We start from the raw sequence: 118,737 nt of genomic DNA, 5'->3' as shown, positions 1-118,737 counted from the left end.
TAAAATAAAATCATAAATGAAACCTCTATTGTGCAGACAAGAAATTGTGGACGGACGACGGACGAAGGGCGATCACAAAAGCTCACCCTGTCACTATGTGACAGGACTGGTGAGCTAAAAACAGACACAAACATTGACCTCTGTGACCTTCACCAGGACTTGTTGACCTTGGTCCTGTGTTCTGCATGTCATCTTTAAGTGGTAAACAATTGATGCTAGTTTTCTGGAAGTTCAGCATTATTTAGTGGACAAAGACCTTGTACCGGATGACCTTGGTTGTGTGGAAGAAGATACGGAGATGACATGAATTATGTTGGATTTAGGTTTAATGCTGCACAAACACAATTATAGGTCATATGGCAACATTCAAGCTTTGATGATGGAAGAAAATCCCAGCTACCACTGCATACATTATTTCATCATAAGCAGTCACCTAGGTATACCCACCAACATTCCGAAAGCCAACTCGGTGGCTCTACCCAGGTGACCGCATTTGACGAAACAATGGACAGACTGACGAACATGGACATGTCTCCAACAGAGTCCCCATATACTTTGTACCTGTGGGTATTATAGACAAGAAAGAAAAACAAGAGCTGTCAGTGGACAGCGCGCTCGACTATTCTCAGTGCTTGATAGTATAATATAAGCAATGAGTAAAACTTTAACATTACAATAAGCATATTCTAAGTCGAAAAGGGGCCATAATTCAGTCAAAATGCTTGATAGAGTTGCCTCCTCCTTTTTACAGACTGGGGTCATGATGGTAAACAAGTATGCAAAATATGAAAGCAATATCTCAATGGACTTTGAAAATATTTGGGGTGGTACGCAAACTTTAACATTTGTGTGACGCTCACACTCACGCCGACGCCGGGGCGAGTAGGATAGCTCCCCTATTCTTCGAATAATCGAGCTAAAAAAGCACATATCTTATGATGACAAAGCATTTAAAAGGCATTTACATAATTTATTATCACCTGTATTTCAGTAAATAGAAGAATCATGTTAGATATTTACAATCATACCGGAATGGGACAATATATATTATATATGTATAATAGTTGCTGTACATTTGTATCATGTCCAGAAGATGGTTTTCTAATATTTCAGAAAATGTCTCTTTATATAAGTAAGGCTCACTAAAACAAGTCATTATTTCATTATAATAACACATGATACATTTTTCTTTTATTAAATCTCTGTTCACACTTAAAGAGCCCCCTTTGAGACATCTCCTATGCAAATTACATGGTCTTACAGAAGTTGTGGAAAAACTTGCAGAAATAACTCCAAACCTTGTTACTCCTGCAGTTATGAGAATTATGCTGAAAATGCGTGTTGAATCATGTGTCTATAAAGTGCTATTAATCATTGATCATCTATGCATCAAGTGCAAAATTATTTCAAATATTCCATATCCAATACCAGTCTCACGTCTTATCTTTCACACACAAACTCTACCTCTGTCATAATGGACCATGTAGAGAAGCCAATATATCATTTATGTCAGATAGTTGTCCAATCCCATGAAAATAGTGTCATACACTTAGCCTGCCTAATCATTACCCAGCATATCATAGAACTTTTGGGCTAATAAATGTGCTATTTCTTGCTGGTTTATAGATTTTTGCAGGTGTAATCAGTCTTTGCACTGTTTGTAATTTTCATGTTAAATCTCGAGCAAAATATTGCGATAATACGTCCATACTCTGAAAATAGAGTAAAAGATATAATGCATTTTACAGAATTATTTCTTTTATTTTATACTTCACAATAAGAAACAACAAGCAAATTCGATGAATTAATCCAGCAAAAAGTTAAGAATGTTACAAAGAAGCAAATAATTTCATTAGTCAAAATCAAATTAACAGAAAATGAAAGGTTTTTTTGGGGAATGGGGGGGGGAGTGGGGGGGTGAGGGTACAAAAGTTTACATGGTGATTATTAATATTGATGGAAAATTAAAAATGAAAAAAAAAAACAAAAAAAAAAAACAAATTGACCAAAGCAAGGTGGCGACCAGGTGTGGGTACACAACTTCACATGTTTATAATAAATGTTCATGAATGAAAGAAGTTTAATGAAATTCTTCCAATTGGTTGGTTTGTTATGTGCAAATCTGTGTTTTTATAAACAATTAAAGGGCAAAAACTGTATGGAATATTGACCAATAAAAAAAGAAAATGACAGGCATCATCAAAGTATGTTGGTTCATATTTATTTCAAGTTTGATGAAATTCTACCTGCTAGTAACTGAGAAATGGCCGCGGACTGACATTTTTGTGCATTTTCCATTAAATCAAGGGCAATAACTCTAAGGGAAATTGACCAATTGAAAAAAAAACTTGAAGGGCATCATCGCAGTATCTTGGTTCATGTCTATTTCAAGTTTGATGAAATTCTACCTGCTAGTTACTGAGAAATGGCTGCGGACGGACATTTTTCATTAAATCAAGGGCAGTAACTCTAAGGGAAATTGACTAATCAAAAAAAAACTTGACGGGCATCATCGCAGTATGTTGGTCCATGTTTATTTCAAGTTTCATGAAATTCTACCAGGTAGTTACTGAGAAATGGCTGCGGACGGACGGACTGACAACGCCATTTCAATACCCCACTCCCGATTTTATCGGCGGGGGATAAAAATGCCCTGGAAAGCAGTCAATACAGCCACTGTTGACAGACTGGCAATCCATAGCTGTGTCTCAAGCTCATTATTCATAATGACCCTGGGTAACTTGAAAGTTCCCTCACTCATACATCAATGTCGAAACATTTCTAAATTTGTTGCCAGATTGGGTAGCATTATTAATAATAGTGGAGCTAAAAAAGGTGCAATTCTAAGTAAAAAGGGTACCTAATTCATGAAATATTTGTGCCACATTTATGGACCTTGTAGAAACACTATTTTAAGTCTGAATCAAATTCATTAAGTATTAACAAAGGAATAGTGAAAGTACACAAAATTTAACCTGAAATTCTAAGTAAAAAGGAGGCAAAATTTATGAAATATTGGTACAAGAGTTATGGCCCTTGTTTTAATGATGTGGGTGATGATGAGTTACAACTATTTTAAGTCTGAATCAACTTTGTTTGGTAATAACAGAGATAGGGTGAAAGTGCATCAAAATTAATCTAAAACTAGAGCTGCTTTTGAGGAAAGTGCATGTTTCCCACAACTGCCTAATCATCTGAATAGAAGTATATGAGTCAACCATGCACTAAGACCTCAACTGCCTAATCTTCCGACATGATGAAAACTTCGGGTATAAATGATCCCTATACTACTATTCACATTAGCAGTATATCGCGGGCTTAGCGCAAAACGGTTGTAACTCCTTCTTTATTTCATATAAGTTACAACCGTTTTGCGCTAAGCCCGCGATATGTGTCCTTTATGTCCCCAAGACCTAAGAGATTTTCAGTAATTCAAATTGTGAAGTGCCTGGGCCAATTTGGCTAGTTATTGAACTTGGTCGAGACCTTACTGGCAAACACATTTTGTTCAAGTTTGGTGAAGATCGAATGAGTAATGTTCGACTAAGAAAGCGGGACAAGATTTGTGACAGACAGATGGACACACAGACAGACAGACAGACAGGAGTAAATCAATATGTCTCCACACCACTGTGGTGTGGGAGACATAACTAGAAGGTGTTTTTGTCACAAAAACATATGTCTCCCCCCTATGTATACCTTTAGCCCTGGCAGCCATTTTGTGCAGCAAAGCGGAACTTGTCGGCGGTATGCACAACTAGGCTTGGTACTGATTACTCCTGTGATGCTTCGTCGAAATCTGTCCAGCAGTTTGACCTGTGAAAGCTGGACAAGATTTTTCTATTTTTAGCTCTAGTGGCCATTTTGTGCAGCAGAGCGGAATGTGCCGGCGATATGCACAACTAGGCTTGGTACTGATCACTCCTATTAAGTTTCACTGAAATCCAGCCAGCAGTTTGACCTGTGAAAGCCGGACAAGATTTTTCTATTTTTTAGCTCTGGCAGCCATTTTGTGAAGTGAAGCGGAACGTGCCGGCGATATGCACAACTAAGCTTGGTACTGATCACTCCTGTGAAGTTTCGTCGAAATCTGGCCAGCAGTTTAAACTGAGAAAGCCGGACAAGCTTAATACAGACGGACAGATGGCAAAGGAAAAAACAAGAGGGCCATGATGGCCCTATATCGCTCACCTGTTATCATTACACTTGAGGACAAGAAGGTCCGCAGAAAAAATATCTAAGTCCAAAGGACAGGAACAACAAAGGAAAGAAATTTAACCAAAAAGAAAAAAAAAACTTCTTACAAGGTACAGATATGTCAAAATACACCTTAAAACTGGAGGTACCATCCATGTTGTACCACAGAAAAGTGGTCTCGGTTTTTCCCTACGGCCAATAATAAAAAAGTTACTAAAAATAAGCTATTTATATTAACGTAAAAGGAAAGTAATTAAAAAGAAAATTATTGTAAGTGAACAAAAGAAGGATCTGCCAAATGAATCTGTTGACATAAATGAAATTTCAGATCAGTATCTTCATTAGTTACGGAGATATACCCATTTTAATTTGAAATAAAGGGAGGTAATTTGAAATAAAATCAGTACATAGTTATCTACCCTGATTGTCTCAGTCCAACTAATGACAATAATGAAATTTCAAATAAGTCCTATAAGTACTTACTGATATAAATCCATTTTGACTACAATCTGGGGAGGTAATCAGATATAAAACTAGAGCTATCACTTAAGGTGATGAATGTACCACCAGCATGCACTGACACAGTACACTGCAATTTGACGCACACAAGATTGCATAATTATGTGGACTGTATGTATATAGACTGTATGTATACAGTATAGTAACAAAAAACAAAGTCCCATAACTATGCAGAATATTTATCTAAAAGAATGTAACATGCACCATGCACAACTAGGGTTGGTACTGATCACTTGTGTGAAGTTTCATTAAATTGTGTGTAAGGGTTTGGTAGATTAGGCATGCACAAGATTGCATATGCAGACTGTATGTACATAGTATGTTAACAAGAAACAAAGTCCCATAACTCTGCAATTTTTGTCGCTGAAAGAACCTAACATGCCCCATGCACAACTACTGTTGTTACTGATCACTTGTCAGTTGTGTGAAGTTTCATTAAATTGTGTCAAGGGGATGAGGAGAGATGGTGCGCACAAGATTGTGTCTATGTATATAGTAGAGTAACAAAAAAAATAAAGTCCCATAACTCTGCAAATTTTTTTTCTGAAAGAACCTAACATGCCCCATGCACAACTACTGTTGTTACTGATCACTTGTGTGAAGTTTCATTAAATTGTGTCAAGGGGATGAGGAGAGATGGTGCGCACAAGATTGTGTCTATGTATATAGTATAGTAACAAAAAAACAAAGTCCCATAACTCTGCAAATTTTTTTCTAAAAGAACCTAACATGCCCCATGCACAACTACTGTTGGTACTGATCACTTGTGTGAAGTTTCATTAAATTCTGTCAAGGGGATAAGGAGAGATGGTGCGCACAAGATTGCGTCTACGGCCAGACGGACAGACAGACAACCTGAAACCAGTATACCCTCCCCCCCTTACAACTTTGTTGTTGTCGGGGGGTACAATAACTCTGGAATCTACTGATTTGTCATGGAATCCAAGATTTATTGTTGTTGAAGATATTTTGAAAGTTTGTATCAAATAAAACCATAAATGAAGTCTCTATATGGCTGCAAAAGCCGAAATAGCCAATTTTGGACCTTTAAGGGGCCATAACTCTGGAACGCATGATGGAATCTGGCCAGTTCAAGAAAGGAATCAAGATCTTGTGGTGATACAAGTTGTATGCCAGTTTGGTTAAAATCAAATCATAAATGAAGTTGCTATTGTGCAGACAAGGTCAAAATAGCTAATTTTGGCCCTTTCAGGGGCCATAACTCTGGAACCCATTAAGGGATCTGGCCGGTTCAACAAAGGAACTGAGATCTTATGGCAATAAAAGTTTTGTGCAAGTTTGATTAAATTCAAATCATAAATGAAGCAGCTATTGTGCAGACAAGGTCAAAATAGATAATTCTGTCCCTTTCAGGGGCCATAACTCTGGAACCCATAATGGAATCTAGCCAGTTCAAGAAAGGAACCAAGATCTTATGGTGATACAAGTTGTGTGCCAGTTTGGTTAAAATCAAATCATAAATAAAGCTGCTATTGTGCAGACAAGGTCAAAATAGCTAATTCTGGCCCTTTCAGGGGCCATAACTCTGGAACCCATAATGGGATCTGGCCAGTTCAAGAAAGGAACCAAGATCTTATGGTGATACAAGTTGTGCGCCAGTTTGGTAAAAATCAAATCATAAATAAAGCTGCTATTGTGCAGACAAGGTCAAAATAGCTAATTTTGGCCCTTTCAGGGGCCATAACTCTGGAACCCATAATGGGATCTGGCCAGTTCAAGAAAGGAACTGATCTTATGGTGATACAAGTTGTGTGCAAGTTTGGTTAAAATAAAATCATAAATGAAACCACTATCGTGCAGACACGAAATTGTTGACGCATGCACGCACGGACGGACGGACGACGGACAAAGGGTGATCACAAAAGCTCACCTTTTCACTATGTGACAGGTGAGCTAAAAATATGTATCCCCCAGGTATGGGGGAGAGAGGGAGACATAATTCTAAGTAAAAAGTGGGCATAATTCATAAAAATTGGTACCAGAGTTACGAACCTTGTGTCCTATGATGTGTGTGATGATATGGAACAACTATTTAAAGTTTGAATCAATTCAATTCAGTAATAACTGAGATACACTGAAAGTGCACCAAAACATGAAATTCTATGTAAAAAGGTGGGACAGTTCATGAAATATTGGTGCGAGAGTTATGCCACTTTTGCCATATGATATGGTTGATGATGGGGAATAACTATTTTAACAGAGATAAAGAGAAAGTGCATCAAAACTCTAAACAAGGTGTAGATGCGGTAAGACGTTGATGCCAGGTCGAGTAGGATAGCTCTCCATAAAATTAAAGAATGGGAAGTACCTCTTGGAAATAATAATTTACAATTATAGCCAATAGGCACACCCTGGTCGTATATTAACATCTTTATATAACTTCAAAGTAATTCCAATGAAAACTAGAGCTATCACTGAAGGTGATGAATGTACCGCCCCCCCACCCCCACCCCCCGCAAGCACTGACACTGTACATTGCAATTTGACACACACAAGATTGCGTAATTATGTGGACTGTATGTATATTATAGACTCTATGTATATACCTGTAGGATGATTTTGGGCTCTGTATTAAAGACTAGGTCCTTTTTAAGCCCCCTCTTCTTGCAGACTTAATTTATGACCGTATTACTGCAAGTTCTCAAAACAAATTTGGTAGCTGTTGGTAACAGATAAAAGAGTACTTAATTACAAACAGTCGTCCTATGACAACATCTACACTGGGCCACATTTAAAAGTCTTTGTTTGCTGTCGAAGTTGGGTAGGTAGGTAGGCAATTTTTTTTTTTTATTCCAGTGCTACTTATAACTAATAATTTTATATTTCTCATGAAGATAAATGAATAAAATATGAAAAGATATCTTATGTCATTTTATATCTGATTTGCTGATACTTTTGCGAATATTTAAAAAAAATCTAAATTTTAAAATGTATGGGGAAAGAGAGTGATATATGTATCTAATGAGGCTACAGATCCATGGTAATGTAGTTTAAAAGGATTAACTAAAAAAAGTCACACTCCTAATCTCCATACGTCAATCTAAAAATTTCCTTCTGTAAATACTGTGTGTAACGACAATGTACATTTCTGAAACTTTACTGTAAGTAATTTACATAAGCCTCTAAATGTTGAAATCTATTTGCATATGTTATGAGGAAAATATGCACATATTTAATTAACAGAAAACTTACGACATGAAACACACGTGTATTGTTTTCCCGCCAAAATATAATACAGAGTGCTTCAGCAATAAATCCCTTTTAATGCTCTGAGTTCAGGACTTTTGTTTATCGTCTGTATTTCAAATCGTGAAACATGAGATTCTGAGCTATTTTCATATTAACATTCGATAAATTGATTGTGCGGCGACATCTAATAACAAGAGCTGTCGGAGGACAGCAACGCTCGACTATTTAACAGCCTTGTCGCTTGAATGAATAAGAAAGTCGAAAAAGGGGCATAATTTAGTAAACCAGAAATGTGTCCATGGGACACAGATGCCCCCACTACATGACATTAGTCAGGGGCCAGAACTCCTACAATACTGAATGAATCCGGATGCGAAACCCCAGGTGCACAACTACACATGCTGACCAACATTCCTGTAAACTTTGGTGATTCTAGGTCAAATACTTTTGGGGCTATGCACAACACAACATTAAAATGACCAATTTTTTATGAAGTCAGGGGCTATAACTCCTACATGACTGGATGAATCCGGACGCAAAACCCCAGGTGCACAACTACACATGCTGACCAACATGCCTGTAAAGTTTTGTGACTCTAGGTCATATACTTTTGGAGCTAGGCACGACACAACATTAAAATGACCAATTTTTACAAAGTCAGGGGCCATAACTTCTACATGACTGAATGAATCCGGACGCGAAACCCCAGGTGCACAACTACACATGCTGACCAACATTCCTGTAAACTTTGGTGATTCTAGGTCAAATACTTTTGGAGCTATGCGTGACACAACATTAAAATGACCAATTTTTTACTAAGTCAGGGGCCATAACTCCTATATGTCTGGATGAATCCAGACGCGAAACCCCAGGTGCACAACTGCACATGCTGACCAACATGCCTGTAAAGTTTTGTGACTCTAGGTCATATACTTTTGGAGCTAGGCACGACACAACATTAAAATGACCAATTTTTACAAAGTCAGGGGCCATAACTTCTACATGACTGAATGGATCCGGACGCGAAACCCCAGGTGCACAACTACACATGTTGACCAACATTCTTGTAAAGTTTTGTGACTCTACGTCAAATACTTTCTGAGCTACGCGCGACACAACATTTTCGGAAGGACGGACGGACGGACGGACAGACGGACGGAAGGACGGAAGGACAAGAGCAAATCTATATGCCCCCCCCCCCCAAAGTGGGGGCATAAAAAGTAAAATAGGGTTATGGAACCTGCATAGTGCTTATCAGCTCATGACAGTGGACAAGTGTGTGAAGTTTCAATCCATTCCCATTAGTGGGTACTGAGATACCAGCTTACATATAAGAATTTAACCCAAAACTCCTAAGTTTAAAAAGGGGCATACTTTTGTAAATTGCAAAGATGAGTTATTGACCCTTTGCACTGCATGTCAATAATGACAGTGAACAAGTGTGTGAAGTTTCAATCCTTTCCCGTTAGTGGATACTGAGATACCAGCTTACATACAAAACCTTAACCAAAAAATTCTAAGTCGAAAAAGGGGCATAATTTTGTAAAAAAGCAAAATAGAGTTATGGAACCTGCTTTGTGTATGTCAGATCATGACAGTGAACAAGTGTGTGAAGGTTCAATCTATTCCAATTAGTGAGTACTGAGATACCAGCTTACATACAAAACCTTAACCAAAAAATTCTAAGTCGAAAAAGGGGCATAATTTTGTAAAAAAGCAAAATAGAGTTATGGAACCTGTGGAATGTAAGACAGTTTATCACAGTGAATAAGTGTGTGAAGTTTCAATCCATTCCCACAAGTGGTTACTGAGATACCAGCTTACATACAAAACCTTAACCAAAAATTTCTAAGTCAAAAAAGGGGCATAATTTTGTAAAAAAGCAAAATAGAGTTATGGAACCTGTGCAATGTAAGTCAGTTTATCACAGTGAATAAGTGTGTGAAGTTTCAATCCATTCCCACAAGTGGTTGCTGAGATACCAGCTTACATACAAAAACTTAACCAAATCGGGACGCAGACGCCGACGCATGGGCGAGTCCAATAGCTCTACTATTCTATGAATAGTCGAGCTAAAATTGGCAGCATCCATAACGTTTTCGGTGGCAGCACCTACGAGTTTAACCGGGAGAGGTGTATTGAATGAGTAAGACAGGTAACCCTTCTCAGAACCAAAAATGCACAGGAAATAATTGTTCCCGCTGTAAATACTCTTTTGATTCATATTAACCTGAAAAAGAGACTGGAGTAACCCTTCCGCAAACACAATATCAGTCATGAAATGCACGTGCTTCTTTCCCGCCAAAATTATAATTACGTACCCAAAACATAATTATTTTCTCAAGCGTGCACAATCGATCTATTTCAAATTTACCAAAAGTATTCTGAGATGTTGAACAAGAGGTCCTTACAACAACAACAACAATTACTTTTATTTGCAATCCGGTTACATACTAGTAACAACATGATTAAATAAATTCGTCAGACTGTGGGGGGGGGGGGGGGGCATATTAAAAAGGGGGGATAATTCATGAAATATCTGTGCAAGAGTTATGACACTTGTGTCATATGATGTGAGTGATGACGTGGAATATTTATTTTAAGTTTGAATCAAATCCTTTCTGTAATAACAGAGATATAGTGAAAATGCATTAAAACTAGAGCTGCTTTTGAGAAAAGCGCTTGTCTCCCACAACTGCCTAATCATCTGAATAGTAAGTCTGTCTTTATATACTGTTTACTCACAGAAAATATACCTTTGATAATTTTGGAGTAAGCGGCCTATCGGTAATTCAAGGGCCATAATTCCAAAGTGCCTGGGCCAATCTGGCTAGTTATCAAACTTGGCCGAGGACTTATTGGCAAACACATTTTGTTCAAGTTTGGTGAAGATAGGATGAGAAATGTTCGACTTAGAGTGCGGACAAAATTTGTGACAAGACAGATGGACACACAGACAGACAGGAGTAAATCAATATGTCTCCCACCACACAGTGGTGTGGTAGACATAATTAACCTTAAACTAGAGATGCTTTTGACCCTAAAGTCAATAGGGGTCGTGTACTCAATAAGTACTATTAGCATGTGAAGTTCTCATCACAGGGGCCAATGTTAAAAAAGTTAACGTTGTGACGAACAAACAAACTAACAAACGCATGTCTCCCACAACTGCCTAATTATCTAAATAGTAAGTCAGTCTTTATATACTGCTTACTTAATCCACATGTGCATGCGCTTTCCTGACACCAAAGGGACGCCTATACTACTAGTAGGCGCCGATTTAGGGGTAAAACTGCGCAAGAAATCGGAGTGTTTTTGGTAAATCAAGGGCCATAATTCTGAAGTGCCTAGGCCGATTTGGCTAGTTATCGAACTTGGCCGAGCACTTATTGGCAGACACATTTTGTTGAAGTTTGGTGAAGATTGGATGATAAATGTTCGACTTAGAGTGCAGACAAGCTTCGTGACAGACACACACACACAGACTGGAGTAAATCAATATGTCTCCCACACCACTGTGTGGTGGGAGACATAATTCTAAGTAAAAGGGGGGGATAATTCATGAACAAGGCAGTCTGAAAGACAGCTAAATCCTCCGCCACTGTTATGGATAGTGAACCTTTGACCTTGAGCTGTGACCTTGGCCTTGAACTGACTCACGAATTCTGCACATCATCTTGATGAGGTGATCATTTGACCAAAGTTTCATGAAAATCCTTCAAGGGGTTTAGGAGTTACAGAGTTCAAACCTTTGACCTTGAGTTGTGACCTTGACTTTGAGTTGACATAGCTGAATCATGAGTTTTTGATGAGATCATCATTTGACCCAAGTTTAATGAAAATCCTTCAAGCGGTTTAGGAGATACAGAGTGGACACAAAATGGAAGCGTCAAACCTGTGACCTTGACCTTGAGCCAGCATCGCTGACTCACAAGTTCTGCACATTGTCTTGATGAGGTGATCATTTGACCCAGGTTTCATATGAATCCTTCAAGGGGATTAGGAGATACATAGCAGACACAAAATGAAAGGCTCAAACCTTTGACCCTGAGTTGTGACCTTGACCTTGAGCCAACATGACTGACTGAGTTCTGCACACCGTCTTGATGAGGTGATCATTTGACCCAAATTTCATGAAAATCCTTCAAGGGGTTTAGGAGATACAGAGCGGACACAAAATGGAAGGCTCAAACCTTTGACCCTGAGTTGTGACCTTGACCTTGAGCCAACATGACTGACTGAGTTCTGCACATCGTCTTGATGAGGTGATCATTTGACCCAAGTTTTATAAAATTCCTTCAAAGGGTTTAGGAGATACAGAGCGGACACGAAATGGAAGGCTAAAACCTTTGACCTTGAGTTGTGACCTTGACCTTTAGCTGACATGGCTGACTCATGAGTTTTGCACATCGTCTTGATGCAGTGATCATTTGACCCAAGTTTCATAAAAATCCTTCAAGGGGTTTAGGAAATATGGAGCGGACATTCGTGGTGGGGGATTAACAAGAGCTGTCGGATGACAGCGCACTCGACTATTCGAAGAATTGACTGAAGAATGGAGTAAAAATATTTCTACAGATATTCAGACAAAAGAAAACAAGAGCTGCCACTAATTATGACAAATGCCCCCGCAGCACCTTGACCTTTGACCTGGTAACCTTGACCTTTGACAAGGTGACCCCAAAGTCAGTAGGGATGGTGTACTCAGTAAGTACTATCAGCACATGAAGTTTGAGGTCCTGGGTGCAGTGGTTCGTGAGTAAAGTGCCTTCATGCAAAAAGTTAACGTTGGCCCCTGTGACCTTGACCTTTGACCTGGTGACCCCAAAGTCTGTATGGGTGGTGTACTCAATAAGTACTATCAGCATGTGAAGTTTGAAGGTCCTGGGTGCAGTGGTTCGCGAGTAAAGTGCCTTCATGCAAAAAGTTAACGTTGGCCCCTGTGACCTTGACCTTTGACCTGGTGACCCCAAAGTCAGTAGGGTTGGTGTACTCATTAAGTACTATCAGCATGTGAAGTTTGAAGGTCCTGGGGGCCCGGGTTTGCGAGTAAAGTGCCTTCATGCAAAAAGTTACTAATGAACAAACAAACGAACGAACGGACGGACAGTTGAAAACTAATATGCCTCCCTTCAGGGGCATAAAAATACATTAGACAAACAATGTTCCTGGTTTTGTGGATTTTGGTAAGTCTTGCACTAAATGGCAATGTGTGAACCAATTAAGTCCAAAAAGGGCCATTATTCAGCCAAAATAGTTGTCAGAGTTATGTACACTTGCCTACAGATGGAAATCATGATGATAAACAAGTGTTCAAAGTTTAAAAGCCATATGTCAAATACTTTTGACAAAACGTGGACTTGTATGAAATCAGAACCAATTTCCAAGTCCAAAGAGGGCAATAATTCAGCCAAAATAGTCGACAAAGTTATGTACTCTTTCCTACAGATAGAGACTATTATACTGAACAAGTGATAAAAGTTTCAAAGCCATATGTCAAACGCTTTACACAAAATATGAACTGGTACGAAAAACCTAACCATTTTTCTAAGTCAAAAGGGGCCATAATTCAGCCAAAATCCTTGATGAAGTTATGTACTCTTGCCTATAACTGGACATGGTGATGGTAAACAAGTGTTGAAAGTTTCAAAGCTTTATCTTCAAAGACTTTGTCAAAATATGAACTGGTACGAAAAACTTAACCCAGATTTCTAAGTCAAAAAGGGCCATAATTCAGCCAAATTCCTTGGTGGAGTTATGTGCTCTTGCCTATAACTGGACATGGTGATGGTAAACAAGTGTTGAAAGTTTCAAAGCTTTATCTCAAGAGACTTTGTCAAAATATGAACTGGTACGAAAAATTTAACCAAGATATCCAAGTCGAAAGGGGCCATAATTCAGCCAAAATCCTTGACGGAGTTATGTACTCTTGCCTATAACTGGACATGGTGATGGTAAACAATTGCTGAAAGTTTCAAAGCTTTATCTCAAAAGACTTTGTCAAAATATGAACTGGTACAAAAAACTTAACCATGATTTCTAAGTCAAAAGGGGCCATAATTCAGCCAAAATCCCTGATGGAGTTATGTGCTCTTGCCTAAAACTGGCCATGGTGATGGTAAACAAGTGTTGAAAGTTTCAAAGCTTTATCTCAAAAGACTTTGTCAAAATATGGACTGATACGAAAAACTTAACCAAGGTGTGACGCCGATGCTGACGCCGTGGTGAGTAGGATAGCTCTACTTATTCTTCGAATAGTGGAGCTAAAAATAGCTGCTAGTTATGAGCCTTGCATGATATGATGTGGGTGATGATGTGGAACAACTATTCGAAGTTTGAATCAAATCCATTTAGTAACAAGGCACTCTGAAGACAGCTAAATCCGCCGCCACTGCTATGGATAGTGAAAGGGTAAACCTTTGATTTTAGCTGTGACCTTGACCTTGAACTGACATGGCTGACTCATGAATTCTGCACAACGTCTTGATGAGGTGATCATTTGACCCAAGTTTCATAAAAATCCTTCAAGGGGTTTAGGAGATACAGAGCTGAAACCTTTGACCTTCAGTTGTGACCTTGACCTTGAGTTGACATGGCTGACTCATGAGTTCTTGATGAGGTGATCAGTTGACCCAAGTTTGATGAACATCCTTCAAGGGGTTTAGGAGATCTACAGAGTGGACACCAAATGGAAGGCTCAAACCTTCGACCCTTAGTTGTGACCTTGGCCTTGAGCTGGCATGGTTGACTCATAATTTCTGCACATCGTTCTGATGAGGTAATCATTTGACCCAAGTTTTATAAAATTCCTTCAAGAGGTTTAGCAGACATAGAGCGGACACGAAATGGAAGGCTCAAACCTTTGACCTTCAGTTGTGACCTTGACCTTGAGCCGACATGGCTGACTCATAAGTTCTGCACATCGCCTTGATGAGGTGATCGTTTGACCCAAGTTTGATGAAAATCCTTGAAGGGGTTTAGGAGATATAGAGCGGACACAAAATGGAAGGCTCAAACCTTTGACCCTAAGTTGTGACCTTGACCTTGAGCCAGCATGACTGACTCATGTGTTCTGCACATCGTCTTGATGAGGTGATCATTTGACCCAAGTTTTATAAAATTCCTTCAAGGGGTTTAAGAGATATAGAGCGGACACAAAATGGAAGGCTCAAACCTTTGACCCTGAGTTGTGACCTTGACCTTGAGCCGGCATGGCTGACTCATGGGTTCTGCACATCATCTTGATGAGGTGATCATTTGACCCAAGTTTCATGAAAATCCTTCAAGGGGTTTAGGAGATATGGACCGGACACGACTTTGTTACGGACGGCAGGACGGACGGACGCAGACCATTCCTATAATCCCTCCGCCACGGCAGGGGATTAATAACTCAGATAGAGTGAAAGTGCATCAAAACTTTAACCTGAAATTCTAAATAAAGGGGGGATAATTCATGAAATATTGGTACAAGAGTTATGACCCTTGTGTCATATGATGTGGGTGATGAAGTTGAACAACTATTTCAAGTTTGAATCAAATCCATCTAGCAATAACTCAAGAGTGAAAGTGCATCAAAACTTTAACCTGAAATTCTAAGTAAAAGGGGGGATAATTCATGAAATATTGGTACGAGAGCTATGGCCCTTAGGCCATATGATGTGGGCGATGATGAGGAACAACTATTTAAAGTTTGAAACAAATCCATCAAGTAATTACAGAGATAAAGAGAAAGTGCATCAAAACCTTAACAAAAAATGCGGATGTGAAAAGACGCCGATGCCGGGTCGAGTAGGACAGCTCTCAATACTTCGTATGGTCAAGCTAAAAACCCTTCCAGTGGTTAAGAAGATATGTAGTGCATACAAATTAAGTCAACTTGATCAGACTCCGTTGGTAGGTAGTTCAATCCTTAAGCAAGACAATGTTTTTCATGATGACATATGTCTGATGTCAATCCATCTGAGATTCATTAATGAAAGCACTTCAATACTTGCGCAGAGCAAGTTGAGTACTGGTACAGAATTGTTGGACACAGGCTAGGTTGCCTGATGGCCATAACATAATTGAAATACTGTTGAATAAATGTGTTAAATCCAAGTCCAGTAAACAACTATGGTTTTAGTGTATTTTCCTTAAACTGGAATCTTTTCATACATCAATATATCATATGATCTTGCAAACCATATTATGGAGACTATATCTTGTTCAACAGTTAAAACATCATTTATGCAATGATTACTGAGGCAGTACCTACCAAACTAGATGATAATCCTATATTATGATGTATGTGCTCTTTTTTGCAAAGCTTGTGCTAAATCATTCTGCAGATTTATTTTCTGTTTTTCATTCTGTAAAGGTTGTGTAGATCGAACACCATTTACAATGTCCCTCGTCTTCCCAAAGTAGATTTCATACAAGGTGCTTCGAATTTTATTTTCCATATCCTAGAAGCAAATCAAATCACGAATAGAAAATACATCCACATATAACTGACACAAAAATATTAAACAAGATCCCAAATGGGCCGAAGTTGCTACTCTGAAGAGGACCTTAACCATCTAACCTTGTATCTAACCAGTTTTGGTGAAAATCCTTTATGCAGTTCATTAAAAAAGATATTTAAAGGTTCTTTCTATAAGGTGGGGCACCAATAAGGTTTACCATGCACCCCTCTCTTAGACTTTTTTTTCATAGGTACCAAATTGTTCGGCAGGACCAACTCTTTCAAAATAAACAAGAGGACCATGATGGTCCTGAATCGCTCACCTCTTCCCACATGACCCAGTTTTGAGTATGACGTCATTATTTGACATAGTGACCTAGTTTTTTAGCTCATGTGACCCAGTTTTGAACTTGACCTAAATATTATCAAGATAAAAATTCTGACCAATTTTCATAAAGATCCATTGAAAAATATGGTCACTAGAGAGGTCACAAGGTTTTTCTATTATTTGACCTATTGACCTAGTTTTCGAAGGTACGTGACCCTGTTTTGAACTTTACCTAGATATCATCAAGGTGAACATTCTCACTAATTTTCATGAAGATCTCATGAAAAATATGGCCTCTAGAGAGGTCACAAGGTTTTTCTATTTTTATACCTACTGGCCTAGTTTTTGACGGCATGTGACCCAGTTTCGAAACTGACCTAGATATCATCAAGGTGAAAATTCAGATCAATTTTCATGAAGATCCATTGAAAAATATGGCCTCTAGAGAGGTCAAAAGATTTTAATAATTTTAGACCTACTGACCTAGTTTTTGACCGCAGTCGACCCAGTTTTAAACTTGACCTAGATATCATCAAGATGAACATTCAGACCAACTTTCATATAGATCCCATGAAAAGTATGGCCTCTAGAGAGGTCACAATGTTTTTTTATTATTTGACCTACTGACCTAGTTTTTTAAGGCACGTGACCCAGTTTCAAACTTGACCTAGATATCATCAAGATGAACATTCTGACCAATTTTAATGGAAATCCATTCACAGGTATGGCCTCTAGAGAGGTCACAAGGTTTTTCTATTTTTAGACCTGCTGACCTAGTTTTTGTCCGCACATGACCCTGTTTCGAACTTGACCTAGATATCATCAAGATGAACATTCAGACCAATTTTCATACAGATCCCATGAAAAATATAGCCTTTAGAGAGGTCACAAGGTTTTTCTATTATTTGACCTACTGACTTAGTTTTTGATGGCACGTGATCCACTTTCGAACTTGACCTAGATATCATCAAGATGAACATTCAGACCAACTTTCATACAGATCCCATGAAAAATATGGCCTCTAGAGAGGTCACAAGGTTTTTCTATTTTTAGACCTGCTGACCTAGTTTTTGTCTGCACATGACCCTGTTTCGAACTTGACCTAGATATCATCAAGATGAACATTCAGACCAATTTTCATACAGATCCCATGAAAAATATGGCCTTTAGAGAGGTCACAAGGTTTTTCTATTATTTGACCTACTGACTTAGTTTTTGATGGCACGTGATCCACTTTCGAACTTGACCTAGATATCATCAAGATGAACATTCAGACCAATTTTCATGAAGATCTCATGAAATATATGGCCTCTAGAGAGGTCACAAGGTTTTTCTATTTTGTAGACCTACTGACCTAGTTTTTGACCGCACGTGACCCAGTTTCGAACTTGACCTAGATATCATCAAGATGAACATTCAGAACAACTTTCATACAGATCCCATGAAAAATATGGCCTTTACAGAGGTCACAAGGTTTTTCTATTATTTGACCTACTGACCTAGTTTTTGACGGCAGGTGACCCAGTTTCGAACCTGACCTAGATATCATCAAGGTGAACGTTCTGACTAATTTTCATGAAGATCTTATGAAATATATGGCCTCTAGAGAGGTCACAAGGTTTTTCTATTTTTAAACCTACTGACCTAGTTTTTGACCGCACGTGACCCAGTTTCGAAGTTGACCTAGATATCATCAAGATGAACATTCAGACCAATTTTCATACAGATCCCATGAAAAATATGGCCTTTAGAGAGGTCACAAGGTTTTTCTATTATTTGACCTACTGACTTAGTTTTTGATGGCACGTGATCCACTTTCGAACTTGACCTAGATATCATCAAGATGAACATTCAGACCAACTTTCATACAGATCCCATGAAAAATATGGCCTTTAGAGAGGTCACAAGGTTTTTCTATTATTTGACCTACTGACCTAGTTTTTGATGACACGTGACCCAGTTTCGAACTTGACCTAGATATTATCAAGGTGAACATTCTGACCAATTTTCATGAAGATCTTGTGAAATATATGGCCTCTAGAGAGGTCACAAGGTTTTTCTATTTTTAGCCCTACTGACCTAGTTTTTGAAGACATGTGACCCACTTTCGAACTTGATCTAGATATCATCAAGGTGAACGTTCTGACCAATTTTCATGAAGATCTTGTGAAAAAATATGGCCTCTAGAGAGGTCACAAGGTTTTTCTATTTTTAGACCTACTGACCTAGTTTTTGAAGGCACGTGACCCAGTTTCGAACTTGACCTAGATATCATCAAGATGAACATTCTGACCAACTTTCATAAAGATCCAATGAAAAATGTGACCTCTAGAGTGGTCACAAGCAAAAGTTTACAGACGCACGCACGCACGGATGGACGACGGACACTGCGCGATCACAAAAGCTCACCTTGTCACTTTGTGACAGGTGAGCTAAAAATGTAATTTAATAAAATGATATAATTAATTGTTATCAATAAAATAATTATGTGAGCTATATTAATTATTTAGAAAATATAGATCAGACAGCTTTGATGTGGTCTTAATGTCTCTCAGTGTTTTCTAGAATAGTATTTTGTTACTCTGAAGGTAAATAATTTTTTCTACATTAGGTATTTTAGCTAATTTGCATAAAATTAATCTATGCTGAAACATACATCTCTGGAAACAAAACTAAAACTGAACAACATGATGAAATAAACTGTGATCAATAAACTTGTGTTATTGGAGCTATATCATATGAAAATATAGTGTAAATACTTATTTGAAGGAGGAATCTGTTTGTAACATACTTTACACATGTTACTTTACCATTCCAGTAATCTTGTATCATGATTTTCTCAGAAAATAGAAGAGGAATATATAGTTATCAAGTTATTAATTACTCTTACAAAGTAGTATAGTTCCATACTTCTCAAGCAATGAGATTTTTTCCATAACAGCGCTTTAAAATACGTTACCACTGTATTTTGCTGTATTCAGAAATATGTAGAAAGAAATTTGAATCACTGTTATCAATATTATGATATCATTGATTTGTTAAAACTTTAAAGTATTAATTCTAACATTCTTTATTTACTTTTGTCAAACAAGAAATCACCTGAAACATTCATTACACATTCAATGTTCCTTTTTCATTTTGAATTAATGCATCTATCAGTTTAATTATACTAGTATCAGTTTCTTAATTATGTTGTTCTTTTATTTGATGGTTTCAATATTGTTGTCAACAATTACATTTTACATTGATTATGTATTTTTATGTATATATTCTGTATATATTAATTATGTATAAATCCCTGCTAACATCAATACACTGATAATAGGGTTACAATTTGGGGCTGCCTTTCATGGAAAATGTTTTTTTAATGGAATATTTATCTTGTTTTGTGTGATTATGAAGTGTATCTATGCAGTTATTTATGTGAGCAATAAAGCATTTTGTTTTTGAGTTTCAGAAAAACATGCATTGTATTGAGATATTTATGGGCTTATTAATAAAATATTCACTGTTGAAAAGCAGCAATGAACAAAAACTAAACAAGGGGCCAAGATGGCCCTAGGTCGATCACCTGAGAAACACACCATAACAGTGTAAACATGTTTGACCTAGTGATTTCATGGAAACAAATATTCTGGCTAACCTTCATTAGGATTGGACCAAAAATGTGGTCTTGAGTTTAAACAAGTATTTTCTTTGATATGACCTAGTGACCTAGTTTTTTTACTCCAGATGACCCATATTCAAACTTTACCTAGATTTCATCAAGGCAATCATTCTGACCAAATTTCATGAAGATCAATTGAAAAATACAGCCTCCATCGCATACACAAGGTTTTTCTTTGATTTGACCTAATGACCTACTTTTTAACCTAAGATGATCCATATTCGAACTCGACCTAGATTTCATCAAGGCAATCATTCTGACCAAACAAGTGTCCCTGGATTCTGTACCCGAACTGCCCCATGTGGTTCTGGGACGATCTGTGTATGAAAAGAATTGGAACCACTGCCTTACCCTTGCACGATCATAAGAGGCGACTAATAGGGTCTTAACACTTGGTTTTGCTGTAACTCTGTGATTCCAGCAGGTATGCAAATTTTGATTCCATACCTCATGTTTTTATTTCGATGTAAATGAGACGTGAAACCAAAATTTGTAGTCCTGTTTGGCGCCATATAACCTATACTGTGTTGGTGCGCCGTAAAACCCAAATAAAATAAATAAACTGTACCGGAACTACTCAGTTCTCTACAGGCAAGTGCTAACTTCTCCGTATTATACAGGTGTAAGTCTACTGACACGATATCTTTATTGATTTGTCACAGAGCAAAGTCCTCATCCAGATATCTGACTCAAGACCCTATGATTCGTCCTATCAAGCTAGGGTTGGTTTTGTTCTTGTAATGTTACTATTTCTAAAATTCAAAATGTTCTTATGTTGCAATTATTTCTAAAATTCAAAAAAGTACTTTTTATAAAACTTGATTTTTACTCACAGGAAGACTGCACATATCAGCTGCATGATCATAATATTATGGATATTATTGTATGTTTTATTGAAATTACATCTAAAATCATAGTTACATGGATGGTGCAATATATAGTTTAGGCAATTTCTGAAATAACAGAAGTTAAACTTCTTAAAACTTACCACTTACAGTTTAAATTAATCAGTATTTGACAATTTGGGCTTCAATTTCTTCTTGAATATCTTTTTAAAAACAATAGTAGTTGTAACGTATTTTAAAATGTGTTACGGAAAAAATCACACTGTCTGACAAGTAAAAAAGCATATTGTATTATTATAGTACAAAATAAGTAATATTAATAATGCTTCTGGAATACTTTCTAAACTAGAGCTATCACTAAAGGTGATGAATGTACCCCCCTCATGCACTGACACAGTACATTGCAATTTGACGCACACAAGATTGCATTATTATGTGGACTGTATGTATATAGACTGTATGTATACAGTATAGTAACAAAAAACAAAGTCCCATAATTACGCAGAATATTTATCTAAAAGAATGTAACATGCACCATGCACAACTAGGGTTGGTACTGATCACTTGTGTGAAGTTTCATTAAATGGTGTGTAAGGGTTTGGTAGATTAGGCACGCACAAGATTGCATATACAGACTGTATGTACATAGTATGTTAACAAGAAACAAAGTCCCATAACTCTGCTATTTTTGTCGCTGAAAGAACCTAACATGCCCCATGCACAACTACTGTTGTTACTGATCACTTGTGTGAAGTTTCATTAAATTGTGTCAAGGGGATGAGGAGAGATGGTGCGCACAAGATTGTGTCTATGTATATAGTATAGTAACAAAAAAACAAAGTCCCATAACTCTGCAAATTTTTTTTCTAAAAGAACCTAACATGCCCCATGCACAACTACTGTTGGTACTGATCACTTGTGTGAAGTTTCATTAAATTGTGTCAAGGGGATAAGGAGAGATGGTGCGCACAAGATTGTGTCTATGTTTATAGTATAGTAACAAAAAAACAAAGTCCCATAACTCTGCAAATTTTTTTTCTAAAAGAACCTAACGTGCCCCATGCACAACTACTGTTGGTACTGATCACTTGTGTGAAGTTTCATTAAATTGTGTCAAGGGGATGAGGAGAGATGGTGCGCACAAGATTGTGTCTATGTATATAGTATAGTAACAAAAAAACAAAGTCCCATAACTCTGCAAATTTTTTTTCTAAAAGAACCTAACATGCCCTATGCACAACTACTGTTGGTACTGATCACTTGTGTGGAGTTTCATTAATTTCTGTCAAGGGGATACAGTGTGCGACATTAACTTTTTAACACCGTAGCCAATGGGGCTACGGACTTCCAATTTTTTGTAGCCCGACAGAATTTTTTGTAGCCCCACTAGTTTTTTGCTCAAGAACGAACAAGACTTTCATTTTAAGCAATATTTAATTTATTTCAACATACTGCTGTAGGTTGGTGAATATTGATATATTTCAGAAATTTGTAGAGTTTTTCAGAATTGATTTCGAAATCTGAAACAGTGTTCACATAGTTGTGCAGAAAGTCAAAGACACCGAGTCATGAAAAGAGATCTAAACAGCTTTGTAGACAAAGCTTGGCAGTAGACAGACCAGGGGTCTTGCTAGCCCCATTATTGTTTTTGGAGAAGTCAATTCTCCCTCCAACTGATTTAAGGAGAAGTCAAGAGACTTTAGGGAGAAGTTGGAAGACTCCATTAATTTTTATATTTCTACCTCGACGCTGTGAACTGATTCAATGACCATTCATTTTCTTGGTTACATCAATTTTACCATACACAGTGATTATTGTTTCAATACAAAATTCTAAGAAAAAAATGTTTTCTGCTGAAGTCAGTGCTGTATCTAACACGCCGATTTTTTTGTTGCTATATCGTGTAATATATTAATGCAGGATGAAAAGGGGTTTATCATTTATACCGAGTCACCTCTTGTGTGAACAGTTTTTCATTCGAATAAAACTGAAACTAAACTGTGTCAAACCTTGAAATACATACCGGTATTCAAATCAATTCATCCATCAAAGTTAGTTTTACGAAGTTAATACTTTACATGTCGTTCTTTTACCATGGATACCAAATAATTGTGTCTATTATTCCAATTAATTGGACAATTTCTTTAGAAAACGACTCGCACGTGTTGACAATTAAATGCTAAGTGTCAAAGACGTAACTGTGGCGCTGATTGGCCTATTACAATTGCCTCTGGTGAAACCGATAATTTGATTTGCTTTCACACTTCTCGCGAAAATCTCACAAGTACCTGAAGTAGGCAGAGCTTAAATTATGCTATTGGTGAGTGTGTACGTGTATTCGACGCACATTATGACATGGTGCAAATTGTCAAAAGATTAGCGAGTCCGCATCCAAAAAAAATTTGGGCGACTTGAATTCGCTTTGAGATTGGATTTGAGCGAAGTTTGAAGCTTCAAAGCAGCTATTTTGCTCCCTCGTTTGCAATGATCTTTTTGGAAAATTTATTCCTCAGAAATTTTTCATAGCCCGACGGGCTACGGTCTGCCGATTTTCTGTCGCCCGAGCCGATTTTTCCTAGCCATTGGCGATCGGGCTACCGTTAATGTCGCACACTGGGGATAAGGAGAGATGGTGCGCACAAGATTGCGTCTACGGACAGACGGCCAGACAGACAGACAACCTGAAACCAGTATACCCCCCCTTACAACTTTGTTGTCGGGGGGGTACAATAACTGATGCAATACAACAAGGTTGTTGAAATGGTAATGTAACATGTGTAATGTATGTTACATTTTTGTTCTTCCTTCGATAAAGTGTTAACTCTAAGTCTGTAAACATTATAAACCACAAAAAAATTGTTATTTCATTGATACCAATTAATTATATCATTTTATTTAGTTTTAGTGGTCTCAGAATTTTATTCGTTGTTTGTGACACTTGTTCATTTTATGCAAATTAGCTGAGCACATCCAGTTTTAAGTAAAAACAAATACCATAAGAGTAACAAAATAATATATTAAAAAACACTGAGACTTTAAGACCAGATCAAAGCTGTTTGGAACATTTAAATTGATTTGGAACTTAGAAAATGTTACTTTTTAACGAAATTTTGTCATTTTGTAACATTCTCATTACTATTCATGAATATGCAAATTAGTTAATTAACATAAAAATGCTTCCATTTAAAGGCCAATGTCTTAGCTCCATTTTGACACCATTTTTATTGTTTTATCACCAAAAACTGACCAAGATATGACTGATTATCATCTACATGGTTGTCCTTTTCAAAAATAAACGGTTGCCATGGAAACAGTGAAATCATGTATAGTTCAAAACAGTTTTTATATGGGAACACTTTTTATTTTGAAAGAGTTGGTCCTGCTGAACAATTTGGTACCTAAAAAAAAAAGTTTAGAGGGGGGTGCATGGTAGACCTTATTGGCCCCCGTACTATATATTTTGCTGTGAACCACCAAAAATGCAAAACCATTCGTACAAACTTCATGATAATAAGTTATTGCATACTTTTTCTAATTTTAGCTCTGATGTCATATCGCAGCAGTACTTTTGGGGTCGGCAAGCACGGGTGGCAAGAAAGAAAAGACAGTGTGTAGTTTCGGCAGTTAATAGATCAATCAATAAATTAAACAAGAGGGCCATGAAGGCCCTGTATCGCTCACCTGACCTACTGACCTAAAGATCATCAGGATAGTTTCATTAAGATATGGTCATAAATGTGTCCTCTAAAGTGTTAACGAACTTTTCCTTTGATTTGACCCAGTGACCTAGTTTTTGACCCCACATGACCCAGATTCAAACTTGACCTGAAGATCATCATGATTAACATTCTAAGTTTCATGAAGATATAGTCATAAACGTGGCCTCTAGAGTGTTAACAAGCTTTTCCTTTGATTTGACCCGGTGACCTAGTTTTTGATCCCACCTGACCCAGATTTGAGCATGACCTATAGATCATCAAGATTAACATTCTGACCAAGTTTCATTAAGATACGGTCATAAATGTGGCCTCTAGAGTGTTAAGTAGCTTTTCCTTTGATTTCACCTGGTGACCTGGTTTTTGACCATACACTTTTGAGAAAAGCACATGTCTCCCACAACTGCCGAATCATCTTGCGAATGCGCTTTCGTGCACCCAAAACGTACCCTATACTAATTTCGCATGCGCTTTCGTTCAGGCAAAACGCACCCTATACTACTAATTAGTAGTATAGGGTACGTTTTGCTTGTATGAAAGCGCATGCGAAATGAGGATTTTTTAGTAATTCAAGGGCCATAATTCCAAAGTGCCTTAGCCGATTTGGCTAGTTATCGAACAAGCTTTTTGACAGACAGACACAGACAGGAGTAAATCAATATGTCTCCCACACCACTGTGTGGTGGGAGACATAATTCTGACCAAGTTTCATGAAGATACAGTCATAAATGTGGCCTCTACAGTGTTAACAAGTTTTTCCTTTGATTTGACCTGGTGACCTAGTTTTTAACCCCAGATGACCCAATATCAAACTCGGCCAAGATTTTATTGAGGGTAACATTCTGACCAAGTTTCATTAAGATCGGGTCAAAATTGTTACCTCTAGTGTTAACAAGCTTTTCATTTGATTTGACCCAATATCGAACTCATTCAAGATTTTACTGAGGGTAACATTCTGACCAAGTTTCATTAATATTGGGCCAAAATTGTGACCTCTAAAGTGTTAACAAGCTTTTCCTTTGATTTGACCTGGTGACCTAGCTTTTAACCCCAGATGACCCAATATCGAATCTGTCCAAGACTTTATTGAGGGTAACATTCTGACCAAGTTTCATTAAGATTGGGTCAAAATTGTGACCTCTAAAGTGTTAACAAGCTTTTCCTTTGATTTGACCTGGTGACCTACTTTTTGATCCCAGATGACCCAATATCGAATTCGTCCAAGATTTTAATGAGGGTAACATTCTGGCCAAGTTTCATTAAGATTAGGCCAAAATTGCGACCTCTAGAGTGCTAACAGTCAAATTGTTGACGACGGACGACGACGGACACAGGGCGATCACAAAAGTTCACCTTGAGCACTTTGTTATTAGCTCAAGGTCAAAATCAAGGTTCAAGTTCATTTTGGTATACATAACTATGCATGTGGTCCAAATTTGAAGGCTGTAGCTTAAGAAATGTGAAAGTAGGTCCCTAGGTCAAAATCAAGGTCAAATTTCATTTCAGAACCTTGACCTTTAGTAGAGTGACCCAAAAATAACTAGAGCTATCACTAAAGGTGATGAATGTACCCCCCACATGTACTGACACAGTACACTGCAATTTGACGCACACAAGATTGCATAATTATGTGGACTGTATGTATATAGACTGTATGTATACAGTATAGTAACAAAAAACAAAGTCCCATAACTATGCAGAATATTTATCTAAAACAAAGTAACATGCACCATGCACAACTAGGGTTGATACTGATCACTTGTGTGAAGTTTCATTAAATTTTGTGCATGGGTTCGGAAGATTAGGCGCGCACAAGATTGCATATGCAGACTGTATGTACATAGTATGTGAACAAGAAACAAAGTCCAGTAACTCTGCAAATTTTGTCGTTGAAACAGCCTAACATGCCCCATGCACAAGTACTGTTGTTACTGATCACTTGTGTGAAGTTTCATTATATTGTGTCAAGGGGATGAGGAGAGATTGTGCGCACAAGATTGTGTCTATGTATATAGTATAGTAACAAAAAAGTCCCGTAACTCTGCAAATTTTTTTTCTGAAAGAACCTAACATGCCCCATGCACAACTACTGTCGTTACTGATCACTTGAGTGAAGTTTCATTAAATTGTGTCAAGGGGATGAGGAGAGATGGTGCGCACAAGATTGTGTCTATGTATATAGTATAGTAACAAAAAACAAAGTCCTGTAACTCTGCAATTTTTTTATCTGAAAGAACCTAACATGCCCCATGCACAACTACTGTTGTTACTGATCACTTGTGTGAAGTTTCATTAAATTGTGTCTAGGGGATGAGGAGAGATGGTGCACACAAGATTGTGTCTATGTATATAGTATAGTAACAAAAAACAAAGTCCCGTAACTCTGCAAATTTTTGTTCTGAAAGAACCTAACATGCCCCATGCACAACTACTGTTGTTACTGATCACTTGTGTGAAGTTTCATTAAATTGTGTCAAGGGGATGAGGAGAGATGGTGCGCACAAGATTGTGTCTACGGATGGACAGACAGACGGATGGATGGACAGACAGACAACCTGAAACCAGTATACACCCCCTTACAACTTTGTTGTCGGGGGGTACAAATAGGGGTCATCTATTCAACATTCTGGGTCAAGAGGTTCTCTATTGATCGGAAATGTTTTTTAATGTTCAGGCCCCTGTGACCTTGACCTTTGATTGAGTGACCTTAATAAAAAAGGGACAGTCTACTTCATAAGCCCTGCCACCCTATTAAGTGTAAAGGTTCTATGTCAAATCATTCTCCAGTTATTGATCGGAAATGGTGTTACAGATGGAAGGGGCAAAAACAATATGTCTCCCCCAAATCGCCAAAGTATGAATTTGAAACCAATCCAAAACAAAATTTATGCCCAAAAATATATTTCACTTACTTTAGCACTTCATATCTTCAAAATACAGAGAGAAACTGTATAGTACCATTGGAAAGAGAATTTAATTTCCTAAAATCTTTACATTGACAAAAATAATATCAAACTCACAGAAAATACTAAAATAATCATATTTGTAAAATAAGTGTACGTAATCACATAATAATGCCAACATCCCTGTTCAGATAAGGTTGTCAGGCTTATCAGTCATATATGTACTATTGATTATTGATTTTCCTTTATCATTGTTATGTAAAGAATGTTATATTAGCTTCTGTTCTGTGTGGTAAAGGGTTAATGAGATTGGAGCCTTCAGTTTACCTCTACTAATTTTCCAATGTTAACAAGATGAGGGGTGGCCTCATTTACAGTTGCGTCTTGTTCTACCTGGCGGGTAAGACTCCCACCCAGGTTCATGGTCCCAGAACCTTCTCTCGTCGTCTGTAGCCATAACATCACAGTTGATGTCAATTTGTAATGAGCACTCTTGCCACTTGATTTATCCTGCAAGGAAATGTTTCAGTACATATAAAAGCACATTAAACAGATGTGAAGGTGCTTTTTAAAACCTAAGATATTTGAGCTTTGACCTCTAAGTGTGGCAACTTTATAGCTTTTGATGGTGGAAGAAGACCCCAGCTGCCTCTCCGTGCCTTCTTCATCATAAACTAGCACCTGGGTAGAACCACTAACCTTCCGTAAGCCAGATGAATGACTTCCTCATATGAAGAATTCAATGATGGTTCAGGGCATGTGATTTGAAGTCCTTAACCACTTGGCCACAGAGGCCCTATGCTAATTTTATTGAAGCAATTCTAGTGGTTTAGGATACATAGATGATCTTTGACCCAGACCTGAAGTAATTAAAATGTAATTGTAATTAATTGCAATTAAATTATATTCCCTGAGTAGTTGGCTGTAATTTGTAATTGGGCATTTTTAAATAACATGTAACTGTAATTTCAGTGCAGTTTTGCCTAGTTATTGACAATAACATTTCAATTACTTTCCAATTACATGGCACATGCTTTAATTCATATTGAACAAATATATACAAGTTTATTACTAGTGACACTTCCCTTAATTTGCATTTCATAGCTGTGAAAATTAACAACAGGATATTATGGTGTTAATCCCTTGAACATAGCTCCATTGTTCTGATATAATAGTCTTATTAGAACCAACTGGTTTGAAAACGGAATAATTACATTTTGTCGCCAAAATAGATTTGTGTTCTTAAATGGCGATTTTAATGCCAGAGTATCACAGTTAACCGATTTTATACCTTCAGATCTGTACCTTAATGAAGTTTTTCATATTGATCATGATTTGCAGACGCATTTTGATAAATATATTGCCTTGGAAGAGTTAGGAATTCCTTTGTCACTTAAATCTCAAGATAAAAAAACAAATGCTCATGGACTTCTGTTAACTGAAATGTGCCGAAACAATAACATATTTATCGTTGATGGTAGATTTGGGAAAGATTCGAACCAGGGTGGCTACACTTTTAGGGATAAGTCCATTACTGATTATGTGATTACAAGTGCGGAATGGTTTGATTGTCTAAACGAATTTTAAATAATTGAATCCGCCAACACAGTCATGTTTACTCCATTCATGAATGAATAATATACCTTAGTAATTATTATAACCGCACTACTACTATAGTAAAACTTAGCACGCTTTAAAAATAGTGCGATGTAGCCACTATAATTAGAAGAAATCCCACGCGTGAGTGACTCACCTTTGACCACATTACTCCAACAGAACTGTAAAAGTCTGCATGATATTCATGACGACGTATTTTTTGTTGACTCGTTCTTTAATAACTACATTACTTGCTATGATTCCTGTTAATTTTTGTCTACAATTTAATTAATGTTTGTAAACTATAGATACAACTTCTAGTCTCTGTAATATTTGAAATACTGATTTCTACTTGATGTATAAAATTTGTGAAACATTCATGATTTCCCCCAACAAAATAATATTTGCTTGTCGGAAGTTCATGTAATCATGTTATTATGTATTGACATTATGCTAAATCCCCATATTGTATAATTACTTGGGTGTAATAAAGATCATGTTCTGTTCTGTTCTGTTCTGGTACTCTTTGATAATGTTTGTCACAATGTTCTTGAAGAAAATGATCAAATCATGATATGACATTATTATTTGCATCATAATCCTTTTGATTTTTATTGATTCAAAGATTGAAAAGCTTAGCATTCATTTACTTCTGATAAAATATGTCATATAAAATGATACAAACAGCATTTGACAACATATATCTGATATCACAGTTCATTACAATTATTTTACCATTAAGTTATAACAAGACAAAATATATTTTTTACTGTAGACATTACGAGTATTCTACAATTTTAGTGACTTAGTTGTCCTAGGATCACTCATGAATCCATTACAACTTATTTCCAATTGTGTTCTTTTGATAAGATGTAGTGTCAAGGATAAAATGTTTTAATATATGTTTAAAGGTAAATGATTAAATACTGAACTATACTATAGTGATGAAATGATGATCGGGTTAAATAATCGTCGCCGGCAGCCACAGGTCGCCGACTATCGATGTTGGAGTTCTGAAATCGATGTCGCTAGTGCTTTTCGTGCAATTGATCCCTTTCCGTTCATTACATATATCTGTTATTTTCATACATTTCGTTAATTAAATCTCAAGGGACGTCACTCTCACACGTTAAAATGGCAGAAAAAAGTGTCAATGCGGACACCGAAATATTTCCCTTTCCAGGAAAAGTTTGGTCGACTGTGCGGGTATATTTTGGCTTCGAAAAAACAAAACAAGGACCACCTATTAAAGAAAACCTCAACATGCAATCTGTTCTTTGCAAACTCTGCCGAAAATCATATGTGAACAAAAATATGTTTTTGTACCCAAACTATTCGAACCCTTCGTAATTCGTATGGACTTTGTGAATTATTAAACAATGATCTCGATGTACCTCTCTGTGTCTGTCAATTTGTCAACCTTATTTTGAAATAGTCTTGAACTGTCTTGTTTTATATTTATCTTATCAAGCCAACGAGATTGAGATTAAATTAATCAATTTTATACTTATAGAAATTTATAGTTAAAAGTAAAAATGCATTCAAAACCAGTATGTTTATCCAAGGTTGGCTGTCTTAGCAAAAAAATACCTGGCCATCCCAGCTTCTTCTGTCCCTAGTGAGCGTGTTTTCAGTTTAACTGGATCTTTGGTTAACAAAAAGAGGTCAAGGTTGAATCCTGATTTGATCAATAAACTTATATTTCTTAAAATGAACATGGACCAATACTGGTAAATTGTAGAATGAGAAGACTACTGTATTGTTACATAAAAGTGTTAATGTGCAAGTTTGCAAGTTTACTGAACTAAATTTTTCTTTGCTAGATGTTAAGATAACAGATGTACTTTGTACTTAAAAAGAACTAAGAAGCTACCAATTAAAATTATTTTTGAATATTTCTTGGGTTCTGTTGTAAACTTTCTTTCTTTAAAGGACTAACAAAACATGCATGAAATTATCTGAAATGTATTGCCTAAGTGGAATCTATAATAGGAGTATAATTATAGGTAAGTCTGAATGCTTTTACTTTCGATTATATAATCCATTGTGAATCGAAATAGCTGTTCAGATTCGATTCGATTATCGATTTTGTTTTGAAACCGATTTTACAACACTACAGTATACTATCTAAATTTTAAACATATCACAGAACCATGATCATATAAATTGAGGGCTGAAACAATATTTACATCACAATCACAGAAACTGGAAAAGTTAGCTACAGATATGTCAAGTTTTTTGCTTTTTATGCCATAAAAAATAGACACACGTCCGGTACTAGGGTATAAACAGAATAGATATTTATTAATGAATAGAATTAAATCTGTAACAGGGAGCTGAATATCCCCAGACAGACCCAGCCCTTTTTTTATGATTTTGGGGAAGGGTGGCGGGTCCTTTCAGAAGGGGAAATTTGCGTCGTAAAATACCAAATTGGGGATTTTTTTTATATATATAAAAAAAACAACAACAAAAAACACAGATTGCGTAAAATCAGGGCCTCCTTTGGCTCTTTCACACTTTTAGCCATGACTTAAACCAACTGCAAAATCTTAGAACCATTTCATACCCAAAAGTGCCAGAATTAGAAGCCATTATTTTTTTTTTAATCTCTATTTCTTTTTTATACTTTAACCAAGCAATTTGCCTTGAACTATTTCATCCTAATATCACATTGAATCAAAAATAGTTTTTAATTTCTCATTAAAATGTTTAATAAATCATTTTTCAAGAACAATTTCAAAGCTAAGGTAATTGCTAAATGTATACAAGAGGGCCATGATGGCCCTATATCGCTCACCTGTTATCATTGCACTTGAGGACAAGAAGGTCCTCAGAAAAAATATCTAAGTCCAAAGGACAGGAACAACAAAGTAAGAAATTTAACCAAACAGAAAAACAAAATTCTAACAAGGTACAGATATGTCAAAATACACCTAAAAATTGGACATACCATCCATGTTGTACCACAGAAAAGTGGTCTCGGGTTTTCCCTACGGCCAATAATAAAAAAGTTACTAAAAATAAGCTATTTATAGTAATGTAAAAGGGAAGTAATCAAAAAGAAAATTATTGTAAGTGAACAAAAGAAGGATCTGCCAAATAAATCTGTTGACATAAATGAAATTTCAGATCAGTATCTTCATTAGTTACGGAAATATACCCATTTTAATTTGAAATAAAGGGAGGTAATTTGACATAAAATCAGTCCATAGTTATCTACCCTGATTGGCTCAGTCCAACTAATGACAATAATGAAATTTCAAATAAGTCCTATAAGTACTTACTGATATAAATCCATTTTGACTACAATCAGGGGAGGTAATCAGATATAAAATAACTCCAGAAACTACGACTGGATTTGATTTGTCATGATTTATTGTTGTTGAAGATATTTTGGAAGTCTGTATCAAACAAGTGAATGAAGTATTGCCATGCAATACAAAGTCCCCTACTGGAAGGCACCTAATTTTCTCTACTGCAGTATAACATAATGAATTGATATCTGTCAATGATGTATAAACAATATTGTACTACATATACAATATGTTATAACAACACACTTGGATTAAAATGTGCATATATAAAAACCCACAGTTGTTTTAATATTGAATTTTTTTGGCTGATTATAAAAATGTTATCATGTAAGTTAAGTTATTTATAGTAACAACAAAGGGAAATTAATCTTTAAAAAAAAAAAAAAAAAAAAAAAAATTATAATATAAGTCCACAAGAAACTCTTTACCAGGTAGAGATAGGTCAAAATACACCTAAAAATTGGCTGTAACATGCATGCTATACCATAGAAAAGTGGTCTCGATTTTTCTCTACCGCCAGTAATAAAAAAGTTACAATAAAATCTATTTATAGTAACAACAAAGGGACGTAATTCTAAAAACAAGGGTGCTTCATGGTGGTGAACATTTGGTCCAAGTCATACATGTGATCTCCCGCGCGGGAGGGTCAAAATCCCGATTTTTTCACCTTGCCTCCCGTCTCCCGACCAAAACCATATTTCTCCCGCTTTTCAAAAAATAACAAGGGTGCAGAATGTCACAATATACGCCCGTCACAGCAAATTTGTTTACACTAGCACCTGTATTTGCAAATGGAATTTTAATTTTCTAGTTGTTTACAATGTTGTTTTTTTTAGAAATTATTGTAATTCTTTTATTTTTCTAAGTCCCCAAAAAAAATCCTTACCAGGTAGAGATACCTTAAATACACCCAAAATTTGAAGTAATATCAATGTTTTACCACAGAAAAGTGGTCTTGGTTTTTCCCTACGGTCAATTATAAAAAAGTTACAACGTAAGTTATTTATAGTAACAACTAAGGGGAAATTAATCTTTAAAGAGAAAAAAAAAAAAAAAAAAAAAAAAAAATCGAAAAAAAAAAATTACAAGTCCACACAAAAATCCCTTACCAGGTTAGAGATGCTCAAAATACACCTCAGAATTGGATGTAACATGCATGTTGTACTACAGAAAAGTGGTCTCGATTTTTCCCTACGACTTGTAATGAAAAAGTTACAATATAAGCTATTTATAGTAACAGCAAAGGGAAGTAATTTTAAAGAAGGGACCAGTGCATGACACTCCGTCTCATGATGGTGTACAATTGTGCCAAGTTGCATCAAAATCCCTACATGCATGAAGAAGAAATGCTCCAGACAAAGTCATTCTTGTATCTGACCTTTGACCTTTAAGTGTGACCTTGACCTTAGACCGAGGGACCTGGTTCTTGCGCATGACACTCCGTCTCATGCTGTGAACATTTGTGCCAAGTTGTATCAAAATCCCTCAATGCATGAAGAAGAAATGCTCCGGACAAAGTTTTCATTCTTGTATCCTTTGACCTCTAAGTGTGACCTTGACCTTACCCCTAGGGACCTGGTTCTTGCGCATGACACTCCGTCTCATGATGGTGAACAATTTGCCAAGCTACATCAAAGTCCTTTCATGCATGAAGAAGATATGCTCCGGACAAAGTTTTCATTCTTGTATCCTTTGACCTCTAAGTGTGACCTTGACCTTAGACCTAGGAACCTGGTTCTTGCGCACGACACTCCCTCTCATTATGGTGAACACTGTGCCAAGCTACATCAAAATCATTCCATGCATGAAGAAGATATGCTCCGGACAAAGTCATTCTTGAATTTTTCATTCTTGTATCCTTTGACCTCTAAGTGTGACCTTGACCTTAGACCTAGGGACCTGGTTTTTGCGCATGACACTCCGTCTCATGATGATGAACAATTGTGCCAACTTTCATCAAAATCCCTCCATACATGAAGAAGATATGCTCCGGACAAAGTCATTCTTGAATTTGACCTTTGACCTCTAAGTGTGACCTTGACCTTAGACCTAGGGACCTGGTTCTTGCGCATGACACTCCGTCTCATGATGGTGAACAACTGTGCCAAGTTTCATCAAAATCCCTCCATGCATGTAGAAGATATGCTCCGGACAAGGTCTGTGGACGCCGCCCGCCCGCCCGCCCGCCCGCCCATCCGCCCGCCAGGGGCGTTCCCATAATACGTCCCGTTTTTCAAACGGGCGTATAAAAATCAGTATTATGATTGGGTTGATAATTACCGAGGAGTGCCAAACATGTTTACACAGTAAATCAAAGTGTCACCGACTGTTGTGTATTATACATGTTTGCCACACATGTTGCTGGAGGAAAGAGTTGTTTTTCACAGGTGAATTATTAATTGTTTGTTTTGATAAGGGATTAGACAAGCAGGGCCTTTTCCACCTGTCTCACGGGGCCGAATATCTGCCCATTCTAAATGCCAATTAAGCTCCATTTTTACCAATTTGAAGCAAAAAAACTCCCAGTCATAAGAAATAATTCTCAACTGAAATGAATTTTGATTATTCAAAGAAAAATTTTGCTCGGTAATAAAATCACATAAATAATTGTTGGAAAAACCAACCCATTACTATTTTTAGAACAGGAGTGTTATTTCCCCTTACGGAGTTACGCATTTTCTTCCAATGTTTACCAAATTAATTTGCTAATAAACTGGACTTATTTCATTGAAAATTGGATGAAAACACACACTCATTTATTTGATAACATCAATCTACATATTTGGTATGGGTAAATACATGTTGATGCATTTCTATTTTCTATTTTTCATGTGAAAATCATCAGTATTTTTATACGAGAGTGGGTGGGGTAAGGAATTTACATAATTTATGAGTTGTGTTCAGACCAATTTAGAACTTCGTTTTTTTAAGTCCTCGAGTAGAATAATGTTAATGCATGTTCACCTTCATTTCAGACCTAAATTGAGACTTTGTTTCTACAAATTTAATCTGTTTAAGAAAGTTTTAAAGTTAGAACAAGAGGGAGCTTCTGTAAGATAGCATGCTCGACTTTTCTCAGTGATTGACTCTGAATTAAAGTTTTGCCAGTTAAAGGGCATAATAGGCAATAGCTTTGTATGTAACGGAGATATTAGACATTATATAAAACTTTAACAAAAAAACTGAAATTAAAAAGTGGCATAACTCTGTCAAAATTCAAATCAAGAGTTATGAGGATTGTTTCTTCTGGTGTAGACTTATATACATTATTGTGTGGCCAAAAATGTTGGATTTTGCCTCTAAGTTATGTGTCCACGCGCTTAATATATGTCGATAAAAACCTCCAGTTTTGAGACCCCAACTCCAGCTGAAAAATGGCAATCCTCCAGTTTTGGGATTCTGAACTTATCACATGTATGGTCCAAGTTGCATCAAATCCCTCCATGCATGAAGAAGAAATGTTCCGTACAAAGTCATTCTTGAATTTGACCTTTGACCTCTAAATATGACCTTGACCTTAGACCTAGGGACCTGGTTCTTGCGCATGACATGTTGTCTCATCCAGGGGAATATTTGTGCCAACTGATATCTAAATCCTGCTTTGCATGACAAAGTTACAGACCGGACAGGAAAAAAATCCTCTTGACCTTTGATCTCAAAGTGTGACCTTGACCTTTAAGCTAGGGTACTGGGTGTTGTGCATGACATGTCGTCTCATCATCTGGGTACACTGAATTTTCCCAAAACATGAACATATGTACTGGTATGAAAACTAAAAGCAACAGATATTAGATAATGTTTACAGTATTTATTCAGTAAACTCAGTCATACTGTATTTATATAGGCCTAGCCTGTTTACTATATGCTGCTAAGGCATAAAGAGCAGTATTTAACTATTATGAATGTCTAAGGCCTAAATGCTTCAGCAGCTTTTCCTCTGGCTTAGGCATTTGCTTACAGTAGTACTCGATGACCATTCTGTTCTGCACATTATCAACAGTACGCCTGCAGGAACTAATGCTGTATGATGCCTATTTTGTAGTGAAAACCCGGCCTTTCATATGGCACTGAGGTCAATTTAATATTTCCACCCAGAATGAAGTTTTTCATGCTTGTCTGCCATTTTTTGTTAGTGACGTATTTGGAGTAATCTAGATCGCGCAGATGTTTGCCGCTGGAAGCTTATTGGTTTTCTGTTCAAAAGCAAGCGTTTCCCGGGTTTTAGGTTAGGGACCACCAATTTTTGAGCCGAATTTGTTTATTTGCCAGCCACAACAAATATGCATACCTGCACGCACGGCCATCGAAAAATATGCGTGCACATCGTGTTTTCTACGTGAAAAACGCAGGATTCTGCGTGACTGGGCATGCTGGATGGATGACAGAGTTCTGGATCAGACAGGGAAAAAACCTTATTGACATTTGACCTCCAATTGTGACCTTGACCTTTGAGCTAAGGGTCTGGGCTTTGCGCATGACATGTTGTCTCATCATGGTGAACATTTGTGCCAAGTAATATTAAAATCCCTTCATGGATAGCAGAGTTATGGACGGGACAGGAAAAAAACTCTGTTGACCTTTGACCCCCAATTGTGACCTTGACCTTTGAGCTACGGGTCCGGGATTTGTGCATGACACATCGTCTCCTCAGGCCAGAGTTTCAGATTTTGGGGGTTTTTTTTAACCAGGAGGGAAAGGGACCCTGGCCTGTGATTTGGAGCAAAAACAGCTCGGTGTTTGGGCAAAGGGGAATAAAAAACCTTATGTAAAGTCAGTTTTTGGGGAAAACTGCATAATTTAAAAGATATTTTCTGAGGGAAGGACCCTGCCAAGATGATGCCCAGAGGAGTACCTAGGGTCTTCCAGCACCATTTAAGTCTGGAAAGTCACCATATGACCTATAAAATTGTGTCAGTGTGACTTACAACACAACCAATAAATATTAAAATGTATTAAATAAAGATCTTGGTCAGAAAAGTTTATGAATTAAAAATAAAAGTATGCACATGCTAAAAATGAAACCAGCCGATCAGACCATTGAAAATTGCTATTCAATTATCAATTTAATACTCGTTGGAGATATTATGACCAAGGGCAAATAGTACCCATGCCCAAAGAGTGATTTTGTTAAAGTTTTTGAAATCATCAATTTTAAGTTCAAGATAATAAAACACAGAATGGTAATTTTCTTTGTATTACATGTTAAATGCGTATTAAAGGAGTGTTAAAACCCTTTCAGGCAACACATTTGAAATGATCACTTATCGTCTGTTGTTTTAGTAATTTTACTGCCTTTTTATTTTTATTTTTTTCCCCCCTCCTGTCAACATTTTTCTGCCCAAAATCCGAGTAACAAAAAAATAAAAAACTCTGGCCTCATGGGGAACATTTGTGCCAAGTACTATTAAAATCTCTTCATGGATGGGAGAGTTATGGACCGGACAGGAAAAAAGCCCTGTTGACCTTTGACCTCCAATTGTGACCTTGACCTTTGAGCTAGGGGTCCGGGATTTGCGCATGACACATCATCTCATCATGGGGAACACTTGTGCCAAGTAAAACTAAAATCCCTTCAAGGATGGGAGAGTTATGGACCGGACAGGAAAAAAGCCCTGTTGACCTTTGACCTCCAATTGTGACCTTGACCTTTGAGCTAGGGGTCCGGGTTTTGCGCATGACACGTTGTCTCGTCATGGGGAACATTTGTGCCAAGTAATATTAAAATCCCTTCATGGATGACAGAGATATGGACCGGACAGGAAATTGCGGACGGACGGACGGAATGACGGAAAAGTGCATTCCTATAGTCCCCGAAACTGGTTTTCAACCAGTAGGGGACTAATAAAACCATAAATGAAGTCTCTATATGGCTGCGAAAGCCAAAATAGCCAATTTTGAACCTTTAAGGGGCCATAACTCTGGAAACCATGATGAATCTGGCCAGTTCAAGAAAGGAACCAAGATCTTGTGGTGATACAAGTTGTGTGCAAGTTTGGTTAAAATCAAATCATAAATGAAGTTGCTATTGTGCAGACAAGGTCAAAATAGCTAATTTTTGTCCTTTCAGGGGCCATAACTCTGGAACCCAATAAGGGATCTGGCCGGTTCAACAAAGGAACTGAGATCTTATGGCAACACAAGTTTTGTGCAAGTTTGATTAAATTTAAATCATAAAAGAAGCTGCTATTGTGCAGAAAAGGTCAAAATAGCTAATTCTGGCCCTTTCAGGGGCCATAACTCTGGAACCCATAATGGAATCTAGCCAGTTCAAGAAAGGAACCAAGATCTTATAGCGATACAAGTTGTGTGCAAGTTTGGTTAAAATAAAATCATAAATAAAGCTGCTATTGTGCAGACAAGGTCAAAATAGCTGATTTTGGCCCTTTCAGGGGCCATAACTCTGGAACCCATAATGGGATCTGGCCAGTTCAAGAAAGGAACCGAGATCTTATGGTGATACAAGTTGTGTGCAAGTTTGGTTAGAATAAAATCATAAATGAAACCACTATCGTGCAGACAAGAAATTGTTGACGGACGGACGACGGACGATGGGTGATCACAAAAGCTCACCTTGTCACTATGTGACAGGTGAGCTAAAAATTATTCCTTGCAAAAAGCAGGATGGAGTAATGTTTCTTGATGTACAGGGTCAGCTTATGATGGTGAACAAGTGTTGCAAGTTTCAAAGCAACAATTTTGATAGTTTAGGAGAAAAGCTGACCTAAACATAAAACTTAACCAGCCAATGCCGACGCTGATCAAGTGATGAAAATAACTTATCATTTTTTTCAAAAAATCAGATGACCTAAAAATTGGAGTTACCATCCATGTTGTACCACAGAAAAGTGGTCTCAGTTTTTCACTACCGCCAATAATAAACAAGAGGACCATGATGGTCCTGAATCGCTCACCTCTTCCCACATGACCCAGTTTTGAGAATGACGTCGTTTTTTCTATTATTTGACATAGTGACCTAGTTTTTGAGCTCATGTGACCCAGTTTTGAACTTGACCTAGATATTATCAAGATAAAAATTCTGACCAATTTTCATGAAGATCTTGTGAAATATATGGCCTCAAGAGAGGTCACAAGGTTTTTCTATTTTTAGACCTACTGACCTAGTTTTTGAAGGCACGTGACCAAGTTTCGAACTTGACCTAGATATCATCAAGGTGAACATTCTGACCAATTTTCATGAAGATCTTGTGAAATATATGGCCTCTAGAAAGGTCACAAGGTTTTTCTATTTTTAGACCTACTAACCTAGTTTTTGAAGGCTCGTGACCCAGTTTCGAACTTGACCTAGATATCATCAAGATGAACATTCTGACCAACTTTCATAAAGATCCCACAAAAAATGTAACCTCTAGAGTGGTCACAAGGAAAAGTTTACGGATGCACGCACGGACGGACGACGGACGCTGCGTGATCACAAAAGCTCACCTTGTCACTATGTGACAGGTGAGCTATAAAGTTACTAAATAAGCTATTTATAGTAACATAAAAGGGAAGAAATTAACAAAAAAATTATTGTAAGTGAACAAAAGAAGGATCTGCCAAATAATAACAAGAGCACTGCAATGCAACACAAATGCAGAGCAATATACACACAAAACAAAGTCATATGACCTATGACCCCTAAGTGTGACCTTGACCTTGAAGTGAGCCATCCGAAACATGCGCTCTGCACGTTGTTTCGCTGAGGTGAACATTTGTGTCAGGTTTCTTTGAAATCCTTCAAGGGGTTCAAGAGTTACAGACCGGACACGAAACAAACTGAAGGGAAATTGCTAACCAACAGACAGACAGACAGACAGACAGACTGACACTGAGGCGATAACATAATACGTCCCTTCAGGCGTACAAAAAGGAATCGAGATCTCATGGTGATACAAGTTGTGTGCAAGGATTTTTGTGTGGACTTACAATTTATTTTTGGATCCTTTTTTTTTTTTTAAAGATTAACTTCCCTTAGTTGTTACTATAAATAACTTATATTGTACCTTTTTTATAACTGACCGTAGGGAAAAACCAAGACCACTTTTCTGTGGTACAACATAGATACTACTTTCAAATTTTAGGTGTATTTTAAGGTATCTCTACCTGGTAAGGAGTTTTTATGTGGATTTAGAACAAGATGGCCATAATGGCCCTATATCGCTCAACTGTTATCATTGCACTTACGGACAAGAAGGTAAAAAAAAACCATAATCAAGATCAATCAAAAGAATCATGAGAAAATATAGTTGAAATTTTCTTTAAGGTACAGATATGTCAAAATACACCTAAAAACTTGAGGTACCATCCATGTTGTACCAAAGAAAAGTGGTCATGGTTTTTCCCTACAGCCAATAATAAAAACGTTACTAAATAAGCTATTCTTAGTAACATAAAAGGGAAGTAATTAAAAAAATTATTGTACGTGAACGAAAGACGGATCTGCCAAATAAAAACAAGAGCACTGCAATGCAACGCAAATGCAAATCAATATACACACAAAACAAAGTCATATGACCTTTGACCCCTAAGCATGACCTTGACCTTGAAGTGAGCCATCCAAAACATGCGCTCTGCACATCGTTTCGATGAGGTGAACATTTGTGTCAGGTTTCTTTGAAATCCTTCAAGGGGTTCAAGAGTTACAGAGCGGAAAGGAAATTGCTAACCAACAGACAGACAGACAGACACCGAGGCAATAACATAATAATTATGTCCCTTAGGGCGTCTAAAAAGGAATCGAGATCTTATAGTGATAAAAGTTGTGTGCAAATTTGGTTAAAATCAAATCATAAATGAAGCTGCTATTGTGCAGACATGGTCAAAATAGCTAATTATGGCCCTTTCAGGGGACATAACTCTGGAACCCATTATGGGATCTGGCCAGTTGAAGAAAGGAACCAATTTCTTATGGTGATACAATTGTGTGCAAGTTTGGTTAAAATAAAATCATAAATGAAACCACTATCGTGCAGACAAGAAATTGTGGACGGACGATGGACTAAGGGAGATCACAAAAGCTCACCATGTCACTATGTGACAGGTGAGCTAAAAACAAAAGACTTACAATAATTACTAAACAACCACAAAATTGAAATTTCATTTGCAAATACAGGTGCTAGTGTAAAGAAATTTGCTGTGATGGGCGTATATTGTGACAGTCTGGCACTCTTGTTTTCTCTACTGCAGTATAACATAATGAACTGATATCTGTCAATAATGTATAAACAATATTGTACTATATATACAATATGTTATAACAAAACACTTGGATTAAAATTTGTATATTATAGCTGATTATCAAAAAGGTATCATATAAGTTATTTATAGCGAAAAAAAAACAAAAACAAGAGGGCCATAATGGCCATATATCGCTCACCTGTTATCATTGAACTTGAGGACAAGAAGGTCCTCAGAAAAAATATCAAAGTCCAAAGGACAGGAACAACAAAGGGAAGAAATTTAACCAAAAAGAAAAAAAAATTCTTACAAGGTATAGATATGTCAAAATACACCTAAAAATTGGAGGTACCATCCATGTTGTACCACAGAAAAGTGGTCTCGGGTTTTCCCTACGGCCAATAATAAAAAAGTTACTAAAAATAAGCTATTTATAGTAACGTAAAAGGGAAGTAATTAAAAAAGATAAATATTGTCAGTGAACAAAAGAAGGATCTGCCAAATAAATCTGTTGACATAAATGAAATTTCAGATCAGTATCTTCATTAGTTATGGAGATATACCCATTTTAATTTAAAATAAAGGGAGGTAATTTGACATAAAATCAGTCCATAGTTATCTACCCTGATTGTCTCAGTCCAACTAATAACAATAATGAAATTTCAAATAAATCCTATAAGTTCTTACTGATATAAATCCATTTTGATTACAATCAGGGGAGGTAATCAGATATAAAATAACTCTGGAACCTACGATTGGATCTGATTTGTCAAGGAATCCAAGATTTATTGTTGTTGAAGATATTTTGGAAGTTTGTATCAAATAAAACCAAAAATGAAGTCTATATTGCTGCAAAAGCCAAAATAGCCAATTTTTGACCTTTAAGGGGCCATTACTCTGGAACCCATGATGGAATCTGGCCAGTTCAAGAAAGGAACCAAGATCTCGTGGTGATACAAGTTGTGTGCAAGTTTGGTTAAAATCAAATCATAAATGAAGCTGCTATTGTGCAGACAAGGACAAAATAGCTAATTTTGGCCCTTTCAGGGGCCATAACTCTGGAACCCATTATGGCAGGGGTGTAAAATTCCACTCGCCCGCTCGCATTGGCGAGTTAAAGTCTGGATAGAACGAGTGGATCTCGCTGTATACTCGACCGATCGGGCGAGTGGTTTTTACGTCGTAGCTTTAATGAAATTCAGAAATTACATCTTGAAAAACGTCAACAAACTTTGAGATAGTTCAGTTGCTACTTTGATTGACTGGAATTTACCCGCGAATCATAAAGGTATCAAAACGTCAATCATGCCGGAAATTTTTTTTTATAAAATATTCTTCTCAAACGATAATGTAAATTCCTTGAGGGCAAATAGGTCACATGGCGCGAAAAACTGTAATATGACGTAATGCCATGACAGTCTCGTGCAACAATACCGCTTTGATCTCCACTTCAGATGTCATGATGCCGACACACTTTTAGCTCTTTGAGTGGATGTTAATTGATGATGAAAACAGGCCAATTACTTAGTTTATCAACAGAATAATTACCGATGATCGTCAACTCTTTTTTTTTTCGCTTTCAAGACGGGTAGGTGGATGATGAATATTGTGTCCATATTTTTAGGACACTTTTTAAAATAATTATTTTTCGGGAAATAAGTCTTGAGAAAAGGAAAATAACTGATGTTTAATACTTTCCTGACACTTTGGGAAACTACGGTAGGGGTTAGACTGTGATTATTTTTACTATCGATGCAGTTATTATGGAGAACAACTTGATGGTGGAGATCACAAAATTAGTGAAAGAAAAATGTCTGGTGTGAAAAAGAAATTTAAGAGTAACAGAAATGAATAATCAAAAAGGAAACGTAGTGCACGAGCTATGTGTTTTGTTTGAAATTTGCTTGTTGTACATAATACTCATTCCTTACTACGTGAGTTTTAAAAATGTCAATTATTAGGGCGAGTGACTGTCCACTAAGGGCGAGTAGATTTTACTAGCTACTAGTCCTGCAGGGCGAGTGGTGTGAAAAAGAATTTAACACCCCTGTATGGGATCTGGCCGGATCAAGAAAGGAACCTAGATCTTATGGTGACACAAGTTGTGTGCAAGTTTGATTAAATTCAAATCATAAATGAAGCTGCTTTTGTGTAGACAAGGTCAAAATAGCTAATTTTGGCCCTTTCAGGGGCCATAACTCTGGAACCCATAATGGAATCTGGCCAGTTCAAGAAAGGAACCAAGATCTTATGGTGATACAAGTTGTGTGCAAGTTTGGTTAAAATAAAATCATAAATGAAGCTGCTATTGTGCAGACAAGGTCAAAATAGCTAATTCTGGCCCTTTCAAGGGCCATAACTCTGGAACCCATAACGGAACCTGGCCAGTTCAAGAAAGGAACCAAGATCTCGTGGTGATACAAGTTGTGTGCCAGTTTGGTAAAAATCAAATCATAAATAAAGCTGCTATTGTGCAGACAAGGTCAAAATAGCTAATTTTGGCCCTTTTAGGGGCCATAACTCTGGAACCCATAATGGGATCTGGCCAGTTCAAGACAGGAACCGTGATCTTATGGTGATACAAGTTGTGTGCAAGTTTGGTTAAAATAAAATCATAAATGAAACCACTATCGTGCAGACAAGGAATTGTTGACGCACGGATGCACGGACGGACGCACAGACTGACGACGGACGAAGGGTGATCACAAAAGCTCACCTTGTCACTATGTGACAGGTGAGCTAAAAATCTATGTAAGTCCACAGAAAACTCTTTACAGGTAGAGATAGGTCAAAATACACCTAAAAATTGGATGTTACACGCATGTTGTACCACAGAAAACTGGTGTCAATTTTTCCCTATGGCCTGTGATAAACTAGAGCTATCACTAAAGGTGATGAATGTACCCCCCGCATGCACTGACACAGTACATTGCAATTTGACGCACACAAGATTGCATAATTATGTGGACTGTATGTATATAGACTGTATGTATACAGTATAGTAACAAACAAGAGCTGTCCGTAAGACAGCCAAGCTCAACTATTCGAAATATTGTCCCAGAAGCAGGAAAAGATTACCCAAAAAGGTTAAATATCAAAAGAGTTTTAAGTTCAAAAGGGGGAATAATTTGACCAAAATGCATATCAGTTATGGGACTTGCTGCTGTCAACTACTTTTATAACCCCGAAGGCACATGTGAAGTTTCAATTCAGTATCTGTATTAGTTTTGGATAGAAACTTGCATGTAAAACTTTAACCAGAATTTTCAAAGTCCAAAAGGGAGCATAATTTGCCCAAAATACATGCCAGAGTTATGGGACTTGATCCAGTGAGGTTAGTAATTGATCTAGAAAAAGAAAAAATAAGTTTCAAATCTATATGCCTTTTAGTAATAGCTGTATGTACTTGCACGCAAAACTTTAACCAGAATTTGCTAAGTCCAAAAGGGGACATAACTTGGCCAAAATGAAGGTCAGAGTTATGGGACTTGCTGCTGTCAACTAGTTTTATAACCCCGAAGACACGTGAAGTTTCAAATCAATATCTGCATTAGTTTTGGAGATAATAACTTGCATGTAAAACTTTAACCAAAATTTTCTAAGTCTAAAAGGGGGCATAATTTGCTCAAAAAACATGTCAGAGTTATGGGATTTGACCCAGTGAGGTTGGTAATTGATCTAGAAAAAGAAAAAATAAGTTTCAAATCTATATGCCTTTTACAAATAGCTGTATGTACTTGCACGCAAAACTTTAACCAGAATTTTCCAAGTCCAAAAGGGGGCATAATTTGGCCAAAATGAAAGTCAGAGTTATGGGACTTGCTGCTATCAACTAGATTTATAACCCCGAAGACACATGTGAAGTTTCAAATCAATATCTGCATTAGTTTTGGAGATAGCAACTTGCATGTAAAACTTTAACCAAAATTTTCTTAGTCCAAAAGGGGGCATAATTTGCTCAAAATACATGTCAGAGTTATGGGACTTGACCCAGAGAGGTTGGTAATTGACCTAGAAAAAGAAAAAATAAGTTTCAAATCTATATGCCTTTAATTGATGGCTGTATGTACTTGCATGCAAAAACTTAACCAAGGTGTGACGCCGACGCCGACGCCAGGGTGAGCAGAATAGCTAGACTATTCTTTGAACAGTCGAGCTAAAAACAAAGTCCCATAACTATGCAGAATATTTATCTAAAAGAATGTAACATGCACCATGCACAACTAGGGTTGGTACTGATCACTTGTAAGAAGTTTCATTAAATTGTGTGTAAGGGTTTGGTAGATGAGGCACGCACAAGATTGCAAATGCAGACTGTATGTACATAGTATGTTAACAAGAAACAAAGTCCCATAACTCTGCAATTTTTGTCGATGAAAGAACCTAACATGCCCCATGCACAACTACTGTTGTTACTGATCACTTTTGTGAAGTTTCATTAAATTGTGTCAAGGGGATGAGGAGAGATGGTGCGCACAAGATTGTGTCTATGTATATAGTATAGTAACAAAAAAACAAAGTCCCATAACTCTGCAATTTTTTTTCTAAAGGAACCTAACATGCCCCATGCACAACTACTGTTGGTACTGATCACTTGTGTGAAGTTTCATTAAATTGTGTCAAGGGGATGAGGAGAGATGGTGCGCACAAGATTGTGTCTATGTATATAGTATAGTAACAAAAAAACAAAGTCCCATAACTCTGCAATTTTTTTTTCTAAAAGAACCTAACATGCCCCATGCACAACTACTGTTGGTACAGATCACTTGTGTGAAGTTTCATTAAATTCTGTCAAGGGCATAAGGAGAGATGGTGTGCACAAGATTGCGTCTATGGACAGACGGCCAGACAGACAGACAGACAACCTGAAACCAGTATACCCCCCCCTTACAACTTTGTTGTCGGGGGGGGGGGGGTACAATAAGTTACAATATAAGCTATTTATAGTAAAACAAAGGGACATAATTCTAAAAACAAGACTGCCTCATGGTTGTGAACATTTGTGCCAAGTTACATCAAAATACCTCCATGCATAAAGAAGAAATGCTCCGGACAAAGTCATTCTTGAATTTGGCATTTGACCTCTAAGTGTGACCTTGACCTTAGACCTAGATACCTGGTTCTTGCGCACAACAATCCATCTCATGGTAGTAAATATTTATGCCAAGTTACATCAAAATCCCTCCATGCATGAAGAAGAAGTGTTCTAGACAAAGTCATTCTTGTATCTGGCCTTTGGCCTCTATGTGTGACCTTGACCTTCGACCTAGGGACCAGGTTCTTGCGTAAGACACTCCGTTTCATAGCGGTGAACATTTGTGCCAAGTAATATTCAAATCCTGTTTTGCATGACAAAGTTATTCACCGGACAGAAAAAATGTCCCATTGACCTTTGATCTCCAAGTGTGACCTTGACCTTTAAGCTAGGGTTCTGGGTGTTGCGCATGCCACATTAACTCATCATGGGGAATATTTATGCCAAGTAATATTAAAATCCCTTGATGGATGACAGAGTTCTGGACCAGACAGGAAAAAACCCTACTGAACTTTGACCTCCAATCGTGACCTTGACCTTTGAGCTAGGGATCCGGGTTTTGCGCATGACACATCATCTCATCATGGGGAACATTTGTGCCAAGTTATATTAAAATACCTTCATGGATGGCAGAGTTATGGACCGGACACAAAACAAACCCTGTTCATGCCATGTTAATATTTGACTGGCAAGTGTGACCTTGACCTTTGAGCTAGGTGTCTGAAAGTTGTGCAAGACACATCGTCTGATTATGAGGTACATTTGTGCCAAGTAATATTAAAATCCCTTCATGGATGGCAGAGTTATGGACCGGACAGGAAAAAGGCCCTGTTGACTTTTGACCTCCAATTGTGACCTTGACCTTTAACCTAGGGGTCCGGGTTTTGCACAAGACACATCGCCTCATCATGGGGAACATTTGTGCCAAGTAATATCAAAATCCCTTCATGGATGACAGAGTTATGGACCGGACACGAAATTGCGGACGAACAAAAAGGCGTACGGAATGATGGACAGATGGAAAAGTGCATTCCTATAGTCCCCGAAACTGGTTTTCAACCAGTAGGGGACTAAATAAAATCATAAATGAAACCACTAATGTGTAGACAAGAAATTGCTGATGGACGCACGGACAATGGACGAAGGGTGATCACAAAAACTCACCTTGTCACTATGTGACAGGTGAGCTAAAAATCAATCGTTTTTTTTCCTTCCCCCTGGTTGTTGTTTTCCCCCTAGTTTTTGTGCAACCAGTTGTTTTTTTCTCCCCTAATAACTAAGTTATTGTGCATAAACAAGGGAGAAAAAAAACAACCGGTTGTTTTTTCTCCCCTCTGGTTGTTTTTCCCCCTAGTTTTTGTGTATAAACAAGGGTGAAACAAGAGCTGTCACTAATGGTGACAAATGCCCCCACAGCGCCTTGACCTTTGACCTGGTGACCCAAAAGTCAGTAGGGGTCGTATACTTAATACGTCCTACCAGCATGTGAAGTCTGAAGGTCCTGGGTGCAATGGTTCGCGAGTAATGCCTTCATGCAAAATGTTAACATTCGCCCCTGTGAGCTTCACCTCTGACCTTGTGACCCCAAAGTCAGTAGGGGTCGTGTACTCAATACGTCCTACCAGCATGTGAAGTTTGAAGGTTCTGGGTGCAGTGGTTCGCAAGTAAAGTGCCTTCATGCAAAAAGTTAACATTGGCCCCTGTGACCTTGACCTTTGACCTGGTGACCCCAAAGTCGATAGGGGTCGTGTACTCAATAAGTACTACCAGCATGTGAAGTTTGAAGGTCCTTGGTGCAGTCGTTCGCGAGTAAAGTGCCTTCATGCAAAAAGTTAACATTGGCCCCTGTGACCTTGACCTTTGACCTGGTGACCCCAAAGTCAGTAGGGGTCGTGTACTCAATAAGTACTACCAGCATGTGAAGTTTTAAGGTCCTGGGTGCAGTGGTTCGCGAGTAAAGTGCCTTCATGCAAAAAGTTAACATTGGTGTGATGAACTAACAGACATTGGTGTGACAAACGGACGGACAGTTGAAAACTAATATGCCTCCCTTCGGGGGCATAAAAACCAACCGGTTTCTTTTCTTCCCCCTGGTTGTTGTTTTCCCCCTAGTTTTTGTGCATAAACACAGGAGAAAACAAGAGGGCCAAGATGGCCCTAGGTCGCTCACCTGATAAACACACCATAACAGTGTAAACATGTTTGACATAGTGATTTTATGGAAACAAATATTCTGACCAATTTTCATTAAGATTGGATCAACAAGAGCTGTCTCCGTAGGATGACACATGCCCCCGATGGCACTTTGAATGAATAGTTATGGCCGATGTTAGAGTTTAGGACCTTTGACCTACGGAGCTGGGTCTTGCGCGCGACACATCGTCTTACTGTGTCACACATTCATGCATAGTTATTTTAAAATCCATGCATGAATGACAAAGATATGGACCGGACATGCCCATCAATGCACTATCATGAAAAATGATCTTTAACGTCTAAGTGTGACCTTGACCTTTGAGCTACGGACCTGGGTCTTGCGCTCTGCACGTCGTCTTACTGTGGTACACATTCATGCCAAGTTATTTGAAAATCCATCCATCGATGACAAAGATATGGACCGGACACGAAAATTGCGGACAGACCGACAGACAGACAGACGGTTCAAAAACTATATGCCTCCCTTCGGGGGCATAAAAATGTGGTCTCTTAAGTGTAAACAAGCATATTCTTCAATTTGACCTAGTGACCTAGTTTTTGAGCTAAGATGACCTACATTCGAATTTGACCTAGATTTGATCAAGGCAATCATTCTGACTAAATTTCATCAACCTTGATTAAAAAATACAGCCTCTATCGCATACAAAACGTTTTTCTTTGATATATCCTAGCGACCTAGTTTTTGACCCCAGATGACCCATACTCAAACTTGACCTTTATTTCATCAAGGCTAGCATTCTGACCAAATTTCATGAAGATCAATTGAAAAATACAGTCTCTATTGCATATACAAAGGTTTTTCTTTGATTTGACCTAGTGACCTAGTTTTTGATCACAGATGACCCATATTCTAACTTGACCTAGATTTCGTCAAGGAAATCATTCTGACTAAATTTTATGTGAACCCAGTGTAAAATGCAGCCCCTATTGCATACACAATGTTTTTCTTTAATTTGACCGGGTGACCTAGTTTTTCATCCCATATGACCCATATTCAAACTCCATCTAGATTTCATCCAGACAAACATTCTGATTAAATTTCATGAAGATCCGGTGTAAAATGCAGCCCCTATTGCATACACAAGGTTTTTATTTGATTTGACCTAGTGACCTAGTTTTTAATCCCCGATGACCCATATTCAAACTTGACCTAGATTTTATCAAGGCAATCATTGTAACCAAAATTCATGAAGATCAATTGAAAAATACAGCCTCTATTGCATACACAAGGTTTTTCTTTGATTTGACCGAATGACCTAGTTTTTGATCCCAGATGGCCCATTTTCAAAACTGGCCTAGATTTCATCAAGGTTATCATTCTGACAAAATTTCATGAAGATCAGTTGAAAAATACAGCCTCTATCGCACACACAAGGTTTTTCTTTGATTTGACCTAGTGACCTACTTTTTAACCCCAGATAACCTATTTTCGAACTCGGTCTAGATTTCATCAGGGTAATCATTCTGACCAAAATTCATGAAGATAAAATGAAAAATACAGCTTCTATCGCATACACAAGGTTTTTCCTTGATTTGACCTAGTGACCTAGTTTTTGACCACGGGTGACCCATTTTCCAACTTGACCTAGATTTCATCAAGGTTATCATTCTGACAAAATTTCATGAAGATCAATTGAAAAATACAGCCTCTATGGCATACACAAGGTTTTTCCTTGATTTGACCTAGTGACCTAGTTTTTGACTCCAGATGACCCATTTTCAAACTCGGGCTAGACTTCATCAAGGTAATCATTCTGACCAAAATTCATGACGATAAAATGAAAAATACAGCCTCTATTGCATACACAAGGTTTTTCCTTGATGTGACCTAGTTTTTGACCCAGGATGACCCATTTTCGAGCTTGGCCTAGATTTCATCAAGGTCATCATTCTGACAAAATTTCATGAAGATCAATTGAAAAATACAGCCTCTATCGCATACACAAGGTTTTTCCTTGATTTGACCTAGTGACCTAGTTTTTGACCCCAGACGACCCATTTTCGAACTCGGCCTAGATTTCATCAAGGTAATCATTCTGACCAAAATTCATGAAGATCAGTTGAAAAATACAGCCTCTATCGCATACACAAGCTAAATGTTGACGGACAGACGACAGACAGATGACAGACAGACGCCAGACATCGAGTGATCAGATGAACTCACCTGAGCATTGCTCAGGTGAGCTAAAAACAACAAGTTTCTCCCCCCAACCCCTGGTTGTTTTTTCCACTAGCTTTTGTGCATAAACAAGGGAGAAAAAAACAATTTTTTCTCCCCCATCCCACTACTGATGAGTTCCCCACCCCCCTATTTTTTTCTTTTCACAAAAAACAGGGTGAAACAAGAGCTGTCTCCATAGGATGACACATGTCCCCGATGGCACTTTGAATGAATAGTTATGGCCGATGTTAGAGTTTAGGACCTTTGACCTATGGACCTGGGTCTTGCGCGCGACACATCGTCTTACTGTGCCACCCATTCATGCGCAGTTATTTTAAAATCCATGCATGAATGACAAAGATATGGACTGGACATGCCCATCAATGCACTTTCATGAAATATGACCTTAGACCTTAAACGTCTAAGTGTGACCTTGACCTTTGAGCTACGGACCTGGGTCTTGCGCGCGACATGTCGTCTTACTGTGGTACACATTCATGCCATGTTATTTGAAAATCCATCCATGGATGACAAAGATATGGACCGGACATGCCCATCAATGCACTATCATGAAAAATGACCTTTAACGTCTAAGTGTGACCTTGACCTTTGAGCTACGGACCTGGGTCTTGCGCGCGACACGTCGTCTTACTGTGGTACACATTCATGCCAAGTTATTTGAAAATCCATCCATGGATGACAAAGATATGGACCGGACACGTCCATCAATGCTTTATCATGAAAAATGACCTTTAACGTCTAAGTGTGACCTTGACCTTTGAGATACGGACCTGGGTCTTGCGCGCGACACGTCGTCTTACTGTGGTACACATTCATGCCAAGTTATTTGAAAATCCATCCATGGATGACAAAGATATGGACCGGACACACCCATCAATGCACTATCATGAAAAATGACCTTTAACGTCTAAGTGTGACCTTGATCTTTGAGCTACGGACCTGGGTCTTGCGCGCTACATGTCGTCTTACTGTGGTACACATTCATGCCAAGTTATTTGAAAATCCATCCATGGATGACAAGGATATGGACCGGACACGAAAATTGCGGACAGACTGACAGACAGACGGTTCGAAAGCTATATGCCTCCCTTCGGGGGCATAAAAAACAACAACAAACCAGTTTTTTTTTTTCAGAAGCTTGCACAGTTTTTGTCCCCGTCGTTTTTGTACACAAAGGAAAAACTAGAAATACAATCTGCATGCCCACGGGCAGAATGTCGTGCCCGCCAGTAAAGTAACATTTATTATACTAATTAGCGGTGTCAGAACTGATTTACACTAGCACCTGTATTTGCGTATGTAATTTTTTTGACCAATTATAAAAAAAAATCAATATAATATAAGTCCAGACAAAACTCCTTACCAGGTAAAGATAGGTCAAAATACACCGAAAAATTGGATGTAACATGCATGTTGTACCACAGAAAAGTGGTCTCAATTTTTCCCCTCGGCCAAGCTTCAATTTGACCTTTGACCTCCAACTGTGACCTTGACCTTTGAGATAGGAACATGGGGTTTGACACACCTTCTCACTGAGGTAAACATTCATGCCAAATATAAACAAATTTGGTCCATGCATGTCAAAGTTAAGGTCCGGACAAACTTCAATTTCACCTTTGACCTCCAACTGTGACCTTGACCTTTGTGATAGGAACATGGGGTTTGCACATGACACGCCTTCTCATTGAGGTAAACATTCATGCCAAATATAAACAAGATTGGTCCATGCATGTCGAAGTTGGTCCGGACAAAATCGGACGGTTGGATGCACGCACATACACCGAAAGTGACAACTATATAGAGCTCACCGCCAGCGGGCTCGACAATAAACCAACCTCTAGAATTTTTCTCCTCTGTGGTTAGTTGAGAGTAGAATAGCACCCCTATTCTCCAAATAGTGGAGCTAAAAAGTGGTTAAGAAGATATGAAGTGAACAAGTGGGACAATTGGCTGGATGAACAGACATGTGTGACTCTAACACAGCCCTCACATACTGAATATCTATGTATTTCAAGCTTTCTCAAGCTTTTTTACCTGAACTTCTATAACATGTATTGAGTCCCAACACCCTTTGATTTTCCTTGACCCATCACCTGCTTTCTTGATGAGAATAACCCCTGCAAAGCCATGGTCCAGGTCCCAGAGATATACTGAGGAAACACCACCCTCAAAGTACCTGCAAATACAATGGGGTTATGTTTTTTATAACTTAACAATATTATTCTGCTTTAGCATCTAAAACAAAAGTGATTATTCAAAATTTAGAACTTACGTAAGTCCACTTACAGCTTCACTTGTTCACACTGAGAAACAAGAGGGCCACGATGGCCCTATATCGCTCACCTGAGTTAAGTTGCTTGCTTGAAGACATTTCTTTGCTAAAGCTTAAAAGCTTAAAAAAAACAAGAAAGTAGGTCAGTAGGTCATATTTGGTATGAAGCATTGCCGGATGGACTCAGGTGAGCTAAAAAATCAAAAACGAATGCCTGTAACTGAGAAATAACACAAGAAGTGAAGAAGACCCACTAATAGTACTGTTTAAACAAGAGGGCCAAGCTAGGTCGCTCACCTGAGTAACACACCATAGAACAGTGTAAACATGTTTGACCTAGTGATTTCATGGAGACAAATATTCTGACCAATTTTCATTAAGATTGGACCAGAAATGTGGCCTCAAGTGTAAACAAGCATTTTCTTTCATTTAAACCTAGTGATCTACTTTTTGACCCCACATGACCCAGATTAGAACTCGTCCAAGATTTTATGAAAGCAAATATTCTGACAAAGTTTCAGGAATATTGGAGCAAAAAGGTGGCCTCTTGAATGTTAACAAGCTTTTTCTTTGATTTGACCTAGTGACCTAGTTTTTGACCCCATGTGAGCCAGATTCAAAATCATCCAAGACTTCAGGAAGACAAATATTCTGACTATGGTTTATGAAGATAGAATAAAGAAGAGCACCGCCTTGCGGGTGCAGATGCTCATCTGATTTTTTTAGTCTGTTACTGTTAACTCATTAAATTTTGTGGGGAACTAATTTTTGTGGATTTTGTGGTTGAGTCAATCCACCAAATTTAATCCCAACGAACAAGTAAAATTCACATTAATCTGATGTTCAAAAGTTGAAATCCACAAATTCATATCCCCATGAAATTGCTGTTTTGACCAAAACCACGAAATTTCGTGCCCAGGCAATTGAATGATTTTACAGTAATAGTAATATTGTCCTACCCATGATTTTCTAAGTCCAAAAGAGGCCATAATTCTTGCAATAAGCAATGCAGAGTTATGGTACTTGTTGTGCAGAGTCAGCTTTTAATGTTGAATAACTCCTCCAAGTTTTAAAGCAATAACTTTGACCGTTAAGGAAACAAGAGGGCCATGATGGCCCTATATCGCTCACCTGAGTAGAGTTGCTTACTTGAACAAGATTTGAACAATTTTTGTAGAGGTCCACTAGGCAATGCTGCATGTCAAATATCTAAGCTCTAGGCCTTCTGCTTTTTTTTTTAGAAAATTTTAAAGATTTTTCTATGTACAATTAAGTAATCCCATGGGGCGGAGCCAATTTAACCCCAGGGGTCATGATTTGAAATTTTTTTGTAGAAGTCTATTAGGCAATGCTACATGTCAAATATCTAAGATCTAGGCCTTCTGGTTTATTTTTAGAAAATTTTTGAAAATTTTCATATGTAAAATCAAGTGACCCCTGGGGCGGGGTCAATTTTGACCACGGGGGTCATTATTTGAACATATGTTATAGAGGTCCACTAGGCCATGCTACATGTGAAATATCTAAGCTCTAGGCCTTCTGGTTTATTTTTAGAAATTTTTTGAAGATTTTCATATATGTAAAATCAAGTGACCCCTAGGGCGGGGTCAATTTTGACCCTGGGGGTCATGATTTGAACAAATTTAGTAGAGGTCCACTTGGCAATGCTACATGTCAAATATCTAAGCTCTAGGCCTTCTGGTTTATTTTTAGAAATTATTTTGAAGATTTTCATATGTAAAATCAAGTGACTCCTGGGGTGGGGTCAATTTTGACCTCGGGGTCATGATTTTAACAACTTTAGTAGAGGTCCACTAGGCAATGCCACATGTCAAATATCAAAGCTCCAGGGCTTATGCTTTTTGAGAAGAAGATTTTTTAAGATTTTCCTATGTACAATCAAGTAACCCCTGGGGCGGGGTCAATTTTGACCCCAGGGTCATGATTTGAACAAACTTGGTAGAGGTCCATTAGGCAATACTTCACACCATATATCTAAGCTCTAGGGCTTTTGGTTTTCGAGAAGAAATTTTTCAAGATATTCCTATGTAAAATCAAGTGACCCCTGGGGCGGGGTCAATTTTGACCCTGGGGGTCATGATTTAAACAAATTTTGTAGAGGTCCACTAGGCAATGCTACATGTCAAATATCTGAGCTCTAGGCCTTCTTGTTTATTTTTAGAATTTTTTTGAAGATTTTCATATGTAAAATCAAGTGACCCCTGGGGTGGGTTCAATTTTGAACCGGAGGTCAAGATTTGAACAACTTTAGTAGAGGTCCACTAGGCAATGCTATATGTCAAATATCTACGCTCTAGGGATTCAGGTTTTGAGAAGAAGATTTTTTAAGATTTTCCTATGTAAAATCAAGTGACCCCTAGGGCGGGGTCAATTTTGACCCCGGGGTCATGATTTGAACAAACTTGTAGAGGTCCATTAGGCAATGCTTCACACCAATCAGGGTTCGACACTAACGGTGTCCCGGGGCCCGAGGATCCCAAATTTTGAGGAGGACCACCAACTTCTAAAAGCTGGGATTCCAGCTGGATACCTATTTTTTTTGTCAATGATATCCAAAAAGTAAAAGATAAATACCTGTTTGAAAAATATTTTAACCCTTTCCCACATCAATACGTTTATCACCGTATCTATCGATTACCAAACAGAAACGTACTGACCCGTGTCTATCGGTTACCCGATAGAAACGTATAATACCGATTAACGGCCATTTGAACAGAATCGTTTTATCCCGTGTCTCATAATCAATCGCTTTATTTTCGTTCTTTTCCTAAAGAAACAAATTCCAGATGTTTACAGTACTAACTCAAAATATGGGATGTCGTCATCATTATTTACGTACAAGATCATGTGGTTACTATTTAAATATATCGAGTACTTTGCAAAGAAAGACACCGGGTTTTTTTCCTACATGTGCACGACGCTACGTCATGGAAAATTACTGAGAAAACTGCTTGCAACTGGCCGGTTCGCGGGACTTTCCTCGTTCTAAAAATAACAACCATTTAACATCTAAGTATTTTTTAAATGTGTTAGGTCATGAAGGTCACGCGTGATACATGCAGATTTCCCCTGAACAACAATTTGTGTTTAAGATGGCTTGGAATTTATGGCCTTACATAACGGGAAGTGTTAATCAAAACAGAAGGACCCCGACTTCCAAATATTTTATGACACCCCAAGAGTTAATTGCAGCGGAAGTCACCCGTGATGTACCGACGTTTGATCATCAAAATATTACGTAATATTATCTAAAAATATTTTAATTTTTAGCACAAGAATACTGTAGTCGGTTACGAGTCTCGATCTCAGCGATCTTTTTGCACTTTCAGAAATTTTACGATCCGTTATTTTTGTAGTGTTATTCAGTTTGATGGTTGTTTTTTTATATAAATACTTACCGATTCCGATTCGTAAGATAAGTCTATTAACTATAAATCAAACTTTCAAACATCAAAATGAAATTGTATATGAATTTCAATGTGAAAGTTATCCAAAACAGAATTTTATGCCTAAAAATATAATTCCCTTACTTTAACACTTTATATCTTCAAACCTCGAAGAGAAACTACAATAAATTTTGTATCATCAGAAATATAAATGCCAGGTAATATTAAGATTTTATATTTTAAAATATATGAAGAGAAGTCAAGAATTTTTTTTTTGATATTATAATTTTTAGTGGTTGTCACAATAGACTTGACAATGATTATATCTATAAGATACAAGTGTCTCCAAAATCGAGACCTTGTCTTGACATTGGCAAACATGTAAATTGATATCAGTTTGGATACATTCTTCTGTAGTAGTTAAGGTGTCAGCCACTCAATACAGAGGTTGCGGGTTCGAATCCCACTGGGGTCACGACCGTAACTTCTCATAAGACACCTGTAGTGATTGTTTTTATATATCATATTATGAGGGATCCCAAAGCCTGAGGAGGACCCCCAGATTTAAAAAGTAGAGATTCCTTTGGGAACCTTGTTCAAAGAAGTTAGTGTCTAACCCTGACCAAATATCTAAGCTCTAGGGCTTCTGGTTTTAGAGAAGAAGATTTTTAAAGTTTTTCCTTTCGGTTGCCATGGCAACCAGAGTTCAGTATGGAATTCAATTCTTTGAATAATTTTTAAAGAGGACCATCCATGGAACATCCCTGTGAAGTTTCATCAAAATTGGCCTGGTGGTTTAGGAGGAGATGTTGTTTAAAGGAAAGTGTGGACGGACCCTGGCCGGCCGGACGGACGGACGTTCTAACGAAACGGTCTTTATGTGACACCCCCATTGTTCTCTCTATTGTTCTAACTGTCACATAAAAAGAAAAAGGTCACATAAACAGAACGGAATGAATGACATCAAAGAGACAGTACCGTTATGCAGTCACTTAACCATCATTTCGCGGGCACGGACGGATGGACGGACAGACGCCGGACGGTGAGCGATCACAATAGCTCACCATGAGCACTTTGTGTTCAGGTGAGCTAAAAAGTTGATCTAATTACAAGACTTAACCAAGAAATCTGATATTTTCTAAGTCCAAAAGGACCATAATTCTTGCAAAAAGCAGGATGGAATAATGTTTCTTGCTGAATCACTCACCTGAGTAATATGAGCCACATGTTTAAAATGGCAAACTGATGCTAAAATATTAGAAAGTAGGTCAGTAGGTCACATTCATGGTCACTGAAAGTCAGTTTTAAGATCGGTGTGCAAAACTGTACATGTCATCCAAATTTCAAGGCAGTATCTTGAAAAACAAGAAAGTAGGTCAGTAGGTCAAGGTCAGAGTCAAGTGACCCCTAATCACTTGGGGTCATCAGGTAATTATAATTAAGCAGTCTAGGAAGTATGATTTGATAATTTTTTTAGTATTTATTCCTATATAACTCGTGTAACAAGTGACCCCCAGGGCGGGGCCTCTTTTCACCCCTGGGGCATAATTTGAAAATCTTGTTAGAAGTCCACTACACAATGTTATAAACCAAATATCAAAGGCTTAGGCCTTGAACTTTCAGACGAGAAGATTTTTAAACAAGAGCTGTCGGAGGACAGCAACGCTCGACTATTCAACAGCCTTGTCGACTGAATGAATACGAAAGTCGAAAAAGGGACATTATTTAGTAAAAAAGCAAAATAGAGTTATGGAACCTGCATAGTGCTTATCAGCTCATGACAGTGGACAAGTATGAGAAGTTTCAATCCATTCCCATTAGTGGATACTGAGATACCAGCTTACGTATAGGAATTTAACCAAAAACTCCTAAGTTGAAAAAGGGGCATAATTTTGTAAAATGCAAAGTTGAGTTATTGACCCTTTGCATTGCATGTCATATCATGACAGTGAACAAGTGTGTGAAATTTCAATCCTTTCCCATTAGTGAATACTGAGATACCACCTTACATACAAAAACTTAACCAAAAATTTCTATGTTGAAAAAGGGGCATAATTTTGAAAAAAAGCAGAATAAAGTTATGGGACCTGTTTTGTGCATGTCAGATCATGACAGTGAACAAGTGTGTGAAGTTTCAATCCATTCCAATTAGTGAGTACTGAGACACCAGCTTACATACAAAACCTTAACCAAAACATTCTAAGTCGAAAAAGGGGCATAATTTTGTAAAAAAGCAAAACAGAGTTATGGAACCTGTGCAATGTAAGTCAGTTTATCACAGTAAATAAGTATGTGAAGTTTCAATCCATTCCCACAAGTGGTTACTGAGATACCAGCTTACATACAAAACTTTAATCAAAAATTTTTAAGTCGAAAAAGGGGCATAATTTTGTAAAAAAGCATAACAGAGTTATGGAACCTGTGCAATGTAGGTCAGTTTATCACAGTGAATAAGTGTGTGAAGTTTCAATCCATTCCCACAAGTGGTTGCTGAGATACCAGCTTACATACAAAAACTTAACCAAATCGGGACGCGGACGCAGATGCGGACGCGGACGCATGGGCGAGTCCAATAGCTCTACTATTCTATGAATAGTCGAGCTAAAAATTCCTATATAAGTCTATGTAAAACTTGGGACCCCCAACACAGGGCCTCTTTTCACCCAAGGAGCATAATTTGAACAATTTCTGTAGAGGACCACTAGGCAATGCTACATACCAAGTATCAAAAGCCTAGGCCTTGCAGTTTCAGGAAAGAAGACTTTTAAAGGTTTTTCCTATACATACAAGTCTTTATAAAACTTAGGACCCCAGGGTAACAATTTGAACAATCTTGGTAGAGAACCACAAGGTAATGCTACATACCAAATATCTAGGTCTTGTAATTTCAGACAAGAAGATTTTTGAAGTTTTTTCCTATACAAGTCTGAAGTTTGGTGTAATTCTGCCCAGTGTTTTCAAGAAGAAGAATTTTTTAGAAAATGTTGACGGACACACGACAGACAACTGACAACGGATGAAGGACACTGAGCGGTCACAAATGCTCACCAGGTGAGCAAACAAGAGCTGTCAGTGGACAGCAGGCTCGACTATTCTCAGTTCTTGATAGTATAATATAAGCAATGAGTAAAACTTTAACATTACAATAAGCATATTCTAAGTTGAAAAGAGGCCATAATTCAGTCAAAATGCTTGACAGAGTTGCCTCCTCCTTCTACAGACTGGGGTCATGATGGTAAACAAGTATGCAAAATATGAAAGCAATATCTCAATGGACTTTGAAAATATTTGGGGTGGTACGCAAACTTTAACATTTATTCTAAGTCGAAAAGGGGCTATAATTCAGTCAAAATGCTTGATAGAGTTGCCTCCTCCTTTTTACAGACTGGGTTCATGATGGTAAACAAGTATGCAAAATATGAAAGGAATATCTCAATGGACTTTGAAAATATTTGGGGTGGTACGCAAACTTTAACATTTATTCTAAGTCGAAAAGGGACCATAATTCAGTCAAAATGCTTGACAGAGTTGCCTCCTCCTTTAAACAGACTAGGGTCATGATGGTAAACAAGTATGCAAAATATGAAAGCAATATCTCATTGGACTTTGAAAATATTTGGGGTGGTACGCAAACTTTAACATTTAATCTAAGTCGAAAAGGGGCCATAATTTAGTCAAAATGCTTGATAGAGTTGCCTCCTCCTTTTTACAGACTGGGGTCATGATGGTAAACAAGTATGCAAAATATGAAAGCAATATCTCTATGGACTCTGAACATATTTGGGGTGGTACGCAAACTTTAACATTTGTGTGACGCTCACAGGCTTTCAAGTGACCTTTGATGAAAAAGTAGGAGAAAAGTAGGAGCCTCTGCTATAAAAAAGTAGGAGAAAAGTAGGAAAAAAGTAGGAATCTGATGATAAATAGTAGGAACTTATGAGAAAAAACTCACCAGTTTTAGAACAAAAGCATCACCGGCGCACCTCACTGGTGAAGTGCATAGCGCCAAGAGGGGGTAGGTTTTGGTGGGTTGGGGGGCCTCTGTCCAAGTTGGGGGAGGGATGAGTGGGTCTCTCCCTGAATGTTTTTGATATAATGTCTAAGTTCTGAATTACTAGAGGGGTACTCCCCTCCATTTAGGGGTGATGGTGGGGGGGGGGGGGGGGGGTCAGGGGGCTGTCCCCTGGAACATATTGAAATACAGGTATGAAATCGTGGGGCTTTTGTGCATTTTTTGGTCTAAATTTTGAGGTATAGGCGGAGGTATCCAAGTAATCTTAGGAGGAGTGGGGGGGGGGGGGGGGGGGGGGGGGGGGGGGTCAGTGAGCTCTCCCCCTGGAAAATTTTGAAACACAGGTATACAGGTATGAAATGGGTGGGCCCTGGGTGCATTTTTTGGTCTTAATTTTTAGGTATGGGAAGAGATATCTCAGTCATTTTAGTGGGGTCAGGGGACTGTCCCCCTGGAAAATTTTGAAACACAGGTATGAAATGGTGGGCTTTGGGTGCATTTTTTGGTCTTAATTTTTAGGTATGGGAAGAGGTATCTCAGTCATTTTAGGGGGGTCAGGGGGCTGTCCCCATGGAAAATTTTGAAACACAGGTATGAAATGGTGGGCTTTTGGTGCATTTTTTGGTCTTAAGTTTTAGGCGGAGGTATCCAAGTCATTTTAGGAGGTGGGGGGGGGGGGGGATCAGGGGGCTCTCCCCCTGGAAAACTTTGCAATACAGGTATGAAATGGTGGGCTCTGGGTGCATTTTTTGGTCTTAATTTTTAGGCGGAGGTATCCAAGTCATTTTAGGAGGTTGGGAGGGGGGGGGGGGGGGGGGGGGGTCAGGGGGCTCTCCCCCTGGAAAATTTTGCAATACAGGTATGAAATGGTGGGCTCTGGGTGCATTTTTTGGTCTTAATTTTTAGGCGGAGGTATCCAAGTCATTTTAGGAGGTTGGGAGGGTGGGGGGGGGTCAGGGGGCTCTCCCCCTGGAAAATTTTGCAATACAGGTATGAAATGGTGGGCTCTGGGTGCATTTTTTGGTCTAAATTTTGAGGTATGGGAGGAGGTATCCAAGTCATTCTAGGAGGGTTAGAGGGCTCTCCCAATGGAAAATTTTGCAATACAGGTATAAAATGGTGAACTCTGAGTGCAGTTCTTGGTCTTAATTTCTAGGTATAGGAGGAGGTATCCCAGTCATTTAAGGGGGGTCAGGGTGCTCTCCCCCTGGAAAATTTTGAAGTACAAGTACGAAATGATGAGCTCTACTTCATTTTTTGGTCTTAATTTTGAGGTACTGGGAGGGGTATTTTCCTAGTTTTTGAGATGCCAGTGTGTCTCCCCCTGGGAAATTTTGAAATATAGGTATGGAGGCTTCTGGTGCACTTTTGTGTCTAAATTTTGAGAAAATATTAATCCTTGGCCAAAATAGTTGGGTACAACCTTGATAAGTATAGGTCACTTCTCAGCAAACTGGGGAGGGGCTCGGGCATGGGCATCCTCTTTCTAGCCCTGGATCTGGGCCTGATTCTTGTACATTTACTCACAATTACACAGCAGCACAATATATAAGGTTTTTCTATTTTCATGATGCTTTGAGGTCCCATTGTACATAGCTACCTTCAACCTCTTATGCTCCAATATCAAGGTCAGTATTCAACTCACATAATGAAGAGGTCACCAGCAGCATATCAAAGGTCTCTAGAGCCTCACCAGTACACCATCAGTCCTTACATTATGTAACAAAATTCATTATACAAATAGACCAACAACATTTGTTAACATATTTTTTTCTTCCTGAGATGAAAAAGTAGGAATAGTAGGAGTTTTTTCAAAAAAAAAGTAGGAAAAAAGTAGGAACAGACCTAAAAAGTAGGAAAAGTAGGAAAAATTAGGACTACTTGAAAGCCTGCGCTCACGCCAACGCTAATGCTCACGCCGACGCCGGGGCAAGTAGGATAGCTCCCATATTCTTCGAATAGTTGAGCTAAAAACTCATCCAATATTTCATGGAGACAAACATTCTGACCAAGTTTCATGCACATCAAATGAAAAAGGCAGCCCCTATTGCATACACAATATTTTTCTTTGATTTGACCAGGTGACCTAGTTTTTGACCCCAGATTCAAACTTGACCCAGATTTCATCAAGAAAATCCTTCTGATCAAATTTCACAAATATCCAGTCAAAAATGCAGCCCCTATTGCACACACATAGTCTTTCTTTGATTTGAACGGGTGACCTAGTTTTTGACCCCAGATGACCCATATTCAAACTTGACCTAGCTTTCATTCTGACCAATTCTCATAAGTTTCAAACATAAAATATGGTCTCTAAAGTGTTTACAAGATTTTCCTTTGATATGGCCTAGTGACCTAGTTTTTGATCCCACATGAACCAGATTCGAACTTGACATAGAGGACATCAGGAGTTTCAAACTTAATCTGTGGACTAGAGTGTTAACAAGATCTTCCTTTGATCTGGCTTATTGACCTAGTTTTTGACCCCACATGACCGAGTTTTGAACTTGACCTAGAGATCATCAAGAAAAAACATTCTGACCCAAGTTTCATAAAGACTGGGTCAGAACTGAGTGTTAACAAGGCAAATATTGACACACATAGCCGGACAATGACCGGTCACAATAGTTCTACTTGAGCACTTTGTGCTCAGGTGAGCTAACAAGAGCTGTCATAGGAGACAGTGAACTCAACTATTTCCATGCTGGATAGTGAAATTGGGTACATCTGAGGTAGCTGGAGCTGTCACTGGAGTGTTTAACGACTAAAATGTGGCTGAAGATATTGAACAATACCCTAGGTCGTATGGTTTCAGACAAGAAGATTTTTAAAGCTTTTTCCTATATAAGTCTATATAAAATTTGGGACCCCCAGGGCAGGGCCTCTTTTCACCAAAGGGGTACAATTTGAACAATTTTGGTTGAGGACATGATGCTGCATACCAAATATCAAAGCCCTAGGTTGGTAACTGATCTAGAAAAAGAAAAAATAAGTTTCAAATCTATATGCCTATAAGTAATAGCTGTATGTACTGCACGCAAAACTTTAACCAGGATTTTCCAAGTCCAAAAGAGGGCATAATTTGGCCAAAATGCAGGTCAGAGTTATGGAACTGGCATCTTCCATAATGCCAAATTAATCAAGTCAGTTTTCCACTGTAGTACCTCCCAAAATGCCAAATTACTCAAGTCGGTTTTCTGCTAACTGAGTTTAATTATCGACATGTGTAAACTAATTGTTGATAAAACTTATAATTATGAAGATATCCATGGTAAATTAACGACTTGTTTCGAAAATATTCAACTACATAAAGACGACGGGTGGCCAACGGTCTTTCCCAGATCAACTGATAAGAAAATTGAACGTATATCTTTGTTTTCCACAATTTACCTTTCATTTCTATTCGAGTGAGATGCTGTTTTTGTAATGCCAAACTGGTGACTCAGTGTTAATAAGAAATAAACCCATTTATTACAAAATTGTCAGTATGACGTTTTGAAAACAACTTTATTGAAACAATATAGTCGTGGAGTTGGAAATGACATTACTAAGAAAATGAATACAAGGCAGTCTGAAAGACAGCTAAATCCCCCGCCACTGCTATGGATAGTGAAAGAACCTTTGACCTTAAGCTGTGACCTTGACCTTGAACTGACATGGCTGACTCATGAATTCTGCAAAATAACTTGATGGGTTGATCATTTGACCCAAGTTTCTTGAAAATCCTTCAAGGGGTTTAGGAGATATAGAGGTCAAACTTTTGACCATGAGTTGTGACCCTGACCTTGAGTTGACAGGGCTGACTCATGAGTTCTTGATGAGGTGATCATTTGACCAAAGTTTGATGAAAATCCTTCAAGGGGTTTAGGAGATACAGAGTGGACACAAAATAGAAGGCTCAAACCTTTGACCCTAAGTTGTGACCTTGACCTTGAGCTGGCATGGCTGATTCTTAAGTTCTGCACATTGTTTCGATGAGGTGATCATTTGACCCAAGTTTTATAAAATTCCTTCAAGGGGTTTAGGAGATATAGAGCGGACACGAAATGGAAGGCTCAAACCTTTGACCCTCAGTTGTGACCTTGACCTTGAACATGCACGGCTGACTCATAAGTTCTGCACATCGCCTTGATGAGGTGATCATTTGACCCAAGTTTGATGAAAATCCTTCAAGGGGTGTAGGAGATATAGAGCAGACACAAAATGGAAGGCTCAAACCTTTCACCCTAAGTTATGACCTTGACCTTGAGCCGGCATTACTGACTCATGGGTTCTGCACATCGTCTTGATGAGATGATCATTCGACCCAAGTTTTATAAAATTCCTTTAAGGGGTTTAGTAGATATAGAGCGAACACAAAATGGCAGGCTCAAACCTTTGACCTTGAGTTGTGACCTTGACCTTGAGCCAACAAGGCTGAATCATGGGTTCTGCACATTGTCTTGATGAGGTGATCATTTGACCCAAGTTTTATAAAATTCCTTCAAGGGGTTTAGGAGATATAGAGCGGACACAAAATGGAAGGCTCAAAGTTTTGACCTTGAGTTGTGACCTTGACCTTGAGCCGACAAGGCTGACTCATAGGTTCTGCACATCGTCTTGATGAGGTGATCATTTGACCCAAGTTTGATGAAAATCCTTCAAGGGGTGTAGGAGATATAGAGCAGACACAAAATGGAAGGCTCACACCTTTCACCCTAAGTTGTGACCTTGACCTTGAGCCAGCATGGCTGACTCATGGGTTCCGACATCCTCTTGATGTGATCATTCGACCAAAGTTTTACAAAATTCCTTCAAGGGGTTTAGGAGATATAGAGCGGACACAGAATGGAAGGCTCAAACCTTTGACCTTGAGTTGCGACCCTGACCTTGAGCCGACACGGCTGACTCATGGGTTCTGCATATCGTCTTGATGAGGTGATCATTTGACCCAAGTTTGATGAAAATCCTTCAAGGGGTTTAGGAGATATGGAGCGGACACGAAAGTGTCACAGACAGACGAAAGGACGGACAGAAGGACGGACGGAAGGAGACCATTCCTATAACCCCCCCACAATTTGTGGCGGGGGATTAAAAATAGAATCGGCCATTTTTCAAATCAAGGACTGAGTGAGTCTGAGATACCACAATAACTCTATAACTGACTGTGTATGAAACTTTACACACAGCAGTGATTATCTTGTTAAACTTTAAAGCTGATTTCATCACTGTCTGACTTTTTATAGCATAAGGCTTGATAGGCTGCTGGCTGTCTTAATACATGTAAGTAGAAAATTAGTACATTGTTTTATTTTATTTATTATACAAATACCAAAAGTAAAAGTTTATACAAAATGTACGGACAAGTAAACTAGCAGTACAGACAGTAAACTAGCAGTACGGACAAGTAAAATTTTCTGAGATTTTGCCGGCCCTGTAGTACCTACCATAATGCCAATTAACTGAAGTCAGTTTTCTGCTGTAGTACCTACCATAATGCCAAATAACTCAAGTCAGTTTTCTGCTGTAGTACCTACCATAATGCCAAATTACTCAAGTCAGTTTTCTGCTGTAGTACCTACCATAATGCCAAATAACTCAAATCAGTTTTCCTCTGTAGTACCTACCATAATGCCAAATTACCCAAGTCAGTTTTCTGCTGTAGTACCTACCATAATGCCAAATTACCCAAGTCAGTTTTCTGCTGTAGCATCTTCCATAATGCCAAATTACTCAAGTCAGTTTTCTGCTGTAGTACCTACCATAATGCCAAATAACTCAAGTCAGTTTTCTGCTGTAGCATCTTCCATAATGCCAAATTACACAAGTCAGTTTTCTGCTATAGCATCTTCCATAATGCCAAATTAATCAAGTCAGTTTTCTGCTGTAGTACCTACCATAATGCCAAATTACTCAAGTCAGTTTTCTGCTGTAGCATCTTCCATAATGCCAAATTACTCAAGTCAGTTTTCTGCTGTAGTACCTACCATAATGCCAAATAACTCAAGTCAGTTTTCTGCTGTAGCATCTTCCATAATGCCAAATTACACAAGTCAGTTTTCTGCTATAGCATCTTCCATAATGCCAAATTAATCAAGTCAGTTTTCTGCTGTAGAACCTACCATAATGCCAAATAACTCAAATCAGTTTTCTGCTGTAGCATCTTCCATAATGCAAAATTAATCAAGTCAGTTATCCCCTGTAGAACATACCATAATGCTAAACTTCGCAAGTCAGTTTTCTATTGCAGTATCTTCCATTATACCAAATTACTCAAGTAATTTAGTTTTCTGCTGTAGTTTGATATAACTATGATACTTACATTTCTCTGTATTGGTCAAAGGCAGAATTGGCATCTATTTCTAATTTACGTAGTTTTTCTGATGGTATAGTTCCATCATCCAAGGGAGGATCATAGCTATTACTCCATGGTGATCTGCAAATATTTTTTTATACTGCATACAATGAAAGAACTAAACTAACTTTATTTCATTCTTTTCAGTGAATTAATGTTATGCAACAGTGGATTCAAACAGTGGAATTACCATTATATAATTTTTACTGTTATGGTACTCCTCTTTAATGCAAAGAATATGAATTATAAACAAGAGCTCGTAGAACATGAAATGCCCCCCTTGATGCATTCAGTAACTGCACAAGGAACAGAAATTATTTGGTCACTGTGCACAAAAGTTCTATTGTCCTGGGTCAATGTGACCTTGACCTTTTACCTATTGACCTCAAAATCAATAGGGGTTATCTGCTGGTCATGATCAACCTCCCTATTAAGTTTCGTGATCCTAGGCCAATGCATACGGAAACGGTTTAACTGTTCCAGGTCACTGTGACTTAGACCTACTGACCTAAATATCAATAGTGATCATCTGCTGGTCATCACTGAACTCCCTATTAAGCTTCTTGATCCTAGGCCCAAGCATTCTCAAGTTATCATCCTGAAATGGTCAACTGTTCCAGGTCACTGTGACCTTGACCTTTGACCAACTGACCCCAAAATCAATAGGGGTCATCTGCTGGTCTTGACCAATCTCCCTATCAACTTTCATGATCCTAGGCCAAAGTGTTCTCGAGTTATCATCTGGAAACCGTTTAACTGTATAGGGTCACTGTGACCTTGACCTTTGACCTACTGAACTCAAAATTGATAGAGGTCATCTCCTGACCATGATTAACTTCCCTATAAAGGTTCGTGATCCTAGGCCCAAGTGTTTTCAAGTAATCGTCCGGAAATGGTTTAACTGTTCTGAGACACTGTGACCTTTGACCTTCTGACCTAAAATCATTAGGGGTCATTTTCTGGTCATGATTAACCTCCCTATCAACTTTCATGATCCTAGGCCCAAGCATTCTTGAGTTATCATCCAGAAACTGTTTTAACTGTTCTTAGTCACTGTGACCTTGACCTTTGACCTACTGATCTCAAAATCAATAGGGGTCATCTGCTGGTTACGACCAACCTCCCTATCAATTTTCATGACCCTAGGCCCAAGCGTTCTTGAGTTATCATCCAGAAACAGATTGGTCTACATGCCGACCTACATACAGACCGACCGACCAACATCTGCAAAACAATATACCCCTCTTTCTTTGAAGTGGGGCATAATAATTGGACACTCTCCAAAATACACATCAACAAAGATGTACAAGTTTACATGTATAAACATATGGCAGCGTTCTGGTGCCAGCACAGGGATATAAATTTGTCTTAGTAGGACTTAGTATCTCCTACGTAGGACTTAGTATCTCCTATGTAGGACTTAGTATCTCCTACGTAAGATAAGTATCTCCTACGTAGGAGATATTAAGTACTACGTAAGAGTTAGTATCTCCTACGTAGGACATAGTAAATAAAATGAAAAAACAAGAGGGCCAAGATGGCCCTAGGTCGCTCACCTAAGAAACACACCATAACAGTGTAAAACATGTTTGAACTAGTGATTTCATGGAAACAAATATTCTGACCAATTTTCATTAAGATTGGACCAAAAAATTGGTCTCTTGCAATAAAACAAGCATTTTCTTAGATATGACCTAGTTTTTGACCCTAGATGACCCATGTTCAAACTCAACCTAGATTTTATCAAGGCAATCATTCTGACCAAAATTCATGAAGATCAATTGAAAAATACAGCCGTTATCACATACACAAGTTTTTTCTTTGACTTGACCAAGTGACCTAGTTTTTGACCTCAGATGACCCATATTCAAATTCGACCTAGATTTCATTAAGGCAATCATCCTGACCAAATTTCATAAAATCAATTGAAAAAAACAGTCTCTATTGCATACACAAGATTTTTCTTTAATTTGACCTAGTGACCTAGTTTTTGATCTCAGATAACCCATATTCAAACTCCACCTAGATTTCATCAAGGCAATCACTCTGACCAAATTTCATGAAGATCAATTGAAAACTATATCCTCTATTGCATACACAATGTTTTTCTTCGATTTGACCTGGTGACCTAGTTTTTGACCCCAGATGACCGTTTTTCCAACTCGGCCTAGATTTTATCAAGGTAATCATTCTGGCTAAATTTCATGAAGATCAGTTGAAAAATACAGCCTCTATCGCATACACAAGGTTTTTCCTTGATTTGACCTAGTGACCTAGTTTTTGACCAGAGATGACCCATTTTCGAACTCGGCCTAGATTTCATCAAGGTTATCATTCTGACCAAAATTCATGAAGATCAATTGAAAAATACCGCCTCTATCGCATACACAAGGTTTTTCTTTGATTTGACCTAGTGACCTAGTTTTTGACCCGAGATGACCCATTTTCGAACTCGGCCTAGATTTCATCAATGCAATCATTCTGACCAATACTCATGAAGATCAATTGAAAAATACAGCCTCTATCGCATACACAAGGTTTTTCTTTGATTTGACCTAGTGACCTAGTTTTTGACCCGAGATGACCCATTTTCGAATTCGGCCTAGATTTCATCAAGGTTATCATTCTGACCAATATTCATGAAGAATAATTGAAAAATACAGCCTCTATCGCATACACAAGGTTTTTCTTTGATTTGACCTAGTGACCTAGTTTTTCATCCGAGATGACCCATTTTCGAACTCGGCCTAGATTTCATCAAGGCAATCATTCTGACCAATATTCATGAAGATCAATTGAAAAATACAGCCTCTATCGCATACACAAGGTTTTTCTTTGATTTGACCTAGTGACCTAGTTTTTGACCGAGATGACCCTTTTTCGAACTCGGCCTAGATTTCATCAAGGTTATCATTCTGACCAATATTCATGAAGATTAATTGAAAAATACAGCCTCTATCGCATACACAAGGTTTTTCTTTGATTTGACCTAGTGACCTAGTTTTTGACCCGAGATGACCCATTTTCGAACTCGGCCTAGATTTCATAAAGGTAATCATTCTGACCAAGTTTCATGAAGATCAGTTGAAAAATACAGCCTCTATCGCATACACAAGCTAAATGTTGACGGACAGACAGACGACAGACAGACGACGGACGCCGGACATCGAGCGATCAGAAAAACTCACCTGAGCATTGCTCAGGTGAGCTAAAAAAAGAAAAGAAAAAGAAACACACACACACACACACACACACACACACACACACACACACACTAGCTGTTGGCACATATATATCCAGGAATTATATTTCTGCTTGTAAAAACCAAGGAGTTCACAAAATATTTTTTTTTAATCACACCAGGAGTGACCTACAGAGATATCTAAAGAATAGTGCATCACTTCAGCAGTACATTCATGTTAAAGATCAAAGTGGTACTCTGTTTGAAGTTTAAGAATTTTGATTGACAGGTAGAAGTGGTTACATCTGGGTGTGATGTAACACTGTGTATTGCAAATATTAGGAATCTTTTAAATTTCTTTTGCCAGTTAGGGTTATTGGATTAATAGGATGTTTTAACATTTATTAATTTTTAGGGTAAGAAAATTTTGTTTGTGTAATATTTTGTCAGGTCTATTTGACATGTGAAATATCAGTGTAGTTTTATCCTCGGGGCAGATTAAAAAGATTATGCAATGAAACTGAAATTAATATTTGTTTGTATAATTGTTTGAGGACTTATGATTGTAATAAATTCACGATTGTTACATAGATCTATACGCAACTGACAGAATGATAGCATCTTACGATCAGTCAAATAGTTGATTCTAACTATCTTTTGTGATGTGTGACAAATCTATTTAAACAAGAATATAATTATATTTCCCCTCGATTTTTCTCACTTTTTTGTTGGTAAACAATTGCTTCACATACTATCCGAACTTACAGGAACAGAAAATTATCCAAGTTCCCGGTATTTTAATGCAAACGAGTGCTCTTCCTTGACCAAAAATTTTGGTAAAATGGCGGAACAACTCCCGTCGTCGAAATCGGGGGAATATTTGATATGCATGACAAAGTTATAGACCGGACAGGAAACAAGAGCTGACACTATTGGTGACAAATGTCCCCGAAGCGTGCCCAAGAATGCTACAGTTGTCTGCGCAAAAAAATCACACATTATATGGTGACCTTAACCTTGACCCAAGAGACCTGGGTCATAAGCGTGACACACCTCAATATGGTTAACATTTATGTCAAATTATTTTCAAATCTCTTGATAAATGGCAGAGTTATGGACCAGACAAGGAACACCTTTGACTTCTAAGTGCGACCTTGACCTTAGAGCTAGGGGTCTGGGTCTTGCGCATGACACGTCATCTCAATATAGGGAACATTTATGCAAAGAAATTTTAAAATCCCTTCATCAATGGCAGAGTTAAGGACTGGACAAAAAACAGACCATGTTAACCTTTAACCTGTAAGTGTGACCTTGACCTTAGAGCTAGGGGTCTGGATCTTGCGCACAACATGTCTTCTCATTATGGGAAACATTTATGCCAAATAATTTCAAAATCCCTTCATCAATGGCAGACTTATAGACCAACTCGAAACAGACCCTGTTTACTTTTGACTTTTAAGTGTGACCTTGGTAAACATTTATGCCAAGTTATTTCAAAATCCCATCATGGATAGCAGAGTTATGGACCAGACACGAAACAGACCATGCTATTGACAGAGTTACAGCCCGGACAAGAATTTACATGGACAGACGCACGGACGCACACACGGACTGACAGTGTGATTTTCGGGGGCATAAAAAATCCTATTGACTTTTGATCTCCAAGTGTGACCTTGACCTTTAAGCCTGGGTGTTGCGCAAGACATGTCGTCTCATCATGGGGAACATTTATGCCAAGTAATATTAAAATCCACTGATGGATGACAGAGTTCTGGACTGGACAGAAAAAAAACAAAACCGATTGACCTTTGAGCTAGGGGTCCAGGTTTTGTGCATGGCACATCGTCTCATCATTAGGAACATTTGTGCCAAGTAATATTAAAATCCCTTCATGGATGGCAGAGTTATGGACCGGACAGGAAAAATGCCTTGTTGACCTTTGACCTCCAATTGTGACCTTGACCTTTGAGCCAGGGGTCTGGGTTTTGTGCATGACAAGTCGTCTCATCATGGGGAGCATTTGTGCCAAGTAATATTAAAATCCCTTAATGAATGACAAAGTTATGGACTGGACACAAAACAGACCCTGTTCATGCCATGTTAACATTTGACTGCCAAGTGTGAGCTTGACCTTTGAGCTAGGGATCTGAAAGTTATGGACAGGACAAGAAACAGACCCTGTTCATGCCATGTTAACATTTCACTGCCAAGTGTGACCTTGACCTTTGAGCTAGGGGTCTGAAAATTGTGCATGACACATCGTCTTATTGTGAGTTACATTTGTGCCAAGTAATATTAAAATCCCTTCATGGATGGCAGAGTTATGGACTGGACAGGAAAAAAAGCCCTGTTGACCTTTGACCTCCCTATTGTGACCTTGACCTTTGAGTCAGGGGTCTGGGGTTTATGCACGACATGTCGTCTCATCATGGGGAACTTTGGTGCCAAGTAATATTAAAATCCCTTCATGAATGAAAGAGTTATGGACCGGACACGAAATTGTGGATGGACGGAATGACGGAAAAGTGCATTCCAATCCCTTCATGAAGAGGAAATGCTCGGACAAAGTCATTCTTGAATCTGACCTTTGGCCTCTAAGTGTGAACTTGACCATAGACCTAGGGACCTGGTTCTTGCGCATGACACTCTGTCTCATGTGCAAGAACCAGGTGGTGGTGAACATTTGTGCAAAGTAATATTAAAAGCCTTTAATGAATGACAGAGTTATGGACTGGACACGAAACAGACCCTGTTCATGCCATGTTAAGATTTCACTGCCAAGTGTCACCTTGACCTTTGAGCTAGGGATCTGAAAGTTGTGCATGACACATCATCTTATTATGAGGTACATTTGTGCCAAGTAATATTAAAATCTCTTCATGGATGGCGAAGGAAACAAGAGCTGTCTCCATAGGATGACATATGCCCCCGATGGCACTTTGAATGAGTAGTTATGGCCGATGTTAGAGTTTAGGACCTTTGACCTACGGAGCTGGGTCTTGCGCGCGACACGTCATCTTACTGTGCCACACATTCATGCGTAGTTATTTTAAAATCCATGCATGAATGACAAAGATATGGACCGGACACGCCCATCAATGCACTATCATAAAAAATGACCTTTAACGTCTAAGTGTGACCTTGACCTTTGAGCTACGGACCTGGGTCTTGCGCGCGACATGTCGTCTTACTGTGGTACACATTCATGCCAAGTTATTTGAAAATCCATCCATGGTTGACAAAGATATGGACCGGACACGCCCATCAATGCACTATCCTTTAATGTCTAAGTGTGAACTTGACCTTTGAGCTACGGACCTGGGTCTTGCGCGCGACACGTCGTCTTACTGTGGTACACATTCATGCCAAGTTATTTGAAAATCCATCCATCGCTGACAAAGATATGGACCGGACATGCCCATCAATGCACTATCCTTTAATGTCTAAGTGTGACCTTGACCTTTGAGCTACGGACCTGGGTCTTGTGCGCGACACCTCGTCTTACTGTGGTACACATTCATGCCAAGTTATTTGAAAATCCATCCATCGATGACAAAGATATGGACCGGACACGCCCATCAATGCACTATCCTTTAATGTCTAAGTGTGACCTTGACCTTTGAGCTACGAACCTGGGTCTTGCGCGCGACACGTCGTCTTACTGTGGTACACATTCATGCCAAGTTATTTGAAAATCCATCCATCGATGACAAAGATATGGACCGGACACGAAAATTGCGGACAGACTGACAGACTGACAGACCGACAGACTGACAGACCGACAGACTGACAGACGGTTCAAAAACTATATGCCTCCCTTCGGGGGCATAAAAAAGCCCTGTTGACCTCTGACCTCAAACTGTGACCTTGACCTTTGAGCCAAGGGTCTGGGTTTTGCGCATGACACGTCATCTCATCATGGGGAACATTTGTGACAAGTAATATTAAAATCCCTTAATGAATGACTTCTGGACTGTACACTAAATTGCGGACAGTCAACAGATAGACAGACAGCTAAGGCAAAAACAAAATGTCTCCGACATAAATACACTATAGGTACAGATCAAGTCCATCTACATCCCAAAATATCCTACAGATACAAATCAAGCTCACCTACATTATAAAATACAGTATAGGCAGGGATAAAATTTAGCGGTCGCTATCTCGCAAAATTCGAGTAAGAATAAAACAAGAGAGCCATGATGGCCCTATATTGCTCACCAGAGTTTATCTGGCCTAGTGACCTAGTTTTTGACCCCACATGAGCCAGTTTCGAATTTCACTTAGAGATCATTAAGACAAACATTCTGACCCAGTTTTATAAAGATTGAGTCACAACTGTTGCCTTTAGAGTGTTCAAAACTTTTCCTTTGACTTGACCATGTGACCTAATTTTTGATCCCAAATGACCCAGATTAGAACTTGATCTAGAGATTATCAAGACAAACATTCTGACCAAGTTTCATAAAGATTGAGTCACAACTGTGTCTATAGTGTCCAAAAGCTTTTCCTTTGATATGGCCTACTGACCTAGTTTCTGACCCCACATGACCCAGTTTCAAAAGGTACCTAGAGATCATCAAGCTAAACATTCTGACAAAGTTTCATAAATATTGGGCCACAACTGTGGCCTCTAGCATGTTCACAAGCTTATCCTTAGATCTGGCCTACTGACCTAGGTTTTGCCCCACATGACCCAGATTCTAACTTGATGGAGAGATTATCAAGACAAACATTGTGACCAAATTTCATAAAGATTGAGTCAACTGTGGCCTCTAGAATGTTCACAAGCTTTTCCTTTGATCTGGCCTACTGACCTAGTTTTTGAACCCACATGACCCAGATTCGAACTCAACCTAGAGATCATCAGGACAAACATTCTGACCAAAAATTATGAAAATTGGATCACAACTGTGACCTCTAGTGCTCACAAGCTTTTTTTTTTATTTGACCCCGTGACCTAGTTTTAGACCCTACATGACCTAGATTAAAACTTGACCTAGAGATCATCAAGACAAACATTCTGACTAACAAGAGCTCGTTGAACACAAAATGCCCCCCTTGATGCATTCAGTCATTGCACAAGGAACAGTAATTATTTGCTCACTGTAAACAAAAATTCTACTGTTCTGGTTCAATGTGACATTGACCTTTGACCTATTGACCTCAAAATCAACAGGGGTCATCTGCTGGTCATGATCAACCTCCCTATTAAGTTTAGTGATCCTAGGCCCAAGCGTTCTCAAGGTATCGTCTAGAATGGGTTTAACAGTTCCTGGTCAATGTGACCTTGACCTTTAGCCGACAGACCTCAAAATCTATAGGGGCCATCTACAGGTCATGACCAACCTCCCTATCACGTTTCATGATCCTAGGCCGAAGCGTTCTCAAGTTATTGTCTGGAAACGGTTTAAATGTTCCAGGTCACTGTAACCTTGACCTTTGACCTACTGACCTTAAAATCAATAGGGGTCATCTGATGGTCATGATGAACCTCTCTATCATCTTTCATGACCCTTGGCCCAAGCGTTCTGAAGTTATTGTCCAGAAACCGTTTAACTGTTCCTGGCCAATCTGACCTTAAACTTTGACCAAATGAGCTCAAAATCAATAGGGGTCATCTGCTGGTCATGATCAATCTCCCTATCAATGTTCCTGATCCTAGGCCCAAACGTTCTTGAGTTAACGCCCGGAAACCGTTTTACTGTTCCTGGTCACTGTGACCTTGACCTATGACCTACTGACCTCAAAATCAATAGGGGTCATCTGCTGGTCATGAACGACCTCCCTATCAACTTTCATGATCCTAGGTCCAAGCGTTCTTGAGTTATCATCCGGAAACGGACTGCTCTACATACAGACGACCGACAGACAGACAGACCGACCGACATCTGCAAAACAATATACCCCTCCTTCTTCGAAGGGGGGCATAAAAATTATGATCACAACTGTGACCTATAGAGTGTTCAAAAGCTTTTCCTTTGATCTGACCCCGTGACCTAGTTTTTCACCCCACATGACCCAGATTCAAATCTGACCTACTGATTATCAAGACAAACATTCTGACTAATTCTCATGAGTTTCAAACTGAAATTGTGGTCTCTAACAGTGTTGACAAGATTTTCCTTTGATCTGGCCTAGTGACCTAGTATTTGACACCACATGACCCAGTTTCAAACCTGACCTAGAAATCATAAAGACAAACATTCTGACCAAGTTTCATAAAGATGAGTCACAACTGTGGCCTCTAAAGTGTTCACAAGCTTTTCCTTTGATTTGACCGTGTGACCTAGTTTTTGACCCCAAATGACCAAGATTCCAACTTGACCTAGAAATCATCAAGACAAACGTTCTGACCAAGTTTCATAAAGATTGGGTCACAACTGTGGCCTATAGAGTGTTCACAAGCTTTTCCTTTGATTTAACTGTGTGACCTAATTTTTGACCCATATGACCCAGATTCGAACTTGACCTAGAAATCATAAAGACAAACATTCTGACCAAGTTTCATAAAGATTGGATCACAACTGTGGCCTCTAGAGTGTTCACAAGCTTTTCCTTTGATCTGGCCTACTGACCTAGTTTTTGACCCAACATGACCCAGTTTCGAACTTGACTAGAGATCATCAAGACTAACATTCTGACCAAGTTTCATAAAGATTGGTTCACAAATGTTGACGGACGCCGGACGACTGATGACGGACGCCGGACAATGACCGGTCACAATAGCTCACCTTGAGCACTTTGTGCTCTAGTGAGCTAACAAGAGCTGTCTGTTGACAGCGCGCTCGACTATTTGAAGCACTGATAGAATTATAGGGTCAAAATATTACCTGAGATTTTCAGACAAAAGAAAAGGAACAGATAATACAAACAATGTACCTGCATTTGGATCTGGATAAGTTTTGCACTATAATGCAATGTGTGACCATGTTGGTAAGCAAGTGTTCAAAGTGTCAAAGCCATATATCAAACAGTTGATAGACAAAACATCGAATGGTATGCGAAACTTAACTAATTTCTATGTCCAGAAAAGGGCCATAACTGAGCTCAAGTCCTTGTCCTAGGTAAGAAGACTTTGAAGGTAAACAAGTGGTCAAAGTTTCAAGCCATATGACAAACAGGTTAGGCACAATATAGACTGGTAATAAAAACTTCACTATTTCCAAGTCCAAAAAGGGCCATAATTTAGCCAAAATAGTTGACAGAGTTATGTACTCTTGCCTACAGATGGAAATCATGATGATAAACAAGCGTTCAAAGTTTCAAAGCCACATGTCAAATAGCTTTGACAAAAGGTTGACTTGTATGAAAACTAAACCAATTTCCAAGTCCAAAAAGGGCCATAATTAAGCCAAAATAGTTGACAGAGTTATGTACTCTTGCCTACAGACGGAAATCATGATGATAAACAAGTGTTCAAAGTTTCAAAGCCACAAGTCAAATAGTTTTTACAAAACATGGACTTGTACGAAAACTGAACCAATTTCCAAGTCAAAAAATGGGCCATAATTCAGCCAAAATAGTTGACAGAGTTATGTACTCTTGCCTACAGATATAAATCATGATGATGAACAATTATGCAAACTTTCAAAGCCACATGTCAAATAGTTTTGACAAAACATGGACTTGTACACAAATTGTACCAATTTCCAAGTCCAACATCAAAAAAGGGCCATAATTCAGTCAAAATAGTTGACAGAGTTATGTACTCTTGCCTACAGATAGAGACTGTTATAATAAACAAGTGATAAAAGTTTCAAAGCCATATGTCAAACACTACACAAAATGTGAACTGGTACGAAAAACTTAACCAAGATTTCTAAGTTAAAAGGGGCCATAATTCAGCCAAATTCCTTGATAGAGTTATGTACTCTTGCCTACAACTGGACATGGTGATGGTAAACAAGTGTTGAAAGTTTCAAAGCTTTATCTAAAAAGACTTTGTCAAAAAGTGGACTGGTACGAAAAACTTAACCAAGGTCTCCAATAATAGAGCTAACAAGAGCTGTCTGATGACAGCGCGCTCGACTATTCGAAGAATTGATTGAAGAACGGGGTCAACATATTTCCACAGATATTCAGACAAAAGAAATAAATAGATTAGACAAACAATGTTCCTGTATTTCTTTGATTTCGATAAGTCTTGCACTAAATGGCAATGTATGAACCAATTTCTAAGTCCAAAAAGGTCCATAATTCAGTCAAAATAGTTATGTACTCTTGCCTACAAATGGAAATCATAAGGATAAACAAGTGTTCAAAGTTTAAAAGCCGTATGTGTAATAGTTTTTACAAAACGTGGACTTGTATGAAAACAGAACCAATTTCTAAGTTCAAAAAGGGCCATAATTCAGCCAAAATCCCTGATGGAGTTATGTACTCTTGCCTATAACTGGATATGGTGATGGTAAACAGGTGTTGAAAGTTTCAAAGCTTTATCTTAAAAGACTTTGTCAAAATATGAACTGGTACGAAATATTTACCAAGATTTCTAAGTCAAAAGGGGCTATAATTCAGCCAAAATCCTTGATGGAGTTATGTGCTCTTGCCTATAACTGGACATGGTGATGGTAAACAAGTGTTGAAAGTTTCAAAGCTTTATCTCAAAAGACTTTGTCAAAATACGAACTGGTACGAAAAACTTAACCAAGATTTCTAAGTCAAAAGGGGCCACAATTCAGCCAAAATCCTCGACGGAGTTATGTACTCTTGCCTATAACTGGCCATGGTGATGGTAAACAAGTGTTGAAAGTTTCAAAGCTTTATCTTAAAAGACTTTGTCAAAATATGAACTGGTACGAAAAACTTAACCATGATTTCTAAGTCAAAAGGGGCCATAATTCAGCCAAAATCCTTGATGGAGTTATGTGCTCTTGCCTATAACTGGCCATGGTGATGGTAAACAAGTGTTGAAAGTTTCGAAGCTTTATCTCAAAAGACTTTGTCAAAATGTGGACTGGTACGAAAAACTTAACCAAGGTGTGACGCCGACGCCGTGGTGAGTAGGATAGCTCTACTTATTCTTCGAATAGTCGAGCTAAAAATGAGAGTAGGAAATCATGGCATTCAAATATTTTCGCGATCATGTTCAAAAATCTACGAATCCATTGCTCTTTAAAAAATCCTTCGGGGTAGTTATTTTACCTATAATCAAGTGACAGCTTGTAGACGCTTGTCGCTTGATACAAATGTAATTATTGGATATCTAAGTAAGCTTCTAGAAGATATTTGTTTTCATTTTGATCGGTGATTCGCAACTGCGAAATTGGAGAGGAAAATATCAAGTTTCTTTGGGCGAAAAAGGCCCACGGAGACCGAAAATGCTAGCGACACCACCGCAGTGACCTGAAATAACCTAAAACTTCAGAGTCCAGCCAAAAATCCAAAGAATCATCAAGTACTTTGGCTCCTTCTTCCAAAACCAGAAAGTCCTGGCCTGTTCGAACCGTGACAAGAGCTCCACCAAGAACTTGACTGTTGCAGCCAAAAGGACAGGAACAACAAAGGGAAGAAATTAAAAAAAAAAAAATTCCAAGTCCACAAAAAAAGATTCTAAGTCCCCAAAAAAATCCTTACCAGGTACAGGTATGTCAAAATACACCTAAAAATTGGAGGTACCACCCATGTTGTACCACAGAAAAGTGGTCTCGGTTTTTCCTACCGCCAAAAATAAGAAGTTTCAAAATAAGCTATTTATTGTAACATAAAAGGGAAGTATTCAAACAAAATTTATTGTAAGTGAACAAAAAAGGGATCTGCCAAATAAAAACAAGAGTACTGCAATGCAGAGCAATATACACAAAGCAAAGTCATATATGACCTTTGACCCCTAAGTGTGACCTTGACCATGAAGCAAGTCATCTGAAACATGCGCTCTGCACGTCGTCTCGGTGTGATGAACATTTGTGCCAAGTTTCTTTGAAATCCTTCAAGCAGTTCAAGAGTTACAGACCGAACACGGAACAAACTGATATGACCTTTGACCCCCAAGTGTGACTTTGACCTTGAAGTGAGACATCCAAAACATGCACTGCACGTCGTTTCGGTGTGGTGAACATTTGTGTCAAGTTTCTTTGAATTCCTTCAAGGGGTCCAAGAGTTACAGAGCGGACACAAAATTGCTAACAGATGGACGGACAGATGGACGGACACGGGGGGTATAACATAATAAGTCCCTTCGGGCGTATAAAAAAAATGGGAAATGGAGCTGAACATTAAACTTTTATATGAGACCAAACAACAACAAAACAATAAATTTAGCATGTAAACAGCCTGTAAATGTAATTGCTAGTGGAACCCACCATTTTGCTAGTGGAAGTGGAAAAAAAAAAGTTAAATTCAATCCCTGGTATAGGTACAAATCAGGCCCAGTTACATTATAAAATACATTACATGTACAGATAAAACCCACCTACATCACAAAATATCCTACAGTTATAGATCCAGATCAGCATGTTTTGATTCAGCTATATGCTGTACAAAAGTTTGAAAGACCTGTACTGACCTGTAGGAATCTCCGTCTCTGTTGTAATCACACAATAAAAAATCTTTGCCAGTAGTTTTACATCTTGCTATTTTTAAAGGCTGGTCTACAGATGACAAAAGGTCCTCACACAGATTAGGTACCTGAAAATATGTAATTATCACCTCATTGAAAGATACAAGAGGTCCACAGTGCCTGTACTCTTCACTGCTTATTTTCTAACTTCCTAACTCTCAAGTTAAGCAGAATTTAATATTTTTTGTTGTGTTTAACACCACACCAACATAATTATTGGTCATATGTTGACTTTCCAGTTTCTTGATGGTGGAGGTAGACACTAAGAGGGCCTTCTTGCATTATCTCAGGCAAGAGCTGGCACCTAAGTGGAACATCAGTCTTCTGTAAGCCAGCTGGTTGGCTCACACATGGGAGAATTCTATAAACCAGGAAAGGTTGCAACCCAAAGTGGACGAGATCTATGCAAGTAATTCCAAGTCAAAACTAGAGATGCTTTTGAGAAAAGCGCATGTCTCCCACAACTGCCCCTATGAAAAATGTCTAGTTTCTCTGGATGGTCTAGACAAGTGGATCCAATAAGATGTTCTGGACGAGTGGATCCAATCAGTAATTCAAGGGCCGTAATTCAAAAGTGCCTTGGCGGATTTGGCTAGTTATCGAACTTGGCCGAGGTCTTATGGTCAAACACATTTTGTTCAAGTTTGGTGAAGATCGGATGAGAAATGTTTGACTTAGAGTGCGAACAAGCTTTGTGACAGACAGACAGACTGACAGACACACAGACAGACACACAGACTGAAGTAAATCAATATGTCTCCCACACCATTGTGTCACACCATTGTGTGGTGGGAGACATAATTAATAGTTCTATTCTTTTCATAATAGCAACCTTTTTCCTTACCCTAGTAGCCAAAGATACAATCTTAAGCTAGGACAACCATCATTACAAACTACTATATCAGTTGCAAGCTGTTTTTCAGTAACAGTTAACCTTTACCTCAGCAGCATACACACATCCTGACAATATAATGAAGTTCACAAAGTATTAGCGAAATATTTCTGTAAGTTTGGGCCAAATCCCTTAAAATCTTTAAGAGGAGTTACTGAACTAAGCTTATCTGTATTGCAAAATACACAATATTCTGTAGAACTCTAAGAGGAAACTTGTAAGTATACTTCATAGCGATACATTTCTGCAAGTATGGGCCAAATTCTTGAAAACTGTGGGTGTTATCAGGAAAAAGATTTCTTCATGCACAGACAGACAAGATGACAACTACAACTCCACCCGGCAGTTTTGGAAAAGGATTTCTTTGAAGGAAAATTATCCTTAAGAGTTCTAAAGGGGGCACAGGGAATCCATTTGCACAATTTGTATCAACTGCGGAGGATTACAGCCAAATTTGACTGAATTCTATCAAGTAGTTGTATGAAGAAAACAACTATTTACCATTAAGTGTAACTTGGCTCCAAGGGAGGTCAGGGCTATTATCTGTATAATTTTGAATCTGTTTCACTGAAAGATGCCTCAAGCCTAATTTGGTTGAATTCCAGTAAGTACATGTAGACCTGGAGGTCATTCGAAGGAAATGTTGATGAAAAGACAGACAATGGATGCAAAAGAACTCATTTTAATTTTTCTGACCCATATAAGCATACAGCTAAATGATGTTACATATGCATCAAGCAGTTTAAGTTCTCTCTATGTTTGTACAGTTTCACGGATTAGAGCTAGGTATTGCTCCTGTAAAATGTAGTGTGATATATCTTGACATTGTCTGTACACATATATATCATAATATTTCATGATCAGTTTCATTGGATATTTTTGGTTTCTTTGTAGACCATCAACTACTGTAAAGATGACCATTTCATGATTTCATTTACTTTCCAACTTCTAAATTAATCAAATAACACAAGATGTTTGTAAAACACAAATGTCCCCTTGAAAGTCTGTCTCATCTTCAGTTCAAATATCTCTACAACTTTGACCTTTGACCTACTGATCCCAAAAACAATAGAGGTCATCTACTGGCAATTATCCTATGAGGTTTGAAGGCTGCAGGTCCAAAGGTTCTTAAATTACTGAACCAAATCCGTTTTCAATCTCAAGGTCACTATGACCTAGTTTATACTAATTTGTTTCAGCTTGATTGTGATGAAAGCTTCAAGCTTATTGTAACCACTCTCGAGTCCGCTTCCTGGAAAAACCAGTACTGGTGTCATATGAGAAGTCGTGGTCTCGGCCCCAATGGGGCTCAAACCCACGATCCCTGGATTGAGCAGCCAACACCTTTTCCACTAGACTACCGCTCCCCTGTGACCTTAACCTTTGACCTACTGATCCCCAAACAATAGGGTTCATATACTGACCACAGGCAATAGTCCTATCAAGTTTGAGAACAGCAGACAAATGCATTCTTTAGTTTTTGACCAGAAACCATTTCCAGTCTCAAGGTCACTGTGACCTCGATCTTTGACCTCCAAAACAACAGGGGTCATCTACTGACCACTGGCAACACTACGAAGTTTGAACATTTTGAAGGCAACTATTTTCTTACTAACCAGCAATGAACTTAACAAGAGGGCCCTGAAGACCCTGTTTGCTCACCTGACCTATGGACCAAAAGATCTGATCATCAAGATTAACATTCTGACCAAGTTTCATTAAGGATGTACGAGCGAATTTTTTCTAACTTTAAGAATTTCTTCATACCCTGTGAGCTTGAAGAACATTAGTTTCTAAGACAAACAAGAGCAGAAAAAACATAGGTCACCGAACTCGTTTTAATTTTATGGGGTATTTTCTTCACCCACTGTTTACGCATTTCTGAAATTTTGTAAAATTGAAAAAATGTTGGTACTTTATAAAACATATAATATCCTACTTATTCTTATAGGAATTTCAGGTCTTACAGATTAATATGAATACAAGGTGATGTCAGTTTTATATAAGCATAAATGTCACTAACAGATCTCTTTAATTTTTACATGTTGACATAATTACCCCACCCACTTTATTTTCAATGGAAAAAACGCACTTAGATCTACAAAAAAAAATTCTGACGTTAAGATTTTCAAAATATTTTGCAGCATTAATGACACACACAAATGCTTCAAAATGGAAAGAAAAAAAGTTGGGGTCACCGTGCATCTAAGAGATTTATTAAGAAACAAGAGCTGTCTCCATAGGTTGACACATGCCCCCGATGGCACTTTGAATAAATAGTTATGGCCGATGTTAGAGTTTAGGACCTTTGACCTACGGACCTGGGTCTTGCACTTACGTTGTCTTACTTTGCCACACATTCATGCGTAGTTATTTTAAAATCCATGCATGAATGACAAAGATATGGACCGGACATGCCCATCATTGCACTATCATGAAATATCACCTCTAACGTCTAAGTGTGACCCTGACTTTTGAGCTACGGACCTGGGCCTTGCGCGCGACACGTCATCTTACTGTGGTACACATTCATGCCCAATCATTTTAAAATCCATGCATGAATGACAAAGATATGGACCGGACACACCTATCAATGCACTATCATGAAATATGATCTTTAACGTCTAAGTTTGACCTTGACCTTTGAGCTACGGACCTGGGTCTTGCGTGCGACACGTCGTCTTACTGTGGCACACATTCATGCCAAGTTATTTGAAAATGCATCCATGGATGACAAAGATATGTACCGGACACGAATGCACTATCATGAAAAATGACCTTTAACGTCTAAGTGTGACCTTGACCTTTGAGCTACGGACCTGGGTATTGCGTGCGACACATCGTCTTACTGTGGTACACATTCATGTCAAGTTATTTGAAAATCCATCCATGGATGACAAAGATATGGACCGGACACGCCCATCAATGCACTATCCTTTAACGTCTAAGTGTGACCTTGACCTTTGAGCTATGGACCTGAGTCTTGCGCGCGACACATCGTCTTACTGTGGTACACATTCATGCCAAGTTATTTGAAAATCCATCCATCGATGACAAAGATATGGACCGGACACGCCCATCAATGCACTATCCTTTAACGTCTAAGTGTGACCTTGACCTTTGAGCTATGGACCTGGGTCCTGCGCATGACACGTCGTCTTACTGTGGTAAACATTCATGCCAAGTTATTTGAAAATCCACAGTCTTCGTCGTAACTGGGTTGCCCGAAGTCCGGGACAAGTAGATCCTGTTTCGGGCAAGCCAAAGTTTTCAGGTGGTTGCCCGAACGGACAAGTGCTTTTTCCGAAATTTAAATCCCTTAATTTTCACAATAATTACATAAAAGAATTTCATGAATCTGAAATGAACATCCTAAATACCAGCTTTCGTATATTTATGCATGAATTGATGACTTCACGTGACATTTGCAATATATAAAGTTACTTTACAAAATTCAGAAATTACATCCCTATGACTGGAGTTTACCCGCGAATCGTAAAGATATCAAAACGTCATGCCAGTAATTTTCCATTTCTCGAGCACGTGCGACCTATCCTATCGTATCGCCGTTACTTTTGTTTATCGACACGTACACAAAAAACGCGTGTAGTGCATTCATTTTTTAATATAATCGCTTCAAATTTTCAACACCGCTTGAGAAGTAATACAGTTTTAATTCTATAACAATTTTAATAAGATATTGACAGAAATGTAGGCAAAATTCTATAAAAACGATCGAAGTTTCATACAATTATTTGTAAAATTTCAAACAGCGCGATCTTAATTATTTATTTATTTCTAAAAGTAAATAAATAATACAAACTATGGTCATAAAATTCAGACTTTTGACAAGATAGTACAAAAAAACAGAATTAAAAAATCTTAAATAATGAAAAAGCGGCAGCAATTTAAATACATCGAGTAAAACGTTTTTTCGCAAACAGATTTCTGCAAGTGCGGCAGAATAGGTTACGTGACCTCGTGAACGTAAATAAAAAATTGTTTTAAAATAAAGCAGTCTGATGTCGCTGTGGTTTTTAATAAGTTTAATAAGTAAATGAATCTTTGTGCATGTCTTTTTTGACTCCACACTATGTCAGATATTCTTTTCAAACAATAACGTAAATTCCTTGAGGGCAAATAGGTCACAGAGTGTATATCTACTATTATCGTTTGACACATTTACCTGTCAGTTTATACGGGATATTGCACATTTGCTTTTAAAAAAAATTAAAGAAGATACTTTTTTACTGATTTCTTCTCAGCAATTTAAAGAACCGAGGCCGTACGATCAGACAGTGAAATGGCGCGAAAACATGACGTAATGCCATGGCAATCTCGGGCTTATACCGCTTTGATCTCCACTTCAAATGCCATGATACCGACACACTTCTTTTAGCTCTTTGAGGGGGTTTTAATTGATGATGAAAACAAGGCCAATTACTTGTTTATCAACAGAATAATTACCGATAATTGTTAATGTTTTTTTTTCGCTTTAAACACGGGTGGGTTGATGGTGATACTGTGTCCATATTTTTTGGACACGTCGCCCCGGACTGTGATATTTACTTGATAATAATGATTCAACTTTTTTTGGCCATGCCACCATAAACACAATTTTTTTTTTTTTTGGAGGGGGTGGGGGGCGCCTAACCAGGCTGATCCATTATTGCAGTTAAATTTGAACAACTACACTATATTTTAAAGGCCCTGGATTAAAAAAGTAAGTTTTAGAAGGGTAGTGTAAATTTAAACCCCACACCTGGCATATAACTGGATACTAGTATAGGTTTTACTTTTTTTCTAGTTTTCTCCCATAATTTTTGTCTGCTAGTTACTTGCATATTGCAACATGGTTATCCACTTACGTTGGTTTAGCCTGCCCATCAAAAGTGTGGGTAGGTTAGTTAACTACCATTTAAATAACTGAATGTTGAATTAAGCATAAACCAAAATACATCATATTTATAAACAAAATGATTTCGGGCAAGTAAAAATGTTTTCGGGCAAGTGGTTTCTTAACTTACTTGCCCGAAAGGACAAGTGCTGAAAAAAAATTAAGGCGAAGACTGAATCCATCCATCGATGACAAAGATATGGACCGGACACGAAAATTGCAGACAGACTGACAGACTGACAGATGGTTCAAAAACTATATGCCTCCCTTCAGGGGCATAAAAAAAAAAGTCCACACAAAAATCCTTAACAGTATAGATAGGTCAAACAAGAGGACCATGATGGTCCTGAATCGCTCACCTCTTCCCACATGACCCAGTTGATAAACATTCAGACCAACTTTCATACAGATCCCATGAAAAATATGGCCTCCAGAGAGGTCACAACGTTTTTTCATTATTTGACCTACTGACCTACTTTTTGAAGGCACGTGACCCACTTTCGAACTTGACCTAGATATCATCAAGATGAACATTCTGACCAATTTTCATGAAGATCCATTCATAAATATGGCCTCTAGAGATGTCACAAGGTTTTTCTATTTTTAGACCTACTGACCTAGTTTTTGACCGCACATGACCCTGTTTCGAACTTGACCTAGATATCATCAAGATGAACATTCAGACCAACTTTCATACAGATCCCATGAAAAATATGGCCTTTAGAGAGGTCACAAGGTTTTTCTATTATTTGACCTACTGACCTAGTTTTTTGATGGCATGTGACCCACTTTCGAACTTGACCTAGATATCATCAAGATGAGCATTCAGACCAACTTTCATACAGATCCCATGAAAAATATAGCCTCTAGAGAGGTCACAAGGTTTTTCTATTATTTGACCTACTGACCTAGTTTTGAGGGCACGTGACCCACTTTCGAACTTGACCTAGATATCATCAAGGTGAACATTCTGACCAATATTTATGAAGATCTCATGAAATATATGGCCTCTAGAGAGGTCACAAGGTTTTTCTATTTTTAGACCTACTGACCTAGTTTTTGACCGCACGTGACCCAGTTTCGAACTCGACCTAGATATCATCAAGGTGAACGTTCTGACCAATTTTCATGAAGATCTTGTGAAATATATGGCCTCTAGAGAGGTCACAAGGTTTTTCTATTTTTAGACCTACTGACCTAGTTTTTGATGGCACGTGACCCAGTTTCGAACTTGACCTAGATATCATCAAGGTGAACATTCTGACCAATTTTCATGAAGATCTTGTGAAATATATGGCCTCTAGAATGGTCACAAGGTTTTTCTATTTTTAGACCTACTGACCTAGTTTTTGATGGCACGTGACCCAGTTTCGAACTTGACCTAGATATCATCAAGATGAACATTCTGACCAACTTTCATAAAGATCCCGCAAAAAATGTGACCTCTAGAGCAAAAGTTAACGGACGGACGCACGCACTGACGACGGACGCTGCGTGATCACAAAAGCTCACCTTGTCACTATGTGACAGGTGAGCTAAAAACACCTCAAAATTGGATGTAACATGCATGTTGTACTACAGAAAAGTGGTCTTGATTTAAAAAAGTTACAATATAAGCTATTTATAGTAACACCAAAGGGAAGTAATTCTAGGTTCTTGCGCATGACACTCTGTCTCATGATGGTGAACAATTGTGCCAAGTTACATCAAAATCCCTCTATGCATAAAAAAGAAATGCTCCGGACAAAGTCATTCTTGTATCTGACCTTTGACCTATAAGAGTGAACTTGACCTTAGACCTAAGGACCTGGTTCTTGCGCATGACACTCCGTCTCATGGTGGTGAACATTTGCCAAGTTACATCAATATCCCTCCATGCATGAAGAAGAAATGCTCTGGACAAAGTTGTCATTCTTGTATACTTTGACCACTTAAGTGTGACCTTGACCTTAGACCTAGGGACCTGATTTTTGCGCATGACACTCCGTCTCATGATGGTGAACCACTGTGCCAAGTTACATCAAAATCCCTCCATGCATGAAGAAGAAATGCTCCGGACAAAGTCATTATTGAATTTGACCTTTGACCTATAAGTGTGACCTTGACTTTTGAGATAGGAACCTGGGATTTGCGCATGACACTCCGTCTCACTGAGGTTAACATTTATGCCAAATATAAACAAGATTGCTCCATGCATGTCAAAGTTATGGTCCGGCCAAACAAATCCGGACAGACGGACGGACGGATGGACGCACGCACGTACATACACCGAACAGCCATTAGGACAACTATGTCTTCGCTTCGGCAAGCAGGCTCGACAAAAACAAACAAGAGGGTCATGATGACCCTGGATCGCTCACCTGAGTAATATGAGCTACATGTTTCAAATGTCAAACTAATGATTTTCAGAAATTTTTTGAAAGATTTTCTGATGAACATTCAAGTAACCCCTGGGGCGGGGCCAATTTTACCCTGGGGGTCATGATTTGAACAAAGTTTGTAGAAGTCTACTAGGCAATGTAACATATCAAATATCTAAGATCTAGGCCTTCTGGTTGATTTTTAGCAAATTTATGAAGATTTCCCTATGTACAATCAAGTAACCCCTTGGCCTGGGCCAATTTAACCTTGGGGGGTCAAGATCTGAATTTTGTAGAGGTCCACTAGGCAATGCTACATGTCAAATATCTAAGCTCTAGGCCTTCTGGTTTATTTTTAGAAAATTTTGAAGATTTTTCTATGTACAATCAAGTAACCCTATGGGGCGAGGTCAATTTGACCCCGGGGGTCATGATTTGAATAAATTTTGTAGAAGTCTACTAAGCAATGCTACATGTCAAATATCTAAGATCTAGGCCTTCTGGTTTATTTTTAGAATTTTTTTGAAGATTTTCCTATGTAAAATCAAGTGACCCCTGGGGCGGGGTCAATTTTGAACCCAGGGTCATGATTTGAACAAATTTTGTAGAGGTCCACTAGGCAATGCTACATGTTAAATATATAAGCTCTAGGCCTTCTGGTTTATTTTGAGAAAATATTTGAAGATTTTCCTATGTAAAATCAAGTGACCCCTGGGGCGGTGTCAATTTTGACCCCGGGGGTCATGATTTGAACAAATTTTGTAGAGGTCCACTAGGCAATGCTACATGTGAAATATCTAAGCTCTAGGCCTTCTGGTTAATTTTTAGAAAAATTTTGAAGATTCTCCTATGTAAAAACAAGTGACCCCTGGAGTGGGGCCAATTTTACCCCGGGGGTCATGATTTGAACAAAATTTGTAGACGTCTACTAGGCAATGTAACATATCAAATAAAAGGTAAAGGTAAAGATCTTGTTTATTATAGTGTCACCCCTACTGAAAGGGCCAGCCAATTTGACTTATGAGACACCTTTTATTGTGCGTACCAATTACCTCCCAACTTCTACCACTATGCCAGGCGCCAGGCGGATAGAAATCGGTAACCATTCATTTAACTAGCTCGCGGCTCACGAACCAGCCATTTCAGAATAAGTCCCATGACAAACATCCCCCAGAAGAACGCTCCTCATGGGGCTCGAACCTTGGACCTCCCGATCCCGAGGCAGACGCCTTAACCACTGGGCCACGGTGACCGGTCAAATATCTAAGATCTAGGCCTTCTGGTTTATTTTTAGCAAATTTATGAAGATTTCCCTACGTACAATCAAGTAACCCCTGGGCCTGGGTCAATTTAACCCTTGGGGTCAAGATTTGAACAAATTTTGTAGAGGTCCACTAGGCAATGCTACATGTGAAATATCTAAGCTCGAGGCCTTCTGGTTAATTTTTAGAAATTTTTTGAAGATTCTTCTATGTAAAATCAATTGACCCCTGGGGCGGGGCCAATTTTACCCCGGGGTCATGATTTGAACAAAGTTTGCAGACGTCTACTAGGCAATGTTACATATAGGGCTGTCATTGATTGGGTCTTTGGCATATCGACGATACCGATATATCGGAAGACAAATATCGACGATATATCGATTATTTAGTTAGATTAAAAACCTGTTTGTTCATGGGCATGCTATATACCTTCTTGTTAATGTTATGTTTAGTTTTATTGCCTACTTTTTTATATTACTGTTTGATTGTTTTTGTATTTGTATCTGTGAAATAAATAAAATAAATGAAAATTAATGAAATCTTTTATAGATCTTCATTGTGCCTTCACTCATCTTTTGCATTTATCCTACTTTACAACCTAGTGAACTATAATACCAGGCACGCGAGTCGGGTTTCAAACAGCTAAAATTCTGCATTTCTCTTCCACAGATATCTATTTATTTATTAAATTAATTAATTTATTTATTTACCATGTTTTTATTTATTTTTAGCCTGTTTCATACCCTGTCTAATTTTTACCTTGCACTTACATTCGGTACTGGCATCGCGTGTTTTTGTTTTTGTTTTGTTTTTTTTTTGGTTTTCTTTTTTAACTTTTGCCCAAGTTTTCGATGGGCCTCAAATGTGTAGTGTTTGACTGTTTGTTTGTTGTACTGAAAGGCATGTTTAAGCAACACCTTGTGTTTCTACGAACCCAAACAAAGCTTTTCTTTCCGTCTTTCGACTCTTTTCCACTATTTAAGCCAGCGACGGCTTCCTCTTCGGCCATCTTTGATTGTTATTGTTACAGACACTAGCTAAATTCTGTACCTTTTTAACTGAGTTTATCAGCTTACGCGACAAGTAAAAAGCCGAGATTGACGTAGAAACAGTATATACACTATGTTTTTTACATGCACAAACAACGAAGCGACCTTTCAAGACAGGACAACGTAACTTTTTGCAAATAGATTCTGAAGTTGAGCCCTTTTACTTCTACCCATATAGGTAGTGCCGGCTAGTGGGAAAAGACTGCTACGGTACAAGTTTAGACATGACCTTTTTTGACAACTTCCGTTACTTACGGCACATTTTTGCAGGCAGAAAAAGTTGTTTTAGAGGGTCTGAGTGTTTATCTAGACAGTTGTTTTTTCTCTCTGTAAAATATCAATTTTTGAAAATGGGAATCGATAATCGATCGACCAAAACATATCGTTGATACATCGATATCGTTTCTATCGATGACAGCCCTAGTTACATATCAAATATCTAAGATCTAGGCCTTCTGGTTTACTTTTAGCAAATTTATGAAGATTTCCCTATGTACAATCAAGTAACCCATGGGGCTGGGTCAATTTGACACTGGAGGGTCAAGTTTGAACAAATTTTGTAGAGGTCCACTAGGCAATGCTACATGGCAAATATCTAAGCACTAGGCCTTCTGGTTTATTTTTAAATTTTTTTGCAGATTTCTATGTACAATCAAGTAACCCCATGGGGCGGGGTCATGATTAGAAAAAAATTTGTTAAAGTCTACTAGGCAATGCTACATGTCAAATATCTATGATCTAGGCCTTCTGGTTTATTCTTAGAAATTTTTTGAAGATTTTCCTATGTAAAATCAAGTGACCCCTGGGGTGGGATCAATTTTGACCCTGGGGGTCATGATTTGAATAAATTTTATTTGTAGAGGTCCACTAGGCAATGCTACATGTCAAATATCTAAGCTCTAGGCCTTCTTGTTTATTTTTAGAAAATTTTGAAGATTTTTCTATGTACAATCAAGTAACCCCTTGGGGCGAGGTCAATTTGACCCTGGGGGACATGATTTGAAAAAAAATTGCAGAGGTTCACTAGGCAATGCTACATGTTAAATATCTAAGCTCTAGGCCTTCTGGTTTATTTTTTTTAGATTTTTTGAAAATTTTCCTATAGAAAACTATGTAAAATCAAGTGACCCCTGGGGCTAGGTCAGTTTGACCCTGGGGGTCAAGATTTGAACAAATTTTGTAGAGGTCCAATAGGCAATGCTACATGTCAAATATCTAAGCTCTAGGCCTTCTGATTTATTTTTAGAAATTTTTTGATGATTTTCCTGCATGGAATTCAATTCTTTGAACAATTATTGTAGAGCTTCACCCAAGGAACATTCCTGTGAAGTTTGGATGAAATTGGCCTAGCGGTTTATGAGGAGATATTGTTTAAAGTAAAAGTTTCTGACGGATGCCGGACACCAGACGATTGACGCCGGACGGTGACTGATCAGAATAGCTCACCCTGAGCCTTTGGCTCTGGTGAGCTAAAAATCTGAAGTAAGATGCTATGTGCACGTGCTGGAAGACTACATTCTTTAATTCGATAGTATAATTTTTTTTTCTCATTCAATATTATTGCATGTTACCGTAGAGGGATCTCAATTTTCTATGAATGGGAGGAACAAAATAATATTATCTTTTAAACATAAATTTTACTAAACTAATAGACCCTTGTTTAAAACAACCGCCCCTTTTTCCATCACTACTAAACAGAAACACTTTTAAAACACTTCCAATGATTTTATCAATGTATTCGATTGATACAAATCTAGCTTTTGTTGCACTAGTTGTTGTACATTATCTATACCTCCTCTGAACAGCTTTAAAAGAAATGCTGTTCTAAAAACCAATATTATCAATACCCTGAAAAAAATATCACAGTATTTAAAATTTCTAGATATTATCATATACTATAAACCTAAAGAACCTCGGATCTCTCTATTTTACTCACCAAAATTAACTTAGTGTTACCAGTGTGTTTGCCAAAAATAACCCTGTCTCTGTATGTTAGTACATTGTTACAAGTGTATTCGCCAAAAATAACCCTGTCTCTGTATGTTAGTACATTGTTACAAGTGTATTCGCCAAAAATAACTCTGTCTCTGTATGTTAGTACATTGTTACTAGTCTATTTGCCAAAATTAACTCTGTCTCTGTATGTTAGTACAGTGTTACTAGTCTATTCACCAAAATTAACTCTGTCTCTGTATGTTAGTACATTATTACAAGTGTAATCGCCAAAATCAACTTTGTCTCTGTGTGTTAGTACAGTGTTACAAGTGTATTCAGTATTACAAATGCATTTGTCATTATGAACTCTGTCTCTTTATGTCAGTATGTTTTTACCAGTCTAATTGCAATTATTACCTCTGCCTTTGTATGTTCTTACGACTAAAGAGCGTAACAGAAATTGAAAAGGATAGAATATTTTGATGAAAAATCCCAAGTGCCTGAGGCAAGATTTGAACCCAGGTTGTACGGGTGGAAGTCCAATGCTCTAACCGCTGAGCCAAGGAGTAGATTCCCTGATGCAGTTGTCAGAGATTGGTTTTAAACTTTAAAGCTATGCGTTAGAAATTGTAACACTTCCCTTCTTCAAAGGAGTCATACTTTATGATGATAAGTAAGCCATTTTGGCATAGAAAGTGCCATTTTCAGCGCAAGATAAAAGTCCATATCCCGGACCAGCCCCCATCTTACAACTCAAGAGTAACAGAAATTGAAGAGGATAGAATTTTATGATTGAAAAGTGCCCGAGGAGGGATTCGAACCTAGGTCGCACGGGTGGAAGTCTAATGCTCTTAACTACTGAGCCAAAGAGTCGACTCCCTGATGCAGTTGTCAGAGATTGGTTTTAACCTACAAGCTATGCGTAAGCGACTGTAACAATGTCAATAGTTTTACAAGCCTGTTCACCAAAATCAACTCTCTCTGTCAGAAGAGTTTTACCAGTCCTGTTTAGTGTTTACTCACCAAACTGGTTATTTCTAACAGCTCACCAATAAGATAAACTATTTTTCGGCAAATCTGGTATGATTAACCAAGTCAATAAAATCATCTACATTATTTATAACTTAATTTCCTTATAAAGTCAATTTAATCCTTTTCATTTTTTTGTCACAGATCTTACCAAGGCAACTGGGTAACTTTTTCTGCATTCATTTGTTTACATACCAAGTCAATTAGATCACTTAGGTTTTTCTCTATCTGTTGTGGAGGCAATCTTCTCATTAAATCCAGGGCACAATCTAGCTGTTGGTCAGCCTGAAAGTAAAAGAGCTCTTTCTATAACACATACGTCCCCGTGATGGAGTAGCTGGCAACAATCAAATTTTAGAGGATTTGAGAACTTTTGCGGAGTTACCAAGGTGCACGTAGCAGCAGGTATATCCATTATTAGCAGTAACAAGAGCTGTCTATTGACAGCGTGCTCGGCTATTCAAAGAATTGATGGAAGTATTGGGTCAAAATACTACCACAGATTTTCAGACAAAAGAAGAAAAATAGATAAGACAAATAATATACCTGTATTTGGGGATTTGGATATGTCTTCACTATATGGCAATGTGTGACCCTGATGGTAAGCAAGTGTTCAAAGTTTCGAAGCCATATACATGTATCGAACAGTTTAGACAACATATGGAATGGTATGCGAAACTTAACTAATGTCAAACATTGGTACCACGATGCATGTGCATGTCCCAATATGGTGAATAACGTATTAGAAACCAAAACTAGATGTGTGACCACAGGACACAGGTGCCCCCCACTCCTGCCACTGTAACATAGTTTAATGACTCAGGTTAAACAATTTTTAAGATGTTTGCAACACAAACTTTTAAGAACCTTATGTGTATTTTTCACTTAGTTGGCCATAACTCTGGCCTAGCTTAAAATCCTAAAGAGAACACTTCATAGGCTATAAAACAATCCTCTAATGTTTTATGATTCTAGGTTAAGTACATTTTAACAAACATGTTTCACAAACTTTTTTTCTGAGTAAGTCTGAACAAGAAGTCTGGTCTTGTGTAGTGAAATAATGACTGTAGGTAAAATATTTTCGAAGCTACGCGCAACAAAACATTAAAATGACATTTTTTTCTTAGGTCAGGGGCCACAACTCCTACAATAATGAATGAATCCGGATGTGAAACCCCAGGTGCACAACGTCACATGCTGACCAACATTCCTGTAAACTTTGGTGACTCTAGGTCAAATACTTTTGGAGCTACGCGAGACACAACATTAAAATGGCCAATCTTTAACTAAGTCAGGGGCCATAACTCCTACACAACTGAATGAATCTGGCCGCGAAACCCCAGGTGCATTTCTACACATGCTGACCAACACTCCTGTAAAGTTTTGTGACTCTACGTCAAATACTTTTGGAGCTAGGTGCGACACAACACTAAAATGACCAATTTTTAAAAAGTCAGGGGCCATAACTCCTACATGACTGAATGAATCCGGACGAGAAACCCCAGGTGCACAACTACAAATGCTGACCAACATTCCTGTGAAGTTTTGTGACTCTATATCAAATACTTTTGGAGCTAGGCGTGACACAACATTCTCGGAAGGACAGACGACAGACGAAGGGTGATCACAAAAGCTCACCCTGTCACTATGTGACAGATGAGCTAGTGACAGGTGAGCTAAAAAGTTTCAAAATAAGCTATGTATAGTAACAACAAGAGGGCCATGAAGGCCCTGTATCACTCACCTGACCTACAGACCTAAAGATCATTAAGATTAACATTCTGACCAAGTTTCATTAAGATATGGTCATAAATGTGGCCTCTAAAGTGTTAACTAGCTATTCCTTTGATTTGACCCCGTGACCTAGATTTTGACCTGACATGACCCAGATTCGAACTTGACCTAAAGATCATCAAGTTTAACATTCTGACTAAGTTTCATGAATATACAGTCATAAATGTGGCCTCTAGAGTGTTAACAAGGTTTTCCTTTGATATGACCTAGTGACCTAGTTTTTGACCCCAACTGACCCAGATTTAAACTTGACCTAAAGATCATCAAGATTAACATTCTGACAAAGTTTCATTAAGATATGGTCATAAATGTGGCCTCTAAAGTGTTAACTAGCTTTTCCTTTGATTTGACCTGGTGACCTAGTTTTTGACCCGACATGAGTCAGATTCAAACTTGCCCTAAAGATCATCAAGTTTAACATTCTAAGTTTCATGAAGATACAGTCATAAATATGGCCTCTACAGTGTTAACAAGCTTTTCCTTTGATCTGACCTAGTGACCTAGTTTTTGACCCCACCTGACCAAGATTTGAACTTGACCTTAAGATCATCAAGATTAACATTCTGACCAAGTTTCATTATGATATGGTCATAAATGTGGCCTCTACAGTGTAAACTAGCTTTTCCTTTGATTTGACCTGGTGACCTAGTTTTTGATCTTACATGACCAAGATTCAAACTGGACCTTAAGATCATCAAGATTAACATTCTGGTCAAGTTTCATTAAGATAGGGCCAAAATTGTGACCTCTAGAGTGTTTACAAGCTTTTCCTTTGATTTGACCTGGTGACCTAGTTTTTGACCCCAGATGACCCAATATCGAACTCCTCCAAGATTTTATTGAGGGTAACATTCTGACCAAGTTTCATTAAGATTGGGCCAAAATGTGACCTCTAGAGTGTTAACAAGCTTTTCCTTTGATTTGACCTGATGACCTAGTTTTTGACCCCAGATGACCCAATATCGAACTCCTCCAAGATTTTATTGAGGGTAACATTCTGACCAAGTTTCATTAAGATTGGGCCAAAAATGTGACCTCTAGAGTGTTAACAAGCTTTTCCTTTGATTTGACCTGATGACCTAGTTTTTGATCCCAGATGATCAAATATCGCACTCGTCCAAGATTTTATTGAGGGTAATATTCTGACCAAGTTTCATTAAGATTGGGCCAAAAATGTGACCTCCAGAGTGTTAACAAGCTTTTCCTTTGATTTGACCTGATGACCTAGTTTCTGACCCCAGATGACCCACTATCAAACTCGTCCAAGATTTTATTGAGGGTAACATTCTGACCAAGTTTCATTAAGATTGGGCCAAAAATGTGACCTCTAGAGTGTTAACAAGCTTTTCCTTTGATTTGACCTGATGACCTAGTTTTTGACCCCAGATGACCCAATATCGAACTCGTCCAAGATTTTATTGAGGGTAACATTCTGACCAAGTTTCATTAAGATTGGGCCAAAAATGTGACCTCTAGAGTGTTAACAAGCTTTTCCTTTGATTTGACCTGATGACCTAGTTTTTGATCCCAGATGACCCAATATCGAACTCGTCCAAGATTTTATTGAGGGTAACATTCTGACCAAGTTTCATTAAGATTGGGCCAAAAATGTGACCTCTAGAGTGTTAACAAGCTTTTCCTTTGATTTGACCTGATGACCTAGTTTTTGACCCCAGATGACCCACTATCGAACTCGTCCAAGATTTTATTGAGGGTAACATTCTGACCAAGTTTCATTAAGATTGGGCCAAAAATGTGACCTCTAGAGTGTTAACAAGCTTTTCCTTTGATTTGACCTGATGACCTAGTTTTTGATCCCAGATGACCCAATATCGAACTCGTCCAAGACTTTATTGAGGGTAACATTCTGACCAAGCTTCAATAAGATTGGGCCAAAAATGTGACCTCTAGAGTGTTAACAGTCAAATTGTTGACAACGGACGGACGGACGGACGGACGACGACGACGACGGACGACAGACACAGGGCCATCACTAAAGCTCACCTTTGAGCACTTTGTGCTCAGGTGAGCTAAAAAATGGAAGTAATTCAAAAAAAAAAATTATTGTAAGAGACCAAAAGGGGATCTGCCAAATAACAAGAGCTGTCCATAAGACAGCCAAGCTCGACTATTCGAAATATTGTCACAGAAGCAGGAAATTATTACCCAAAATGTTAAATATCAAAAGAGTTTTAAGTTCCGAAACGGGACATAATTTGACCAAAATGCATAATAGAGTTATGGGACTTGATGCTATCAACTAGTTTCATAACCCCGAAGAAACATGTTAAGTTTCAATTCCAAATCTGCATTAGTTTTGGAGATAGAAACTTGCATGTAAAACTTTAACCAGAATTTTCTAAGTCCAAAAGGGGGCATAATTTGCTCAAAATACATGTTAAGAGTTATGGAACTTGACCCAGTGAGGTTGGTAACTGACCTAGAAAAAGAATAAATAAGTTTCAAATCTATATGCCTTTTAGCAACAGCTGTTTGTACTTGCACGCAAAACTTTAACCAGAATTTTCTAAGTCCAAAAGGGGGCATAATTTGGCTAAAATACAAGTCAGAGTTATGGGACTTGATTCTATCAGCTAGTTTTATAACCCCGAAGACACATGTGAAGTTTCAATTTAATATCTGCATTAGTTTTGGAGATAGTAACTTGCATGTAAAACTTTAACCAGGATTTTCTAAGTCCAAAAGGGGGCATAATTTGGCTAAAATACATGTCAGAGTTATAGGACTTGACCCAGTGAGGTAGGTAATTGATCTAGAAAAAGAAAAAATAAGTTTCAAATCTATATACCTTTTAGTAATAGCTGTATGTACTTGCACGCAAAACTTTAACCAAAATTTTCTAAGTGCAAAAGGGGGCATAATTTGGCTAAAATACATGTCAGAGTTATGGGACTTGATTCTTTCAACTAGTTTTATAACCCCGAAGACACATGTGAAGTTTCAATTTAATATCTGCATTAGTTTTGGAGATAGTAACTTGCATGTAAAACTTTAACCAGGATTTTCTAAGTCCAAAAGGGGGCATAATTTGGCTAAAATACACGTCAGAGTTATAGGACTTGACCCAGTGAGGTAGGTAATTGATCTAGAAAAAGAAAAAATAAGTTTCAAATCTATATGCCTTTTAGTAATAGCTGTATGTACTTGCACGCAAAACTTTAACCAAAATTTTCTAAGTACAAAAGGGGGCATAATTTGGCTAAAATGAAGGTCAGAGTTATGGGACTTGATTCTATCAACTAGTTTTATAACCCCGAAGACACATGTGAAGTTTCAATTTAATATCTGCATTAGTTTTGGAGATAGTAACTTGCATGTAAAACTTTAACCAGGATTTTCTAAGTCCAAAAGGGGGCATAATTTGCTCAAAATACATGTTAGAGTTATGGAACTTGACCCAGTGAGGTTCTTAATTGACCTAGAAAAAGAATAAATAAGTTTCAAAGCTACATGCCTTTAAATGATAGCTGTATGTACTTGCATGCAAAAACTTAACCAAGGTGTGACGCCGACGCCGACGCCAGGGTGAGTAGAATAGCTAGACTATTCTTTGAATAGTCGAGCTAAAAACAAGAGCACTGCAATGCATAGCAATATACACAAAGCAAAGTAATATATGACCTTTGACCCCTAAGTGTGACCTTGACCTTGAAGCAAGTCATCCAAAACATGCGCTCTGCACGTCACCTCAGTGTGGTGAACATTTGTGCCAAGTTTCTTTGAAATCCTTCAAGCAGTTCAAGAGTTACAGAGTGGACACAGCAAAGTCATATATGACCTTTCACTCCTAAGCGTGACCTTGACCTTGAAGCTAGTCATCCAAAACAAGCACTCTGCATGTCGTCTCAGTGTGGTGAACAAATGTGCCAAGTTTCTTTGAAATCCTTCAAGCAGTTCATATGACCTTTGACCCCTAAGTGTGACCTTGACCTTGAAATGAGACATCCAAAACATGTGCTCTGCGCGTTCTCTCGGTGTGGTGAACATTTGTGTCAAGTTTCTTTGAAATCCTTCAAGGGATTCAAGAGTTAGGCCTAAAAAAAAATTCTTTGTTTCCGGTAACATGCTCAAAAAAATTAGGGTAGGTAGGTTGGAAAATTTTTTTTTTTGGAAATTTTTTTTATTAAGGGAGACTTTTCGGAAATTATTTTTGTGTCAAAAAATCAATATAAATAAGGGGGTTATGCCTTTAGAGCATCAGTAAGTTGTTTTCCAACATCACTGGCCATGTTTTAGGCATAAAATATGCAGTTTTGCAACTTTTTGTTTAAAAGTTGAAAAAAATATTCTCCAAGGCCATAAAAATATTTAGGGTCAGGCCAAAAATTTAGGGTAGGTCGGGATACCGGAAACAAACAATTATTTTTTTTTACGCCTTACAGAGCGGACACGAAATTGCTAACAGACGGGCTGACGGACAGATGGACACCAGGACCATATCATAATACGTCCCTTTGGGCGTATAAAAATAGGTTAATAATAGTATATATATATATATAGTTAATATAGTAACAACCTTGTACGTTGAGAGGGTGTGAGTACATCAACCTATGTAATTCGAAAGTGCAACATTTTACAGAACTTGTAACTGCAATAACAAAAAGCCCTGAAGAGGAACGTATGACCTTAACCCAAATCGCCCCACAAATTATCAGTCAAATGAAAATCAAACAATTTGCCAAAAGTAATTACAGAATGTTAGTTTAAATCTTCAAGCGTTAAAAAGTAGTAAAGTCCTCTTTGTGTACTCCTAAAGCGCAATAGAAAAATATCGCAGATCTGGTATGGCATGTCGAAAGGGGGGGGGGGGGCATAATTTTGTTAAATTGCAAAAAGGGTTAAGGAACCTGTACAATGTATATCAGCTCATGACAATTGACAATTATGTAAGTTTCAATCCATTTGGGTACTGAGATACCAGCTAACATACAAAAAATTTAACAGAGCAACTACTTAGTTGAAAAAATGGCATAATTTTGTAAAAAAGTAGTTATGGAACCTGAACACTGCATGTCAGATCATCACAATGAACAAGTGTGACGTTTCAATTCATTTCCATTAGTATGTACTGAAGTATTAGCTTACATATAAAACCTTAATAAAAAGTTATACAAAATAGAGTTATGGAACCTGTGCAATGTAAGTCAATTTATCACAGTGAATAAGTGTGTGAAGTTTCAATCCATTCCCACAAGTGGTTACTGAGATACCAGCTTACATACAAAAACTTAACCAAATCGGGTTGCCGACGCGGACGCCAACACATGGATGAAATAAAAAGTGGAAAACCACAGGTCGCCTTACACGACATAAACAAAATTTTGCTGGCTCGGTTTGATTGAGCCTGTATATGGACGGTAGTGGAAGTGCAAGCTACCGTCCACGCCCTCTAGCCCCGGGTTGAGCAGAACTCAACATTTACACATGTTATAAGTAACAGAATGTAATTTGGAGACATCCGCAGATGTATTCATACGACGGTGCACATGGAACCTTCAATGATGCACAGAGTGCAGTTCCATGAAAAACGGCGTATGGTCCCCAGATAAAATAATGGCTGTGCCCTAAACGAGAAAAAACAATGGGCAGAATTAAACAAAGTGGAGTCCAACAGCTCCACCTATTCTTTGAATAGTCGAGCTAAAACACAATTTTCCTTTTTTTTCAAATGCTGCAGACCTATCTTTCTCACGCACTGTTCGTGTAAAATTGGTTAAATTTGTGCCATAACTGACATTTGTTGCAGTCCTACCAAGAAATGTGCAATTTCACCTTTCTACTACTACGACAACAAGAGCTCGTCGAACACGAAATGCCCCCCTTGATGCATTCAGTAATTGCACAAGGAACAGAAATTATATGCTCACTGTAAACACAAATTCCATTTCGGAACACAAAACCATGCAAGTGGTCCAAATTTGAAGCCTGTACCTTCAGAAATGTGAAAGTAGGTCGCTAGGTCAATCTCAAGATCAAAGTTCATTTCAGTACACAAAACTATGCTTGTGGTTCAAATTTGAAGGCTGTAGCTTGAGAAATGTGAAAGTAGGTCACCAGGTCAAAATCAAGGTCAAACTTTATTTTGGAACAAAAAACTATGCATGTGGTCCAAATTTGAAGCCTGTACCTTCAAAAATGTGGAAGTAGGTCACTACGTCAATAACAAGGTCAAACTTTTTTTCAGTACACAAACCTATGCATGTGAACCAAATTTGAAGGCTGTAGGTACAGAAATGTGAAAGTAGGTCACTAGGTCAAGGTCAACTCATGTCAAGGTTCATCTTGCCACTCAAAACTACACATGTGGTCCAAATTTGAATGATTAAGTTATGGACATGAAGATTCTAAGATTTTCCCTGTATGTCTATATGAACCATATGACCTCTGGGGCGGGGCCATATTTGACCCGAGAGGGATAACTTGAACAAACTTGGTAGAGAACCACTAAATGATGCTACATTACAAATTACCAAAGCCATAGTCTTTGTGGTTTGGACAAGAAGATTTTCAAAGTTTTTCCCTATATAAGTATATGTAAACCATGTAACCCCCACGGCAGAGCCATATCTGACCCTAGGGGAATAATTTGAATAATCTTAATAGAGGACCACTAGATGATGTCATATACAAAATATCAAAGCCCTAGGCCCTGTAGTTTTGGACAAGAGGTTTTTCAAAGTTTTTTCCTATATAAGTCTATATAAACCATGTGACCCTAGGGGTGGGGCCATATTTGACCCCAGGGAAATAATCTGAATAAACTTGGTAGAGGACCACTAGATTTTGCTACATACCAAATATCAAAGCCCTAGGCCCTATGGTTTTGGACAAGAAGATCAGAAACCATTTAACTGTTCCTGGCCAATGCAACCTTGACCTTTGACCTAATGACCTCAAAATCAATAGGGGTCATCTGCTGGTCATGGCCAACCTAACTATCAATTTTCCTGACACTAGGCCCAAGAGTTCTAGAGTTATTGCCTGGAAACCATTTTACTGTTCCTGGTCACTGTGACCTTGACCTTTGACATACTGACCTCAAAATCAATAGGGGTCATCTGCTGGTCATTACCAACCTCCCTATCAACTTTCGTGACCCTAGGCCTAAGCATTCTTGAGTTATCATCCGGAAACCATTTAACTGTTCAGGGTCACTGTGACCTTGACCTTTAACATACTGACCTTAAAATCAATAGGGGTCATCTGCTGGTCATTACCAACCTCCCTATCAACTTTAATGATTTTAGGCCCAAGTGTTCTTGAGTTATCATCCGGAAACCGTTTTACTGTTCAGGGTCACTGTGACCTTGACCTTTAACATACTGACCTTAAAATCAATAGGGGTCATCTGCTGGTCATTAGCAACCTCCCTATCAACTTTTATGATCCTAGGCCCAAGTGTTCTTGAGTTATCATCCGGAAACCATTTTACTATTCAGGGTCACTGTGACCTTGACCTTTGACATACAGACCTCAAAATCAATAGGGGTCATCTGCTGGTGATGACCAACCTCCCTATCAACTTTCATGATCCTAGGCCCAAGTGTTCTTGAGTTATCATCCGGAAACGGATTGGTCTACATTCCGACCGACCGACCGACAGACCGACCGACATCTGCAAAACAATATACCCCTCCTTTTTCAAAGGGGGGCATAAAAAAAGAAGTTCCCTAAAGTTTTACTGCATGTTTCGGTATTACAAGAAAATTTGGTCGTAATGATCTTAATTAAAGTTGAATACAATTGTCTTGCAATAACGGTATTATTTATTGTAATAACGAACTTTTTTCTCGTAAAAACGAGATATGAGTCATAACGAGTAAAGATCTCGTGTGAAACCAGTAATTTTCTTCTAACAGAATTGATAGAAGATCTCGTAATTACGAGATAAGAACGATTGTTTTCTAATAATGATATAAAATACATATACATACATTTTAGAATGTCTTCACCTGGACCCGTCATTTATTACTTGATTTATATAAAACTGCAAACTCAGCACGAACAAAGCATGGACAACTATTAATACATACATCATAAGGCCAAGTTAAATTTTACTTTTTGTAAAGGTACTTCAAATCATTTATAAATATGGTACTGGTATTTTTATTTAGCACAGAGACACAAATCAATGAATTGTCTTTGCCTTAAAGAGGACAATATTAGAGACATTATATAATATCACGACAATCTTGATTTTTTCGTGAGGACCGTGTTTTAAGTAAAGGAGAAAAGCCTCAAACTATCCATTATGTGAAAGAATGGACAATCTCGGCGCGTTGCGCCTCGATTTGTCCATTATTTCACATAATGGACAGTTTGAGGCTTTTCTCCTTTTCTTAAAACCGAGAACTTAATCGAATAATTAGACTTCTGGGGGTCACTGGTGATTCAACAGCTTCTATGGTTTTATTTATTTCAGGTATTCAGTTGCTTTAGCCTTTTCTGCTTTTAGAAGTAAAAACAGGGTTTTGGTATCTGGCTTTCACTTTCATAACTGCTTTTAAATTTCACTTTCATATTATTTTATGGAAAATACATGTTTAAATTGATTCTTGAATTAAATAAATGGTTAAAAAGTTAATTAATACTTTTCTATTGGGTAACTGCATTATTATCATTGAATTCTACAAACAGCAGGGAGTGCGAAACCAGGTACTCTTAAGGTAGTTCTGCATGTTTGAAAAACCGAAAGAGATGGCGTAACGTTATTTATTCGGAAAACATAGAATAAAGTCTGGGTTCGGACTACGGAAATGAAAATCAATATTATGAATTAATTGAAACCTGTGAGTAAATTTATTACAATGGCACTGTTGCTATATTTCTAAAGTCAAAATATAATAGTAAAACATACGGCATGTTAAAAAATTCAAAATAATGTGTTAAAATTTGCATGAAATGTCCAGTTCACTTTAATCATGGTCAAATATCTCAAAAATAAGCATACGGACCTATACATTTTATTTCACCAAATTATAGTCCATATGTTTAATACTGTTTCTTAACAACCATGGGAAATTTCATCAAAATCTACACTGTAGAAAAAATTCTATTCGCAAAAAATTATGAAAGTTATGATATTCCCATAGACTCCCATTATGAAATATTGCAACAGGTTCAAATTTTTCAAGGCAGTCTAGCAAAAAATCAAGCACACAACCCAATCTTTTTTATTTCCTGAATTTTCTAGGTATATTCTGAAGTTATAAAAAATCAGAGTTAAATCAAATTCTCCATTGTAGAAAAAATTTCGATCCAAAGGTACCAAACTACCTTAAGTGCAACAACTACGGTAGTCAAATTATGTTATCCGGATCAAGCAAACCAAGAGGTATGACCACATTGTAGTGGGAAGTGAAAGTAGCGCGTTTTAAAACAAAATAAGTGTGCTTATTAAAATATATAGATTTTAAACATTTTTAGCTAAATAGGAAAGTATTCTTTGGAAATGTGTGCGAAACCTGGTACACCAACACTAGACACTTCCCATTAATATTGCCCAAAATGTTACTCAAAGAAAAACGACAAACTCTAGTGAAACATGCAAACTTTCCAATCCCGGCAGATTTTGTGCGAGTGTGTTTTTTTATATATCCCCTGGGTCATCAAACTGGGGGTAGATCTTCAAAGGTAAGGGGTTTTGACCTTTCAAACTTTATTTTTACTTGTTTTGATAATAGCTTAAATCCCTTGGGCCAAAAAAAAAATATGTATGTTTCCTGTGACATGCCAGAAAAAAATAGGGTAGGTAGGTCGATTTTTTTTTTTTTTTTTTTTTTTTTTTTTTTTTTTTTTTAGAATACACATCTTTACAGTAGTGGAATTCCCTTGTCTTTGCTTTTGCCTATTGTCTTACCAATACATATAATTATGTCTTTACTAGATGGCAGATGCTATACACTTTAAATACACTGCTTTTTATATACCCTTTGGCTTTTAGTCAAATTTTTAAATACATGCCGTCAGAATATTTCAACAGATGCACCTTTGGGTTTCCATTGGTTCAAGCCTAGCTTAAACTCATGATTTTTTATGTCAAGGCAGGGGTGTAATTTTTTTCCACACCACCTGCCCTGCAGGACTACTAACCACTAAAATCTGTTTGCCCTTAGTGAACAGTCACTTGCCCTTACAGTGCTCCAGCTAGCTATTTACAGCAGGGCGCATCGCCCGTTCCGAAATTCGTTCCGCCCTGTTGCCCTGCCAGGCACCCTGCCCGTTTTACAACCATTCATTTCTTTTTTTAGCCAAACTTCCCTTTTAATTGCCTCAATGATTATAATACACTGCTTTATTGCCCCCTTTTTATCGAGTGATACACGCTGGGGGGCATTGACATAATTAGCAAACAATTACCTGCTGTAATCGTGCCCGAGGCAGACCATGATATTTTAGACTGCTCCACTAGCATTAAAATCACTGAACTAAGTGTTAAAACAGTTTGCAAACCAGTCAGAAATCATTATCATTTTCGCGCCACCTGTCAAAGTGTACTTTCGTTTTCGGTAATATAGTCGTAAATATCCCTTTACACACAACTGAAACTTAAGTCCAGACAACAGACATTTAAATCTAATTAATAAAAATCGATCACAATCAAATTTAAATAGGAAAATATTTTGATTTTATCGTTTTACAAGTTTTTGAAATCGAAAGTAGGTTGTCGTCTGCTTTGTGAAATTGCCGTTTTTCATGAAGATTTCTTTGAAATTAGTTTACTAGGATGTAATGACAGGGTACACTTTAATGTCAGATACTGTAAAATGCTGTTCAACTGTCTTTGCATCATAATAATTTTTCAAAAATATTGTTTAAACTGGACATTAGACTTTTAGAAAAAAGTGTAACCATACCCGGATATAAAATTTTGGATACCCGGAATACGTTTTATTACAAGTGCTAAACTTGCTTTTAGACTGTTGGAAGTTAAAAACTTTGCCTGATTTCATTTATTTAAGTGGAAGTTTAAACTTTATTTTCTGTATATATGTTGCATGTATAAATTTATAAATATCAAGTACATGGAGAAGATGTGTACTGAAATTATAACAAGTAAAATAGGCCTATAAACACATAGATATTGTTATTCAGTATGCAATTACAAAGAAATGTTACAAGTTGATAATCAGTGCCAAGTAAAATACAAACAGCAGAATTTTTAGTTAATAAATAGGGGTATTAGAGATGACAGACATAGCCTATTAAAAGACAAAGTATGCCTTATACCATGCCTAAAGTGTGCCCAAAAAACATGCCTAAATTATGCTAAATTCCATGTCTAAAGTATGTTAAAATGCACTGAATGCATGGACCAGTTATATTTTTTTCCTGGGGGAGCATGGTCCCAGACTGACCCCCCCCCCCCCCCACTCAGAAGTGCCCTTTTCAGTGCCAGCACCCTGCCCTTTTTTAATCCTAGCTGGAGCACTGCCTTATAATTGACATGTTTAATATTGTCACTTTTATGAAAGGAGTATTATACAATAAGTAAATTTCAAATGTAACACTTAGTAGACAAATACTATTCTCTTGTACCCTACATTTCCTTTTTAAGGTGGCATATTTGTTCTTCTTAAACTTCCTTTTTACAGCAGACATTTTTATTTTTCTTTCCTGTATTTTTGTCAGCAGCACCAGCCAGTTGCTCTCCAAAATAACTGCAGCGATAGTAATAATGATTAAAGTCTATCCCCTCCCGTATTTTCCTAAACTATTAGGACAGCATAAAATATTTAGTTATTTTCATTTTCTCAAGACTTATTTCCCGAAAATAATTATTTTGAAAAGTGTCCCCAAAATATGGACATAATTATCATCATCCACACACCCTTTGTGAAAGCGGAAAAAAACAATTATCGGAAATTATTCAGTTTATAAGCTAAGTAACTGGCTTTGAATTCATCATTAATTAACACCGTCCAAAGAGCTAACAGAAGTGTGTCGGTATCATGGCATCTGAAGAGAAGATCAAAGCGGTATAGTTGCCCGAGATTGTCATGGCATTACGTCATGTTTTCGCGCCATGTGAAACATCACTGTTTGATCGTACCGCCTCGCTTCTTTAAATTGTTGAGAAGAAATCAATAAAAAAGTTTCTTCTTTATTTTTTTTAAAAGCGAAAGTACGACATCACGAATGACCTCTGTGACCTGTTTGCCCTCAAAGAATTTACATTATTGTTAGAGAAGAATATCTTACAAAGTGTTGTGTCAAAAATAATACTTGTACTAAAAGATTCATTTAAAACTTAATTAAAAACCACAACAACATCATACTGCGTTACTCTAAAGCCATATTTCTATTTACATTCACGAGGTCACGTAACCTATTCTGCCGCGCTAACAGAAATCTGTTTGCGAAAAATCGTTTTACTCCATGTATTTAAATTGCTGCCGCTTTTTCATTATTTAAGATTTTTTAATTCTGTTTTTTATACTTTCTGTTCAAAAGTCTGAATTTTATGACCATATTATGTATCATTTATTTACTTTAAGAAAGAAATAAGTAATTAAGATCGCACTGTTTGAAATGTTACAAGTGATTACATGAAAATTCGGCCGTTTTTATAGAATTTTGCCTACATTTTTGTCAATGTCTTATTAAAATTATTATAGAATTTAAACTGTATTACTTCTTAAGCGGTGTTGAAAATTTGAAGCGATTATATTAAAAAAAAGTCACCACGCGCGTTTTTTGTGTTTGTGTCGACAAACAAAAGTAACGGCGAGATTAGATATTACGACAGGTCGCACGTGCTCGTGGAATGGAAAATTACCAACATGACGTTTTGATATCCTTATGATTCGCGGGTTAATTCCAGTCAATCCAGGTATTTTTTCGTGATATAATTTCTGAATTTGGTAAAGTTACGACGTTAAAACCACTCGCCCGATCGGTCGAGTATACAGCAAAGTCCACTCGTCCAAAGAGCTATAAAAATAAATATTCTTTCACTCGTCCTATCCAGAATTTAACTCGTCAATGTACGATGGAGGTGAATATAGAACTGTCAGATCCTTCACAAGAAACTGCCTGTCGGTGGGTGGGCTTGTTCAAAAAGCCCGGTGAATGTACATCGATCCGATGTTCCTAAATGAAAGCATATAATTTTTTTCGTACCCGCAAATTTTCGTCCAAAAAAAGTTTAGGGTCGGGGGCTAAAATTAGGGTCGGTCGGGTCACCGGAAACATACATATTTTTTTTTACGCCTTGCCAGTGAAGAGCATCACTATCAGACTCAGAGTGTCGTTTATCTAGACCTAGTTTATACTATACTATATCTATTTATTACTATATTTGAAAATTCAAGGGCTTGGTACAAAACCAGTTATTTGATTTTACTTATAACAATTTTGCACAAAGCCGTCAATTTTAATATTCACTTGTATTTATAAAATACAATAAAACTAATATCAGAAATACTTTCTTACTTTTATTTCGGTGTTGTTGCTGACTAATCAGGCTTTGTAAAGGATTCAAAAGTAACCCTTATACCTTTCGGCCTAGTCCAAATAATTGTACTCATGAGATGAATATTGTTATATTTCTATGACTGGTCGATATCCCCTCAAGATAGGCAACATGAAATATCAGAATGTAAAATCGGTCTACCCGAGGTCTCATTATTTAGACTACTTTCAGCCCATCGTCTAGTCCAAATAATAGGATGTTTTGGGACAGCGTGTTAACTTTTGACAGCCACTGGATGACAACTATAAAATATCAGATCATAAAATAAGTCATCCCAATAACAAACTAGAGATGCTTTTGAGAAAAGCGCATGTCTCCCACAACTGCCCCTATGAAAAATGTTAGTTTCTCTAGATGTTTTAGACGAGTGGATCCAATTAGATGGTCTGGATGAGTGGATCCAATCAGTAATTCAAGGGCCATAAATCAAAAGTGCCTGGGCGGATTTGGCTAGTTATCGAACTTGGGTAAGGTCTTATGGCAAAACACATTTTATTCAAGTTTGGTGGAGATCGGATGAGAAATGTTCAACTTAGAGAGCGGACAAGTGTAAACAGACGGATTTTTCCGGTAATTCAAGGGCCGTAACTCTAAAATGCCTGGACCGATTTGGCTAATTATCGAACCTGGCCGAGGTCTCATGGTCAAACACATTTTGTTCAAGTTTGGTGAAGATCGGATGAGAAATGTTCGACTTAGAGTGCAGACAAGAGTAAAAATGCCGATTTTTCGATAATTCAAGGGCCGTAACTCCAAAATGCCTGGACCGATTTGGCTAGTTATCGAATTTGGCCCAGGTCTCATGGTCAAACACGTTTTGTTTAAGTTTGGTGAAGATTGGATGAGAAATATTCGAATTAGAGCGCGGACAAGAGTAAAAAGACCGATTTTTGGTAATTCAAGGGCCATAACTCAAAGACGCCTGGACCGATTTGGCTAGTTATCGAACTTGGCTGAGGTCTTATGGTCAAACACATTTTGTTCAAGTTTGGTGAAAATCGGATGAGAAATGTTCGACTTAGAGTGCGGACAAGCTTTGTAACAGACACACACACACACACAGACTGGAGTAAATCAATATGTCTCCCACACCACTGTGTGGTGGGAGACATAATGAGTAAGGCTACCTATCGGACACCAGCTACCCTCGTCTATTGAACAAGTCTGTCAGTTTTTGTTTACTCATGCAGACAGCAATTATTGCTTACGTCAAACCACAAAAAAACCTAAAAGTCTATAATTCTCTATCTATAACTTGTGCGTTAAATACATAATCAGAACCGGTCAATAAACGCCTGACACATTTAAAAATAGACACTTTTTATTTTTCAGCTACTTTCGGACCAATTGCATTGTCCGGTATGTTTGCAGTTATTTTGATTTAAAACAATTTAGCAACTTCCTGGTCGGCAATTTTGTTCCTTGAAATTATGTACAGGAGAAATTTTCTGTACGTTTAAGGTCGCTATTTATACGTGAAAAACGTACAGTCAACTCGCCAATAGAGAATCACTGCCAATAGCGGGTTACTTGAAAATAAAATGTGAATCTCTCTTAAACATATTAGAGTATACAATGTTTAAGTATCCAGTTATATAAACTTATCATTTAGAAATTATTAGACAAAAGAAGATGGATCTAATCTAATGAGTTTGAGTTCCATGAGTAGATAACTCCTGCAACCATGTTTCCTGACTTGGATTTTAGCACTCTTGAATTCTTCAAAGTAGAATATTTTTGAGCATACCTCACAATTTCTTAGATAAAACCACACAAATTTGGTACCATTTTGAAGAGTGAAACACACAAATTCATAGGAATAATATGATTATGAATTTTAGATTGACTTAGATGAAAAAAAAGTGCCATCAAATATAGGCGGTCATTCAGCCAATAGAGAATAACCCATTTCAGGGATAATCAAAAGGTTGTTTATTTTGCTTAAAAATACAAATCAAAGGTTGATTTGATGTTGTACTGGTTTGAACTGGCAAATCTAGATAAATGAATTTATATATGTTATAAGGTTCCTTGAATCAATATTTTGTTTTTAGTTTCAGATATAGGTGGTGCTAATTATGCATAGAAATACAACTGTGAAAACTAGTGCTATATTCTTTGACTTAATATCTCCTGTTTGAAATGTAAACATACTGTCTCTCATTATATTCTGTCTTGAAATGTTTATTTCTAATACCACAGTCATATTTTGTCAGAAAAAGACAAATTTTAAATGGATAAAAAAAATGATAAACTAGGTGACCCCCTATTGGTAAATCAGACAGGTATAAATATTTCATCATAACTTCAGACATAAAAGAATGATTCAAATAAATCAAATATTGATATGAATGCGAGCAACAGTTTTAAGTGTTAGTAAGTTTAGATATCATGAAAGTCTAAACATTCTTCATTATATGCTAATAGTTTAGATAGTGACCCGCTATTGGTGAGTTATCTGTACATATTTACGTGAATGGGAACCCTGAAATTGGCGTTTACTTTCACCTATGCTTGTTGCTACACAACGCAATGTGCTAAAGTGCCCGGATATCCGACCTGATCAATCATGTTAAATTTGTGGCAGTGGCTACGATTACGGTACCGTAATCCTAGCCTCCGGTTCTAGGATTACGGAAGTTCCGTATTCCTAGACAACCCTATGAGAATAGGCTAGGATTACGGAAGTATTTAAGAGGTATCAAATATATGTTAGGACACGCTTAAATGACATTGTAAACTTACTTACTTCACTTAATTTCACTATTATTTCGTGCTATCGATCGGCCGTTTTGGGTTTGTATAATCTTAGTGGCGGCGCCAGAACATATTATAGAATTATCTATGTTTCTATACCTGTAATTTTTCATCGAGTCAACACAAATGGTCTTTAATAACATACAATATGGTTATAAATCATAAAATTCAAAATATAGAATATTTCTTTTAAATCTAACTTTGACACTCATATTTCTATGATATTTCCGCGCGCCACCATTAAGATTATACTAACCCAAAACAGCGGACAGGTAACACGAAATAGTAGGCTGAAGGCAAGCATGAAAAATCGCTATTTTAATAAAGTGAAATAAGGAAGTTTTCAACATCATTTATGCATGTCCTAATATATATTCGATGCCTCTTAAATATACTTCCGTAATCCTAGCCTATCCTCACAGGGTTGTCTAGGAATACGGAGCTTCCTTAATCCTAGAACCGGAGGCTAGGATTACGGTACCGTAACCGTAGCCACTGCCTAAATTTGTTGGACTAGTTCTCACCACACACTGCTGGCGATTTAGACTGGATATTGCCCAGTGCCTGCTCGATTGCCCTGGCAAGTAAAAAACCATGACGGGCAAGTAAAACTGACTGTTGAATTGCCCGACGGGCATGCTGTGAAAATAGTCTTTGAGTTAAACCGCCAGCCCGAAGCCCGAGTCCAGTAATTTGCAGATCAATCGAGTATAAAATCCAATCTTCACGCTCGACCCTAATATCCAACAAATGTCAATTGTGTACACTTTTGTTTTCGAAGGAGAACAAAATCAATACACTGTGACGTAACTTCAGTTAATGATGTGATTAGCTCCGCCCCGAAACTTATCAAAGCGGTGTTTAACTCTTGAAGTCTGACTGCCTCCTAAAGCATCATGTTTGATAAAGAGACCGTCAGTAAATCGTGTTTTATAAAGAGACCATCTGAAAAATGTACCGTCATTCAGACCAGCTGTCATGTTGAGAAGGTGCTGATTGCCGATAATAAAAAGATGTACATGCATTTGGCTCGGATTAAGTTGGTTAGTCATTTGCTCCGAGGTTGGAAGACAATACAAATAATTGTTGCAATGATACCGACAATTCCAGCACAAAAAAGATAAATGAATAAATTTTATTTGCAAATTGGTGAGTAAATTGACAGGTCAAAGTTAAAAACTTTTTTCCGATGAGTAATAAATTTGCTACTTACTTTGAAATTTCGAAAATTATAAATCCTACTTTTACAGTACTCAGACATCCCAACTTTTTCTGAATGCCAAGTGGGAGTTTTTGCTTTCCAAAGTGGGAGATTGAGGTGTTCAAGTGGGAGATTTTATACCGCGGTAATAATGTTCATGATAATGAAGCTTTTAACAAATCTAATGATAATATAAACTTATTTGCCCCTATAAAATCACTAGTCTTAAAAAAATTCACTTGTCTAAATCTTATTATTCATGCATTTTTAATGTTTTGGAACAATAATACATGAAGCCTTCTGTGCAAAATTAAATAGTTATGGCACTTTAAGCACTATGTCTAAATTCAAAACACCACTTAGAATTAAACCTGCACTTTTATTTAAAATATTCTTTTGTTGGAAAGAAGACTCCCCAGGTGAATTTTACATGACAAACAGTACAGCTGTTAGAACTGTAAAAACAAAATGTATATAGCTAAAAGAATTAAAGTTCAAGCAATAGAAAATTTACTGTTTGATTCTCATCCCTGTCAACCAGTATTTAAAACTCCTGGCTCAAATACTTTTATTGATCAAAATCCTGTTATCCAAAATTGGATGTCCGGGTATTGTTACACTTTCGTAGATTTGCCTAACTCTCCAGTTAAAAGGATGTGTTTGACAAATTGTTATGATGCAAAGACAGTTTAACAGCATTTGATAGTAAGTGATATTAAAATTTACCATGACATTTCCTCTTATCAAAATGATTTTAAGAGAAATGTCTTGATCTTGATCTTGATTCGAAGCCTTCCGGCCGCAATAACACATCGTTGTCGTCTCCAACCTCGGTAAAAAGTCACAATGTAAAAGTCTCTCAGGTAGTGTTTTGTATTAATCTTGTAACTTTTATACTTAAGCATTAATGTGGAGTCCGGTTGTGTCATCGGTCAGAACTGACTTAACAAATCTTTTTGATTTATCAATATACTGGCTCAGCTCGTCTAATATAACTGGTCTTATGTCTTTCCACTTGTCATTTTCTCCTGAAGTTAGTAACATCTTCAGATTAAAGTCTCGAATACCAGTTCTTAGAATCAGATTTGTTCTCATTGTTTCTCTGTGGTTCTCTGTAATTGGGCATTCCAGCAAGTAATGATCTACTGATTCTGGGTCACCACATTCACAGTAGGGGTTACTGTCCAGTCCAACCTTGTATCTGTGTTCTTTTAGATTGCAATGTCCATTCTGCAATTGTATGAGAATTCTTTGGTTGGAACTATTACTGTAGTCCAGTTGTTTCAATTTAACTCTTGGCTTCATCTCATACAATGCCTTTCCCATTCCAGAAGTGTCCCATCGTCTTTGCCACAACATTGTAACTGTTTCTTTTGCTGCCTTCTTTATATCTCTTTGAGTAATTGGCTCTTGTGTCTCCCCTTTTATTTCCTCAGCTTGTAGTGCAGCTTCCTTAGCTAAACGGTCTGCAATTTCATTCCCAGCAATTTCGGCATGCCCTGGTGACCAATCAAGTTTTATAATGGTTCCACCATTTTCAACAGCTTTCCAGATACCTTTAGCTTCTTGAACAGCCCTGATATGTAATTTATTCTCCCATCCTAAAGTCATAATACCAATTACTGATTGACTGTCTGAAAATATTTGTAGAAAAGGAATTTTATATTTTGATTGCTCCTTTAAGATGAATTCTAGTGTTATCTTTATAGCTATAAGCTCACCAAGGAGAATTGAAGCCAATTTGGAAACTGGTTGCTTTAACTCCATCCGTTCTCCACTTGGTAAAAAAACGCATGAACCTGCACCACATGGACCGGGATTTCCTCGACACGACCCGTCAGTAAAGGCTATTGCAGCATCTGGGTCTATGTCGTGTAATAGCTGGTTGATAGCTTGTCTAGCTTGGACTTGTTGTTCAGCTGTTCTGTTTTTTGAAGAACCAAGGTTGTTCCAGTAGGTTGGACGGCGTCTACTTGGTTGGAGAAATTCTAAGTAAGAAAGCTCTGGCTCTATGCATCTGGTATCAATTTCTGTGAGTGATTCCATTTCAGCTACTTGTTGTAACATTCTTCCTACAGGTGTTGACGAAATGTCAGTGATCTTTTCCTCTTCTCTGCATGTATCCAGACATTGTTTCAAAGGATTGTTTACGCCTTTTGCCATTAGTTTTGTACATTCTCTTATTGCTAACTCCGTTCTGCGCAATTCTAGTGGTGGTACTCCTGACTGAATTTCTAAGCTTTCACAGCTGCTTGTACCCATTGCTCCCATACATAGTATCAGACCCTTTCGCTGGACTTTTTCTAATGATTGCACTGAATTACTCGTTTGCCAGACTGAAGACGCATACTCTAGGTAAGGAACAATTAGACTTTGATATAGTTTAATCATGTTCTGCGGAGATACCTTTTCTGATTTCGCTACACATGATAGTAATCCAAGTGATCTTAGTGCTTTGGTTTCTGTATATTGTATATGTTGACTGAAGGTGAGTTTCTCATCTAGTACTACACCAAGAACCTTTGATTGCTTTTTAAAACCTAGCAGGTTGACTCGGCGACCATCTACTTTCGATTTCAAAAAGTTACAGAAAAAGGTAAAGCCAGTATAATTTCTAATCTAAATTTGATTGAATTTAATTAGATATCTAATGTCTGGATTTTAATTTCATTTGTGACACATTAATCAACACCTGGCTTTGTTAAATCGTGTAATAAACAATAATCAGCACGGGTAGAATAAGGTGCGAAAATATCCGAATGCTGTTGTTTACAGATTCGTCAGTAGTGATACAGTATCAGATAGGCGCAAAGAAGCGGATTATTTCATAATTTTTGTGTGTTTATGTTGTTTTGTTGTTGTTTTTTTTAATCGGGAGATTGAGACTTCTGATCGGGGTGATCGGGTTTTACAACCAGAATCGGGAGAAACCCGATCGGATCGGGAGAGTTGGGATGTCTGAGTACTAAAAAAACACACACACTTCAATCCGTCTCCTATTTAGGTTACACAACTGACACATGTATCTATGACACATTTTGACAGCCTGAAATAAACCACCAGCACATGGCAGCTGACTTCAAAGGCAAATTTTCCTTTATTGATTTTCGGTATTGCTCTTTGATGTGGGATGAAAGTTAACTGGTTGGACATTGCCAGGTGACTGACGTAATTTGACATAATTCTACATCAAGAGTATAAAACTATACTTTAGTGTTTTTTGTGGATTTTCACTATGTAGAGGAAGAACAGTAGGTTTGTTGATTTTAATACTACTTTTAATGCTGACTGTTGCTATATTTATAATAAAACTATAAAATAGTTTTTGTTAAATATAACGTTTTCTTATTATGCTAGGGGTCCTTTTCTTTAAATTCTATTACTTTACACCATGTTTTGAACCAATTAAATATGAAGATGATATTCCTGATGATGATAATGATGATGATGATAAGGGTCATTGTACAAAGTAATACTATAGGACTCAAAGAAAATTTAAAAGGGACTGCAAAATCTGAATGTTAGGCAGTACTGACTCCGTGAAATGAATCCTTATGGAAGCCCTTCTGTGAATGAGAAATATAACTTTGATGATTAGGATTATGATGAGCCAGAGTTGCCACAGGAGGCTGTGTTTTCTTTTATTCAGACTTTCAGAGAATAACTAATAAAGAAAATATTATGACTATTCATTTACAGGAATGTATTTCGACAAAGCAATGCTGTTTCATTTCATACAATGCTGAAATACAAATTATTTTCTGGCTGGCAAAGTTAACTTGAAGTTTAGCTAGTACTATTTTAAAGGCACTAGCCCAAACGTTCTGGGATTGAACATGTTTTTAAAGAAGAGATCCGGGGCAAGCTGGAATCTAAGGGGGCAAGTTGAAATCAGTTCTAGGTTGCCCTATGGGCAAGTTGGAATTCAGATGATTGCCTAACATCATTTTTGGTTGTAAAGATTTAGTAACATTTTCTATGCTTCCTATTAGAGTTTCAGATCTGTTACTCTTTGTCACTTTTTGCTTCAATCAAAACACACCCCACCCGTTAGCTAAACGTCCAACTTTTGTTGTCAGAAATCACTTCCGCATACTTCAGCATTAAAATTTACAAAGGTTTCAATTTTAATATAAAATACATTGCTTTCCAATAAAAGTTTATTCATTTTGTGAGAAATATAGAAAATGCCACTACTTATATTACCATATTTACTCCGCTTTCTTCTAATATTTAATGCTGTAAATTGTACAATGTCGGAAGTAGGCGAAACAGAATGGAGTCCGCATCCGGGGATTTGTACTTGCGCTTGATTCATTATCTTTGTCCGAATCTACAAGAATATGTTCGGAAAATAGAATCTCCGAAACACATTTGAATCACCAAAATACACTACAATTTTAACAGCATGTGGTATATTGATTATCTATTCCTGCTAAGTCAAAATTACTGATTATTAATACTGTGTCTGGAAAGAAAAAAAAATGCAATCAGAGAGAATAAAAGTAATGAAAATATTGGAGGAGTATATTATCTTATTCGTAAAATCATGAAGTTGAAAAAAATATAATAAGTACTTAGAAAACAATTAAAGTAGTTACATTTTATGTGCAACATAAACTTAGTCAATTTTCATGTAGATTTCTATTGTTAAAAGTGGCTAGTCTTAATATGAAATAAGGCAAAGCCTCAAAGCGAGCTCAAAGAAATCGGATTTAGCTAAAAATATTATGCATCGTTTATTTGTCACAAAGAAACTATTCCCTACTCACAAGAATTCAGGAGAACCCATTCACTTGAAAAAGTCTACATTTAGTGTCACCATACCTGTAACAGTGAATATCATACGTTGCAAAATTTATGGGAAGCCGGTGTCACGGTGACGTCATTATCGCGTTCCCGTTTCTTTCTGCTTATTAATGACATTTTTTCCATTTTCTGGCCGAT

At 37.8% G+C, this 118,737-nt stretch overlaps 1 protein-coding gene across 2 annotated transcripts; it reads right to left on the bottom strand.

Annotated features, from left to right (window-relative positions):
- Nucleotides 1-956: 956 nt before the first annotated feature.
- Nucleotides 957-118,115, bottom strand: LOC123527407 (F-actin-capping protein subunit beta-like). Of its 2 annotated transcripts, XM_045306826.2 has the most exons (8): nucleotides 117,997-118,115; nucleotides 94,739-94,828; nucleotides 81,066-81,187; nucleotides 67,345-67,458; nucleotides 53,387-53,528; nucleotides 28,156-28,338; nucleotides 16,181-16,370; nucleotides 957-1,712 (listed from the first exon to the last, which is right to left on the bottom strand). In XM_045306826.2, exons 1-7 carry the CDS (start codon nucleotides 117,997-117,999, stop codon nucleotides 16,203-16,205), a joined length of 822 nt encoding a protein of 273 aa, XP_045162761.1. In that variant the 5' UTR covers nucleotides 118,000-118,115; the 3' UTR covers nucleotides 957-1,712; nucleotides 16,181-16,202. The 2 variants fall into 2 exon arrangements, with proteins under 2 accessions (XP_045162761.1, XP_045162763.1); XM_045306828.2 differs by lacking the exon at nucleotides 28,156-28,338.
- Nucleotides 118,116-118,737: the final 622 nt, after the last annotated feature.

The sequence above is a fragment of the Mercenaria mercenaria genome, chromosome 14 (genome assembly GCF_021730395.1).
Source record: "Mercenaria mercenaria strain notata chromosome 14, MADL_Memer_1, whole genome shotgun sequence".
Lineage (NCBI taxonomy): Eukaryota > Metazoa > Mollusca > Bivalvia > Venerida > Veneridae > Mercenaria > Mercenaria mercenaria.
This window is presented reverse-complemented; position numbering and strand designations above follow the sequence as displayed.

Coding starts and splice junctions, on each gene's coding strand:
- LOC123527407 (XM_045306826.2), bottom strand. Junction 81,188..94,738: donor TAAGTGATCTAATTGACTTG/GTATGTAAACAA, acceptor ACATATTTTCAG/GTACCTAATCTGTGTGAGGA. Junction 67,459..81,065: donor AGAGACGGAGATTCCTACAG/GTCAGTACAGGT, acceptor AAATATTTGCAG/ATCACCATGGAGTAATAGCT.